The sequence below is a fragment of the Gossypium arboreum genome, chromosome 3, assembly GCF_025698485.1.
Source record: "Gossypium arboreum isolate Shixiya-1 chromosome 3, ASM2569848v2, whole genome shotgun sequence".
NCBI classification, from domain to species: domain Eukaryota; kingdom Viridiplantae; phylum Streptophyta; class Magnoliopsida; order Malvales; family Malvaceae; genus Gossypium; species Gossypium arboreum.
In genome coordinates this window covers 81,439,921-81,584,099 of record NC_069072.1, presented here as the reverse complement: position 1 = coordinate 81,584,099, position 144,179 = coordinate 81,439,921, and the positions used below count along the sequence as shown (strand labels likewise).

At 35.8% G+C, this 144,179-nt stretch overlaps 1 protein-coding gene, 1 long non-coding RNA gene, 1 other non-coding gene and 1 pseudogene across 3 annotated transcripts; 1 reads left to right on the top strand and 3 right to left on the bottom strand.

The window, feature by feature from the left end:
- Positions 1 to 3,052: 3,052 nt before the first annotated feature.
- On the bottom strand, positions 3,053 to 3,159 carry LOC128291355 (small nucleolar RNA R71). The gene has a single exon (XR_008281131.1). It is a non-coding gene; the product is annotated as a small nucleolar RNA R71 (small nucleolar RNA).
- Positions 3,160 to 25,243: 22,084 nt separating this feature from the next.
- Positions 25,244 to 33,517, bottom strand: LOC108477854 (serine carboxypeptidase 1-like). Its single transcript, XM_017780337.2, has 8 exons — positions 33,005 to 33,517; positions 27,072 to 27,179; positions 26,712 to 26,986; positions 26,360 to 26,641; positions 26,120 to 26,226; positions 25,895 to 25,978; positions 25,683 to 25,788; positions 25,244 to 25,605 (listed from the first exon to the last, which is right to left on the bottom strand). The coding sequence occupies exons 1-8, from the start codon at positions 33,378 to 33,380 to the stop codon at positions 25,453 to 25,455; spliced, it is 1,491 nt and encodes a 496-aa protein (XP_017635826.1). The 5' UTR covers positions 33,381 to 33,517; the 3' UTR covers positions 25,244 to 25,452.
- A 183-nt stretch (positions 33,518 to 33,700) lies between these two features.
- LOC108477853 (serine carboxypeptidase 1-like) lies at positions 33,701 to 107,456 on the bottom strand (annotated as a pseudogene).
- A 9,486-nt stretch (positions 107,457 to 116,942) lies between these two features.
- Positions 116,943 to 140,562, top strand: LOC108473254 (uncharacterized). Its single transcript, XR_001869705.2, has 3 exons — positions 116,943 to 117,263; positions 139,751 to 139,930; positions 140,027 to 140,562. It is a non-coding gene; the product is annotated as an uncharacterized LOC108473254 (long non-coding RNA).
- Positions 140,563 to 144,179: the final 3,617 nt, after the last annotated feature.

Genomic DNA, 144,179 nt, shown 5'->3' with positions numbered 1-144,179 from the left:
TGTAGCGGTTGGATGGGTGGGATCCGTGCATATTTGATTGCTTTACATTTGTTTTGAAATTGAATTGGGCTCAGGCCGAAAAAGACTTGCTATTGCGGGCTTTTCTATTTGTCGAGGGTTGTACACACCGAGTTTTCAAAAAATCACCCCCTCTTTTATTTTTCTCAGGTGATCCTCAGTAGGCGGTTCGACGGTTGGAGGGACTTCGAGGTGGCCAGCTGGCAAGATGACTTGGACTTATTCTCTTAAGCCTGTAATTTCTAGTATTTAAAGTTATTTCAGTCCAAAATGTAATAAGGCCTTTCCTCTGATTATTATTCAAATTAGGATTATATTTATTATTATTCTTTATATTTGCTAGAAGTAGAACATGGTTTTCTTAAAACCATAACTGTTTTTAAATACTACGTTTTCGCAACTCAATTTTTAAATGACAAGTTTTCATAGATCATCTGTTTTAAATAAATCTTCCACAAATGAAAATATATTTTACAAACTAATTATTATCATACAAGAAAGAAATAGGTTTTTTCTTAAAATACAACTCGCTTTGAAAGCAACAAATACAAGCTGGGATTTTGCTCAAGGTTTTATTTCAAAGAAGGGTTTTCAATGAAAACAAGGTTTTCGATAAAACACTTCAATGTGACACGCTGGATCTGGCCATAACATCCGGGTCGGGTTTGGGGTGTTACACTTCTTAGCCTCGAGTAATGCCAGGTCAGCACATTGCTAACTTTCCAAAGCTTCGGCTTCTCTTAACTTCAGTTCTTCTGTCAAAAGTTCTGCAAAGTGCTTTTCTATATCCTCATTTACCACTGGATCATGCTTTGCACAATCTGCAAAATATTCACATTCAACCTTCAAGGAACTAGCCATATCAAAACATAAATAAAACCCAAAATCACTAATATCACCCTGAAATGAAATCATTTGCTAGATGAAGGCTGTTAAACCGTAATTAATACATATTTTTATCCCATGCTTAGCACATTTTATGGAAAATTTTTCCTTAAATTTGGTGAATTCGATGCTCCTCATGCCTTAATTTCATTTTTTATACTTAGGTGAGCATAGGAGAGTGAAAGGAACGAGAAACGGGCCAAAAACGGAGAAAATGAGGCAACGTGCGAAATCAACACGGCCTGGACCTCCTCACACGGGCAGACCACACGGCCGTGTCAATTTGACAGAATCGAAGCACGACTCACACAGGTGGACCACACGCCCGTGCCTATTTAACAGGCTTGACCACGGCCTTAAGCAATCGCACACAGGCGTGTCACACGGGAGTGTTCCTGTCGAGCCCAAGCTTAGTCTAATTTGGAAAAGGCCAATTTTGAGGGTTCTTAAGCATTCTAAAGCCTATAAATACACCCTAGAGGAGGAGGAAAAGGGGGGACGCAGAGAGGGAAGCAGGAAACTACTCAAGGAAAGCCGATTGATCTATCTCAGAAGCCGGATTCATCATCAAGACTGAAGATCTCCCCTCAATTTTCCTTCAAGAGTTTTGGGTTTTTCTTTATGTTTTGTATTCATTGTTCTTCTGAGATGTTTACCTTTTTAGTTATGAACTAAAACCCCTAAATACCTAAGCGAAATGAAACCTAAGACAGATCTTGTTATTATTATCTAAATTGTATGATAAATATTTGACTTGTTCTTAATTATATGTTCTTAATTCTTGTTTTGATATTCCAGGATATTGATTCAAGTTAAGCTCTTATTCAGAGGAGGAATAGACCCTATCTAAGAGTACATTTGTCATAATTAAGTGGAGTTGGTTACGCGCCTAGAGATAGGGTGATAAGATTTTACTGGATTAGGGTGAAACCTAATAAGGGGATCCATAGATCAAGTTAATGCAACCCTAGGGAGTTAATTAGAAAGAGATTTCAATTATTCAACCTAGGGTTAGACGTTTTTAGTCTCGAGAGAGATAATAATATAACTTAGGGATTTCTACGGATCAAGTCAAATGAATAAATCGTCCGATTCAAACTCAAATAACAAGTGAAGTCTAGGTGGACTTTTCCTTAGGTATTGTCTCAATCAATTGAGTTTTCCAAAAGTAATTCCCCAATTCTATTTTCTATGAATTCTTAGTTTAGTTAATTAGTTAGTTAAAACAAACCTTATTATTCTTAGGCTAGATAATAAAAAGACAGTCATTACTAGTACTTTTAGTTCCTTTGGGTTCGACAATTCGATCTTGCTAAAGCTATACTACTGTTCGATAGGTACACTTGCCTTCATCGTGATAATAGTTAGTTTCAAGAACAATTTATTATAAATATTTAAAACCTGTCACGAATATCACGCATCAAGTTTTTGGTGCCATTGCTGGGGAATTAAGATATTAGGAACACTTGATTTTTATTATTTTAGCCATTTACTTTTACTTCAATTTAAATTTTATTCTAATTTTTATTACTAATTCTTCTTTTTTTTTCCTTTTTCTGGCAGGTTCTTATAGTTTATGACTAGAAGAAACTCGTCAGGACCATTACTTTTTGAAAGTGAGATCGATCGCACAGTTTGCAGAAACCAAAATGAAATAAGACGAAGCTTAAGATACACAGAGAACGAGCAAGGGGACGATATTCAAACCACAACTGAGGAGATGGCTAAAAACCAAGAAAATCTGCTACCTCCTGCAATTGTTGTTAATCAAAATCCTGCTCCGCGCACTATGTATGATTATGCTAAACCTAATTTAACAGGAACTAAGTCAAGTATAGTTAGACCTGCTATTGCTGCAAATAATTTTGAACTGAAATCTAACACAATTCAAATGATACAACAGTTTGTTCAGTTTGATGGTTTGCAGGACGAGGATCCCAATGCTCACTTGGCAAATTTCCTAGAATTTTGTGATACCTTTAAAATTAATGGCATTTCTGATGATGCCATTTGCCTTCGGTTGTTTCCCTTTTCGTTAAGGAATAAGGCTAAACAATGGCTGAACTCGTTACCACGAGGGTCAATCACTACTTGGGAACAAATGACTGAAAAGTTTTTATTAAAATATTTTCCACCGGCTCAAACAGCCAAATTACGTAATGATATCTCTTCTTTTGTGCAGATGGATTTAAAAACACTCTACGATGCATGGGAGAGATATAAGGACCTTTTGCGAAGATGCCCTCACCATGGGTTACCGCTTTGGCTACAGGTTCAAACGTTCCATAATGGCCTGAATCCTTCGACTCGGCAGATGATTAATGCAGCTGCTGGAGGAACTATCAATAATAAGACACCTGAGGCGGCTTACGAATTTATTGAGGAGATGTCACTGAATAACTATCAGTGGTAAGTTATAAGAACAAAGCCGACGAAAGCAGGTGTTTTCAACCTCGACACGGTTACTATGCTATCTAACCAAGTAGAACTCTTAAATAAAAAGATTGACAGTTTGTGTGGTTCTACTCAGGTACATCCAATGATGAGGTACGATTCGAATGGAGGAGGAACATACACAGAATATCAACCCTTCAACCCTGGCATCTAGGAGGAACAAGTCAAATATTTGGGTAACAATAACTCTAGATCCCAAAATAACCCATATAGCAATACTTACAATGCAGGTTGGAGGAACCACACAAATTTCTCATGGGGAGGCCAAGGAAATCAGAGACCACCTCTAGGCTACCAACAACCACTAACAGGAAAAGAAGTCAAACCTTGAAGAGATGCTCTCAAAATTTATATCGGTGTCAGAAACTCGTATTCAGAATACCAAGACAGCACTCAAGAATCAACAAGCATCGATCCAAGGGCTCGAAACTCAGATTGGACAGCTTGCCAATTTGATTTCTGAACGACCACAAGGTAGCTTGCCAAGTAACACAGAATCTAACCTAAAGGAGCAACTCAACGCGATTACTAGTCAAGATGAGGAAGGGTTAGTCATACCTGACCCAGAACCAAGGCAAGAAACTGAGATAAGCAAAGGTAAATGTGAGGTAGACCAAAATGAGCAGAAACTGGTAAGTATTGAATACAAACCTCGTGTGCCATACCCTAATGTGACAAGGAAAGACCGATCGGATGAACAATTTGGTAAATTCCTTAAACTCTTAAAAAAAATTACATATTAACTTACCGTTTATTGAAGCTCTATCGCAGATACCAAATGCAATTAAATTTTTAAAGGAGCTTTTAGAAAATAAGCGGAAGATGGACGAGGCTTCACATGTGAAGCTAAACGCAGTTTGCTCAGTTATTCTACAGAATAAACTACCTAACAAACTAAAAGATCCAGGGAGTTTTAGATTCCTTGCTTAATTGGTAGTTTAGATGTTAATAATGCATTAGCTGATTTAGGGGCTAGTATTAACGTGCCTTACAAAATTTTTAAACAACTAGGTCTTGGCAAACCCAAACAGACTAGGATGAGCATTCAATTAGTAGATAAAACTACAAGATTTCCTAGGGGTATTATTGAATATGTGCTAGTTAAAATCGATAAATTTATATTTCTCGTTGACTTCATTGTTCTAAACATAAAAGAGGATAGCAACACTCCTTTGATTTTAGGAAGGCCCATTTTAGCAACTGCTAGAATGATTATTGATGTTGGCACAGGTGAGCTCACACTTCGTGTGCGAGACGAAACAATCACCCTTCAAGCTCGCAATTCCGGAAACACATTGAAAATTGAAGGTGATTGTCTAAACCATTCTACTAAAACTGACAATACGGTGCAACCTACTTTACAGGAAATGAGTTTGCAGAAAGTACATGAGCCATTTTCTAGAAATAGTAGAGGACCTATTCATGAAGAACGAAGGCTACAAATCGAGGAGTTAGATGAATGGCGGACACATAAACGAGAACACAGGATAAACCAAGACTACGTCAGAACAAGCTCAATACCTTTCCAAATCAACTTAAGGTTGGAGATAAAGTTTTATTAGATGCAGATCCTCACATTGTTACTGCCAAACTGAATGAAGAAATTCCTTTTACGGTACTAAGCATTTTCTCATTCGGTACAGTCGAGGTAAGTCATCCCAAGTTCGGCACCTTTAAGGTAAACAATACCCGCCTAAAACATTATTTTGATGAGATTCATAGCAGGAATGAGGAGTATAAACTCCTCGAACCACCATAACCATTCAATAGAGAGGTAAGTTGATCTTAGACTATAAATAAGTGCTTCTCGAGAGGCAACTCGAGCACTAACTGTATTAACTTCTTTAAATTTTAGTGTTTAACACCTAACTTACTAACGAAGCTCTTGAATATAGGTTTACCATACAGACACAGCCAAGCACACGGGCGTGCTTAGGATCTTGTGGAAACAGGGCAAAGATTTCCCCAGTACGGGCTACAATTAATCACCATGGCCGTGCGACATGGCCATGGGCAAACCTGCCAAAACAGCACGAGCGTGCAACATGCCTGTGCCTTAAAACCGTGGCCGAACCTGTCAAATTAACACGGGCATGCGACACGCCCGTGCCAAGCAACTGTGGGTGAACTGCCAAAACAACACGGGCATGAACCTTCATACACGGGTGTGGGAGAAGCGAACAAAGACAGAAACGGTCGTGCAACACGGTCGTGTGCACCAACACGCCCAAGGTACACGGGCGTGGGGAAATTTTCAGACGCACCCAATTTTAAAATTCGCAAATCATACAGGCAAAAATTAGGGAACACGGGCGTGTCCCCTGGCCATGTGTCCCAAAATATATAAATACCCTTCACCATTTATCATCTTCTTCACCCAAAATCGCTAACCCTAGCTGCTGCAAGTCCACATGGCCTCCCTACCACGCCCGTGCGTCGCTTCCAACTCCATTTTCGACACCCATTTTCATCTTTTTAGTGTTTGTTTACTCTTTTCTCTTTTATTTTACTGATTTCTAATGCTATTTATCATAATAATCTGAACTTTTCATGTTATTTTCATCTTTCTATCACTCAAATTTCATATCTAGAGTAGTTATCATCTTTTTCATGTTGAAGTTCTTACTCATTGCATGATATATCTGCTCCATTTGACTAGTTTAAAGTGAATATTTATGGTTAGGATAATAGAAATACTCATACCTTTTGGGTTGACATTTTTCATCAATAAAATATGCTACATAGAATTATTTGCCATTTTTTATGAAACTTATACTATTATCATGCTAATGATACACCATAAAATTAATTGTTTTTTATTAAGTTTGCTAGTATTTGTGCCTGAGATTATTAGTTTTAATTTATGACCTTTTCCTTGTTGAATTTGTTTACATTTTACCTTAACCAATCATCAAAACAGAATAATGATTTTGCTTGTAGGTACACCATTTCAAGCTCACGTGGGAAGAGAACCGCTAGCCCTACTTCGAAAAAACGAAAAGGGGCATCATCTTTTTCAGGCCCCACTTCAGAAATCTGGCACCCCTTCCTCCAATTTTCACCAGGCAATTAGGAGGAATTGTTCCAGATCCTACGGCCTCGACCTTTAGGTGTGGGCCACTACATTGACTGGACCACGCTTGAACAAGTCTAATTGGCTGACGATGTACGAGCACTCCTGACAACCGATCCATGAGACCTCTTCTTTGTGATTATCGAACAGACGTACCTTGAGCTCACACTTGAACTTTTCTCGACATTCCATGTTCAAGACGTCATGACCAACTTCCATGTTCAAGCGGTTTAGTTCGCTATTTGAGCGTTCCCGAGTTCAGTATTGCTTTGGGTCTATATACAGAGTAGTTTAAGGATGAGAACGACCTCGACACTCTCCACCCCCACATCCACTACTCTCCCTCAAAGTGCTGGGACGCCTTGGTCCTCGATTTTTCCACCTACGATCCTAGTTGCTCCAAGGCATCGTCTCTCTCTCCATCCTTGAGGTACTTACACGCCATCTTGGCCCACACATTGACAGGCCGACAAGAGAGCACCGGCGTCCTCAACACTCACGATGCCTACTTTCTATGGAGCATGGCGAACGGGCACGTCTTCGACCTCACCTACTTTACTGCCCTCGCCATTCACCACCAGACGGAGCGAAATCGAAGGGGGTCATCTCCATTGGCCCTTACGTGACTTGAATAGCACGACACTTTGGGCTCCTCAACACAGCGGCCCAATCATCCTCCCTCACTCTCATTAGCCAGATGTCTCCACAAGGCATCTCGAGCATGTTACATATGAGGATGATCGAGAAGCGCCGAGAAACCCACACTCTTCAGTATCGCCTCGCCTAATCAGCTGAAAAGGGAGACCCCAAGGACATTACTGATGATGTCCCTCCACGTCATGAGGACCCACCATCTCAGCCACCACCTCCTTCTCGTCCAGTTCATGCGGCGGCTTCATACGCTGACATTTCTGAAGGCCTTACCCGATTCGAGCAACAGTGTCTTTAGTGCTTCGATAACATTGATGCTACTCTACAGCAGATTTGTTAGCACCTCCACATCTCATCGCCACCTCTACCTCGCTAACCATCTAGCGATGAAGATGTTTAAAAACTTTTATTTATTATTTTATGTTTTTACTTTTATTTTATTTTAAGACTACTTTTTATTTTTCTTTCACCTTATTTTTATTAGTACTTATAATTATTATTTTACAATTTTTAATTTCGGCTAATTCATATTGAGTACTTACTCTTCCTTATATATTTCTTAAAAGAGTTCCTGATTTTATCACAGTTATAAAGAGCTCCAAAGCTCACTATCATTTAGGAACTTGAAACTCCACTGGAAAAGGTTCTCCACGATTGCCATGTCCTGCTCGACCACGACCATAGCTACCACTAGATATAATATTCTTTTGGAGCAGGACTTATGAACTAATGAACCTCTACCACCGCCGGAGTATCCTCCTCCACCCTCACGCCGATTATTCTCCAAAACTCTAGTTCAAGGAAATCCATTCATCACTCAGGAAGTTTCACTTCTCTCACTATCTTATTTTTATATTCTTTTCTATATATCTATCTTTGTACATTGAGGGCAATATACATCTTAAGTGTGGGGGGGTATTCATTTTACTATCAGAAAAATCCCTGAATGATTGCCTTGTTCTCTTGAAAAACTCTCATATCATGTTTAGGATAAATTTTGATTGATTTATGAATTTTATTGATATATCTTGAATTAAAACATAGGCATTTTTGCATTGATTGTTTAAACTTTAATACATTAGGGAATCAAGAATGATAAGTTGATTTTTGAAGAATTAAAAACTTAGGTTGTTTCCCTAAGTTTAGGTATTATCTTGAGTTGGAATTCACAAGTTTAAACATAAAAAAACCATAATTTTTGTGAGATCTTGAGCCTTTAAAGCATCTATTATTTCTTTCATGCTCACTTACATTATGAGTGCATTAGTATTGAATTGTTATTCTAGAACTTGCTTGATTATGCATGTCAAGGCCACACCATTTGATTTGATATGTCGAAATGATAAAGGCACTTAAGTTTAACCCACTCACTCCATAAAAGCCTACCTTCACAATTAACCCTTAGTGAACCCCCTTAAGCCTAACAACTCATTCATTAATTTACCCTGAATATTAACCCATAACTCATTATTGTTGAAATCCCCTAAATTAATTTGATCCCTATTTTTGTCGAGATTTGAGTTGGAATAGTTGCTTAGCTATGTTTTATTCTATTTTGTAATTTGACTTGTTCTTAAAAAAAATACATGTATACATATTAGTAGTAGTGGTCTTCTGAGCTAAAGAAGTTAAATTCCATATTCTGCAATTGATGACTAGTCATTTTTCTAGTTAGACAATTTTTCAATTCAATCTCGATTCTAACCCTTTCTTTTAATTTTCTGACCACACCCTCTAATCAAAGCCACGTTACAACCCTCTAAAAACCTTTTGATTGATGTTTCATCTCAATTTATAGTGGTGGAGTTTTGTTTTTCATGCAAGTCTATGGTAATGACTCTTCATTATTAACTATTGAGTGCTTCCTTAAACACCTCGAGTGATTTAAGTGAATCTTTAGTGAGGATGTGAGACTCTGTGATATTTTGAATCAAAGGTAATTACTTAGATGAGGGGAGACATAGAGAGGGAAGTAGGGAACTGCTCAAGGAAAGCCAATTGATCCATCTCAGAAGTTGGATTCATCATCAAGACTGAAGATCTCCCCTCAATTTCCATTTAGGAGTTTTGTGTTTTCCTGTATGTTTTGTATTCATTATTCTTCTGAGATGTTTACCTTTTTAGTTATGAACTAAAACCCCTAAATACTTAAGGGGAATGAAACCTAAGACAGATCTTGTTATTATTATCTAAATTGTATGATGAATATTTAACTTGTTCTTAATTATGTGTTCTTAATTCTTGTTTTGATATTCCAGGATATTGATTCAAGTTAAGCTCTTATTCAGAGGAGGAATAGACCCTGTCTAAGAGTACATTTGTCGTAATTAAGCGGAGTTGGTTGCGCGCCTAGAGATAGGGTGACAAGATTTTGCCGGATTAGGGTGAAACCTAATAAGGGGATCCATAGATCGAGTTAATGCAACCCTAGGGAGTTAATTAGAAAGAAATTTCAATTATTCAACCTAGGTTAGACGTTGTTAGTCTCGAAAGAGATAATAATATAACTTAGGGATTTCTACGGATCAAGTCAAAAGAATAAATCATCCGATTCAGAGTCAAATAACAAGTGAAGTCTAGGTGGATTTTTCCTTAGGTATTGTCTCAATCAATCGAGTTTTCCAAGAGTAATTCCCCGATTCTATTTTCTGTGAATTCTTAGTTTAGTTAATTAGTTAGTTAAATCAAACCTCATTATTCTTCGGCTAGATAATAAAAAGACAGTCATTACTAGTACTTTTAGTTCCTTTGGGTTCGACAATCCGGTCTTGCTAAAGCTATACTACTGTTCGATAGGTACACTTGCCTTCATCGTGATAATAGTTAGTTTCAAGAACGATTTATTATAAATATTTAATACCTGTCACGAATATCATGCATCAAAGGTAGTGGTTTTTGTTAATGCAATACAGAGGGTTATTACATTTAATGTTACATTCACATCCAAATTACTCTCGGATAAAAAAATACCACAACATTAATTATCAAGCAATTCCAACCAAAGCAGTTCATCCTGCATACCAAATCCAGAGTTACTACTTTATCTTATGTAAGTGTTATTTCATAATATCAGTCATTTGAAATCAATCTTAAAAACATGGTTCTGTTATGCAATTGTTAGACAGCATCCTGGTAAAAAAAGAAAACATTGTTACATTAGCAATCAATCATTATTGAAGAGAAAACAAAAGTGAAAATCATGTGATTAAAGAGTATAACGGCACAAAAACAGAAGGATAAGAAAAACTATGGAATATATTTGTCTCATATAGCATCATATAAGGCATAACATCTGTTAAAATAAGGTTGACACCTAAATGAAAGCAATAGCAACAACAATGGTGAAAAACCCCAGCAGAGAGGGCTGTTGTCATGCTAAAATTAGAGGTGTTCTAAAAGGCATAGAAAAACAAATGTAAAATTTCTTTGTATTAAGTTACTTAGGCCCATATTCCAATAAATACATCCATCCATGACAAAGAAATAGGAAACTGACCTGTAAAGGAAGCATTGCTCAGTCCTGCATTAATTAAAGATAGAACCATAAAATTAGCTTAATTCTGCTAGGCAAAATTGCCAAAGATCAGATAACATTTCCAAATACCCGATTGCCATCTTTAATAAAAATGGAAACTTGGAACTTTGTAGGGCAAGTAGCATAGAGAATGCTAATACAAAGCAACAAACATAATAGAAAAAAAGGCTAACAACAGCTTGCCATGCATGTAAGCATTCATAAAACAAGTATAAGTTTCAACTTTCAATAATTAGCTGCATAACTACAAAGCAAAACCCCATAGCCAAGGATATGGTGTTCTATTAATTGACAACAGAAACAACATTAATAAAAATGCTAAGTGAAAATAGTATTCCTTTAGGGGAAAATTCGCATGAAGGATAAATGCTTCCTAGAATTAACAAAGGAGTAATGGGTTATCATAATATTGCAAGGCTCATCTATTGTAAATTAAAATTAGGCAGTAACTAACTGAAAATTTGATGAACAAAAAAAGAGGGGAAGTCATAGGATCGCCATTCTCCAAGTGTAAATAAATTAGGCAAAAAGCGCATAAAGCACTCATTTCAGATTATAGTTTACTACTACAACATGATTTTGAGGTTTGTGAAACTGATCAAATCCAATATTTATGAAACGGAAACAAGAAAAGAGGAGATGAGATCGACCCAGATCTGGGAATACCTTCAGGGATTGTAAGAAGAGGCTGAGAAGAGCAATCGCAAAAGCAATGTCGGTAAGTGTTGGAAGTGTGGCTGAAGGCTACTAATCCTTCCATGAAATGCCAATACAGAGGTGGACCCACTATGTAGCCGAATAAATAGATGCCCAATAGACACAACCCCACCTTCAACGCCGCCGTCTGGTTCACTGCCATCTCTTCTATCTTAGAGTCTAACTGGAAACCAAATCAAGACTGAAGTAATTTGATGCAATAGTTGGCAAAATGACAAATCCTAACGATGCATTTTGTTTTTATTCAACGATTCTTCGACAGACTAAAATTTGTGAGTGGGTTTGTCAATCTTTCATCGAAATGAGTGTGTGGGAGTGGAAATACGAATAGGAACGAAGTAGCAAACTGTTATGGCAACAACAACAATGCCAAGGAATAAAAAATCCACTGATTGCTAGTGCTAATTAATAAAAACAACAAAACAACTAAACGTTGCAAGACAATTAGTCAGGAAAAATAGGGCATGCTTTCAATACTTAAAGGCTAGCTCAAAATGTTCCTAATTGCCAAAAGGACCGCTAGAGCACTGAAATTTAGTAGGGACTTGAGATAGCTAGAGTTCCTTCGATAAGAGATTGGAGACGCTGCTGGAGAGTTTCTTTATTGAAAAGAGCAACGGATGGGTAAGACTGGGGGTGTTTTGAGGATACCAATTTTAGGGGGAAAAATTAGGGGTTTTAAAAGGGAAAAATTTGAGGATAAAGCCGTGCCTTTTTTTTTAAGTGAAATGATTTTTTGTGGCATTTTAGTCTGCTAAAAATTCTTTATTTTGTCTTCTAAAATTATTAGTTAAGTGATTTTATAAAAGCAGTTATTATTACTATTTTTTATAAATTGGTTTTATAAATAAAAAACCAAGTACTCGAAAAAAATATCGTATATTTTAATAAGAAAACAAATAATTAAATGGCTGTAATTAATTATTAAGTTAGAATTATCCAATGTAAGCAATCAATCTCTCACATATCAAACTTCTATTAAAGATTGAGACGTTAATCATGATTTTATATTATTCTTTTTCAATCTAATCTCCATTTCATTAGAGATATTTCTTCCTAACTAAAATATAACTATTTTGCTAGATGTTCGATGTGGAATGATTTTAGATTTTGTATTTCATTTTATTTGTTATAATTTGGTCCTATCCAAAATAGATATATAGTTACCTATCCATATCAATCATTACTTTTTTTATTTATCAATGTTTTTTTTAAATCTAATATTTAAATATATCAAATGGTTTAGATTAAATATTTTAAATACAAAAGTATTAATTGATTGTAAAAATTTCATCATTTAACAAATCTTAAGTAAACCTTAAATCCTAAACCATTTAATATATATAAAGTTTATCTATTATCTCTTAAATAATTTAAACTATAATCATTATTTTAATATATTAAAATTAAAATTATCTTTTTACAATTATATAAGAAATTATTTAATATATAAATTAAAAACACTAATTAATCTAAACCCTAAACCCCTAACCCCTATCCTTTAAACCTTAAACCACAAAACATAAACCTTTAACCCTTAACCCCTAAACCTTAAACCCTAACCCCCTAAACCTTAAACCCTAACACTTAACCTATAACCCATAAACCATAAACCATAATCCCTAAACCCATAATCCCTAAACCTTAAAATAGTAACTAAAGCTCACTAATGCCACTAAAGCTCAACATAAAATGACGAAGTTGTGCTTAATTTTTTTGCGGCGTTTTTCAAAAAGCGCCGCTAATGCCACTAAAGCTCAACATAAAGTGTGATTAATTTTTTGCGACGTTTTTCAAAAATCACTGCTAATGGTCGACCTATAGCGGCATTTTTCAAAAAACGCCGCTAATGCTCGATCTATAGCGGCGTTTTTCAAAAAGTGCCGCTAATGCCACTAAAGCTTAACATTGTGCTTAATTTTTTTGCGGCGATTTTTTAGAAAGCACCGCTAATGGTCAACCTATAGCGGCATTTTTCAAAAAGCACTGCTAATGCTCGATCTATAGTGGCGTTTTTCAAAAAGTACCGCTAATGCTCTATCTATAACGGCGTTTTTCAAAAAGCGCCGCTAATGTTCTATCTATAGCGGCGTTTTTCAAAAAGAGCCGCTAATTCTCGATTTATAGCGGCGTGTTTTATCCAAACGCAACTAAAAACCTATGTTGCTATAGTGGAAGACGCAACTTCTCTTGAAGTGATCACTGGTAAACTTTCCCTTTATGATACTAATGTTATTGCTTTGATAGACCCTAGCTCCACTCATTCGTATGTGTGTATAAAGTTGACATCTAGTATGAATATACCTGTTAAGTCTACAGAATTTGTAATTAAGGTGTCTAACCCGTTAGGAAAGCATGTGATAGTTGATAAAGTATGTAAGCAATGTCCTTTGATGATTAAAGATCATTGTTTTCTGGCCGACTTGATGTTGTTTCCGTTTGACGAATTTGATGTCATACTGGGTATGGATTGGTTGACACTACATTAGGCTATAGTGAACTGTAGACAAAAAGTTATGGAATTGAAATGTGAAAACGGTGAAATTTTTCGAGTTGAATCAGATGATGTAGATAAGTCGCCAATGATGATATCTCCGATGGTTGCTTAGAGATATATGAGAAAAGGGCATGAAGTTTATTTGGCATACATATTGAATACTAAGGAATCCAAATTGAAAATCGAATCAGTGCCGGTTGTGTGCGAGTATGCGGACATATTTCCAGAGGAATTGCCTGTTTACCTCCAGTTAGAGAAGTTGAATTTAGTATTGAGCTAATGCTAGGAACGGCACCCATCTCTATTGCCTCATATAGAATGGCCCCAACTGAACTGAAAGAATTGAAGTCACAGTTGCAAGAGCTGACCGACAAAGGTTTCGCGAGACCAAGCTTTTCGCCGTGGGGTGCTCCCGTACTATTCGTGAAAAAAAAGGATGGCTCTATGAGATTATGCATTAATTACTGGCAACTCAATGAGGTGACAATAAAAAATAAGTACCCTCTTCCAAGAATTAATGACTTGTTCGATCAACTTGAGGTCCGGATCCTACCAGTTATGAGTGAAAGAGTCTGTTGTGCCTAAGACTGCCTTTAGAACTAGGTATGGCCACTATGAGTTTCTTGTTATGCCATTTGGACTAACGAACGCTTCTGCCATGTTTATGGATTTAATGAACCAGATTTTTCAGCCATATTTAGATAAGTTTGTTGTGGTGTTTATCGATGATATTCTGATTTATTCTAGAGATGAGGCAAAGCATGCCGAGCATTTGAGAACTGTTTTGCAAACTCTGAGGGATAAACAACTATATGCCAAGTTTAGTAAAAGCGAGTTTTGGCTTCGAGAGGTTGGGTTTTTAGGCCACATTGTTTCAGGAGATGGTATACGAGTTGATCCCAGTAAGATTTCTACTATTGTCAAATGGAAGCCGCCGAGGAACGTAACCAAAGTTAGGAGGTTTTTGGGTTTAACAGGTTATTACAGATGGTTTGTGAAAGGATTTTCGATGATAGCCACCCCAATGACGAGGTTATTACAAAAGGATGTTAAGTTCGAATGGACAGAGAAGTGCCAACAGAGCTTTGAGAAACTGAAAGAATTGTTAACCGAAGCATCAGTGTTAGTACAACTGAAATCAGGGAAAGAATTTGTAACTTACAGTGATGTATCCTTGAATGGACTAGGTTGTGTCCTTATGCAAGAAGGTAATGTGGTAGCTTATGCTTCAAGGCAACTGAAGGCCCGTGAGAAGAACTATCCTACGCATGATTTAGAATTAGCCGCTATTGTATTTGTTTTGAAGATTTGGTGGCATTATCTATTCAAGGAGAAATGCCATGTCTATTCGGACCATAAAAGTCTTAAATATCTGATGACTCAAAAAGACTTGAACATGAGGCAACGAAGGTAGCTTGAATTGTTAAAGGATTATGAGCTTGTGATAGATTATCACCCCAGTAAGGCAAATGTGGTTACCGATGCTTTGAGCAGAAAGTCTTTATTTACTTTGAGAGCTATGAACACATGGCTAGCCCTATCTCATGATGGTGTTATTCTAGCAGAGTTAAAAGCTAGACCAAATTTTCTTCAACAGATTTGAGATGCTCAGGAAGCTGATAAAGAGTTACAAGCTAAGAAAGCTCAGTGTGAGTCGAGCAGTGAATCAAATTTCAAGAGAGATCCTGATGGTTATCTGAGATTCCGTGGAAGGATTTGTGTTCTGAAGAATGCTGTGTTGATTCGGGATATATCTGAATTTAAAGAAAATGTATTGGTGGAATGGTATGAAAAGAGATATATTCGAATTTGTGTCGAGATGCTTGATTTGCCAACAATTAAAGGGCGAACACCAGGTACCTTCAGGTTTACTTCAGCCTATCTTAGTTCCTGAATGGAAATAGGACAAAATTACTATGGACTTTGTGACAGGATTGCCGTTGACACCAAGAAAGAAAGATGCCGTATGGGTAGTGGTTGACAGATTGACTAAGTCAGCTCATTTTGTACCGGTATGCATTGATTATTCACTTGATAAGTTAGCTGAACTGTATATTTCTGAGATTGTGAGACTTCATGAAGTACCTTTATCGATTATCTCGGATAGGGAGCCAAGGTTCACTTCGCGGTCTTGGAAGAAGTTATAAGAAGCTTTGGGTACAAAGCTAAATTTTAGTACCTTTTTTCATCCACAGACTGATGGACAATCTGAGAGAGTAATTTAAACACTTGAAGATATGCTTAGATGTTGTGTTCTTGAATTTCAAGGTTGTTAGGAAAAGTACCTACCTTTGGTTGAATTTGCCTATAACAATAACTATCAGACGAGTTTGAATACGGCACCTTATGAAGCTTTGTATGGTCGTAAATTTTGTACACCGTTGTATTGGACTGAACTTAAGGAGAATAAGCTTCATGGGATAGATTTGATTAAGGAAACTGAGGAAAAAGTGAAAGTAATTCGTGATTGTTTAAAAGTAGTGTCGGATAGAGAAAAGTCGTATGTGGATTTGAAAAGAAAAGAAATTGAGTATCAAGTTAGTGACAAAGTATTCTTGAAAGTATCACCATGGAAGAATGTTTTGAGATTTGGTAGAATGTTTTGAGATTTGGTAGAAAAGGCAAGTTGAGTCCTCGTTTTATAAGACCGTATGAGATTACTGAAAGGATAGGGCCTGTTGCTTATCGATTGGTTTTGCCGGGTGAAATAGAAAAGATTCACGATGTTTTTTATGTGACTATGTTACTCCAGTATAGATCCGACCCTTCACATGTGATTGTACCAGCTGAAGTTGAAATCAGACCGGACATGACTTACGGTGAGGAACCTATTAAGATCTTGGATTGAAAAGTCAAACAATTGAGAAACAAAAGTGTTGCTCTTGTGAAAGTTTTGTGGCAAAGACATGGGATCGAAGAGGCTACATGGGAGCCTGAGAAGGCTGTGAGGAAACAATACCCAAACCTTTTTACAGGTAAGATTTTCGAAGACGAAAATCCCTAAAGAGGGGGAAAGTTGTACCATCCCGAATTAGGGCCTAATTGGAATAGTATTTTTAAAACCACAAATTTGAGATAGAAATAATCATTTTATGATTATTACGAGGTTTATGTCATGAATGCATGCTTGTGTGAAAGTTTCATGAAGAAATTCTATGCATAAAATGTCTAATTGCATTTTAGGGACCAAATTGAATAAAGCGTAAAACTTGCATTCTAGAAGTTTTAAGCATGAAATTGCATCAGATTATGAATTAGAAGGTCCTAATTAGAAATTTAACCAATTTCTAAAATTTTAGACAAAAATGGACATGCATAGAAAAAAATTGGAAAGAGAAACCCTAAGGACATTTTGGTCATTAGGTAATAAAAAGAATAAAAAGGAAAAATCAAACCAAAAATGTGTCCATATTCCTCATTGGCTGCTGAAAATGAAAAAACACCATATCTAGGGTTTTGTTCAACATTTCCAAGCTCAATAGTAAGTGTTTCCTAGCCCCATTTTTAATGTTCTTTGTATTTTTGAAGTCCCGGTAACATGATCTACCCATTTCTAGCTATATTTTAAGCTAGGGTTCATACATGAAAATTGACCCATGCATGAAATTCTTGTATTTTGATGATTTATGGGGGAATATGAATATTTGATGCAATGCGAACATCTTTTATTAGGTGATTTTTAGTGAAAACACCTAAACAAGGGACTTTTTTGTAAAAGTGTAAGAGTGAGAAGTAATAATGTGAAATAAAAGAAAATATGGGCTGATATGAGCATAGAAGAGGTTCGGCCAAGCCTGGGTCATCAAGAAAATGCAAGCATTTCATTTTACAAGCCTAAGGGCTAAATCGTAAATATGTGAAAGTTTAGGGGTCAAAATGTAAATTTTCAAAAATATGATTTATGGACCCATTTCAACAGTTTGAATAATAAATAAGTTAATTTTGACATTATAGATCAAGAAAAACGTGAATCGAGACTTGATCGAGGAAAGAATAAAGTATACGATGACTAGGCTCGATTACCACCATTTTGTACTGAGGTAAGTACATATGAAAATAATGTGGTATGGTAGTATGTTGTAAATGCTTTAATATAATGTGATAAATTATTTATTGTAATTATGAGTTATATGCTTATATTGTTATGAAAGCATGAATGTTATTATGGTCGTGATTTACGACGTTGAGAGCAAGTACGATGGAGATACTATATGCAAGTGAGGAAAAATTCCGTTTGAACCTTAGGATTGTTAGGATACAAGTGACATGTCACTAGGAACTAAGAAGTCTGAACTCGTTGAGTGGTCCGGGTTCGTGAGGTATGTAGCATCCGAGCTCATTGAGAGGTCCGAATTCATTATGGATGCAAGCATCTGGGCTCGTTGAAAGGTTCGAGTTCATGATGGATGTGATTCATGTAACATTCAAGCTCATTGAGAGGTCTGAGTTCATTATGTATATGTTACATGTTATGTGGTAGCTTCGGCTATGTTTGTATATGTGGCAGTTATGTGCAAGGTTTCCGTGTATCCCATAGTATTCTGAGTGTTCAACGGGTAATGTAACGATTGTAATGAAAGTCCCGAGGAGGGCATATGAAAGAGGTATGGTTATTGATACTCTACGATGAGTACAGGTACGTATGCTAAACCTATGAGTAATACTTTGATAAAGATTGATTTAAGAGGAGCAAGTACGTATATGCATACAATGAATAAGCAAAGAGGTTTGAATGAAGAATAATCTTTATGTATATGTTATCATGTTTTTGCATGTTAATTGTTCACCATTATTGCATATTATTTGTATGTGGACTTACTAAGCTCTAATGCTTACTTCCCTCTCTTTTCTATTCCTTGTAGTTCTGCCAAGCTAGCTCGGGGATCGAAAGCTGTCAGAATATTAAATCACACTATCAAAAGACTATTGGGTATAGTGAAATTATTATTTTGAGTATGGCATGTATAGGAACTTGGTCATTTTGTGATATGTGTCATGTTATTTGGCCAATTTGTGAAGGCCTATGATGATGATTCTTTTGTAATGGCCATATGATATGACTCATATTTGATCATTTTGGTTGTAATCTAATTACCCATGCATGCATGTATTAGTATCTTAATGGTAGGGTATGTTTTTGCTTGGTGAATGCATGATAATGATGTGGTATGATGTTGATTGATGAATATAAGGTAAAGTGTGAATTAAGTGCTAAAGGTTAAAAGATGACCTACTGACTTAAAATGATTATGTGCACAAATACACAATTTGAGGTTATGGTAACAAGTTTAATAATGCATGAAATGGGAAAGGAATGCCTCTAAATGGCGTAACAAATGAGGGTGCAATAAGATGACATTATGAAGATGTGAGAGTGCCTTGGTGTTTAATGTTCGAGTGTATAAATATGTCCTATTTCATGTTGTAAAGTGTGTTTGAATGTATGAGTGATTGATGGTGACCAATGGCTTGGAAAATAGCCTCTGAAAAGGTCTACACGGGTAGACACATGGGCATGTGTCCAGGCTGTGTGTGACACAAGGCTAGCCCTTTGGGCGTGTTGCTCAGCCATGTGTCTCCTGCACCTAAAATTTTTAAGTCAGTTTGCATGGTAGTAAACACACGGGTAGAGACACGGCTGTGTGTCTCAACCGTGTGAAGGACACAGCTAGTACACGGGCATGTGCCATGGCCGTGTACCCCTAAATAAATGATGACGTCATAAATAGAATGTCCAAGTTTTTAGACAGGGCGAGAAGACGGGCGTGTGCTCGGCCGTGTGAAAACCCCTGTAGGTTCGAAGGGAAACATAATTTTTAAAAATCCCATACGGGTAAGGGACACGGCCGTGTCCCAAAGCACACGGGCATGTGCATTGCCTCTACACGGGCGTGCGAGGCTCAAACCTAAAAATTTTCTTAGAGTTCTCTTAAGTTCTTGGATTAGTTCTGAATTGTTTTTATTGTATGTTTTGGACCTCGTAGGTCCATAATAAGGACAATATGATTTTGTTTGATTAGTTTTAACTTGGAATGAAATTTGATGACCCATGTGTTTTGAAAATGCCCTATCTGTGTACGGTAATGCCTCGTACCTCGTCCCGATCTTGGGTACGGGTAAGGGGTGTTACACCATTTTTGTCCATACAGGCAGAGACACGGGCGTGTGTCTCAGCCGTGTGTGACACACAGCCGTGTGGCCCCTGGTGATGAAATTGAATTGAAGTCAGTATGCTCCACACAGTCTCACACACGGACATGTGGCTGGCTGTGTGATACAAGTCAGTATACTCCCTAATTGGCACACGGCCTAGCACATGGGCGTGTGACTTAGCCATGTTGCATAAGTCAATATACCCTACAGTTTTGGTATAGCCTAGCACACGGCCTGGCACATGGGCGTGTGTGGCCACTTCGAAGGGCACACGGGCTAGACACACGGGCGTGTGGTTGGCCATGTAACCCAAGCCAGTATGTATGCCCTATTTCCACACGGCTTGAGACACAAGCGTGTTTGGAGCTATGTGAGGCACACGGGCGTGTGACCCCTGTATGGCTGAAATTTCATATGTTATCAGTTTAGTCCTGAACCAGTTTTGAAGCATGTTTATGGCCTCGTAGTCCCTTATAAGGGAGAATGTGATTGTGTTGAATGATTTATGAGAATGAATGCTTTATGTTTGATACATGTATGCTATATGTTGTAAATTTATTGGTAACACCTTGTAACCCTACTCCGCCGAAGGATACGGGTTAGGGGTGTTACATTTTTTTGGTATCAGAGCTACAGTTTAGTTGATTCTATGACTAACGTAGCGTATGCAAGTCTAGCTATACATGCCATATAATAAACTGAGATAATGTGATAACACATGACATTTTAAACTGTGTTTTCATATAGTAATGGATCCTAATCGAGCTATAGCTGATAAGGTTGAGAGTAATATGCCTGCTCCAGTGCAAGGGACAGGGCCATCTGATTCTAGACCCGTGACGTGTAGCCTTCTTCTAAATGATGAACGAATGGTTCACTCAATATATTCGAACAAACCTGGCTGCTCAACAACCTCTACCCCTCCTAATCCTCAACCCATACCCATAGCTCCTCTAGGAGTTGAGCTTTTAAGATTGAATAAACCTCCTGTTGACAAGATCCGTAAACACGGGGCTGAAGAGTTTAGAGATAATGTTGATGATGATCTTGAGAGAGCCGAGTTTTTCCTTAAAAATACGATCTGAGTGTTTGATGAACTTTTGTGCACGCCAGTTGAATGTTTAAAATGTGCCATTTTACTGTTGAGAGATACAACATATCAATGGTAGAATACCTTGGTGTCTGTAGTACCGAGAGAGCAAGTGTCTTGGGAATTCTTTTAGACGGAGTTCCGAAAGAAATATATAAGTCAGCGATTTCTTGATCAAAAGCATAAAGAGTTTCTAGAGTTGAAACACGGTCAAATGATAGTGACAGAGTATGAAAGAGAATTTGTACGGTTGAGCAAGTATGCTCGAGAATATGTTTCCACCAAAAAATTCATGTGGAAGCGATTTGTAGATGGGTTGAATAAAGACATTAAACTTCTCGTTGGAATTTTAGAATTGAAAGAATTTGTTGTTTTAGTAGACAGAACTTGTAAAGCCAAGGAACTTAGCAAAGAAAAGAGAAAGGCTGATTTAGAGGCAAGAGACTTAAGAAAAAGATCAATGAGTAAGCCGTATTAATCTTCATCAAAGATACCTAGAGATTATTTTAACCGACAGATCACTTCAACGAGATATTCCAATAGAGATTGCAGAAAGCAATATACCAACCCTAAAACTCAAGCTACATCGGAATCTAGTGTTGGCAATGTGAAAAATGTTAAACCCGAATGTCAACAATGTGGAAGAAAATATTTTGGAGATTGTTGGATGAAAAATAATAATATAGCTTGTTACAGTTGTGGCTCGCGAGACCATTTTATCAAAGATTGTCCCGAGCTAAATGAGAAAGATAAATCTCACCATGGAAGATCGAGCAATACGAAAAAGCGAAGGAGGCCGCGAAGAATTACGAGAAATGTATCCAATGGTGGAGCTATGATGAGAGATTCTACTATGATGTCTGAGGCACAAGCACCTGCCCAAGCTTATGTTATTCGTGCACGAGAGGAGGCATCATCTCCAGATGTTATCACCGGTACCTTCACTCTCTATAATACTAATGTGATTGCACTGATAGATCCAGGATCAACTTATTCTTATATATGTATGAATTTAGTATCTAGTAAGACTTTGCCTGTAAAGTCTACTGAATTTTTTATTAGAGTATCGAACCCTTTAGGCAAATGTGTTTTGGTTGACAAAGTCTGCTAGAACTATCCGTTAATGAATCGAGATTTCTATTTTCTGGCTAATTTGATTTTGTTGCCATTCGATTAATTTGATGTGATTTTAGGTATGGATTGGCTAACGATGCATGATGCTATAGTGAATTGTAAACGAAAGACAATTGAACTGAAATGTCAGAATAATGAGACTATTAGAATTGAATTTGATGATCTGAATAGTTTGCCAGTTATGATCTCATCTATGTTAGCTTAGAGATTTGTGAGAAAAGAGTGTGAAGCTTATCTTGCTTATGTACTTGATACGAAAGTGACAGAAACAAAGATTAAATTTGTACCAGTTGTGTGCGAGTATCCAGATGTATTTCTTAAAGAATTATTGGGTTTACCACCTATCAGAGTGGTTGAGTTTAGTATTGAATTAGTACCGGGAACAATGCCGATATCAATAGCTCTATACAGAATGGCTCTGACAAAGTTAAAAGAATTGAAAGCTCGGTTGCAAGAGTTGACAGATAGAGGTTTTGCTAGACCGAATTTCTCTCCCTGGGATGCACCGGTGTTATTTGTGAAAAAGAAAAATGGCAGAATGAGAATGTGTATAGGCTATCGACAGCTGAACAAAGTGACAATCAAGAATAAAAACCCTTTTCCATGAATAAATGATTTGTTTGATCAGTTAAAAGGGGCAATAGTGTTTTCAAAAATTGATTTGAGATCGGGTTATTACCAGTTTAGGGTTAAAGACTCAGATATGCCAAAGATAGCATTTAGAACAAGGTACGGACACTACGAATTTCTTGTTATGCCTTTCGGACTAACAAATGCACCTGTTGTTTTTATGGACTTGATGAACTGGATTTTCAGGTTGTATTTAGATCGATTCGTAGTTGTGTTTATTGATGATATTTTAATTTACTCTCGTGATGAATCTGAGCATGCTGAGCATTTGAGGTCGAGATTATGCTATTTTTTTTCTGTTAAAGATGATTTCCTTGTTACTAAGTTAACCAACAATGTTTGAACAATCTGGCCTAAAGGTCAAGATTTTAGAGCTTTTAAACTTGAACCAACCTATGCTGCTCTTGAGGAATTAACAATCAAAAGTTGGCTCCTCAACAATCAATAGTTGGTAGTTAATAAGCGAATGGTTACCTAATTGTACAAGGTAGTACCATTCATCTCCTTTGATCCTAATTAATTGATTTTTAAGGAAATGGTAAAGCACACAGAAACCAAAAACACTAGGCATGCATTGCCTTTTTCATTACTTATATTTTATATTATTTTAAAAAAAATCCAAACATAATGGAGAAGGGTGAGATCTACGAAGCTCAATTGAGAGAATTGAATTATTCTTATAAATGAAAAAAAAAAGCATGTTGTTGCTGAAACTGATTTGGATGCTCCAACTATGGATACTTATGAGGATGATGATATTAAATCAGTTGCTACCCTGGTTACAACTAGATCAACATTTGCTAGAGTATTGAATGTTGCATAGGCCAGACTTGTTGAACATTTGAAAGAGGAATAGACATATCTTGATAAGACTATTTAGTATCATGAGCTACAATTGAAACTTCTCCAACTTTAATGCCATTGCATTTTTTAGCAAAAAAAATGGAAAGGTGAGTTCTTGAATTAATAGGAGGAAAAGTTTATTTTGTTGTTGGTTTTTGTTAAAGTTTTTTTTTCTTCATATATGTTTATTTTCAATGATGATATTTTATGCTTGATACTATTATATTTAGGACATGTAAGTGGTGAATTATCCTTACCTTACTTTTGTTATGAGATTTTAATAACTATCCATTTTAATTGTTAATGTTATTGTTGTCTTGCCTAAATGGTTAATTATGTGGTTTTAAAATCATAGTTGATTGGATGGATTAGGATGAGTGTCAAAAGATATTGTTAGTGTCAATTTCAAGGACCAAACAACTTCAATTGCTACTTAGCGTACATCAGACAGGCCATTGTAACTTGTCATATTTTGTTGGCATCTTTTAACCAAAACCTAAGAAGCACAAACATGACGATTTTCTCCTCATAGTAGTGTCAAACAAGTATATGATATGAACACATTTGGATACGCACATATGGTTAGACTTAAAACTACCAAGTTGGTTCATATATATAAACATACTACACACTTGATATCTAAGTAAAGTGGGACTAAGCTTTCCATTTTCCTCAACATACTTCACAAGTGGCTTACTTTGAGCATCAATTTCTCATTCATCACTCAACCATTTTGAGCATATGATATACCATTGTAAAAGTCTCATGAGGTAGAATATAAAACCATAATTTTATGATTCAAATCTCCACCTTTACTAATCGAGAATATGCCTCAAAACTTTCAAAAAAATCTATTTTTTTTTCAACAAGACATATTTAAAAACTTTTAGAAGCATTGTACCAAAGACAAAACATGGAAAATCACAAATCAAGTAATTATATGTTGAAGACTTTCAATGTAAGTTGGTTACCTTATTGAAAAGATTTGTTTTCTTTAGAGGACTATAGTTAAAAAAATCTAGGCAATTTCATTCCATATTGAAGACTTGTTTGGAAACTACTTTTGAGGAGATATACATCCACATTGATTGTACTTTTGTTAGTCACTAAAGCTTTATTTATGTTTAGGCTGGTTATAGTTTATTATAAGTTGAAAAGAACACTTACTTTGTTCAAGTGAAGAACTTATTTAAGTGCATATTTGTTGTAAGTAAAATGCTTTTATTATTCAGTTTACAACTACATTTTCAAGGGGAAGTTTTAGTGGGAGAGAGATTTAGATTTTATATAAGAGTGACGTTACAGCTAGTTAAGTAAGTTGGACTTAAATCAAGTTTTGTACTTATTGATTCATAGTGAGTTACTACCTAAATAAGACCACATAAGGTAGGATGTTTCTAAACTAATTAACAAACTTTTGTATCTCTTTGTACTTTATAACTGTTAGTAAGTTCATCTGGATGCAATTGAAATTGACATATTTGATTCGATATTAATTGGGTTGAAAATGGACTGACTCTCATTGCACCAACTCTACGGTATTAATTTGACTCTTTGGCCTAATTTGTAAATGGATGATGCACTTAAATAGAAGCATAATAATACATTGTCAATACATTCCTTTCAGCTTGTAAAATAATTTTATCAGCAGAGAACTGGTCTAACTTCCCGTTGTATGAAAAGTTATATAGAGAAAGCATGTGAGGTCGGCAATAAATTTATGGAGTTTAAGTATAAGATGATTACTAGGAGGGGGTTCTCAATGGGGTTTGTTAAAAGGGAGAAACGTCGGAAGGCAGCTTCCCCTGAAGGAAAGATGTGATCATTGTAAGTGCTCGCTCCGGTTGGTAGCTTGGAAATGTGTGTCCTGCTCCCCGAACTGCGGTAAAAACCACTCCCTTGTAGCCAACGACATATCCTCCCACCTGCAACCATCGGTGTATTAAGTATGCATAAAAGTTACAGCTTGGGATTTATCAAATTGCAGGATTGACCATATTACCTCACTATTAGAGTACCAAGGTCGCCATGCTGTCTCTACTGGAAGTTCTAGGGTCTTGATGGCATACCTAGAGGATGTCACAGGAACTCGACCATTTGTATCACCACTAACAGCAGATTTTATTTTAATAAAAATAATCAGCATAACTCTTATATGTAAATTAATAGGATTGTTTATTGAGAAATCAAGTTAGCTAACTTTTTAATCTATACCTGTATATCCAGACCCTAATCTCTCTTGATAAGTTTCGTATTTCAGGAAGAACTGACATTGGACTGTCTATCCATCCAACGCTACTGAACATAGTACAGAAGCAGACTGGTAAGGAATTTTGGTTTCAATTCTTGGCAGATTGTAAAAAACCTTTCTTTCAATTTGGATGTATGTCTTGTTACTTCGTGAATGTCTTTAAAGCAAGAAATTGATGGCATGCCTACCTGCAACCTGACCATTTTGTAGCTTTGGCATGAAAGGCTGCTTGTACCTTGGCAAGATTTAGGTACGATTTGACGTGAAAGCCAGAGAAGGGATCAAAGTTCATGATCTAACAATTCAAGATATCATATAAATTCAAGTTTGAATCAATAGGAGAAGTGTGTTATAAGTTTTAATCGCTATTGTTTTAATCAGTAAAACAGTATGAAGCATGCATGACCATTTAAGAGTATGATACTTACATTACCATTTGAGCCAGGTTTTATTGCTGATAAATTGCATTGAGGGGCATAAATATCATATAAATCAATGAATCCCATCTCACTAAATCCCTGACTTAGATACTTTCCATATTGAATCGTATTGTCATCTCCATCTCCTTTCTTGCTAACTGAATCGTCACTAACAAAGTTGCAATACTTATTAATTCCTTCATTGGTTTCATCTGAGTTGAGAGCGCGTGTCCATAAATAATCGAACATACCCTTCATACAAATGGCATCATCTATCCAAGCATTTCCAATCTACAATATCCATAACAATTCTCAGCTTTAAACAGCCGTACTAGAATGGTGGATTCTGCAGTGAACTTACAGCGATTCCTTTGAGATTTATGACGGTTTGGTTGGTGTTCTTGTTTCTTGAGAGAATATAATAGGCAGGTTGAGGAACATAATGGCCAGCATAGCTCTCACCAGTTATAAAAAAATCCCGTCTTTTGTACTGTGGAAATCTTTCAAGCCAATTGATGAGAAAAACATACGAGTCCTTTGTTGTTCTCTTGTCACCTACTTTGGTGTAATCAGAGGAATCGTTTGAATAAGAAAAACCAACTCCTGCTGGTGATTCCAAAAAGATCACATTTGCAACTGCAAAATTTTCCTAGCATGTGTCAATTGAAAAATCAAGAGAACAAGTTATGGTGTTGTCAAACTAAAAAGAGACTTCATGTACCCTTGTTCCATGCATATTCATTTCTGTAAAGCGTTTTTCCATCATTGTTTACTCTGAAAGGTCCAAGTTCTAGGATGGCTCCATATCCTAAAGATGAACACCCTGGACCTGTACATCATAGTCAATCAATCCTTTTTCTGTTTTTCTCCCTTCATGTCTATATATTAGGTTATAGATAGATTCTTCCCTAAAGTTACAATTCAGTATCTAGTTGCCTGAGCTGATGAATAAAGTATACCCTATTCTGTTTTAATTTTTCCTTTACTGCTTGAACTGTTCTTGTTCAGTGATACAAACTAGGAAAAACAAGGGAAGGATAAATGACAAGTGTTTGTACAGGTTCAAAAAGAAGTCTATATCAAGTGGAAAGAAATATCCAAGCAAAGGCAGTCCATGCCATGAAATCCGCTCAATTAGTTTAATTAGTGGTGGGATCCCACTGAATTATGTCTTGATGATGTTGATATAGATGTTTTCATTAGAAAACAATATCAACAGAGGAATAGGAATTAGAATTCTACATTTATTTAATTTCTTTAGGAGTTTATTTTTTATCACAAACGTTAGTTTGGGAAGGGGGTTCAGTCAAAGACGAATCTGCCTTTGAGTAACCATAGGTCGAAGCAAGGATACTTTCTCGTCTAGACCTATGACTAAATCTTACGCCAAGGCGCATATCAACTTGGTATCGGAGTCAACTGTCATGGGTGACGAAAAAACTTTGACAGCCAAACTGAAGGCATTTATGGAACAAATGGCTACAAGGCAATAAGCATTAGAGGAGCAGATGGCGATTTTATCTCTTTCGGTCCAAAAGACAACGAAAGAGAATTTAGAAAAAAAATAATGAAGAACAAGGCAACAGTGGAGGCAAGAAAATAAATTCAGATTCACAACACGGTGGAGGCATGGTGCCAAGATACTCCAAGATGGAATTGCCCACTTATGATGGTGTTGGTGATCCTTTAGGATGGTTAAAAAGATGCAAAAAAATTTTTGGCAATCAGCGGACCAACGGAGAAGACAAAGTCGACTTAGCTTCATTCCATCTCTTAGGAGAAGCACAATTGTGGTTTGATCAAATCGAGGAAGAGGAGGCAAATCTGGATTGGGAGCGCTTTAGAGAGTGTTGTCATGTTAGGTTTGGGCCACCTATGAGTAATAACCCCTTGGGGGAACTTGCAAACTTGAGACAAACTGGGACGGTAGAAGAATATCAACGTCAATTTCAATCACTACTGGCTAGGACTACTGATCTTAAACCTCGACAACAAGTAAACCTTTTTACTACCGGATTAATAGAGGAACTTAGAATTGATATCGAGATGCAACAACCGGGAAACCTTGGAGTTGCAATGAATATGGCTCGAGCTTTGGAACGGAAACAAAAAGTCTCTTCCAAGATGTTATCTCAAACCAATCTAAACTGGTCAGCTTCCCAAAACACTGGCAGCAATTCCATTATTCCAACAACTAAGAGCTTTGCAAAGGGAGGAGGGCAAACAACGAAACCAATGGGGAATAACAGCAAAATAGGTTCTTCCGCACCATTTATCAAAAGATTGACACGAGCAGAGATGGTGGAGAGAAGGGCTAAGGGATTGTGTTATAATTGTGACGAGTCTTATTGTGTTATAATTGTGACGAGTCTTACTCCATGGGGCACAAATGTAAAAGGCTATTTTGGATAGAAGTACCAGATATTGAAGATGAGCAAGATGATGAGGTAGATGATTTTGAAATTTCCTTACGTGCCATTAGAGGAACTTGCAATTCATCTACTATGCAACTACCAGCAAAGGTGTCAGGAAAAACAGTGTTAGTTCTCGTTGATTCAGGCAGAACACATAACTTTCTACGTGAAGGTCTAGTGCCAAGATTGGGACTGAAAATACAAAAGAAAAGGGGGTTGCAAGTATGTGTGGCAAATGGAGAACGGGTTCCTAGCATTGGCATTTGTAAATCAGTACAGTTCGTCGTGGCCAATGACAACATTCAAGCTGATTTTTATACAATACCATTAGAAGGGTTTGATATGATTTTGGGGGTTAAATGGTTGTATACCCTTGGTCCAATTTTATGGGATTTCAGCTCCTTAATTATGCAATTTGCAGTAAACAAGAAGAAGATACTCTGGCAAGGGCAGCACCCAGAGGAAGTTCCATGACTCAGCTTGATACAGGGACAAGATTTAACTAATATAATATTAGATAAGCTACTGGTAGAATTTGTGCATTTATTCCAAGAATCGTCTGGGTTACCTCTTAACCGCAAATGTAACCATCGTATAACTCTCAAACCAGGAACGGGGCTAATTGTAGTCAGGCCTTATCGATATCCACATTTTCAAAAGGATGAGATTGAGAAGCAGTGTAACCAAATGTTATAACAAGGAATCATTCAACCAAGTAGATCATCATTTTTTTCTCCAGTACTATTAATAAAGAAGTATGACGGGTTATGGCGTTTTTGCATCGATTATCGAGAGCTTAATGCTTGCACTGTTAAAGACAAATATTCGATTCCTGTCGTGGATGAATTGTTGGACGAACTTCATGGGGCAAAATATTTTACAAAATTGGATTTACGATCGGGATATTTTCAAATTAGAATGGCAACTACTGATGTGGAAAAGACATTTTACGAACCTACCATGGACACTTTGAGTTTCTTGTCATGCCATTCGGCTTACCAATGCCCTTTCACATTTCAGAGTTTGATGAATGACATTTTTCGCCCTTACTTGCGTAAGTTTGTTTTAGTCTTCTTTGATGACATATTAATTTATAGCAAAACATGGACTGAACATATGCATCATGTAAGATTAGTTTTTGAACTCTTGCGGGATAATATGTTGTTCTTAAAGAAATCCAAGTGTTTCTTTGGAGAGTCTCAGGTAACCTACCTAGGTCATGTCATCCATGGTGAAGGGGTCGAGGTTGATCACACTAAAATTAAAGATGTCATCGATTGGCCAACTCCTAAAACTACCAAGGCTCTACGAGGCTTTCTTGGGTTGGCAGGATATTACAGAAAATTCATCAAGAATTATGGACAAGTGGCTGTACCCTTAACATCTCTTCTAATGAAAAATGCCTTCAACTGGACTAAGGAAGCTGATGTTGCTTTCACCCAATTAAAAACTTCTCTTTCAGCAGCCCCAGTTTTGCAATTACCCAACTTTGTGGAGGAATTTGTGGTTGAATGTGATGCTTCGGACAGCGGGTTTGGAGCTGTACTACAGCAAAAGGGACACCCTATTGCCTTTTTCAGTTGCAAGATTACAGATCGACACCTTAAGTTGGCTGCCTACGAACGTGAATTAATTGGTTTGGGAAAGGCAGTGACTCATTGACGACCCTATCTTTGGGGAAGGCATTTCCTCATCTGTACTGATCACTTCAGTCTTAAGTATTTGTTAGACCAACGACTTACAACATCCCCACAACAACATTGGATCAGCTAGCTAATGGGGTTTGATTTCTGAGTGGAATATAAAGCAGGGAAGTTGAACAGGGCTGCAGATGCTTTATCTAGAAAAGACAAAGACTTACCACACCTCATGACTGTTTCATTCCCTCAAGTTGAAATTCTTAAAGCCATCAGACGAGAAATAGAAGTTTCCCCAGAATTATCACAACTCCAGCAAAGAATTCTACAAGGAGAGTTGGGGCCCGATTGGGTTGCACAAGATGGGTTGATTTTCTTCAAAGGGAGGTTGTACCTTTTACCTACCTCACCAATTATTCCCACTCTTATCTCCTCTATACATGCTATGGCACATGAAGGGGAATTGAAAACATTGCATCGTCTTTGCCAAGATTTTTTTTGAAAAGGAATGAAGCTTGCAACCTCAGAATTTGTGCAACATTGTTTAGTATGCCAACGCCACAAATGGAAAAATTAACAGCCCGCAAGTTTACTTCAACCTCTTCCAATACCACAACATGTTTGGGCTGATATTTCTATGGATTTCGAGGAGGGTCTACCCAAAGTAAAAGGGAAATCGGTACTTATGGTGGTTGTGGACAGACTGTCGAAGTAGGCTCATTTTTTACCTTTGTCCCATCCATTTACTGCTATATCTGTTGCTACCGTCTTCTTTGCAGAGGTATTCCGACTTCATGGCTTGCCGGAATCCATAGTTTCAGACCGTGATAAAGTTTTCCTCAGCCTGTTTTGGAAGGAATTATTTCGTCAAAGTGGTTCTAAGCTCGCTTTTTCCTCAGCATACCATCCCCAATCGATGGTCGATTGCGAGGTAGTTAACCGAACAATAGAAATGTACCTACGATGCCTCTCTAGTGATCGTCCAGGACAGTGGGTCGATTGGGTTCCATGGGCTGAGTATTGCTACAACACCTCATATCACACTGCCCTAAAAGCCACTCCCTTCCAATTAGTATAGGTAGGAATCCACCTCAACTTCTCTCCTATTCAGCTGGTTCTACAAGGATTGAAGCTGTGGATAAGGCTCTACAAGATAGGGATGCACTTTTACACAATGTTTGGGATAGACTCTTGTAAGCTCAGCAACGAATGAAAGCCACTTATGATTTGGGGTACAGAGAGTTGAATTTTAAAGTCAGGGATTGGGTTTGGTTACGGCTTGAACAGTATCGACAATTGACGATAACTAAACAGAAGCATCACAAGTTATTGCCAAAATATTTTGGTCCTTTTAAAGTCTTGAACAAAATAGGATCAGTTGCCTATCAGCTTGAATTACCTACAGGCAGCAGAATACATGATGTATTTCATGTTTCTTTCCTCAAAGAATACAAGGGACCTCAACCAGATGCGGTAGGAGACTTGCCCTTAGTATATGATGGCAAGGCCTTGCCTACTCCACAAGCCATTATTAATACCAGGCTTAATCGGGGTCGGCGGGAACTATTAGTGCAATGGGTAGGATGTCCTCAAGAAGATGCCACTTGGGAACCAATTGATAATTTTTGAGCAGCTTATCCTGAATTTGAGCTTGAGGACAAGCTCAACTCCGAGAGGGGGAGTAATGATATAGATGTTTTCATTGGAAAACAATATCAACGGAGGAATAGGAATTAGAATTCTACATTTATTTAATTTCTTTAGGAGTTTATTTTTTATCACAAACGTTAGTTTGGGAAGGGGGTTCAGTCAAAGACGAATCTGTCTTTGAGTAACCATAGGTCAAACCAAGGATACTTTCTCGTCTAGACCTGTGACTAGATCTTATGCCAAGGCGCATATCAGATGTCTGGCTCATTAAGCTTCGGGACAAAGACTATATCACTAGTCAACTTTTCTTGTGGAAAAGTAATAGCTATTGTTTGAACATAAAAGAGTCCAATGGGATATTCTTAGTAAAGTGGGCCCCCTACCTGGCTGGACTCAGTCAACCAGCCTATCAGACAACTTGCTGGTCCTTTCAAGTTGGAAAACTGAAGATTCTAGGTCCCTTGTTTCTACCATGCGTGTGGACTATTGTAACATGCAGGACAGCGTGAATTTGAAGTGCTCTGGTTCGCAACAGCGAACTGGTCCTACACTAAGGTCTTTGTTTCTACGAAAAGCTGAAGAATGATATTGATTTCAGATGGAAAAACACTTTTCTAGTACTATTATTGTTTCAAAATGGATGATTTTTCTACAGAAATGATTAATCAAGGTTTGATCTATGGATAGGTTAAGCATGGGAGTTCTACATCGGTGTTGTACTGAAACTATCGTCAAGCTTCTTTACACAATCATATTTCCCAAAGGTTGAGTATGCAAATACTTCTCTTTTTTGCATATACTCAAGCTTATCATATGCAGATCGTGTGATGCAGTAAATGGCAGATGTTATTGCTATGGCATATTCAGTTTTGATTTAATATGACATTTTCTATACCCATGCAAATAAACTCCATAGCTATCTGTTAATTCAGAAGTATAGATAAATTTGGTACCTCCATTTAACCATAAAACGAGAGGCTTGTCGGAAGAATTTCGTGGTGACTCCATAAAATAATAGAACAATGCTCGATCAGCTATAGGGTCTACTGTTACATAGCCTACATATTGGTCAAAATCCACTCCTTCAGGTTGTCCCGGCAGTGCGTTGATCTTATCACTCTGCATTATCCCTTTCTGGGATCCTACATACACTGGAGAGTTGTGACTATCTTCTTGATCATTTAGTAGAGCCCATGATTCAGGGTGAGGAAATTTGCGAGATTCGATCAACCTGTTGAGATTGCCAATCTGGTTTCCCTTGCATGAAATGAGGAAAGTTGTAAAGTAGCAAGACAACACAAGCAGCAAGTATTTAATAGTAACTTTCATGGTGGCCTCTGGACTCAGAAGCTTATGCAAGCTTCTAATAGTATTAAGTATGTATGCAAGCCAATATTGATGCTAATTTATACTGGCACAGGATAATTTTCCATTTTGTAGCCAAGTCACAGCTTGATGCACTTGCTGACAAATCTACTGTGGCCTGGGACCAACTTGATATGTATTCCCATTGTTGTTTAGGAATGAAATTTAACCCACGTTGAAATTTGGTGAGTGTGGTTTTCAGCATTCAACCCTTTGTTACAAAGTTAACATTACATTTCTGGTTAATATGATATATCAATTAGCAAAATACATTTATCATTCTCTCAACGGTTGAACCCTCGTGCAGATGGCGGAAGCTTTCCGTTTAGGAAGAACGAGAAGAGCACCAGGGCCCAGGCTTGCTGGTAACTGGGAACAGAATGTCCAGCTCCTCTTACTGTTACAAATGTTAAGTTCTGATATCCAACAGCATACCCTCCAACCTTGACAAAAACCAGCTAGATGATTAGCTTGATCACCATTGATTCATTTTCTAATAGCAATAATTAGATTAGTGAAATTCAGTTCAAACTCTTACCTCCCCATGGATGTACCAAGTATACCAGGCAGTCTTAATGGGCATCCCCAGTTTGTTTATGGCATATTTGCTACATGATAGAGGCAGGGCACCATCTGTGTCACCACTGACATAATACCATTAAACTTGATTAGAAAGTTTTTAACTTTGATTCTTGTTTAATAAGCTATCAATGTTTTTCTCCAAGGTTATGAAATTGGACTTAGTCAAATGACTAACTTGTAGATCCAAACCCGAATTCCACTGTCCATTACTTCCTTAATGATTGGCAAAACTGTTAATGGTTTATCTTTCCAGTGTCGATTTACTTTTCCACTGTTCTCAGAAAATAATTACAAGGAACCGACGAGGATTAGCAAATCAACATAAAATGAAACAGGGTAACTATAAGATTGAGAGGGATGTTGGTCAGTGCCTGCAGGATTGCCATGGATAAGGAAGAGCAGAAACATTTGAATGAAGTGCTTGTGAACTTCTGGATTGTTCAAGTAGGAATGAATATAATTTTTCGAGCAGGAATGGAAAGCCGAAACCTATTTCTTAATTCTCAGCAAGCAGAAGTGGAAAAAAATACTAGGAACATTCTGTTCACCAACTTGGCACATAAGCTTGGCATATAAGGTAAGTGGAAGTTGAGGAGGAATCGCATAAGGGAGCATAGATGTCATAGGTATACATGTTACCAGCAGCATCATTTGCTTTATCCACAAATCCTAAGCAAACTTTGGATGATAAATTTAGAGTAGAATAATCGCAGTTCAATGCAAGTCCAGTGTATATGCCATCAGACGTAAGGGCATGCGTCCACTAGAAATCCACTGCTCCTCTCATAAATGTTTCAAAATCAATATAAGCATTACCTATCTAATACATCAATAACACCCCCCATTAACATTCATTTCATGACAGCATAAATATATAAAAACATTCTTACGGGAACTTACTGCAATTCCTTTTAGATTGATTATAGTTTGATTGGTGTGTTGATTATTTTGGAGGATAGTGTGAGCAAGCTGGGGTACATAATGGCCTACATAACTCTCTCCTGCCGGGAAAAATTCCCTGGTTTTGTATTCAGGAAATCTTTGGATCCAGTAAACAAGAAAGGTATAGGAATCTTGGGCAGTTCTTAAATCTCCACTTGACTTATAGTCTGAGGTTCTATTTGAGTAAGAGAATCCGACACCGGCAGGAGACTCTAAAAAGATGACGTTGGCATATTAACACACAAAATGTTAGTCAATGATTCATTTTCAAGGAAACCCCTGATAATTTGGCGGTTATGTAATCCAAGAACTCACCCTTTATTACATGCGTATTCATTTCGATGCAAGGTTTTACAATCTTTTTCTACTCTAAATGGGCAAAGTTCCATCAAGCTCCATTTCCAGTTGAAGAGCAACCAGGCCTTGCCCATCAAAACGCTATCATGCATGTATTATTGTTGATTATAGATTATTATAGCCAAAGGAAAGCCTGTTCTCATATAAAACTTATTTATATACCTACCATTTACCAACTTTTTTTTTCATTTTATAAAATGATTAATTTTAATTTTGATATTTCTAATATGCTTAAATATAATATTTTATTTTTATATTTAATTTCTAACATAAGTTAATGTTTATAGTTTTTTATAATTTTATTAATTAGTTCAAATAGTTAATATAATTAACTTTTTCAATTAAAATGTTAGGTGGTTATATTTAGTTTGAAAGCGAATTTTTAAATACATAAAGTAAAGAATAAATTCTTGAAAATAAAAGTTGAAGGACTAAATTCTAAACATATGATGTGTAAAGACTTAGAGTCATGGTTGTTTGAATCGGATCAGATTGACTAGTCGAATTGAGAACTGCCTTGAGTATCGGTCCGAAGAGAGGCATTAGACTAGTTGACCTGTGAACCAGTACAAACCGGTTGAATTTGGCCATAGAATTGATTGAATAGATTTTTTTATTTTTTTATTATTTTTATTTTTTATGTTTTTAATGATTCATTTAATCGATCCGTATGAACCTGTGGACTGACCAATTTGATTATCGGTCCAATTCTAAAAATTTTGCTTAGGGTATATTTAATCTTCAAATTTTTACTTTATAATTTGACACAAACAAATAATTAACCCAATCTATTGATTTACGTAATTAGAAGGGACCAATTAAATTTACAACGAAGCCTAAAAATCGATCACTAATCCAATTTGAGTAACTCTATAAGATAGACCTCAACAGAAAACTGAAGAGTAACGACAACAAGTGATTGAATTCAATAGTTTTTCATATAAAATTATTGACTCTAGAGGTATAGTAATATGGAGAAAACAAAATTGTTTCAAACATCGACATCCTACTAATTCATGTTATAAAAATGAAATCTGATAAAACCGATTAAATCATCAGTTTTTTTTAATATATTAAATCATTGGTTTTTAAATCAATTAGTTGAACCATAACTGAATTAAATAAATGCAGATAAACAATAATAGTAACCTATACAACTGTATATAAAAGGAACGCACTAAGGCCTTCTTTTTATGACAGCTGTCATTTTTCTTTTCTTTGACATGAAAAGATTATGGTAAAATTTCATCTGTAATCCCTTTTCTTTTTTAGATTATCTAAAATGATTAAATTTTAATTTTGATCTCTATATTTCACTCAAATTTAAAACTGAATCTCTATACTTTAATTTTGACATGATTTGACACCTCGATTCTTATAATATAATTAGATAATCTAAATATTTTATTCGATTAAAATGTGATGTGAATTTTAATGATTTTTAGTATCGTTAAAATTCTCTATTAAATTTAAGTCTATTACAATATTTTTTTTTATTATTATTACATAAATATCAAGTGAGTATCTTTTAACTTCAAAATGTCAAGCTAGCAAATTTAACAAAAAGAATTATAACAATGTTAATAAATTAATTTAAATTTTAAATTTAAAAACTAAAAAGACTAAATTAAATTTTACAATGCAAAAACTTTAAACATATTATAATCTTTAAATTTACTCTGTAAGTTAATTAGAAAATAAAACGTAAATCCTAGGTGATACCATACTAGTTGATTTTATAACAAAAAAAAAAAGCGAATTAGTCTAACCAAAAAAGCTAAGTTAAAAAATTGGATGGGTTGTACAATAAATGAAAAAAAAAAAAAGAAAAGCAAAACACATAAATGAAAACCCAGAGCATATGAAAAACTAGTGCAAATAGTTTTCTAATACGTTTTTACGGAAGACCTTCGTCTTTGCTAACTTTACCAAAATTTCATTGGTATCGTGTGAATATTTTTAATTTACACTTACACCACATTTAGTTCACTGAAATAAAATAGTATCGTAATGGAATAGAGTCATAATAGAAATATAATGAAATAGATCTATAATTAATAATTTAATTGTTTGGTTGAATGAAATGGAATAGAACTGAAATAGTATTCTTGTATTTGGTTAAATGGAATAGAGATTGTAATAACATATGAAGAAACCTAAAATGACCAAAGCATCCTTAACAAAAAATTTTAAGTAAATGATTATGTTATTGTTATTAAGTTTTAATTAGATTATTATTACATATAATTTAATAAAAATGAAAACAAATAATTTAATCATATTTTAATATAATTATTATTAAATATAATTTAATAATTATGTTTTTATTTTGTAAAAATAATTATATTTTACATCCAACAATTACATTACAAGCACAAATCACGGTCATCAATTTGTGTTATGCCACTCTATAAATACTGTGATGACACTCGAAAAATAACTAATAATTCATATTGGAGACTTCTTAATTGATCAAGTCATTAGGCATATGCTCGATTGAATGAGTGATTCGTATTTCCATTGTAATCGTGTCTATTATCTCCCCACTGTTGCTTTGTTGCGTAATCCATATTCACAATGATATAATTATTTAAACCGAAATTAGAGATGTCTTCTTTAAAGTCCTTCAAATTTGCTGACTTTGCCTTGAAAGAATAAAGATCAAGAAGGCTGGTACTAAAGGATGATTGATTTCCAAATGCACCACTATGTTTTGCTTGTTGTGTGTTTGATTGTAACAACAAAGGGTTGCCTAAGGAAACAGGTAGAGTATTACACGAGCTACCAACCGCCACTCTGGCATATTGGAAATTCGGATCATTAAGACGATTAAATGTTCCACAATCGTTGGCGGGCTTGTTCTGTGACGGTTGATATCTATCGATGTTGGGACCCCTTGAAACAAAGTTCCATTTTGATTTTAGTTTGCAAGTACCACATCTGGCTGGATCTTCCTAGAACCATTGATCGGATTGTTTGATGTTTGAGAATGTCCAGGTTGAATTACGCTACAAGAAATCCCATGTAGGCTTAAAGCAGTTAAGGAGTTCAGTCTCCTAAACATTCCACCTGGTTAATAAGATGGCAGAGAGGCACTTGAAATCCTTCCAAGTCCAGTCAATGTGCGAAAATATCCAAAGATGTCTAGTGGACCCATGCGCAAGTAACACGAATCTTTATTGCCTAATGCAACAACATTGTTGAGTCCTACGTAAAGCTTATATTTCTATAGGACAACATAAGATAGTAAGCTTAAATATTGCAATTCTCCCATGTGTATGGCCCAGCCTAACTCTTACAAAATCTTGAATTGAAGTTGCAATAACTTCATTAACAATGTGCTAATTCTAATAATGAGTAAAATGGTAACAAAACACTCTACTAAAACTAGCAGATCACTTATTACGTTTTCCTTTATGGGCCCTCAACATTCATAAGGTCAAGAACTTTATTCAGAGTAGCCTCTAAATCATTTAAATAAAGAGAAAATGAAAAGTTAAAACTAAAAATGAAGTTGGTATGTTGTGTCATTGTAAGAGACACTAATCTAAATAGCATAACTCACTATCAAGACCCATTTGGTTGTCAGTTGAAACAAACTTCCTATGCACCTCTACAAACCAAACAACTCAAGGCTTTTCCTAGATTGAGGGATCCTCATCTTCGTGTCTGTTATCTTGATTCAGTGCATTAATGTGATCTTTAAAGTCAAATTTGTTTTTCTTACAACGTGTTGCCATATGTTTTTTAGCTCCTCGATGCGAACTGGCTTCAATAAGTAGTCACAAGTGCCATGAGTAATCCCCTTCTTTACAAGCTTTGTATCACCATGAATTGACAACACTAGAATTTCATCAAGAATAAGAAAATATGGTAAATCATTCTCAAACACTTCTAATCTACTAATCAAATTTAGATCTAGAATAATTATGGGTTTATAAAACCATCAAACTTCACCTAAATTTTTTTTCATTCATTCCACAAACAATTCAAAAGATAAAAAAGGGGAAAGAGCAAAATCAAAATGGAATAATTTAGTGCCAAAAAATGGAAAAAGAAAAATAAAGGGTTAATACTTATTGATTACAGGTAGGCCTATTTCAAGCCCCACAAGTTCAAAAAGCTTAAAGGCATCCATGTTTGGCATGTTAACACTAGTAATAACCAAGTCATATATGTTCCTGTTTTCCCTAAAATTTTAAGGGCTGCATTTGCCTAATTGGTTGTGGAAACTGTAGAAAAAAGACATACATGATATGTTAAAAAGAAGCCCACTGTCTTAGCATTGTTACAAGTCAAACCTAGCATTCTACAATTACAAAGACCCTAATCTAAATGCTCACTTCAAAGCACAAGACATAGGTATTCCTGACAGAAGAATTTATTTAAAATTTTGAGAAAAATAAATAAAACTTTGAATGAAAGATTTTGAATTAAAGATTGAGAATAAATAGAACAGTAAACACATAACTTGTGAGTAGAATCTAAAAGTAAATTTCAACCTAAAACACCATTAATCTGTCTCCGTTACCGGATTAGGGTTATGAAGCATTACCATACAATCAAAAATGTTTAAACAACATAATATTCAATAATTTAAATATATCATAAACCATTCATTCACATTCATTTTGTCCCTAAATTGAGCCTTCGAGACCCTAGAAATAGCTTACAAGCAATTTGGGACTAATTTGAATCAATACAAAAAGTTTAGGAAAAAGTAGCAAAATTTGAAAATAAGGGTCACACGACCGTGTGACATGGCCCTAAGCCGTGTAGCTTTTGAAATAGGGATACATGGCCGTGTCACACGCCTGTGTGCCAGGCCGTGTAACTCTCTGAGTTACCCCACACGTCTGTGTAGTAGGCCGTGTGTTAGGCCATGTAACTCACTGACTTGAACCCTTAGAAATTTTCAAATGACACACGGTCGTGTCGCCAAGCCATATGCCTCATACAACTAAGTCACACGCCTATGTCCCAAGCCGTGTGAACCTAAAATTTACCTAAAATCAAACCACTGCATGCATAAACATTCAAACTAATTGTTTACACCTTCAGGGGATCAAAACACCATCTAAAGCATGCATAAACATACCATTTCAAGCATCCTATTTCACCTAACCAATATGCCATTCAAAGGCACCACAATTATACCAAAACATTACATACCAAAACTAGTCAATAATTCCCTATGTCAAGCATTATAACTTAGTTCAATTACCTACCAAAACATATCATAATTGACCATTTCATGACCATAAAATACCAATTCCAAACCATCATTTACATTCCAAAAGAGCCATATATACAAGTATTTAAGGATGTTCAAAATGACCTAACTTTAAAAAAGCACTAAAAGTTCATCAAGTTCAAACTTAAACTTCACAAGTATGATCATACCAATTCACCATTTTCACATTCACAAAACATCATAATACTAAAGACTTCTCCTATTACATGTCACTTTAGCCAACTTGAAACAAGTACAAAATGACTACCAATGTATAAATGATAGTGTCTGAGCTTCCAAGCGATCCAATTGATGCAACGATTCCAAGTGTTCTACAAAAATCAAATTAAATGAATAAGCACGAAGAAGCTTAGTAAGTTCGATAAATCAACTCATTTACTATAAAGTTCCAAGTTTCCAAGGGACATTAACATTTATTTCACCGACAATAAGTTTGAATAACACCGGCACCAAGTCTGCTAGGCACCAAGCCTGAGTAATAGTATAGTTCAACATTTACAAATCAACACATAATAGAATTTAAAGATTAATTCACTAAAAAGGAATTGAATTCAATCATACATAAACACAAAACGAACTTACTAGACTAATTTACAGTAATTGTAAAAGCATAGGGGCTAATCCAAAATCTTTTCTTTTCAATGATTGTCAACACATTCGTGATCTAAAATAATGGTTTCATTCAATTGAATACTTATAAACTTCAATTTAATCCAAAATTCACATTTATACAAAATTATGAAATTGGCCTTAACATTTAAATTTAGTCCTTAAGCTCATAGCTTGCATTTTAACCATTTTAACTAAAAATCTAACTAAGATACAAAGAACCTTGAAACAATCCATGATTACCAACATTTCACAACAAAACCATGGATTTACACTTTAAACAATTAAATCCCTATTTCTAAAATTCATCGAAAATCACTTAACAAAACATGCTTATCTTACAACAAAGATTAATAACCTACCAACTAACATCACCACACATTCAAGAACATCCATCGCAAGTCCTTCAACCTTTACCAATTTTGCAAATTAATTCCCGAGCTAGCTAGCTTAAGCTAAAACAGTTCAAAAACATAAAAATCACTAAAAACAGGACTTAGAAACACTAACATACAAGAAACAAGCTTGATCGAATCTTCAAAGCTCAAAAATGGCTATTTTTCTCTTCAAAAATCGGTGGGGAAAAAGACTAGAAAATATGAACCAATTTGTTTTATTTAGTTGATGCTTTAAATATTCAATTACCATTTTAACCTTTAAAAACTATAAAAATTTCATTTAAACCATGTCCATGACTATCCACTAACCCATTAAATGTTATATTTACCATTCAAGTCCATTACTTTTCTTTCCATAGCCATTTAGCCATTTTAACTAATAGAACTCAATTTTTATACCTTTTACGATTTAGTCCTTTTTACTTAATTAACTATGTAAACTTCAAAATTTCTTAACGAAATTTTAATACGGCCTTAATATAATCCTATAGATGCTAAATAAATAATAAAATAATAATTCACTAGTTAAAATTATGGTCTCGAAACCACTATTTCTGACACCACTAAAAACGGGCTATTACACAACCTTTGAGAAAAAAATAAAGAAAATTTTTCAAGACTATACATTATGCATATATCAATTCAAAGAACTAAAACGCAAGGTTGCCACCTTTTTCTTCCTACTTCTTCTTCTTTTCTCTGGGAACAAAGCTTCCATAATTTTTGGTGATACAATCTGACTTTGTCTTTGCATATTGTATCCACTGCACCAAATTAATGATATAGTGTAACACCCCTAACCCGTATCCGTCGCCGGAATAGGGTTACGAGATATTATCAATCAAAAACACAATTTCAAACGATCAAATACTCACACTTGTATTAACTTTTTTTTTAAAAAAAATAATTTCAATAGCCAATTTCATCATTAATACTACAGGGCTGAATATACTTTTAATTCAAACACTTAATACATGCAGATGTACAGATTTCATAACACCTTAGTCTTATACTGTAACCACCCACAATTGGATTATGCAAAATGTAATACTTATTATCATTTGATAAGAATAAAAGGAAACTCGACATCCATTTCATTTTAAGTTAAACACTAATTCATCACATAAAACACATATAATTATTATAATTTATTGTTGCACATGCCTTTACTCACCTAGTCATCCTTCTATGCATTTAGCCAAGACAAGTTCGTTCTTAACTATTACTCATTCACGTTTCAAATCAATTAACTTACAATTCTATATACTACAATTGTTTAACTGAATATACATATTATATAATAAAATATTCTAACATTTAACGTGCTACAGTTGATTATAACATACTATAACCACCTATGTTAACCATATTTACCGAATTACATAATAAAATAAATTAATGATTCCATATAACATACCTAACTTGTCACTATTGGGTCGAACATTAATTAGCTATTACAACCGAATTTAAACAGCTTAAACTCATCCAAAAAAAATAAACATGCATGCATAACTCAACTAGTTGACTGAAATTAATTATTTACTAAAGAAGATTATTTCTATAATTTTGAAACGTTTCCCACATATAGACATATACAGGACGTAAACATTTCATACTATGTATCAAATATATTAAGTCAATTCATCATATTCAATAAACATTTAAACAAGCAATTATTAAATTACAAATTGATTATAACTATCTCACATAATTTCGTTTTATAATCGAAGTTTCATATACATTATGGTAATAATCTTCAAACCAGCTTATAATACAAATTGCATTCACTAAGGTAAGGCATTATACGCAAATAGACATATAATCAAAACATACACCTTATATGTCATGTAATAACCTTACCAAAACAAACTCATATCATGTTCGAATTTAGCCAACAACCTGTTACGCCAAGTCATATATAACATATTATCCTAATACAACCACACCTTCACATATATTTTACTTTATGCTTACCATAGCCGAAAAACCTTATACTTATCCAAAATTATTTACCATTTCCAAAACCTAAAACACCTAGCATGAACATCATTCAGTCATAGCAACTAATTTCATAATCAAAATAAACACAAACCAAACTAAATATAACTGAATTCAAACATAAAAGATCAAAGCCATTTTCGCATGGCTCAATTTATACAAAACCAAAATCCAACATTTCAAAACACATTTCAGCCTATACATGCCATAATTCAAGTTTGACTTATAAAGGTACCAAAATAGCTAATAGTGTGTTGAGCTTTGCTGACGATCCCCGAGCTTGTAACTTGTTCCAAAATCTATAAAATAGGGTAAATAAGAACACACAGAGTAAGCTAACTTAGCTTAGTAAGTCATAAGAAAATAAACAACTCAATATCGTAATCGACTCATATTAACTAAACAAAATGCATTAACATTCCCATGCTTGGCCTCAAACTTACGAATTCTATAAATAATGCAGTTTTCATAGACTATTATCCACCTAAGTCAAATACACACATAATCATTTAACACATTATAAATCAACTTATAAACTAATTAGTCATAATAAACCATACATCCATTTACTCTTTTATGCAACTTAAGAATCATCAAATGACATCTCATGTATAATTAATACCTATGTGGCCGAATATACCAAATCATATATGCACATATTAGGTAACGTTTCAATGATACACAAATTATCCATTCACAAGCCGAATACACATACCAAATACATATGAATTCTTCATTTGCATTGTACATGATTTACAACAAATATCCATAGTACTTTCTTACCTTATCTCAAGTAGATGTCAAGTTAATTCATACCTGGCCATTTAGCTCGTATTACACATCAGTGCACAATTTACCTTTGCCCGATGAACCATTCAGAATTGGATAGGACACTCGGATAATCACATAAATCTACAATGCCAACGTCCCAGACGTGGTCTTACATGTAGCCACATATCGATGCCACTATCCGAAACAGGGTCTTACTCGTAAACGCACATATCGGAATCACAAATCGATGCCATGGTCTTACTCGCTCACATATATCAGAATCCTATATCATGACATATGTATCCTAGCTATTCCTAAGGTTCATACGGGGCTTTCGGACGTCCTAACTCGGTCGAAACCAATTCGGAAATGTGATAGCCAAGCTTAATCATATTCGGCCATAGCTTATACGTTCATACATTTCATAACTGCAAATAATATTTACATTTAACTACAATTTAACACATCTATTTGCTTATAAACTTACCTCGGACGTCGTAAAACGGGACAGGGCTGCTAATCGACAACTTTCATTTTTCCCCGGTCCAAATCCAATTTCTTTGGTTCTTAATCTAAACATATTTAAATTAAGCTCATTCAAACATATTTTCATTCAATTTAGTCCAAAAACACATAAATAGGTAAATTAACATTTTACCCCTGACATTTACAATTTTTACAATTTAGTCCCTATTGCACAAAACACAAAATACACAAAATTTCCAAATACCCATGTTTGGCCTAGTCTTACCCATTACCATACAGGTCCATATATTTCATTTATTTCATATTTTAGTCCCTTAAATTATTATTTTTTCAATTTATCCTAATTACTCAAAATCATCAAAAACTTCAATACAAAACATATTAATCTAAAACATATCTTTCATTTTTCATCATCAAACAACAAAAATCACAAGCTATCAACAATGGCATAACTCAAAATATTCATCAAAATCAAAAATTAAAGCATGGGTTTTGTAGTATTTGAAGCAACGATCTCAAAAACATAGAAATTATCAAAAACTTAGCTAGAACTTACCTTGAATCAAGCTTGAAAGTGCCGAACCCTAAGTTTCTTTTCTTTTTCTTTCTTGTTTTAGTTTCGGAAATGGCTTATAATATGAACACCTATTTTTAATTATCATATATTATATCATATATATTAACTTATCATTATTTTACCTTTTTAACCTTAGTTTAAAACTTTATATTATCACATTTTAATGTCCTTAGCCGTCCACTACACTTAATATTGGGATTATTGCAAATTTAAGGCTTCCATTTAAAATAATTAAATAACGAAATTTTCACAGACATAAATTCACACAAAATAAAGACAGAAAATAATTTTGAAATATTTTTCTGACTCAGATTCATGGTCCCGAAACCACCATTCCTATTAGGGTTTAAATCGGGCTGTTACAACTTTCCCCTCTTAAGGATTTTTGTCCCCGAAAATCTTACAGGTGAATAGGTTCAGATAGCATTCTCTCATTGCATCCTTTGGTTCCCACGTTGCTTCCTCAACACCCTGTTTATGCACAATACTTTAACTAACGAAATCTTCTTATTTCGTAACTCTTTAATCTCGTGAGCCAAGATACGAATCAGTTCTTCCTCGTACGTCATATCGGGTTTAATCTCAATCTCAGATGGACTAATCACATACGAAGGGTCAGATCGATATTTACGAAGCATCGAAACATGGAATACATTGTGGATCTTTTCTAACTTAGGTAGCAACGATAATCTATAAGCAACTGGCCCGATACGCTCTATTACCTCATATGGCCCAATAAACCTCGGACTCAATTTGCCTTTGCGACAAATCTGAGTAGTTTCTTCCACAGTGAGACTTTCAAGAAAACTTTATCTTCGATTTAAAACTCTATATTCTTGCGTTTCAAGTCCGCATAAAGATTTCTGGCGATCTGATGCTGCTTTCAGACTTTCACGGATTACTTTCACTTTCTGTTCAGTTTCTCTGACTAAGTCGACCCCGTGTATCTTAATCTCACTGAGCTCAGTCCAATACAATGGTGTACGACATTTACAACCATACAAAGCCTCATAAGATTCCATTTTGATACTCGATTGAAAGCTATTATTATACACAAATTCAATCAGAGGTAGGTATCATTCCCACGTACCTTCAAACTCGAGAATGCAACATCTCAACATATCCTCAAGTATCTGAATGATTCGCTCAGACTGGCAATTGTTTGCGAATGGAACGCAATACTAAAATGTAATTTTGAACCTAGTACATCTTGCAGTTTCTTCTGAAACCGCGATGTAAATCTCGGATCTCTATTTGAAACAATAGATATAGACACACCATGTAATCTCACAATATGAGAAATATACAATTCAACCAGCTTATCAAGTGAGTAGTCTGTACGTATCAGAAAAAAATGAGCCGATTTAGTCAATCTATCAACAACAACCCAGATTGCATCTTTCTTGCTCGGTGTCAATGATAAACCAGATACAAAATCAATCGTGACTCTATCCCACTTCCACTCAGGTATCATAATAGGTTGAAGTAATCCTGAAGGCACCTAATGTTAAACTTTTACTTGTTGATAGACTAAACATCTTGCAACAAAGTCAGAAATGTCTCGTTTCATACCATGCCACCAGTAAAGCTATTTTAGATCATTATACATTTTTGTACTTCCTAGATGAACAGATAACCGACTGCTATGAGCTTCATTCAAAATCATCTAAATCAACTCTAAATTCCTTGGAACATATATTCGGTCTCTAAATCTCAAACAATCATTTGCATCAACTCTGAATTTTGAATTTGCATCCGTCTCACACTGAGCTCGTTTTGCAATCAACTTATTATCAACCTTCTGGGCATCACAAATTTGTTGAATAAATAACGGTCTTGCTTTCATTTCAACTACTATCGAACCATCATCAGACATAGCCATATGCACATTCATTGCACGCAAAACAAACTGTGATTTCGGCTTAAAGTATCAGTAACAACATTAGCCTTTCTCGAGTGATAGTCAATCACAAGCTCGTAGTCTTTTAGCAATTCCAACCATCGACGTTGTCTCAAATTTAGATCTTTCTGAGTCATCAAGTATTTTAGGCTTTTATGATCAGAATAAACATGACATTTTTCACTGAACAGATAGTGACGCCAAATTTTTAATACAAACACAATGGCTGCCAATTCTAGGTCGTGTGTCAGATAGTTCTTTTCATATGGCTTCAACTGTCTCGAGGCATAAGCTATAACTTTGCCTTCCTGCATTAAAACACAACCCAAACTATTTAAAGATGCATCACTATAGATAACAAATTCTTTACTCGATTCTGGTTGAACTAGCACTAGAGCTTCGGTCAAAAGAGCTTTTAACTGATTAAAACTTTTCTGGCACTTTTCTGACCACTCGAACTTAACATCTTTCTGCAATAACCTTGTCATCGGAGCTGCAATCATTGAAAAACCTTTCACGAACCGTCTATAATAACCAGCAAGTCCTACAAAACTTCAGACTTCAAAAACATTCTTCGGAGGTTTCCAATAAAGTACAGCTGAAATTTTGCTCGGATCAACTGGAATGCCCGATGCTGATACCACATGACCCAGAAAACTGACTTTACTTAACTAGAACTCACATTTACTGAATTTCGCATAGAACTGCTTATCTCACAAAGTCTGTAACACAAGTCTTAAATGTTCAGCATGTTCAGCTTCATCAAAGAGTAGATCAAAATGTCATCTATAAACACAACCACAAACCGGTCCAGATACGGTCTAAAGATCTGATTCATCAAATCCATGAAAACAGCAGGTGCATTAGTGAGTCCAAATGGCATAACCAAAAACTCATAGTGTCTGCACCTCGTTCTGAAAGCAGTCTTTGGCACATCTGAATCTTTAACTCGCAACTGATAGTAGCCTAATCTCAAATCTATCTTCGAAAATACTGTTGCCCCCTTTAGTTGGTCAAACAAATCGTCAATCTGTGGCAACGGATACTTATTCTTTATAGTCACCTTATTAAGCTATCTATAATCGATGCACATTCTCATAGTTCCATCTTTCTTTTTCACAAACAACATAGGTGCACCCCACGGAGAAAAAGTCGGTCACGCAAAACCTCTATCTCTCAATTCTTGCAACTGAGCTTTCAATTCTTTTAATTCTGTAGGTGTCATTCTGTTTGGAGCTATGGATATCGGAGTTGTCCCTGGAATTAACATAATACCAAACTCTACCTCTCGAATAGGTGGCAAACCCTATAATTCTTCAGGAAACACATCCGGATACTCACACACAATAGGTACTTATTCAATGTTTCTTTCAGCCACTTTACTGTCAAGCACGTAGGCAAAATAAGCTTCACACGCTTTACTCACATATTTTTGAGCTAGCATCGAAGAAATTACTGCTGGTAAACCATACAAATCACTAGATTTAATCCGAATAACCTTATCATTCTGACTCCGAAGATCAATGGTCTTTCTCTTGCAGTTTACAACAGCATCATGTAAAGTTAGCCAATCCATACCCAGAATTATGTCGAACTAATCAAATGGAAGTAACATCAAATCAGCTGGAAAGCACAGATCTTGAACCATCAAGGGACAATTCTTACACACTTTGTCAACCATAACACACCGGCCCAAGGGGTTTGACACTATAATCACAAACTCAATAGAAACAACAAGTAGATTCTTGTTGAATACTAATGTCTCACACACATATGAATTAGTAGAACCAGGATCAATCAATGCAATTATATCAGTATCATAAAGAGTGAATGTACCAGTAATAACATATAGGGATGAAGCCTCCTCTCGCGCGCAAATAGCATAGGCTCTAGCAGGTGCACGAGCCTCAGATCTAACTGTTGTATCTTTATTTCCTCTCTGACTGCCGCGCAAATTACTCGCATTTCTCAGTGGTCTACCCCGAGTCGCAGTATTACCCGATCTAATGTTCTGCACTGGATTTTCTTCAGCTAACCCTGGTCAATCTCGAATATAATGATCTGTCAATCCACATTTAAAATAGGCCCGATCATGTAATCTGCAACTGCCGGGATGTTGTTTACCACAGCGTTTACACTCGGGCTGATTTGATCTGACATTACCCACACTAGCTACGGAGGTAGCTCTCGAACTCACCAGTGGTCTATTCTGGTCTCGTCAAGAATAACTTGACGTGGCTTTTGAACGACTAAAATCATCTCAGAATTTCTTTGGTGCTGACTGGACTGACCTGCTGAATGATCTCTTACGCGAGTCTCTAGCTTCAAAATCAGCTTTCATTTTCTCTTTCCCGAGTTCTTCAGCTTTGCAGGCTCGCTCAACAAGTACTACGAACTCTTTTATCTCAAGTATGCCAACTAACAATTTAATGTCTTCATTCAGCCTATCTTCGAATCTTTTACGCATTATGGCTTAGGTGGAAACACACTCTTGGGCATACCGATTGAGTCTCACAAATTTCCATTCATACTCTATCATGATCATCCAACCCTATTTCAGCTCCAAAAATTCTTTTCGTTTCTAATCAATAAATCTCTGGCTGATATACTTCTTACGAAAATTTGCCTGAAAGAATTTCAGGTCACCCGCTCTCTCGGAACCACTGATACTAGGGTATTCCACCAGTGATATGTTGTGTCTCAAAGCAAAGATATAGCACACTTCAAACACTCATCTGGGGTACAAGGCAGCTCATCAAACACACAGATAATATTATCAAGCCAAAACTCAGCCCGCTCAGCATCATCATCATCAGTAGCTTTAAACTCTTCAGCCCCATATTTTCTGATTTTATCAATAGGTGGCTTATACAATCTTAACGGATCACTTACTTGAGGTACAACAGGCATCGAAGATGGATTAGTCTGGGATGGAGGTTGTTGTGCGGCCGGGTTAGTTCGGATATACTGAGTAAACCAGTCATTCATCATTTGGTAAAAGGTTTGTCTACCCTCACCTTCTTGGTTACTCGAAATTGGTCGAGAATCTACCAGCGTTGTCCCTTGCGCAGGAGCAGGCACTACACTCTCGACATCATCAGCTACAGCTCTGTCGGGAACCATTTACTATATGAAAACACATTTTTAAATGTCAAAAGTCATCACACTATCGCAGCATATAATAAGGCATGTATAGCTAGACTCGCACATGCTATGTTAGTCCTAGAACCGACTTAAACATAGCTCTGATACCAATAAAATGTAACACCCCTAACCCGTATCCGTCGCCAAATTAGGGTTACTAGATATTATCAATCAAAAACACAATTTCAAACGATTAAATACTCACACTTGTATTAACTTTTTTTAAAAAAATAATTTCAATAGCCAATTTCATTACTAATACTACAGGGCTGACTATACTTTTAATTCAAACACATAATACATGCAGATGTATAGATTTCATAACACCCTAGTCTTATACTGAAACCACACACAATTGGATTACGCAAAATGTAATACTTATTATCATTTGATAAGAATCAAAGGAAATTTGGCATCCATTTCATTTTAAGTTAAACACTTATTCATCACATAAAACACATATAATTATTATAATTTATTGTTGCACATGCCTTTACTCACCGAATCATCCTTTTATGCATTTAGCCAAGACAAGTTCGTTCTTAACTATTACTTATTCACGTTTCAAATCAAATAACTTACAATTCTATATACTACCATTGTTTAATTCAATATACATATTATATAATAAAATATTCTAACATTTAACATGCTACAGTTGATTATAACATACTATAACCACCTATGTTAACAATATTTACGAATTACATAATAAAATAAATTAAGGATTCCATATAACATACCCAACTTGTCACTATTGGATCAAACATTAATTAGCTATTACAACCGAATTTAAACAGCTTAAACTCATCCAAAAAAAAAAAACATGCATGCATAACTCAACTAGTTGACCGAAATTAATTATTTACTAAAGAAGATTATTTCTATAATTTGAAACATTTCCCACATATAAATATATACAGGACGTAAACATTTCATACTATGTATCAAATATAATAAGTCAATTCATCATATTTAATAAACATTTAAACAAGCAATTATCAAATTACAAATCGATTATAACTATCTCACATAATTTCGTTTTATAACCGAAGTTTCATATACATTATGGTAATAATCTTCAAACCAACTTATAATACAAATTGTATTCACTAGGGTAAGGCATTATACGCAAATAGACATATAATCAAAACATACACCTTATATGTCATGTAATAACCTTACCAAAACAAACTCATATCATGTTCGAATTTAGCCAACAACCTGTTACGCCAAGTCATATATAACATATTATCCTAATACAACCACACCTTCACATATATTTTACTTCATGCTTACCATAGCCGAATAACCTTATACTTACCCAAAATTATTTACCATTTCCAAAACCTAAAACACCTACCATGAACATCATTAAGTCATAGCAACTAATTTCATAATCAAAATAAACACAAACCAAACTAAATATAACTGAATTCAAACATAAAAGATCAAAACCATTTTCGCATGGCTCAATTTATACAAAACCAAAATCCAACATTTCAAAACACATTTCAGCCTATACATGCCATAATTCAAGTTTGACTTCTAAAGGTACCAAAATAGCTGCTAGTGTGTTGAGCTTTGCTGATGATCCCTGAGCTTGTAACTTGTTCCAAAATCTATAAAACAGGGCAAATAAGAACACACAGAGTAAGCTAACTTAGCTTAGTAAGTCATAAGAAAATAAACAACTCAATATTGTAATCGACTCATATTAACTAAACAAAATGCATTAACATTCCCATGCTTTACCTTAAACTTACGAATTCTATAAATAATGCATTTTTCATAGACTATTATCCACCTAAGTCAAATACACACATGATCATTTAACACATTATAAATCAACTTTTAAACTAATTAGTCATAATAAACCATACATCCATTTACTCTTTTATGCAACTTAAGAATCATCAAATGACATCTCATGTATAATTAATACCTATGTGGCCGAATATACCAAATCATATATGCACATATTAGGTAACATTTCAATGATACACAAATTATTCATTCACAAGCCGAATACACATATCAGATACATATGAATTCTTCATTTGCATTGTACATGATTTACAACAAATATCTATAGTACTTTCTTACCTTATCTCAAGTAGATATCAAGTTAATTCATACCTGGCCATTTAGCTCATATTACACATCCGTGCACAATTTACCTTTGCCTGATGAACCATTAGAAATTGGATAGGACACTCGGATAATCACATAAATCGTACAATGCCAACGTCCCAGACGTGGTCTTACATGTAGCCACATATCGATGCCACTGTCCCAAACAGGGTCTTACTCGTAAACACACATATCGGAATCACAAATCGATGTCATAGTCTTACTCGCTCACATATATCAGAATCCTATGTCATCACATATGTATCCTAGCTATTCCTAAGGTTCATACAGGGCTTTCCGACGTCGTAACTCGGTCGAAACCAATTCGGAAATGTTATAGCCAAGCTTAATCATATTCGGCTATAGCTTATATGTTCATACATTTCATAACTAAAAATAATATTTACATTTAACTACAATTTAACACGTCTATTTGTTTACAGACTTACCCCGGGCGTCGTAAAATGGGACAGGGCTGCTAATCGACAACTTTTATTTTTCCCCGGTCCAAATCTGATTTCTTTGGTTCTTGATATAAACATATTCAAATTAAGATCATACAAACATATTTTCATTCAATTTAGTCCAAAAACACATAAATAGGCAAATTACCATTTTACCTCTAACATTTACGATTTTACAATTTAGTCCCTATTGTACAAAACAAAAAATTCACAAAATTTCCAAATACCCATGTTTGGCCGAATCTTATCCATTACCATACAAGTCCATATATTTCATTTCTTTCACAGTTTAGTCCCTCAAATTATTATTTTTGCAATTTTGTCCTAATTACTCAAAATCATCAAAAACTCCAATACAAAACATGTTAATCTAAAACATATCTTTTATTTTTCATCTTCAAACAACAAAAATACAAGCTATCAACAATGGCTTAACTCAAAATATTCATCAAAGTCAAAAATTAAAGCATGGGTTTAGTAGTATTCGAAGCAACGATCTCAAAAACATAGAAATTATAAAAAAAACCGAGCCAGAACTTACCCTGAATCAAGCTTGAAAGTGTCAAACCCTAAGTTTCTTTACTTTTTCTTTCTTGTTTTAGTTTCGACAATGGCTTATAATATGAACACCTATTTTTAATTATCATATATTTTATCATATATATTAACTTATCATTATTTTACCTTTTTAACCATAGTTTAAAACTTTATATTATCACATTTTAATGTCCTTAGCCGTCCACTACACTTAATATTGGGCTTATTACAACTTTAAGGCTTCCATTTAAAAAGCCAAGTGCAATCTAGCCTTTTTTAGAAATAACCACTGAATTTTCATTTTACACGATTAAGTCCTTTTATTAAATCGGCCACCTAATCGACAAAATTAAATCACAAAATTTTCACAAACATAAAGCCACACAAAACAAACATAGAAAATAATTTTGAAATATTTTTATGACTCGGATTCATGGTCCCAAAACCACCTAGGGTCTAAATCGGGCTGTTACATATAGTCAATCAAACCTAAGAATCATTACAATTAAAACTGTATATAAATTAAGCCCGAAAAAAGAAATTAATTGCAATCAAAAGTGATGCCCAGAATAAAGCAAGTTTGGTTCAAGCAGCCACTTGCTGTAACACCCCGAACCCGAGACCATCGCCGGTGTCGGACACGAGGGGTTAGCAAGCCAAGTTCACTTGTTTTGCCCATCCATTGGACATTTCCAGTCAGGCTGGAAAAACTGCGTCACTGTCGCCTTAAAAATTATATCTCGAGTGTCAAAACTCGGAAACTGGTTTCGTAAATTTTCCCTGAATTTAGACTCATATATCCATCCATGGATTTATTTCTAGAATTTTTGGTCGGGCCAATTGGTACATTTTATTAGTTAAAGTCACCCATGTTACAGGGATCGACTGCTCTGACCTTCGCGCGGTATAACTTGAATATCTCTCTGTACAGGGATTTAATGCTGGTGCCGTTTGTTTCTAATGAAACTAGACTCAAAATGGAATCTGTACATATAAGGTATGTCTCCTAATTATTTCTGGATAATTTATAGTAAATTTTTAAAGTTGCAACAGGGAACCCAGAAACCGTTCTGGCCCTGTCTCACAATAGCTTTAATATCTCTTAACATGTAACTCCTATGACCATTTCGTTTCTTCCATATGAAAATAGACTCATCAATGTTCATTTACATAGCTGATTCACTATTTAATACCATTCCTACAAATTTTGGTGATTTTTCACATTCACGTTACTGCAGCTGGCAGCATCTGTTTTTAAGGTAGGTCTTACCTATTTTGTAGTCTCCATGAACCAACTAGTCTTGCCTTACATAGGTCCACATATGATCATTTTAACCATGCCAATGGCTGATCATGTGACCAACATTCCCATTTCCAATTCATAGTCACATCATGACACCATATATATATATACAAACCGCAAATAGTTTAAGTTGATACTTCACTATTACGAGCCATTTTCGCATGGCCGTACACATATACATCATAACATATTTAAACCAACAAGGGTAGTCCTATACATGCCATTTCAAGTTCAACCAAGAATTTATACCAAAATGGGGGCTTGATAGTGTGGATGACTTCGACTTCAACGATCCCGAATCCGATTGCTATCGGCGAAATCTAGAAAGCGAGAGCCAAAGCAATGGAGTAAGCATTTTTATGCTTAGTAAGTCTCAAGGAATATAATCAACTCTAATTACAGCAATACATTCACATAGTTAAATGCATCATTTCATTAATGCACATTCACATAATCATACTTACTTCACCATCCCATGTAACACCCCAAACCCGAGACCATCGCCGGTGTCGGACCCGAGGGTTAACAAACCAAGTTCACATGTTTTTGCCCACCAATTTGACATTTCCAGTCAGGCTGGAAAACTGCGTCACTGTCGCCTTAAAATCATATCTCGAGTTTCAAAACTCGGAAACTGGTTTCGTAAATTTTCCTGAATTTAGACTCATATATACATCCATGGATTTATTTCTAGGATTTTTGGTCGGGCCAATTGGTACAGTTTATTAGTTAAAGTTACCCAAGTTACAGGGATCGACTGCTCTGACCTTCGCGCGGTATAACTTGAATATCTCTCTGCACAGGGCTTTAATGCTGGTGTCGTTTGTTTCTAATGAAACTAGACTCAAAATGGAATCTGTACATATAAGGTATATCTCCTAATTCTTTTGGATAATTTATGGTGAATTTTAAAGTTGCGACAGGGAACCCAGAAACCATTCTGGCCCTGTCTCACAATAGCTTTAATATCTCTTAACCTGTAACTCCTATGACCGTTTCGTTTCTTCCATATGAAAATAGACTCATCAAGGTTCATTTACATAGCTTATTCACTATTTGATTCCATTCCTATGAATTATGGTGATTTTTCACATTCACGCCACTGCAGCTGGCAGCATCTGTTTTAAGGTAGGACTTACCTATTTGGTAGTCTCCATGATTCAACTAATCTTGCCATACATAGGTTCATATATGATCATTTTAACCATGCCAATGGCTGATCATATGACCAACATTCCCATTTCCAAACCATAGCCACATCATGACCCCAAATATATATACATACAACCCACAATAAGTCTAAGTTCATGCTCCCCTTTCGAGCCATTTTAGCATGGCCATACAAACTTACATTACAACGTATTTAACAAACAAGAGGTAGTCCTATACATGCCATCTCAAGTTCAACCAAAATTTATACCAAAATGGAGGCTTGATAGTGTGGATGACTTGACTTCAACGATCCCAAATCCGATTGCCTCGGCGAAATCTAGAAAACTAAGAGCCAAAGCAACGGGTAAGCATTTTTATGCTTAGTAAGTCTCAAGGAATATAATGAACTATAATTTACAGCAATACATTCACATAGCCAAATGCATCATTTCATTAATACACATTCTTACTTCATACTTCATCATTGTATAAGTTCGCAAAGCATCAATCAATTCAATAACTGAAATTCATTAGTCGATTGAGCGAATGTTGCTCAAACACGTCGACTTTCCAATGCACATATAACGTACCTTATCCTTTGGGCTGTCCGAGTGTACTAATTAAATTCATTTCAGCAACCAACACTCACCTCCAGCCCAAGATTCTTCGAATATAACCGGATATAATCACGTGCACAAATGCCTTGGTCTTAGCCGGATAGAATAACTCATACGAATGCCTTCGGCCTTAGCCCGGATATAACCACTAGCACAATTGCCTTGGTCTTAACCGGATATAATTTCAGCATAATTGTCTTCGGCTTAGCCGGATATCATTCAATTTCTCATGCACACATACATCAATAATCATTGGACATACATATTTCATTTTTAGTTACTAAGGCTCAAACACAATTAATATCATTAGCATATTCGCCCGGGACTTAGCCCGGGTGGAATTCAAATACTCATACACACATAATCAATAATCATACACATCCATATTTCATCTCACATAATTCAAGTAAGGTCACTTCTTGAGGACTTACCTCGGATGTTGTCGAACGGCTTTTTCGGCTATTCGATCACCTTTTCCTTCCCCTTGTCCAATTGTGGCCCTCTTAGCTCTTGAGCTTAATTCAAACAAATTCAATTTATTAAAACCTCATTGTGCTTGCTTATGGCGAATATGACAAGGATTTTAAATGGTCATATGGCCACTCTTTAGCTTGAATACACAATGGTCATGCACATTTTATACTACATCAAGCAATTCAATACAATTTATTTGAGCATCAAGGAAATGCTAAGGCCTTCAATAGGCTACCCAAGGCGAATATTCATGTACATGTTGAGGTCAATTTTGCACTTAATACCTCACAAAACAGCATGCAATCTACTAATTTATGCTTTGCACATTGTGGCCCAAAACTTATAATATAGCATCAAGCACTTATATGTGTGCTAGGCAATTGTGCTTGCAATTTCACAAGCATTCTTCCACATTTTCTTCTTTAAATCAATATATTCATCACTTAGTTCATAACCAAACATAATGTGCAATCATATATATGCATATATGAGCATGGCGAATTTTCAAGGTGTCCATAGCCATCCAAAACACAAACTTTTAACTAACATGCAAGAAGCATGAATCATGCTCAAGAATGCATCATGGCCAAGTATGACAATCATGCTCCTTTTCAACTTTAATCATGATAAAACAAAGAGAAAACTCAAAATCTTACTCATGAGTAGAAAATCCATCATTGCATGCATCATCATCAAGCTTCACACTTAGCATGCAATGGCTTTATCACTATAACAACTTTGGCCAAATACCATTTCCATGGCATACCAAAGATTTGAGCCATGGCTAACATGCACATCAAGTTAGCAACCAAAACATGCATGAAACTCCCAACACAACCTCATACATACCTTAATCTTGATGCAAACTTAGCCAAATCTCCTTCTAGATCTCTTCCAAACCAAGCATGAAGCAAAATCCTCCTTCTTCCTTAGTTTTGGCTCAAAGAAAGGATGAACAAAATTTTTTCTTTCCTTCTCTACAACTCACGGCAATGGGGTATGCCACTCTCTCACACACATTTTTTTTTCATTCTTTTCTTACCCATGCTTATTTGTTTACTATTTCTCCCTAATGCCCAACAAAACATGTTTCATGACATGTTTGACCCATATTCTTTGTCATGGCGGCCATTACTTGTAGAAAGGGGAATTTGACATGCAAGTCCATTATTTTGCATGCATGCTTTAATTAGTCATCACCTATTTTCCTATCGTACTTTCAAAGTTCACTACTAAGTCCTTTCTTATAATTTAGCACCTAATTAATAAAAATCGAGACACGAAATATTTACGCATACCAATTCCACATACAATAAGTACGGAATATAACACTTAATTATTCTTGTGACTCGGTTTCGTGGTCCCGAAACCACTCTCCGACTAGGGTCACATTCGGGGTGTCACATCCCAACTCTTATGTTCATACACAAATAACGGCTTCATTAAGGCCGATAACTCGTTCCATCATTGGAGCGGATATTCACACGCTCTTACTCCTAGCGCGCAAAGCACACACCGCACTTACCTTGTCATTGGGAAATTTCACAAGTGCATTAGCTGAAATTTTCCAGCAAGCTTATAATTTTCAAATCACATACCTTTGAGTTTAACCGGATGTCGCTACTCGATCAATCGCCTTGGGACATAGCCGGTTATGGTAACCCGCACAAAGGCCTCACGGGACTTAACCCGGATATCACGATTTGCACAAATGCCTTGGTCTTAGCCGGATAGAATGACTTCGCACGAATGCCTTGGTCTTAGCCGGATGTAGCCACTAGCACAATTGCCTTGGTCTTAACCGGTTATAATTTCCAGCATAATTGTCTTGGGGCTTAGCCGGATATCAATCAATTTCTCATGCACACATACATCAATAATCATTGGACATACATATTTATTTTCGTTACTAAGGCTCAAACACAATTATAATCACTAACATAATCACCTTCGGGACTTAGCCGGGTATCATTCGAATACTCATACACACATAAATCAATAATCAATACATCCATATTTCATTCCACATAATTCAAGTAAGGTCACTTCTTGAGGACTTACCTCGGATGTTGTCGAACGGCTTTTACGGCTATTCGATTACTTTTTCCTTCCCCTTGTCCAATTGTGGCCCTCTTAGCTCTTGAGCTAATTCAAACAAATTCAATTTATCAAAACCTCATTGTGCTAGCTTATGGCCGAATATGACAAGGAATTTAAATGGTCATATGGCCACCCTTTAGCTTGAATACACAATGGTCATGCACATTTTATACTACATCAAGCAATTCAATACAATTTATTCGAGCATCAAGGAAAAGCTAAGGCCTTCAATAGGCTACCCAAGGCCGAATATACTTGTCCATGTTGAGGCCAATTATGCACTTAATACCACACAAAACAGCATGCATTTTACTAGTTAATGCTTTGCATATTGTAGCTCAAAACTTACAATATAGCATCAAGCACTCATATGTGTGCTAGGAAGAATGTGCTTACAATTTCACAATTATTCTTCAACATCTTCTTCTTTAAACAAACTTATTCATCACTTCCTTCATAACCAAAACATCATGTGCAAACATATATATACATATATGAGCATGGCGAATTTCAAGGTGTCCATAGCCATCCAAAACACAAATTTTAACTAACATGCAAGAAGCATGAACCATGCTCATGAATGCATCATGGCGAATATGACAATCATGCTCCTTTTCAACTTCAATCATGATAAAACAAAAGAAAGCTCAAAAACTTACTCAAGAGTAGACAATCCATCATTGCATGCATCATCATCAAGCTTCACACTTAGCATGCAATGGCTTTATCACCATAACAACTTTGGCCAAATACCATTTCCATGGATTAACAAAGATTTGAGCCATGGCTAACATGCACATCAAGTTAGCAACCAAAACATGCATGAAACTCCTAACACAACCTCATACATACCTTAATATTGATGCAAACTTAGCCAAATCTCCTTCTAGATCTCTTCCAAACCAAGCATGAAGCAAAATCCTCCTTCTTCCTTAGTTTTGGCTCAAAGAAAGGATGAACAAAATTTTTTCTTTCCTTCTCTACAACTCACGGCAATGGGGGATTACCACACTCACACACATTTTTTTTTTCATTTTTTATCACCCATACACCTTTGTTTATTATTTCACCCTAATGCACCAACAAAACATGTTTCATGACATGTTTAGCCCATCCTCCTTGTCATGGCCGCCACCACCTATAAAGGGGAATTTGACATGCAAGTCCATTATTTTGCATGCATGCTTTAATTAGTCATCACACATTTCCTATCATACTTTCAAAGTTCATTACTAAGTCCTTTCTTGTGGAATTCACCCTTATAACACTAAATCAATCATCATAAAATGTCATACATGAGCACACATATTATAGGCATCAAAATAAATTTTAATTATTTTTATGCCTCATTTTGTGGTCCCGAGACCACCTTCCGACTAGGGTCAATTTTGGGTGTCACAACTCTCCCCACTTAAGAAATTTTCATCCCCGAAAATCTTACGGTAAATAGGTTTGGATATCGCTCTTTCATAGAGTTCTCGGTCTCCCAAGTAGCTTCTTCTATCCCGTGCTTAAGCCATAACACTTTTACTAGCGGAACCCGCTTGTTTCACAACTCTTTCACTTCTCGTGATAGGATACGAATCGGTTCTTCCTCATAACTCATATTAGCTTGAATTTCAATTTCGATGGACTAATCACGTGCGATGGATCGGATCTATAGCGTCGAAGCATCGAAGCGTGAAAGACATCGTGAACCTTTTCGAGTTCGGGGCAAAATCAAACGATATGCCTTTGGATCGACTCGCTTCGGATATCTCATATGGCCCAACGAACCTCGGGCTCAACTTGCCCTTACGGTAGAATCGAGTATCTTTTCCAAGGCGATACCTTGAGAAACACTTTATCACCCACGATACTCGATATCCTTACGCTTCAGTCCGCGCACGACTTCGACGATCGGAGGCTATCTTGAGACTTTCACGGATTACTTTCACTTTCATTCAGCATCCCTAATCAAATCCACCCGAAAATCTTGCTTTCACCGAGCTCGGTCCAAAACAATGGTGTACGGCATTTACGACCGTACAAGGCCTCGTAGGGTGCCATCTTAATACTTGATTGAAATCTGTTGTTGTAAGCGAATTCAATCAACGGCAAATACCGTTCCCATGAACCACTAAACTCGAGGACGCAACATCTTAACATATCCTCAAGTATCTGAATTATCGCTCGGATTGACCATCGGTTTGGGGGTGAAAGGCGGTCTTTGAAATGCAACTTGGTACCCAAAGCTTCTTGCAACTTTTTCCAAAATCGCAAGGTAAATCTTGGATCTCTATCCCACACGATGGAAATAGGCACCCGTGTAATCTCACAATCGAGAAACGTACAATTCAGCTAATTTGTCCATTGAAAAATCATGACGTATGGGGACAAAGTGGGCCGACTTAGTCAATCGATCTACCACGACCCAAACCGCATCCTTCTTACTTGCGACAATGGCGGTCCGGATACAAAGTCCATTGTGACTCGATCCCATTTCCACTCGGGTATCGTGATTGGTGAAGTAATCTGAAGGCACTGATGTTCCGCTTTCACTTGTTGACATATTAAACATCTTGAAACAAAGTCGGAGATGTCTCGCTTCATACCATGCCACCAAAACCGACGTTTCAAATCATTGTACATCTTCGTACTCCGGGTAGATTGCCATTCGGCTACAATGGGCTTCATTCGAATTATCGAAATGAGTTCAATTCTTTGGAACACACAGACGACTTTTGAACCTCAAACAATCGTCATCATCGATTTGAAACTCGAATCCTTGTTCGAACACACTCGGCCGTTTTGCGTACCAACTCGTCGTCGACTTTACGAGCTTCTCGAATTTGATGTATCAATAGTGGTTTGGCTTTCAATTCAGCTACTAACACACTATCGGATCAAACAGACAAGTGCACGTTCATTGCTCGTAAAGCGAATAATGATTTACGACTCAAGGCATCCGCAACCACATTCGCCTTTCCTGGGTGATAGTCAATGACCAGCTCGTAATCCTTTAACAGCTCGAGCCAACGTCTTTGTCGCAGATTTAAGTCTCTTTGGATCATCAAATATTTGAGACTTTTGTGATCCGAGTATACATGGCACCTTTCACCAAATAAGTAATGTCGCCAAATCTTTAAGGCAAATACGATGGCGGCCAATTCGAGATCATGAGTCGGATAATTTTTCTCATGTGGCTTTAATTGCCTCGACGCATAGGCCACAACTCGACCTTCTTGCATTAATCATAACCTAACCCAAGTAGAGAGGCGTCGCTATAGATGACAAACTCTTTGCGGACTCGGGTTGCACTAGAATTGGGGCTTCATCAAATAAGTTTTCGTTGATCGAAACTTTTTGGCATTTCTCCGTCCATTCGAACTTAACATCCTTTTGGAGTAACCGTCATCGGCGTGGCTATCGTTGAGAAGCCTTTACAAATCGTCGGTAATAATAAGCAAGCCCCAAAAAGCTCGAACCTCGTAATATTTCTGAGGCTTCCAATTAAGTATGGCTGAAATTTTATTCGGTCGATTCGAATACCCGTCGAGATACCACATGACCCAAGAAGCTAACCTCTCTTAACCGAACTCACACTTGTTGAACTTAGCATATAATTGCTTATCCCGTAAAATTTGCAAGACTAACCGCGGTGTTCAGCATGTTTGGTCTCATTTCTTGAATAGACCAAGATGTCATCAATGAACACGACTACTGAATCGATCCAAATATGGTCTAAAGATCCGATTCATTAAATCCATAAATACCGTAGGGCATTAGTGAGCCCAAACGGCATCACTAGGAACTCATAGTGACCATATCTCGTTCTGAAGGCAGTCTTGGGTACGTCCGAATCTCGGATTCGCAATTGACAATAGCCCGATCTCAAATCTATTTTCGAGAACACTGAGGCTCCCTTTAGTTGATCGAACAAGTCATCGATACGTGGCAACGGATATTTGTTCTTTATTGTCGCTTTATTAAGCTGACGATAATCGATGCACAGCCGCATGGTTCCATCCTTCTTTTTCACAAACAACACTAGCGCACCCCAAGGCGAAAAACTCGGGCGAGCAAAACCTCTATCCACCAATTCTTGCAACTGAGCTTCCAACTCCTTTAATTCGTTGGTGCCATACGATACGGAGCTATCGAAATTAGAGTGGTACCGGTACCAATTCGATGCCAAATTCTATTTCCGAATGTGGTAAACCCGCAATTCTTGAGGAAAACATCCGGGTATTCACAAACCACGCACAGATTCGGGTTTCTTTTTCGATTCCTTGTCATCGAGCACGACGCAAGGTACGCCGCACTCTTTTCTTACATATTTTCGGGCCAACATTGCGATATTACGGTGGCAACCCTTTAAGTCCGTAGACTTAACCCGAATTATCTCGTTATTCGCGCACCTCAAATCGATAGTCTTGCTTTTGCAATTTACGACCGCATCGTGCATGGTCAACCCATCCAAACCAAGAATAACGTCGAATTCATCGAGCGGCAAAAGCATCAAGTCCGCCGGAAACAAGAACCTCGGAACACTAGGGGACTTTTCTTGCACACTTTGTTGACAAGCACGTAATGACCCAAGGGTTTGACACCGAATTACAAACTCGATGAGACTTAATAGGCAAAGTCTTCTTTGGATGCTAAGGTTTCACATATATAAGATTGAGTAGAACCGGGGTCAATCAAAGCAATCACATTAGTATTGAAAAGAGTGAAAGCACCGTAATGACATCCGAGAGGCGGCATCCTCGGCGTGCGGCGTATGGCATAAGTCCTCGCAGAGCACGAGCCTCGAGATCGATGGTAGCATCTCTAGATCCTCTCGACCGCCAATCGACATTGCCCATATTTCTAGGTGGCCTACCTCGGCGATGGTAGCACCGAGTTTCCACTCGACTCACATTCATTCAAGCATCCTCGGGCAATCCTTCCTAAAGTGGTCGGCCGATCCACACTTATAGCAGAGCGATCACGAAACCAACAGCTCCCCGAATGCCATTTGCCGCAATGTTGACACTCCGCCCTCTCTCGGCGATCATTTCCACCACTGGCGATCGAAGTGACTCATGTGGTCACAGGGGGTCGATCGCATCCTCGTCTAGAAAAGCCCAAAGCGCCTCTAGACCGGTTCACATCATCTCGAAATCTCTTCGGTGCCTGTTGAAGAGACTTTCCCGAGGACCTCTTTCAGAATTCTCCAGTTCCCACATCAGCTTTTTGTTTCTCCTTTCTAAGCTCTTCGACTTTACAAGCTCGCTCAACAAGTACTACGATCTCGTATTTCGAGAATGCCAACGAACATCCTTATATCATCATTCAGCCCATCCTCGAGCGTTTACACATAATAGCCCGGACGAAATGCATTCTCGCGTGTCGGCTAAGCCTCACAAATTTTCGTTCATAGTCGGTAACCGACATAGAACCTTGCTTAAGATCAAGAAATTCCCTTCGCTTTTGGTCGATGAATCTCGATCGATATACTTTTTTTTTTGAACTTGGTTTGAAAGAATTCCCAAGTCACTTGCTCTCTAGGTACCACGAAGTCGAGTACTCCACCAATAGTAGGTGGAATCACGTAGCAAGGAGATGGTACACTTTAAGCACTCATCGGTGTACAAGATAGCTCATCGAGCACCGGATAGTGTTGTCCAACCAAAATTCAGCTCGTTTGGCATCATCATCATCCGTAGCTTTAAATTCAGTGGCCCCATGTTTTGAATCCTATCGATTGGGGCTTACTTGACCTTATTTGGTCGATTCTCGGAGGTATTGTAGGTCTTGGGGTTGCATTTGTCGGGAATGGAGGTTGTGGGACAGCCGTGTTAGTTCGAATGTATTGATTAAACCATTCGTTCATCACACTATAAAAGGCTTGCCTAGCCTCATCATTCGGATTGTTGGCCATAGGTTGAGAGTCCGCCATGCTGTCCCTTGTCGGGAGCAGCGCCACACTCTCCACATCATCAGCTATTGCTCGGTTGGGATCGGGATCCATTGCTATAAACAAACTCAAAGTCAAATTGTCGAAATTACCACACTATCGATTCATCATTTAATGGCATGTATAGCTAGACCCCAAACACCTCACGGTAGTCCTAGAATCGACTAAACCGTGGCTCGATACCAATAAAATTGTAACACCCGAACCCGAGACCATCGCCGTGTCGGACACGAGGGTTAGCAAGCCAAGTTCACTTGTTTTGCCCATCCATTGGACATTTCGGTCAGGCTGGAAAAACTGCGTCACTGTCGTCTTAAAATCATATCTCGAGTTTCAAAACTCAGAAACTGGTTTCGTAAATTTTACCTGAATTTAGACTCATATATCCATCCATGGATTTATTTCTAGAATTTTTGGTCGGGCCAATTGGTACATTTTATTAGTTAAAGTCACCCATGTTACAGGGATCGACTGCTCTGACCTTCGCGCGGTATAACTTGAATATCTCTCTGTACAGGGATTTAATGCTGGTGCCGTTTGTTTCTAATGAAACTAGACTCAAAATGGAATCTGTACATATAAGGTATGTCTCCTAATTATTTCTGGATAATTTATAGTAAATTTTTAAAGTTGCGACAGGGAACCCAGAAACCGTTCTGGCCCTGTCTCACAATAGCTTTAATATCTCTTAACATGTAACTCCTATGACCATTTCGTTTCTTCCATATGAAAATAGACTCATCAATGTTCATTTACATAGCTGATTCACTATTTAATACCATTCCTACAAATTTTGGTGATTTTTCACATTCACGTTACTGCAGCTGGCAGCATCTGTTTTAAGGTAGGTCTTACCTATTTTGTAGTCTCCATGAACCAACTAGTCTTGCCTTACATAGGTCCACATATGATCATTTTAACCATGCCAATGGCTGATCATGTGACCAACATTCCCATTTCCAGTTCATAGTCACATCATGACACCATATATATATATACAAACCGCAAATAGTTTAAGTTGATACTTCACTATTACGAGCCATTTTCGCATGGCCGTACACATATACATCATAACATATTTAAACCAACAAGGGTAGTCCTATACATGCCATTTCAAGTTCAACCAAGAATTTATACCAAAATGGGGGCTTGATAGTGTGGATGACTTCGACTTCAACGATCCCGAATCCGATTGCTATCGGCGAAATCTAGAAAAGCGAGAGCCAAAGCAATGAGTAAGCATTTTATGCTTAGTAAGTCTCAAGGAATATAATCAACTCTAATTACAGCAATACATTCACATAGTTAAATGCATCATTTCATTAATGCACATTCACATAATCATACTTACTTCACCATCCCAACTCTTATGTTCATACACAAATAACGGCTTCATTAAGGCCGATAACTCGTTCCATCATAGGAGCGGATATTCACACGCTCTTACTCCTAGCGCAGCAAAGCACACACCGCACTTACCTTGTCATTGGGAAATTTCACAAGTGCATTAGCTGAAATTTTCCAGCAAGCTTATAATTTTCAAATCACATACCTTCGAGTTTAACCGGATGTCGCTACTCGATCAATCGCCTTGGGACATAGCCGGTTATGGTAACCCGCACAAAGGCCTCACGGGACTTAACCCGGATATCACGATTTGCACAAATGCCTTGGTCTTAGCCCGGATAGAATGACTTCATACGAATGCCTTGGTCTTAGCCGGATGTAGCCACTAGCACAATTGCCTTGGTCTTAACCCGGTTATAATTTCCAGCATAATTGTCTTCGGGGCTTAGCCCGGATATCAATCAATTTCTCATGCACACATACATCAATAATCATTGGACATACATATTTATTTTCGTTACTAAGGCTCAAACACAATTATAATCACTAACATAATCACCTTCGGGACTTAGCCGGGTATCATTCGAATACTCATACACACATAAATCAATAATCAATACATCCATATTTCATTCCACATAATTCAAGTAAGGTCACTTCTTGAGGACTTACCTCGGATGTTGTCGAACGGCTTTTACGGCTATTCGATTACTTTTTCCTTCCCCTTGTCCAATTGTGGCCCTCTTAGCTCTTGAGCTAATTCAAACAAATTCAATTTATCAAAACCTCATTGTGCTAGCTTATGGCGAATATGACAAGGAATTTAAATGGTCATATGGCCACCCTTTAGCCTGAATACACAATGGTCATGCACATTTTATACTACATCAAGCAATTCAATACAATTTATTCGAGCATCAAGGAAAAGCTAAGGCCTTCAATAGGCTACCCAAGGCCGAATATACTTGTCCATGTTGAGGCCAATTATGCACTTAATACCACACAAAAACAGCATGCATTTTACTAGTTAATGCTTTGCATATTGTAGCTCAAAACTTACAATATAGCATCAAGCACTCATATGTGTGCTAGGTAGAATGTGCTTACAATTTCACAATTATTCTTCAACATCTTCTTCTTTAAACAAACTTATTCATCACTTCCTTCATAACCAAAACATCATGTGCAAACATATATATACATATATGAGCATGGCCGAATTTCAAGGTGTCCATAGCCATCCAAAACACAAATTTTAACTAACATGCAAGAAGCATGAACCATGCTCATGAATGCATCATGGCGAATATGACAATCATGCTCCTTTTCAACTTCAATCATGATAAAACAAAAGAAAGCTCAAAACTTACTCAAGAGTAGACAATCCATCATTGCATGCATCATCATCAAGCTTCACACTTAGCATGCAATGGCTTTATCACCATAACAACTTTGGCCAAATACCATTTCCATGGATTAACAAAGATTTGAGCCATGGCTAACATGCACATCAAGTTAGCAACCAAAACATGCATGAAACTCCTAACACAACCTCATACATACCTTAATCTTGATGCAAACTTAGCCAAATCTCCTTCTAGATCTCTTCCAAACCAAGCATGAAGCAAAAATCCTCCTTCTTCCTTAGTTTTGGCTCAAAGAAAGGATGAACAAAATTTTTTCTTTCCTTCTCTACAACTCACGGCAATGGGGGATTACCACACTCACACACATTTTTTTTTCATTTTTTATCACCCATACACCTTTGTTTATTATTTCACCCTAATGCACCAACAAAACATGTTTCATGACATGTTTAGCCCATCCTCCTTGTCATGGCCGGCCACCACCTATAAAAGGGGAATTTGACATGCAAGTCCATTATTTTGCATGCATGCTTTAATTAGTCATCACACATTTCCTATCATACTTTCAAAGTTCATTACTAAGTCCTTTCTTGTGGAATTCACCCTTATAACACTAAATCAATCATCATAAAATGTCATACATGAGCACACACATATTATAGGCATCAAAATAAATTTTTAATTATTTTTATGCCTCGGTTTTGTGGTCCCGAGACCACCTTCCGACTAGGGTCAATTTTGGGCTGTCACACTTGCAGAATAAAGCAAGTTTGGTTTAAGCTGCAAATGGTGTTATTAATGAGTAGCAAAAGTCTTCCGTGGTTGCAGAAGAAACAATAGCCCTAATTTATATTGAAAAAAATAAAATGGCTCCTAAAATTTCAATAAAATGGGTTCTCGGTGAATAATTGAATAACTCCAACAACATTAGTATAAAACATATTTCAATCAGTAGGTATACAGAAACAGTGGAATCATAAAACAAATGCAACACAAACATCATTAAAAATCAAAATTAAACTTCAAATACTAAATCCATACTATGACTAAAAACTATACCCAATATAGAACAAATAAGCAAATTAAACTTACAATTCTAACAATATTGAGTGCCTTTTGTCCAGAACCAGCTGAATCTCTTTTCTTCCACAAATAATGCTCGTTCTTTCCAGCCTTCTTCACTAGTTTCCTACACACTAAAAAATTTAGTAATTTTGGACTTCTAATTCAATATTTTGATAAATTGAATTCAATCTTAGACCCACTTCTCAACAACTCTAGAAATGCTCAGTGATTATTCATCCAGCTTTTGTGGACATTTAACATAGGAGTTCTCCAAATTGAAAACCTATGACCTAATGAAAAAGCTCTTCATTTTGAACCTAGAAAAAAAATTCAACCTTTTTCAATTACAAATATTCAGTAAAATAAGATGGAAACCTGGAAAAGGAAAATGAAACTTGAAAGTTTCAATTTATCAACCTTATTTTTGGACCATGTAGATAATGGATAATGTAACAGTCTGATTTAGACCCTAGTCAGAATAGTGGTTTCAAGACCACGTAACCGATTCTGAAATATATTTTAATATTATTTTCTGTCTGTGATATGTGAATTTATATCTACGAAGTTTCTATGATTTAATTTGTCTGTTTCTGTGATTAATTTGCAAAAAAGGACCTAATAGCATAAAGTTTAAAAGCTGTGTGCTAAATGTTAAAAGTACTAATTTGATTTGGCTTATTTAAATGAGGGTCATTGCATGTCAAATTTACCATTTATGTTAATGGTGGACAATTATGGACATGTTAGGTAAATTTTAATGATTTATAACTAAAGGATATTATGGTCATTAGCATATTAAACATATGTTAAATAAAATATAACATAAAATAATGGCCATTTTATCATTCTCATGGCCGAATGAAACAAGGAAAAGAGCTAAAATGGGGTTTTAATATTCAGAATTTGTAATCCTTGATTAAGATATGTACTTTGGTCCGTTTTTGATAATTTCTACATTTCTGTGATCGTTGCTTCGTGTTATTCAAAACCCATGTCTGAATTTCTGTTTCTGTTGAAGATTATGAAATGTGCCATTGATGATTATATGAGCTTTGTAATGTTTTTATATGGATTATGAAAGATATAGGTGAGATTATCATGCTTTGTTCTTGAATTTTTGATGGAATAGAGCTATTTGGGCTAATTTATGAAAATAAAGTTTTGAAGGACTAAGTTGTGAATTAAATATGTTATTTGGGCTTGTATGGAAGCTATGTATATTCGGCCAAGCTATAGTCTTGGTGAATTTTGCATATTTGTGATTTTGTGAAAAATAGACTAAATTGTCAAGGGTGAAAATGTAAGGGCTAAAATGCAAAGTGCCCTACATATGTGTTCATGGATTATTTTGCATGAAATGAATGATTGAATGGTTGAATTTTAATTGTATTAGATCAAGAACAAAGAAAATTGGGCTTAAATCGAGGGAAGTCCAAAATAGTTGAATAGTCGACTCGTTTCCATCTAAAATTCGTACGAGGTAAGTCAAATTACAATTACATGTTAAATTGACTAAATTCTGCGCATACAAAATGTAATTTGTATTGGACGGCCTTGAGAGCCTGATGAATAAATTTCAAGTAAACTCCAATAATAAGCTAGTATCTGAAAAGCTCTGTACGTTTCAAAAGGAATGTTGACATCGATATGAGATATCGTGTAAGACCGTGTCTGGGACACAGGCCTCGATTTGAGATTTACGTGTAAGACCATTTCTGGGACATTGGCATCATATCTGATTTCATGTAAGACCCTGTCTGGGGCAGAGGCATCGATATTGAATTACATGTAAGACCACGTCTAGGACGTCGGCATTGTGCCTGTTTATGAGTATCTGTATCGTTTCTGAACCGTCTGATGATAGCGTATAACATATGGGAATGAATATATGAAATGTATAATCTATACAGGTATGGTTGTATCGTACTAAATTTCTGAATATGAAAAACTCTGTTTCTATGAAATAATGAATTTTAGTATGTATGAAATCATGGAAATGAGACATGACATGTATACAAGCAAATGAGCATAGTTAGGCTCATAAACTATTCTGTGAAATGGCTATGAATTCTTGCTGTTGATTTGTACTTTATATGCTTTAATAGTTAAACCAATTGTATTTGGCTTACTAAGCTCTTTGTAGCTTACTCTGTGTGATTTCTGTCTGTTTTACAGTTATCGTAGCTACTGAAGGCTCGGGAATAGTCGAGGATTGTCACCACACTATCGAACTCATTTTGGTACTTTTGAAAGTTTAAATATTTTTAAGTATGGCATGTATAGGCTAGAACGTCTATGTATTTAAGCTTTTATATGTATATATGTTATGCCATGAGAGTTGGCTAGCAAATGGTATGTTTGTGCTTAGTTTTGGTAAATGGTTATATGGCCTTATATATGGTGATCATTTTGAAATATGGCAAGTTGAGGAAATGGAAAGTTTAAGCATGAGTTAGAAGGTGCCATAAGTGAGCAATGAAATAAACATTTTGGCATGTTGTTGTAATAAGATTTTTAATGGGTTTTGGTATGAATTTGAATAGGTTATTGAATGATGATGACTTAGTTATAATGAAGCATGTTTTGAGCATGGTTTTGGCTGAATATTTTGGTATAAATGTTGTTTAATATTGCTTATAGGATTGAACCAAAAAGGGGTGGCAAGTTGGCTTAAACTAAGCCTGCATTGTGCCACACGATCAGGGAGCACAGGCGTGCCTTATGGCTGTGGGCTTAAGTCAGTAGCTAGCTAAGTATCACACGGCCATGGCACATGTCCGTGTCTATTGGTCATGTGTAAAATTCAGTATATATACTCTATTTTGGCACGACTAGATCATATGGGCATGTCTGGTGCCCGTGTAAGGCACACGGCCTGGTCACACGGGCGTGTGACCTCAACTGAATTGAAAAATTTTTATAAATTCTGAAAATTCTGAATGTGTTCGGTTTAATCCCAACCTTTTCTAAAAGTATGTCTTAGGTCTTGGAGACCTCCATCAGGGATAAATTGTTGATTTGATTAAGCATTAATATTATGTGATATCTGTGATTTTGTATTGATCTGTAATGTTCTGTCTATCTGGTAATGCCCCTTACCTATTTCGGCGACGGTTATGAGATAGGGGTGTTACAGATAACTCATTGAATGAATACAATATAAGCCATTGATTTACTTTTTTGTTCAAGAGAAATAAAAAAAAAACTTACCATCAAAACAAGAAGGGCCTTGGTGAGCACCAGTGATTCCAATGATGGGTTGGAATCGCTTAGGAGTGGTAAACAAAGTGTAAGTCTTTGGCCTTCAATTTGATTTGCTTCCTTTTAGATTGAGCGTGATATTGTTAATGGCCAAAGAAAAAAAAGTGAAATTGTTAAGAAATTTCAATCTAATGGTGTTTTTGGAGGGGAAAAGAAGTGTCATTCGATGGAGAGGTTGGAATAGCCAATTCGGCACCTTCTCTTCTGAATGGCTATCCAACGATTTATGAAATGAAGCTATAATGGCCATTCGACATTTTAAGCTTTCGAATGAACCAAACCTCTACTTTATTTTAGAATCTGGAACCGTCCCTAATGGCTTTGCCATTACATTGAACCAAACGAAGCGTAAGAGTGTTATACTTTTTTTCCAATATTAATCTCATTATAAGTTTTTATCATATTTGCATAGTCCTTCCCCAACCTTTAAATAAGAGGATAATGTGCTTCAGTGTATTTGAATCCATATCCTTTTGCACCGGTAATAATGTCGATGCTAATCGAGTCAAGACTCAATAAGTGAGTGTTATACTTAAGACTCAATGAGCGAGTGTTATACTTAAATTAATGATACATGCACAGATAGGGGGAAATTTATTAAATCCCATTCATCGAAGTTGCCAATTTTCAAGTTTAGGAAATCAATAGACTTGCGACGTGTTTTTGGATGGGATCTAGGAATTTCTAAGTTGATATGTCTACATGTCGTTTGAAGATCTATCTCTTAGCTTTGAAACACACTTTGAATCACTCAATTCCAAGTTCGAGAGCTCAATTTATGACCGTTTTGAAGACTACGCAAGCAAAATTTTTAGATGGGATTATGATGAAAATTACGAGTTTCAGACTTTTAATTCAAGTTTAAATCATATTGGGTTTGGGTTTAATTTTTATTATATATGAGTCCAATATTGTATTTATCAGCTCTTATTGTAACACCCTTAACTTGTATCCGTCAGAGGAACAGCTTTACGGAGCATTATAGGACAAATAGAATAGTAAACCATTCAAATAATACATTAATATAAATAGAATCAAATTTCATTCAAATACATTCATAATGTCCCTTAATCGTGCCCATAAGGCCCTAAAAATACTATAGAGACAATCCGAGACTAAATCGGAAACATTTGGAAATTTTAGGAAAAAGTTAAAAATCTTAGACTGCAAGGGTCACACGGCTCTGCAACTCACATAGCTGAGACCCACGTCCGTGTCTCAGGCCGTTTGGATATTCGAAATAAGGACACACGACCGTGTCCCAGCCCGTGTTCATGCCTGTGTTGTAACATCCCGGTTTAGACCCTAATCGAAACAGTGGTTTTGGGATGACAAATCTGAGTTTGAAAAATATTTTTAATATTATTTTCTATGCTTATAATATGTGAATTGATATCTGTGAAAGTTTCGTGTGAAAATTTGATCGTTTGTGTGCGTAATTTAGAAAAAGGACCTAATCGCGTAAAATGTAAAAGTGGCTAGCTATTTTTTAAAAGTACTTAAGTGCTATATCTTATTAAAGGAGAGGTCCTTATGATGTTATTAGACCATAACTAAGGTTAATGGACATTGTAGACACTCAAATTTGCCCGGGCCCAGAAATAAGTCCAAAAACAAAAATATAATAAACCCAAAAAAAAAAAACAAAGTCCAAGTTCAATCCAGAATTACAAATATAATTTGGCCCGACCGGAATGGCCCATTACTTGAAAAGATTTAAGGTCCATCTACAAGTTTGACTCATATAGAAATATAATCTTCAATGATATACAATCTTAGATAAGATATGCAATCTTAGATATGATACAATCTTAGATATGATTGCAATCTTAGATATGATATGCAATCTTAGATATGATATACAATCTTAGAAGATATGATTTTGTAATCTTAGAGATTTAATTTGTAGATACCTTTTAATCTTAACCGTTGATGTAATTGATCTGTACCATTGGATTTGGGGAGCAATAAGAATTCTTAAGAGCATTCACTCAAATTTCTCTCCCTCTTGCGTTCTTATTTTCTACGGTTTGTTCTTATTTATTCTTTGTTCATCTTCGTTTTCAACCTTTTTTTATTTTGATTTAATCCCTATTTCCTTGATTTTTAATTCTCTTTTATATTTTATTTAATAATTTTAGTATTATATCAAACTTTTTTTATTAAATTCTATATTATTCATTGTTTTAAAAAATATATTTCATTTAATTGAAAAGTTTTTCTTAAATAAGGCAATGTTTGGTGTTTAGAAATTAGGAAATAGTGCCCTAACATGTTTGGGTTGCGATTTTCCGTTTGACTAAATAACCAAATATCCTTTTAATAAATTTTCAAAATCATGAGATAATTTTAGTTATGAGGATTTAAAACATCGTGTCCTAACATGCTGGATGTAATGTTTGTATACTTTCGAAACAAAGGAATCTCAAGTTTCAACTTTAAATTGTTCAAGTTTTAAAATCTTTTCAAATTTTCGACATTAGGACAATAAATAATCAATTCGGTACCAATTTTGGGCGTTACGAGGGTGCTAATCCTTCCTTGTGCTTAACTGACTCTCGAACCTATTTTCTTGAATTTCGTAGACCAAAATGTTTTATAAAGGTGATCCAATCACACCTAAAAAGGTCGGTGGTGACTCCCATTTTCATTTTTCAAAAAGTCAAACCCCGTTTTTCAAACCCCTTTAAAAAAAAAGGTTTCGACAGCTTGGCGACTCCACTGGGGACCTATAAGAGAGTCAACCCAAAAATTGATTATTTTCTGTCTTAATGTTAGAAATTTGGAAAATTTTTAAAATATGTCATTTTTACATGTGTTAGTTGCATATGTTTGTTATTGTTTATGCAAACATTACATTTGCATGACCGTTGTGGTCACACCTTTAAATGGGAGTGAGAAGCTATGCTTTCGTGAGGTTTTCACCTCCGCATGGGCTAGTGGATTACTTCCAGGATACATCCGTACCTATGTCTTCGTGAGATTTTCATCTCCGCATGGCCATAGGGAAATGTGTCCCCCTGAACCAAACTTGGTTCATATGAGCCTATAATTGGTGAGGATCGAGGAATCTGCTAGTTCAGGTACCCTTACTTTAGAACCGAACTACATATAGTGAACTTTAAGTGCTTGCCCCAGGTAGTATGATGATGACCTTTAGTGCCTACCTTTATAAGTTCTTATTTATTATATATTATTTTTATATATGTGACACTAACTTGTTTTTCTTATTTTGCTATCATTGCATGTCATTTATCATTAAAAGGTGTCGATTCAAGGTTTGATTTCTGAGTTAGAAAGTTTTGTAATGGGGAACGAATATCTTAATGAAGTGGAGGACAACTCTTTCGTTTATGCTTGGTCAGAGAAAACCCAGATAGAAAAAGGAAATAGTGTCATCGAAGGATACACATTAGAATTATAGGACTACACACTCATTAGTGTGATGCAAAATAACCTCCAAGAGTTAAAGGAAATATGGGATTAATGGAGTAACGAAGCCAAGCACTTGTTCTACAACAGTTATGGGGAATTGCAGTATTTGCTTGACATGAAGATAGATGAACAATTCAAGGTGAGCTTGGGGAGTACTGATGGACACTTCTACCATTACAGATGAAGATAGTCACCTCGTGGATGGTAAGGGTTCAAGACCTACAAAATTGAATTGGATGGAAAGAATTTTGCTTATGATGGTAGAAAGGCTCACTTTCTATAGGACCGCTACCAAACAACAAGCTGGAATTTACTGTGGTACTTTAGGATGTTGTACTTATCAAAAATAATGGAAATGTAAGCCCTAATGGCCGGGACAACCCAAATGAGCATGAAAGAAAGAGATTAAAGAAGATCGTATCGTTTAAAGACCTTTAAAGTGGAGATTAGCTATGCTGCAAAGATACCCATGCAAGCAATTCGAAATGTTCTGTGGAGGCAGAAATTTAAAGACTCTCAAGAAGCACTGAGGATGTTTGATATCATTTTAAGGCAGTATGCTACGAAGCTAGAATGCCTACTTGTTCGCCAATCTTTCTTTCAAGGTAATCAGAGCAACTTCACAGACATTGGAGAAGGTGTCTTTGGCTGTAAAGCTTACTTCATAGGTGAAGCCGTAATTCAAATTCAAGAGATAGCTAATCATTTATAGATACTGGTAGAATGGGCAAGCACGTTGAGCAGCAATATGAGCTACAGTCAGATCGTGGTCGAAAGTTAGCTTTGTTATTAGATAGGGTTAAGACTCTAGGCCTACGGGCGAAAGCATATTTGTAATACGTTTTATGAAAAGATTTTTGTTCCTTAAATAACGTTTTCTAAAATGAAACTGAATCAGAATCGATATCCTTTTGCATTCATGCATTTGCATCGAATAGCATCTCATCGCATCATTTGCATTCAAAATTATAAAAAGACTCTAATTAGTTAAAGTTATCAAAAAGAGAAAGAAAAAGAGAGAGAGAGAAGACGGTCACGGCTGAATGAAAAAGAAGTTGAATAGGAATTAACGACGTTCCCTTACATATCCCCGGCTTTTGTGTCAAGAGGGATAGCTTACCTGGAAAATGGGGTGTTTGGAAATGAAAATCATCAATAAGGAAGGGACTGAACAAAGAAACCTTGAGGGCATTCGCCCTTACGAACCGGGAAGTTCTTTAAACAATTGGACTGCAAAAGAACTTCCTGTAATCTTTAGGAATTTTACGGAGTAATATTCAGAACACTCTTATTGCTCTAAAGCCTAGGAGTAATGAGATTTCTTTTGAGAAGTGGGCTCATGCTTAGACATTTTTATTTTCAATAAAACATACTTTTATTATTTATCCGAGTAAATACTCTTTCATTCTGATTCTTTTGACCTTTGGCATTCTTTATAAATTTTCATTTCATGTAAATAGTCATTCTTGAATTCATTTATTCCTTGTATATTCTTTTATGTGCCTATCATAGATCCATAGATATCAATGACACGGGCAACGATACTACAGATTCAGAGTTCCTTTTGAATGCGATATGTGTTTAGAGGAATCTCAATACTTTGAAGGTGACAGAAATTGTGACTTGTTTCTGAATTTGTTGAATTTGGTTTATACCCCATGAAGTGTTGGTAGGAAATATAGCCTTAGAGGAAGGAAAGATTGCGAAATTGGAATAAGCTGAAGAGACAAGACAAGACCTTGTTGAGACTATTATGGGAATTCAAAAATGTGGTCCAAAAACGCATGCAGGAGGATTTGCAATTGCAAGAATAAACATGAGGTTTTGGGGCACTGTTGGTCCACCATGAAAAGGGATCGCATCAGTTGTACAATGAATGCCAAATTTAAGGGAGTCAAGACTTATGGGGCATGTATGTTATGGGCCGAGCTCGTCAAAAGTTTCAAGTCGACAATGACTCATCTTTGTGGACGTCAACTACTCTATTAAGAGGGGAGATAGCTTCATATGCCAATATTACAAAGTCAAAAGTCATCCATTTCAAAAAAAAAAAAGAAAAGAAAAAAGATTATATATAACTGCACAATGCCAAAAGTTTGCAGTCTTTTCAAAGATAATGCACCATACCACAGAACAACAAAGGTTGCCAAAAGAAAAGAAAAAGAAGAAAAAACAAATTACAGAAGATGACTGAGACTGATAAAAATTGGCATAAGAAACTACCGCCTACTCTCTATGCTTACGCTGGGGCAATCAACTTCAATTCCAGTTGTTTCAAAGGTTCCAACCATCATCCTTGGAATGGGTGCATTGTTTGGCTTTTCTGAGTAGTCTGATGTACCGTCAATAGCTGCGATGGTTAGCTCCAGGCGGTGGCCATTGATTTCCAGCTATGGGGCATCAGGCCGTACGCAGTCTCTGAAGCTTAAAATGATAGATTCTTTCTTCAAAACCAGTTTCAAACAAAGTGGATGACGGTATCATGAAGGAAGCTCTCTTAGACTTCTATACAAGTTCAGGGAAGAGGAAACCTGATCAAATCATTATTTTCAGGGATGGGGTTAGCGAGTCTTAATTTAATCAAGTTTTGATTAAGTTGTTGAGCCTTGCAAGTTCCTTGACAAGAAGTGGAACCCTAAAGATTGTGGTTATTGTTGTACGAAAAACCATCATACCAAGTTTCTTTTCAGCAGGGATCTCCTGAGAATGTGCTACATGGTACTCTCATTGACAACAAAGTATGTCATCCAAAGAACAATGATTTTTACCTTGGTACCCATGCTGGAATGATTGGAATCATGAGGCAGACCCACTATCATGTTCTCTTAGACCAGGCTGGGTTTTTGGCTGATGATCTACAAGAGTTTGTTCATTCTCTATCCTATATGTATCAAAGGAGCACCACAACCATATTTGTTGTGGCTCCTATTTGCTACACTCATTTGGCAGCTTCACAGTTGGGAGCAATTTATGAAGATTAGGGATACTTCAGAAACATCATCGAGTCATGGTGGGATGTATGCTCCGGGAGTAATCTCTGTACCTCAGCTTTCCAAGTTGAAGGATAAAGTCAGCAACTTCATTCTTGTCTGATGAGAATCATTGAACCATCTTTTTGTAGGGTTTGACACACAACAACTAGGATCGCTACTAGGGCAATCCTTTTCTCATGGGTTTATGAATCAAGATTTTTCCTCCAAGATTTGATGGAGTCAAGAATTGAATACCTCTAGTAAACTTAACTTGAAAGTATTCATCCTAAGCAAATGTACCAAGAATGGATGACACAGACTTATGACAAAGAAGGTTCGTCCAAAGGAATTTCATAAAGGAAACCTTGTGCTGAAAGAGATCCTTCCCATGCAAAAGGATGCCGAATTAGGAAGAGTCATATGTTGCGAAGAGGGCTTTCTCTAGAGGTGCACTGATTTTGACAAGAAATGGATAGGAAGAATTTATCTGATCCAGTGAATTCGGACTCGGTCAATGAGTACTTTGTCTAAAGGAGAAGGGAAGCCAAGGTGAAAACCCGCAAAAGGCACTTTGGGACTTCTATTTCAAAAAAAAGGGAAAAAAAAAGAAAAAGAAAAAAAGAAAAAATAGAGAGGCCAAGGTGAAAACCCGCAAAGGGCGCCTTGTGACCAAAGGGGTTTTGAGTTGAAAACCCGAAAGGGCAGCTCAAATTTTGAAGAGCACACGGTAATCTTGCTATATCTAATTCAACAAAGAGTGAAGCGCATTGCATATCGAGGCATCAACAAAGTAATTTGGATCTTTTAAACACATGTTGAATTCAAGAAAGTCTTCATGGAGCTGGCATATAAACGCTCAAGTGGCGATATCTAAGGCATCTAACTTTTGTCCTGTTTGCTATCTTTAGATTCTTTTTCTTCTCAAAGATAGGCTTTCAGATTAATTTCCTTTGTATTTTTGACAAATTTATTCAAATCTAATTATTCTCAAGATTAAATTCATCTTCCAATATTCTTAAATTATGTTGCATTAAAATAATGATAGATGAACTAAATAGTTTTCACAAATGAAGTTTTGCTCATTACTCTGGAAATTTCTAGATAATACAATAAACTAAAACAGAACAATTGTTCGAAGAATTCACGTAAGTGAGGTTTGAAAGAACTCGAGGAAATTCTTTCTTTAGTCCAAAATGATGATTGGACAAATCAAACGATTCGATCCTAAGAGAGGATCATCTTACAAATATCTTTGATGGGTCATAGCATTTGAAGAATGGTACAAACCCATAGGCTGAGTAAAGAATGATATTTCGAGAGAAATAAGGATGAGCTTAGATGAAAGAATGAGTAGTGACGTCTGAATAGGGGTCATATTCATAAACATTTTGCATTATAACAGGTTTAATTAGGAGTATTTGACCCATTTTAATCATAAGCATCCTAATCAATAGGTATGAATTCATACATATTATACAGGTTGTGTCCTTCAAGGGAAAATGAAGATTGGTGCGCCTTAACCCCCTAAGCAGTAGGGTAATTAGTTAAAGCATAGCAGATCTGACCTTTAAGTATTTACACTGAAGCAGATCCAAGATGATTTGGCGTCTCTGTATTGTCAGGGAGCAGATCGAAGATGACAGATTTGGCATCTCTGTATTGGCAGAGAGCAGATCGAAGATAACAGATTTGACATCTCTGTATTGGCAGGGAGCAGATCGAAGACATAACTGATTTGGCTTTCACGTGTTTACATTGAAGCAAATCCAAGATGATTTGGCGTCTCTGTATTGTTAGAGAGTAGGTCGAAGATAGCAGATTTGGCATCTCTGTATTAGCAAAGAGCAGATCGAAGATAACAGATTTGGCATCTCTGTATTGGCAGAGAGCAGATCGAAGATAGCAGATTTGGCGTCTCTGTATTGGCAAGGAGTAGATCGAGGACATAGCTGATTTGGCTTTCACGTGTTTACGTTGAAGCAAATTAAGATGATTTGGCGTCTCTGTATTGGCAGGGAGCAGATCGAAGACATAGCTGATTTGGCTTTCACTTGTTTACGTTGAAGCAAATCTAAGATGATTTAGCGTCTCTGTATTGGCAGAGAGCAGATCGAGGACATAGCTGATTTGGTTTTCACGTGTTTACATTGAAGCAAATCTAAGATGATTTGGCGTCTCTGTATTGGTAGGGAGCAGATCGAAGACATAGCTGATTTGGCTTTCACGTGTTTACGTTGAAGCAAATCTAAGATGATTTGGCATCTCTGTATTAGACGGGGAGCAGATCGAAGACATAGCAGATCTAACCTTCATGTGTTTACATCGAAGCAGATCCAAGATGACAGATTTGGCATCTCTATATTAGACCGAGAGCAAATCAGAGATAACAGATTTGGCATCTCTGTATTAGACGGGGAGCAGATTGAAGAAGCAGATTTGGCGTCTCTATATTAGACGAGGAGCATATCGAAGATAACAGATTTGGCGTCTCTGTATTAGACGGGGAGCAGATCAAAGATAGCAGATATCGCCTTCCTGAGTTGCAGTGAAGTAGGTTGAAGCCGTCAAAAGGCCATTTAAAGAAGATCAAAGATCAAGAACTCAAGACTCAGCGAGCCCGGGCGAAGTTGGTCCTTTTATAGTCTTTACTCTATTCCTGTTACACAACAATGAACAAAGAGGGGCAGTTGTAAACACTCAAATTTGCCTGGGCCCAGAAATAAGTCCAAAAACAAAAATATAATAAAAAAAAAAACAAAGTCCAAGTTCAGTCCAGAATTACAAATATAATTTGGCCCAATCGGAATGGCCCATTACTTGAAAAGATTTAAGGTCCATCTACAAGTTTGACTCATATGGAAATATAATCTTCAATGATATACAATCTTAGATATGATATGCAATCTTAGATATGATACAATCTTAGATATGATTGCAATCTTAAATATGATATGCAATCTTAAATATGATATAATCTTAGATATGATATGCAATCTTAGAAGATATGATTTTGTAATCTTAGAGATTTAATTTGTAGATACCTTTTAATCTTAATCGTTGATGTAATTGATCTGTACCGTTGGATTTGGGGAGGCTCAACTATAAATAGAGGCCTCTCCCCTCATTGTAAAACAACTTGACTTCACTTGAGTTTTGGGAAGCAATAAGAATTCTTAAAAGCATTCACTCAAATTTCTCTCCCTCTTGCGTTCTTATTTTCTACGATTTGTTCTTATTTATTCTTTGATCATCTTCGTTTTCAACCTTTTTTTATTTTGATTTAATCCCTATTTCCTTGATTTTTAATTCTCTTTTATATTTTATTTAATAATTTTAGTATTATATCAAACTTTTTTTTATTCAATTCTATATTATTCATTGTTTTAAAAAAATATATTTCATTTAATTGAAAAAGTTTTTTCTTAAATAAGGCAATGTTTGGTGTTTAGAAATTCGGTAAATAGTGCCCTAACATGCTGGGTTGCAATTTTTCGTTTGACTAAATAACCAAATATCCTTTTAATAAATTTTCAAAATCATGAGATAATTTTAGTTATGAGGATTTAAAACATCGTGTCCTAACATGCTGGATGTAATGTTTGTATACTTTCAGAACAAAGGAATCTCAAGTTTCAACTTTAAATTGTTCAAGTTTTAAAATCTTTTCAAATTTTCGACATTAGGACAGTAAATAATCAATTCGATACCAATTTTGGGCGTTACGAGGGTGCTAATCCTTCCTTGTGCGTAACCGACTCCCGAACCTATTTTCTTGAATTTCGTAGACCAAAATGTTTTATAAAGGTGATCCAATCACACTTAAAAAGGTTGGTGGAGACTCCCATTTTCATTTTTCAAAAAGTCGAACCCTGTTTTTCAAACCCCTTTAAAAAAATGGTTTCGACAAACATTAATAACCATTCATTAAGTGTTTTTAAATGGTTATAAATAAGGTTAATATGGCAATTAGCATATTATGTTAATATAATTAAAACAAAACATTAAATTGGCCAATATGTTCATCATTTAGCCAAAATTGAAAAAAGAAAAATCGGTTTCCAAGCCTTCAAACATTCGGCACTTATTTTGGCGAATTAGGTATGTGTTTTTGATCCGTTTTTTGGTCATTTCTACGTTTTGTGATCGTTACTTTGTGTTTTATCAAGCCCATGCCTCAATTTCTGAATTTGATTATGATTTTAAGATGTGTAATTGTTGATAATGTGAGTTTTATGAAGTTTGATGATAGAAAATGAAAGATATGTGTTAGATTACTATGCTTTGTGTTGGGATTTTTTGATGAACTCGAGTATTTTGGACAAAATTGTGAAAATGAGAAATTGAGGGGTTAAAATGTGAACTAAATGAAATATGTGGGCTTATATGAACTAAAGGAAAATTTGTCTAGGCATGTGTGAAAGGAAATTATACATATTTGGTAATTTTATGAAATAGGGACTAAAATGTTAAAATATGAAAATATGAGGGATAATTTGTAAAATGCTTTAAATATGTGCTTATGGATTGATTTTAATAAATGTGAGATTGAATAAGTCAAATTTAAATCTGTGTAGATCAAGAACCAAAGAAAACAGAATTAGATCAAGGAAAGTCGAAAGTTGTTGAATAGTCCTTCATTTTCGTTCATTTCCATACAAGGCAAGTCTATATACAAATAAATGTGTTTGAATTGATTTATTCATGTTTATATGATATTGAATTGTGATGAATGGTTTTAGAAGTTGAATATGTGAAATTGATAAAGTTTCGATAATGTAACGAAGTCCGAAAGGCCCGTACGAACCATAAGAATAGTTAGGATACATATGTCATGACATAGGATTTTCGAAATGTGATTTCGTGTAAGACCACGTTTGGGACATTGGCATCGATTTGAGATTTACGTGTAAGACCATGTCTGGGACATCAGCATCGTATTTGATTTCGTGTAAGACCCTGTCTGGGACAGTGGCATTGATATTTGATTACATGTAAGATCACGTCTGGGACATTGGCATTGTACGAGCTTTCCGCGTATCCTTTTTAATTTCGTATAGTTCAACGGGTATTCTGGGAAATACATGATTGGACGAATGAATAACCAATTCAGGTATGTAGAGATGTGTTCAACATTTCTTAATGAGAAGTAAGTATATGTGCAAGAGATGATACGTGATATAAGTATGAGAAATTATGCTATATGTGCAATGAATTGGAAATATGTGAGATGTATATGAACTATGTGTTTTGTGATAGTATTTGGTTATGGAGTATATGTATTTTATGATGCTTATATGCTTAAAATGATAAGTTTATTTGTATATGGCTTACTAAGCTTTTGAAAGCTTACTCTGTGTGTGTTTGCATTGTGTTTTAGATATCGAAGCTACTAGTGTGACAGCCCAAAATTGACCCTAGTCGGAATGTGGTTTCGGGACCACAAAACCGAAGCATAAAAATAATTAAAAATTTATTTTGATACCTATAATATGTGTGTGCTCATGTATGACATTTTATGATGATTGATTTAGTGTTATAAAGGTGAATTTCACTAGAAAGGACTTGTGTGAGAAAACTTAGAAATGAGATAGGCAAATGTTGAAGTGGCCTATTGATGCACACTAGGAAAATGTTGTCCTTGCATGTCCAATTCCCCAAATTTGACTATAATGGCCGGCCAAGGTGGGCATGATGGGCAAGGGAAAACATGTTTCCAACATGTTTGGCTAGTGAGTCATGTAGGAAGTATTATAATAAAAATAAGCATAAAAATGAAAAAAAAGAGAAAGATGAGCTTGGATGCCCCCTTGCCGTGAGTTGAGAAAGAAGGAAGAAAAATTTTTTTGTTGTGTTCATCCATTTTCACTTCTTGGCCGAAAATACTAAGGAAAAAGGGGGAGGACTTTTGCTTCATGCTTGGGTTGGAAGAGATCTAGAAGGAGATTTGGCTAAGTTTGCATCAAGATTAAGGTATGTATGAGGTTGTGTTAGGAGTTTCATGCATGTTTTGGTTGCTAACTTGATGTGCATGTTAGCCATGGCTCAAATCTTTGTTATGCCATGGAAATGGTATTTGGCCAAAGTTGTTATGGTGATAAAGCCATTGCATGCTAAGTGTAAAGCTTGATGATGATGCATGCAATGATGGATTGTCTACTCTTGAGTAAGATTTTGAGTTTTCTTTTTGTTTAATCATGATTGAAGTTGAAAAGGAGCATGATTGTCATATTCGGCCATAAGCTAGCACAATGAGGTTTTAATAGATTGAATTTGTTTGAATTAGCTCAAGAGCTAAGAGGGCCACAATTGGACAAGGGGAAGGAAAAAGTGATCGAATAGCCGTAAAAGCCGTTCGACAACATCCGAGGTAAGTCCTCAAGAAGTGACCTTACTTGAATTATGTGGAATGAAATATGGATGTATTGATTATTGATTTATGTGTGTATGAGTATTCGAATAATGCCCGGGCTAAGTCCCGAAGGCGATTATGCTAGTGATTATAATTGTATTTGAGCCTTAGTAACGAAAATGAAATATGTATGTCCAATGATTATTGATGTATGTGTGCATGAGAAATTGAATGATATTCGGCTAAGCCTCAAGACAATTATGTTGAAATTATATCCGGTTAAGACCAAGGCAATTGTGCTAGCGGCTATATCCGGCTAAGACCAAGGCATTCGTATGAAGTCATTCTATCCGGGCTAAGACCAAGGCATTTGTGCACATGCTTATATCCGGTTATATTCAAGAATCTTGGGCTGGAGGTGAGTGTTGGTTGCTGTAATAAATTCAATTAGTACACTCGAGAAGCCCAAAGAATAAAATGCGTTTATATGTGCATTGAAAGTCGACATGTTTGAGCAACATTCGCTCAATCGACTAATGAATTTCAGTTATTGAATTGATTGATACTTTGTGAAAGTATATAATGATGAAGTGTGAAGTAAGAATGTGTATTAATGAAATGACGCATTTGGCTATGTGAATGTATTGCTGTAATTAGAGTTGATTATATTCCTTGAGACTTACTAAGCATAAAAATGCTTACCCGTTACTTTGGCTCTTTGTTTTATAGATTTCGCTCGATAGCAATCGGATTCGGGATCAATAAAGTCAAGTCATCCACACTATCAACGTCTCTATTTTGGTATAAATTTTGGTTGAACTTTGAAATGGCATGTATAGGACTACCCTTGTTGGTTAAATATGTTGTGATGTATTTGTGTACGGCCATACGAAAATGGCTCGTAAAAGTGAAGTATCGACTTAGACTATTTGCGGTTTGTATATGTATATATTTGGTGTCATGATGTGACCATGGATTGAAATGGGAATGTTGGTCACATGATCAGCCATTGGCATGGTTAAAATGATCATATATGAACCTATGTATGGCAAGACTAGTTGGTTCATGGAGACTACCAAATAGGTAAGACCTACCTTAAAAACAGATGCTGCCAGCTGCAGTGACGTGAATGTGAAAAATCACCAAAATTTGTAGGAATGGTATTAAATAGTGAATAAGCTATTTAAATGAACCTTGATGAGTCTATTTTCATATGGAAGAAACGAAATGGTCATAGGAGTTACATGTTAAGAGATATTAAAACTATTGTGAGACAGGGCCAGAACGGTTTCTGGGTCCCCTGTCGCAACTTTAAAAATTTGCTATAAATTATCCAGAGAGAATTAGGAGTCATGCCTTATATGTACAGATTCCATTTTGAGTCTAGTTTCATTAAAAACAAACGGCACCAGTATTAAAGTTCTGTACAGTGAGATATTCAAGTTGTAACGCACGAAGGTCAGAGCAGTCGATCCCTGTAACATGGGTGACTTTAACTAATAAAATGTACCAATTGGCCCAACCAAAAATTCTAGAAATAAATCCACGGATGGATACATGAGTCTAAATTCAGGGAAAATTTACGAAACCAGTTTCCGAGTTTTGAAACTCGAGATATGATTTTTAAGGCGACGGTGACGCAGTTTTCCAGCCTGACTGGAAATGTCAAATTGGTGGGCAAAACAAGTGAACTTGGTTTGTTAACCCCTCGTGTCCGACACCGGCGATGGTCTCGGGTTCGGGGTGTTACAATTTTATTGGTATCAGAGCCACGGTTTAGTCGATTCTAGGACTACCGTGATGTGTTTGGGGTCTAGCTATACATGCCATTAAATGATGAATCGATAGTGTGGTGATTTCGACAATTTGACTTTGTGTTTGTTTATAGCAATGGATCCCGATCCCAACCGAAGCGATAGCTGATGATGTGGAGAGTGTGGCGCTGCTCCGCGCAAGGGACAGCGCCATGGACTCTCAACCTATGGCCAACAATCCGAATGATGAGGCTAGGCAAGCCTTTTATAGTGTGATGAACGAATGGTTTAATCAATACATTCGAACTAACACTACTGTTCCACAACCTCCATTCCCGACAAATGCAACCCCGCACCTACAATACCTCCGGTGATCGACCAAATAAGGTCAAGTAAGCCCCAGATCAACAGGATTCGAAAACATGGGGCCACTGAATTTAAGGCTACGGATGATGATGATGCCGAGCGAGCTGAATTTTGGTTGGATAACACTATCCGGGTGCTCGATGAGCTATCCTGTACACCCGATGAGTGCTTAAAGTGTACCATCTCCTTGCTACGTGAGTCCACCTACTATTGGTGGAGTACTCTGACTTCTGTGGTACCTAGAGAGCAAGTGACTTGGGAATTCTTTCAAACCGAGTTCCGAAAAAAGTATATCAGTCAGAGATTCATCGACCAAAAGCGAAGGGAATTCCTTGACCTTAAGCAAGGTTCTATGTCAGTTACCGACTACGAACGAAATTTGTGAGGCTTAGTCGGTAGGCGCGAGAATGCATTTCGTCCGAAGCCATTATGTGTAAACGCTTCGAGGATGGGCTGAATGATGATATAAGGATGTTCGTTGGCATTCTCGAGATACGAGAGTTCGTAGTACTTGTTGAGCGAGCTTGTAAAGCCGAAGAGCTTAGAAAGGAGAAACAAAAAGCTGATGTGGGAACTGGAGAATTCCGAAAGAGGTCCTCGGGAAAGTCTCTTCAACAAGCATCGAAGAGATTTCGAGATGATGCGAGCTGGTCTAGAGGCGTTTCGGGCTTTTCTAGACGAGGACGCGATCGACCCCCTGTGACCACACGAGTCACTTCGATCGCCAGTGGTGGAAATGATCGCCGAGAGAGGCGAGTGTCCACATTGTGGCAAATGGCATTCGGGAGCTGTTGGTTTCGTGATCGCTCTGCTATAAGTGTGGGTCGGCCGGCCACTTTATGAAGGATTGCCCGAGGATGCATGAGCAGAATGTAAGTCGAGTGGAAACCGGGTGCTACCATCGCCGAGGTAGGCCACCTAGAAATATGGGCAATGTCGGTGGCGGTCGAGAGGATCTAGAGATGCTACCATCGATCCGAGGCTCGTGCTCTCGCAAGGACTTATGCCATACGCGCGTGAGGATGCTCGCCTCTCCAGATGTCATTACGGTACTTTCACTCTTTTCAATACAAATGTGATTGCTTTGATTGACCCCGGTTCTACTCATTCATATATATGTGAAACCTTAGCATCCAAAGAAGACTCGCCTATTGAGTCTCTCGAGTTTGTAATTCGGTGTCAAACCCTTGGGTCATTACGTGCTTGTCAACAAAGTGTGCAAGAAAAGTCCCCTAGTGTTCCAAGGTTCTTGTTTTCCGGCGGACTTGATGCTTTTGCCGCTCGATGAGTTCGACGTTATTCTTGGTTTGGATTGGTTGACCATGCACGATGCGGTTGTAAATTGCAAGAGCAAGACTATCGATTTGAGGTGCGCGAATAATGAAATAATTCGGGTTGAGTCTACGGACTTAAAGGGGTTGCCGTGATAATATCGCGATGGTGGCCCGAAATATGTAAGAAAAGGGTGCGGCGTACCTTGCGACGTGCTTTCGATGACAAGGAATCGAAAAGAAACCCGAATCTGTGCCGTGGTTTGTGAATACCGGATGTTTTCCAGAAGAATTGCGGGTTTACCACTGTTCGGAAATAGAATTTGGCATCGAATTGGTACTGGTACCACTCCAATTCGATAGCTCCGTATCGTATGGCACCAACGAATTAAAGGAGTTGAAAGCTCGGTTGCAAGAATTGGTGGATAGAGGTTTTGCTCGCCCGAGTTTTTCGCCTTGGGTGCGCCGGTGTTGTTCGTGAAGAAGAAGGATGGAACCATGCGGCTGTGCATCGACTATCGTCAGCTTAATAAAGCGACGATAAAGAACAAATATCCGTTGCCACGTATTGATGACTTGTTTGATCAACTGAAGGGAGCCTCGGTGTTCTCGAAAATAGATTTGAGATCGGGCTATTATCAATTGCGAATCCGAGATTCGGACGTACCCAAGACTGCCTTCAGAACGAGATATGGTCACTATGAGTTCCTAATGATGCCGTTTGGGCTCACTAATGCCCCTGCGGTATTTATGGATTTAATGAATCGGATCTTCAGACCATATTTGGATCGATTCGTAGTCGTGTTCATTGATGACATCTTGGTCTATTCAAGAAATGAGACCGAACATCTTTGAACACTGCGGTTAGTCTTTGCAAATCTTACGGATAAGCAATTATATGCTAAGTTCACAAGTGTGAGTTCGGTTAAGAGAGGTTAGCTTCTTGGGTCATGTGGTATCTGTGATCGGGTATTCGAGTCGACCGAATAAAATTTCAGCCATACTTAATTGGAAGCCTCAGAAATATTCTCGAGGTTCGGAGCTTTTTGGGGCTTGCTTAGGTTATTACCGACGATTTGTAAAGGCTTCTCAACGATAGCCACGCCGATGACGGTTACTTCCAAAAGGATGTTAAGTTCGAATGGATGAGAAATGCCAAAAAGTTTCGATCAATCGAAAACTTATTTGATGAAGCCCCAATTTTAGTGCAACCCGAATCGGCAAAGAGTTTGTCATCTATAGTGACGCCTCCTCCTTGGGTTAGGTTGCGTATTGATGCAAGAAGGTCGAGTTGTGGCCTATGCATCGAGGCAATTAAAGCCACACAAGAAAAATTATCGACCCATGATCTCGAATTGGCGCCATTGTGTTCGCCTTAAAGATATGGCGACATTACTTATTTGGTGAAAGGTGCCATGTGTACTCGGATCACAAAAGTCTCAAATATTTGATGACCCAAAGAGACTTAAATCTGCGACAAAGACGTTGGCTCGAGTCATTAAAGGATTATGAGTGATCATTGACTATCACCGGAAAGGCGAATGTGGTTGCGGATGCCTTGAGTCGTAAATTATTATTCGCTTACGAGCGATGAACGTGCACTTGTCATTTGATCCGATAGTGTATTAGTAGCTGAATTGAAAGCCAAACCACCGTTGATACATCAAATTCGAGAAGCTCGGAAAGTCGACGACGAGTTGGTCGCAAAAGCGGCCGAGTGTGTGCCGAACAAGGACTCGGAATTTCAAATCGATGATGATGATTGTTTGAGGTTCAAAAGTCGTCTGTGTGTTCCAAAGAATTCGGAACTCATTTCGATAATTCTGAATGAAGCCCATTGTAGCCGAATGGTAATCCACCCGGGGAGTACGAAGATGTACAATGATTTGAAACGTCGGTTTTGGTGGCATGGTATGAAGCGAGACATCTCCGACTTTGTTTCGAGATGTTTAATATGTCAACAAGTGAAAGTGGAACATCAGGTGCCTTCAGGATTACTTCAGCCAATCACGATACCCGAGTGGAAATGGGATCGAGTCACAATGGACTTTGTATCCGGACTGCCATTGTCAGCAAGTAAGAAGGATGCGGTTTGGGTCGTGGTAGATCGATTGACTAAGTCAGCCCACTTTGTCCCCGTACGTACGGATTTTTCAATGGACAAATTAGCCGAATTGTACATTTCTCAGATTGTGAAATTACACGGGGTGCCTATTTCCATCGTGTCGGATAGAGATCCGAGATTTACCTCGCGATTTTGGAAAAAGTTGCAAGAAGCTTTGGGTACCAACTTGCATTTCAAAGACCGCCTTTCACCCCCAAACCGATGGTCAATCCGGCGGATAATTCAGATACTTGAGGATATGTTAAGATGTTGCGTCCTCGAGTTTAGTGGTTCATGGGAATGGTATTTGCCGTTGATTGAATTCGCACAACAACGACTTTCAATCAAGTATTAAGATGGCACCCTATGAGGCTTTGTACGGTCGTAAATGCCGTACACCATTGTTTTGGACTGAGCTTGGTGAAAGCAAGATTTTCGGGGTGGATTTGATTAGGGATGCTGAACAGAAAGTGAAAGTAATCCGTGAAAGTCGAAGATAGCCTCCGATCGCCGAAGTCGACGCGGATCTGAAGCGTAAGGATATCGAGTATCGTGGGTGATAAAGTGTTTCTCAAGGTATCGCCTTGGAAAAAGATACTCGATTCGTACCGTAAGGGCAAGTGAGCCCGAGGTTCATTGGGCCATATGAGATATCCGAGCGAGTCGGTCCAGTGGCATATCGTTTGATTTTGCCCCCTGAACTCAAAAAGGTTCACGATGTCTTTCATGTTTCGATGCTTCGACGCTATAAATCCGATCCATCGCACGTGATTAGTCCATCAGAAATTGAAATTCAAGCTAATATGAGTTATGAGGAAGAACCGATTCGTATCCTATCACGAGAAGTGAAAGAGCTGCGAAACAAGCGGGTTCCGCTAGTGAAAGTGTTATGGCTCAAGCACAGGATAGAAGAAGCTACTTGGGAGACCGAGAACTCTATGAAAGAGCGATATCCAAACCTATTTACCGGTAAGATTTTCGGGGACGAAAATTTCTTAAGTGGGGGAGAGTTGTGACAGCCCAAAATTGACCCTAGTCGGAATGTGATTTCGGGACCACAAAACCAAGCATAAAAATAATTAAAATTTATTTTGATACCTATAATATGTGTGTGCTCATGTATGACATTTTATGATGATTGATTTAGTGTTATAAAGGTGAATTTCACTAGAAAGGACTTGTGTGAGAAAACTTAGAAATGAGATAGGCAAATGTTGAAGTGGCCTATTGATGCACACTAGGAAAATGTTGTCCTTGCATGTCAAATTCCCCAAATTTGACTATAATGGCCGCCAAGGTGGGCATGATGGGCAAGGAAAACATGTTTCCAACATGTTTGGCTAGTGAGTCATGTAGGAAGTATTATAATAAAAATAAGCATAAAAAATGAAAAAAGAGAAAGATGAGCTTGGATGCCCCTTGCCGTGAGTTGAGAAAGAAGGAAGAAAAAATTTTGTTGTGTTCATCCATTTTCACTTCTTGGCCGAAAATACTAAGGAAAAGGGGAGGACTTTTGCTTCATGCTTGGGTTGGAAGAGATCTAGAAGGAGATTTGGCTAAGTTTGCATCAAGATTAAGGTATGTATGAGGTTGTGTTAGGAGTTTCATGCATGTTTTGGTTGCTAACTTGATGTGCATGTTAGCCATGGCTCAAATCTTTGTTATGCCACGGAAATGGTATTTGGCCAAAGTTGTTATGGTGATAAAGCCATTGCATGCTAAGTGTAAAGCTTGATGATGATGCATGCAATGATGGATTGTCTACTCTTGAGTAAGATTTTGAGTTTTCTTTTTGTTTAATCATGATTGAAGTTGAAAAGGAGCATGATTGTCATATTCAGCCATAAGCTAGCACAATGAGGTTTTAATAGATTGAATTTGTTTGAATTAGCTCAAGAGCTAAGAGGGCCACAATTGGACAAGGGGAAGGAAAAAGTGATCGAATAGCCGTAAAAGCCGTTCGACAACATCCGAGGTAAGTCCTCAAGAAGTGACCTTACTTGAATTATGTGGAATGAAATATGGATGTATTGATTATTGATTTATGTGTGTATGAGTATTGAATAATGCCCGGGCTAAGTCCCAAGGCGATTATGCTAGTGATTATAATTGTGTTTGAGCCTTAGTAACGAAAATGAAATATGTATGTCCAATGACTATTGATGTATGTGTGCATGAGAAATTGAATGATATCCGGCTAAGCCCCAAGACAATTATGTTGAAATTATATCCGGTTAAGACCAAGGCAATTGTGCTAGCGGCTATATCCGGGCTAAGACCAAGGCATTCGTGCGAGTCATTCTATCTGGCTAAGACCGAAGGCATTTGTGCACATGCTTATATCCGGTTATATTCAAGAATCTTGGGCTGGAGGTGAGTGTTGGTTGCTGTAATAAATTCAATTAGTACACTCGAGAAGCCCAAAGAATAAGGTACGTTTATATGTGCATTGGAAAGTCGACATGTTTGAGCAACATTCGCTCAATCGACTAATAAATTTCAGTTATTGAATTGATTGATACTTTGTGAAAGTATATAATGATGAAGTGTGAAGTAAGAATGTGTATTAATGAAATGATGCATTTGGCTATGTGAATGTATTGCTGTAATTAGAGTTGATTATATTCCTTGAGACTTACTAAGCATAAAATGCTTACCCTTACTTTGGCTCTCTGTTTTATAGATTTATTTCGATAGCAATCGGATTCGGGATCAATAAAGTCAAGTCATCCACACTATCAACGTCTCTATTTTGGTATAAATTTTGGTTGAACTTTGAAATGGCATGTATAGGACTACCCTTGTTGGTTAAATATGTTGTGATGTATTTGTGTACGGCCATGCGAAAATGGCTCGTAAAAGTGAAGTATCGACTTAGACTATTTGCGGTTTGTATATGTATATATTTGGTGTCATGATGTGACCATGGATTGAAATGGGAATGTTGGTCACATGATCAGCCATTGGCATGGTTAAAATGATCATATATGAACCTATGTATGGCAAGACTAGTTGGTTCATGGAGACTACCAAATAGGTAAGACCTACCTTAAAAACAGATGCTGCCAGCTGCAGTGATGTGAATGTGAAAAATCACCAAAATTTGTAGGAATGGTATTAAATAGTGAATAAGCTATGTAAATGAACCTTGATGAGTCTATTTTCATATGGAAGAAACGAAATGGTCATAAGAGTTACATGTTAAGAGATATTAAAACTATTGTGAGACAGGGCCAGAACGGTTTCTGGGTCCCCTGTCGCAACTTTAAAAATTTTCTATAAATTATCCAGAAAGAATTAGGAGTCATGCCTTATATGTACAGATTCCATTTTGAGTCTAGTTTCATTAGAAATAAACGGCACCAGTATTAAAGTTCTGTACAGTGAGATATTCAAGTTGTAACGCGCGAAAGTCAGAGCAGTTGATCCCTGTAACATGGGTGACTTTAACTAATAAACTGTACCAATTGGCCCAACCAAAAATTCTAGAAATAAATCCATGGATGGATACATGAGTCTAAATTCAGGGAAAATTTACGAAACCAGTTTCCGAGTTTTGAAACTCGAGATATGATTTTTAAGGCGACGGTGACGCAGTTTTCCAGCCTGACTGGAAATGTCAAATTGGTGGGCAAAACAAGTGAACTTGGTTTGTTAACCCCTCGTGTCCGACACCGGCGATGGTCTCGGGTTCGGGGTGTTACAACTAGAGGCTCAGGGATCGTCAAGGATCATCACCACACTATCGAACTCTACTTTGGTACTTTTGAAAGTGTAAATATTTAAGTATGGCATGTATAGTCTAGTTAAGTTGAGATATGTTTTTAAGTTATGAATATTTAGCATGTGATAAGGCTTGGTTTTGGTTGTGTTTATGAATGAATTTTGAGTATAAACTATGTGATGCAATATTTCCAATATGATGTGTTCATGGGTGGCCAAAAAGAATTGGTCAATTTGGTAAGATTTTGATATGTGCTTATTTGAGGAATTGGTAAGATTATGGCATGAGATTGAATGAAGTAAATTGAGGTTATGAAACATATGTTTTTGTATGACTTTGGCTTATGATTTGGCATGATTTGATATGGATTATAAGCATGAATTAGGTTGATAATAATATGACATGAATGATGTATGTTTTAGGAAGGAAAATGGTTGAAATTGTGGTGCAATTGATGCTTGTACGGAGGACCCAAAATGGGTGGCATATTGGTTTTATAAATGGCCTATTTTTACCCACACGGGTAGGGACACGGGCGTGTGTCTCTGCCGTGTTGCTCAAGGGTCATTTCAAAATGAGCCTGGGTAGACTACACAGTCGCACACATGGGCGTGTGCCAAGCTATGTGGTTTAGTCAGTTTCGAGCACGGGCTAGACACACGGGCGTATGATTGGCCATGTAACCCAAGTCAGTAGTCTCCCTAATTTTTACACGGCTTGGCATACAGGTGTGTCTTGTGGCCGTGTAGACAAGTTAGTATGTATGCTCTATTTCGCCACGGCCTAGACAAACAGGCGTGTCTAATTTCGTGTAAGGCACACGGCCTGTTCACACTGGAGTGTGACCTTTGTAACTTAGAAAACTTGTTAAATTTCAAAAAAAATTGTATGTATTCGATTTACTCTCGACCTCTTTCTAATGCATGTTTAAGGTCTTGTTGACCTAAGAAAGGGACCTTATGTTAATATTTGACTTTGATATGATAATGTATGATTTTTAATTGTGAAATGATTGTGAAATATTTCAAAATGTCTGGTAAGGCCTCTTAACCCTAGTTCGGAGACAGATACGGGTTAGGGGTGTTACATTTGGTTGGTATCAGATCTACGGTTTTGTTGATTTTAGGACCAACGTAGCATATTTGAGTCTAGCTATACATGCCATAATTGTAAACTGTGATAGCGTGATGATTCCTGATAATTAAAATGTGTTTTTATATGGTAAATGGATCCCGAACAAGCCATAGATGACAATGTTGATAGTAATGCGCCTACTCCTGCTCAAGGGGCAGCACCATCTGATTCTAGACCTGCTACTAGTAGCCACGAGGGAGAGGCTGAGCAAGCCTTTTACCAAATAATGAATGATTGGTTCACTCAGTATATGAGAACTAATCTGACTGTTCCACAACCTTCACCCCCTCCAAATCCTTCACAAGTTCCTGTCACACCACATGCTAATTCGATTCAATTGAATAACCCACCTGTTGATAACATTAGAAAATATGGAGCTGAAGAGTTCCGTGCTACTACTAATGATGATGCTGAGAGAGCGAAATTCTGGCTAGAGAATACGATACGATTGTTCGATGAATTGTCATGTACTCTTGATGAATGTCTTAAATGTTCCGTTTCACTTTTGAGAGATACAGCGTATCACTGGTGGAAGATGTTAATATCAGTGGTTCCGAGAGAACGAGTCACCTGAGATTTCTGTCAAGCTGAATTCTAAAAGAAATACATCAGTTAGAGATTCATCGATCATAAACGCAAAGAGTTTCTTAAGCTAAAATAAAGCCATATGTCTGTTACAGAATACAAACAAGAATTTGTGAGATTGATCCAGTATGCACGAGAATGTGTCTCGACCAAAGAAATAATGTGTAAAAGGTTTGAAGACGGCTTAAATGAAGACATTCGTTTGTTAGTCGGAATTCTAGAGATAAAAGAGTTTGTTGAGCTTGTTGAAAGACCATGTAAAGCTGAAAAACTCAAGAAAGAGAAAAGAAAAGCTAACTCAGAAGCTAGAGAGGTGCGAAAAAGATCATCGAGCAAGTCATTTCATTCAGCATCAAAGAAGTTCTAAGATGATTTTAGTCGTTCAAAGGCTAATGTGGGACATTCAAGTAGAGACCGTACTAGATCACATTTGAGTTTCAGAGCTCCAACTACTTCTATTGCAAATGTTGGAAATGTCCGATCTGATCGACCCGAATGTAGACATTATGCTAAAAGACATTCGAGAAATTGTATATTGAATGATCGAGCTTGCTTTAGATGTGGATTCTTAGATCACTTTATCCATGAATGTCCTGAGTCTGTACAGCAAGAGATTGTGCAAAATCTGAGGCCGAGTGGCAATACTACTCGAGATAGACCGCCCAGAAATACGGGTAATTTGAGTGGCAACCAAAGGGGAACTAAAGATACAACTGTTAGATTCGAGGCTCGCGCACCTGCCAGAGCCTATGCTATTCGTGCATGCGAGGAAGCTTCGTCTCCAGATGTTATTATTGGTACTTTCACTCTTTATAATACTTCTGTGATTGCATTAATAGATCCAAGATCAACATATTCTTATATATGCATGAACTTAGTGAGCAGTAAGACTTTTCCTGTAGAGTCTACTGAATTTGTAATTAGAGCATCGAACCCCTTAGGCCGGTGTGTGTTTGGTTGACAAAGTGTGTAAGAATTGTCCGTTGATGATTCGAAATTCATGTTTTCTGACTGATTTGATGTTATTACCATTCGACGAATTTGATATAATTTTGAGTATGGATTGGTTAACTTTGCATAATGCTATTGTAAACAACAAACGGAAGACTTTTGATTTACGATGTCAGAATGATGAGATTATTCGAATTGAATCTAATGATCTGAATGGTTTACCGGAAGTAATTTCTTTGATGTTCGCTCAGAAATATGTGAGAAAGGGTTGTGAAACTTACTTTTCTTATGTGATTGATTCCAAAGTGACAAAAGAAAATTGAATGAGTACCTGTTGTCTGTGAATTCCCAGATGTGTTTTCTGAAGAACTTCCGGGATTACCTTCGATTAGAGAAGTTGAGTTTGGCATAGAATTAGTACCAGGAACTACTCCGATTTCAATAGCTCTATATAGAATGGTTTCGACCGAGTTAAAAGAATTAAAGTCTGAGTTGCAAGAGTTAACTGATAGAGGATTCGCAAGACTGAGCTTTTGTCCTTGGGGTGCTTCTGTTCTGCTTGTGAAAAAGAAAGACGGAACGATGAGAATGTGTATTGATTATCGTTAATAGAACAAAGTGACCGTTAAAAATAAATATCCTCTACCCAGAATTGACGATTTGTTTGATCAGTTGAAAGGAGATACTATGTTTTCAAAGATAGATCTGAGATCGGGATACTATCAGTTGAGAGTAAAAGATTCAGACATTCTGAAAACTACTTTCCGAACGAGGTACGAACACTATGAGTTTTTAGTTATGCCTTTCGGATTAACGAATGCACCTACTATTTTTATCGATTTGATTAACAGAATTTTCAGACCGTATTTAGATCGATTTGTTGTCGTATTCATTGATGACATTCTGATTTATTCACGTGATGAAACCGAACATGTTGAGCATTTGAGAATAGTTTTACAGACTTTGCATAATAAGCAGTTATTTTCGAAGTCCAGTAAATGTGAATTCTGGTTACGCGAAGTTGGTTTTCTAGGACATATTGTGTCAGCATCAAGTATCCAAGTTGATCCGAATAGATTTCAACTATTTTGGATTGGAGGCCTCTGAGAAATGTTTCTGAAGTCTGCAAATTTTTAGGACTTGCCGATTATTATAGACGATTTGCTTTTCTATGATTACAACTTCATTGACAAAATTGCTTCAGAAAGATGTTAAGTTTGAGTGGTCAGATAAATGTTAGAAAAGTTTCGATCATTTGAAAGCCTTATTGAGTAAAGCTTCAGTATTGGTACAACCAAAATCCGATAAACAATTTGTCATTTACAGTGATGCTTCGATGAATGGTTTAGGTTGTGTTCTGATGCAAGAAAGCAAAGATATAGCCTATGCTTCGAGACAATTAAAGCCACATGAAAAGAATTATCCGACGTACGACCTTGAATTAACCGCAATTGTGTTTTCTTTGAAAATTTGGCGTCACTATCTATTCGGTGAGAAATGTCATGTTTATTTTGATCATAAAAGTTTGAAATATCTGATGAGTCAGAAAGATCTAAAACTGCGACAGAGAAGATGGCTAGAACTGCTAAAAGGTTATGAGCTTGTTATCGATTATCATCCGGGAAAATTAAATGTTGTTGCTGATACTTTGAGTTGGAAATCATTATTTGCATTGCGTGCGATGAATACTCATTTAGTTCTGTCTGATGATGGTTCGATTTTAGCTGAATTGAAAGCGAGACCGTTGTTTTTACAACAGATTATTGATGCTCAAAAAGTTGATAATGAAATAATAGCAAAACAAGCTCAATGTGATTTAGATTCTGATGCTGATTCTGAATATCGAATTGATAATGACGATTGTTTGAAATTCTGAGGTTGGATTTGTGTTCCGAGAAATTTAAAGTTGATTTAGATGATTTTGAACGAAGCTCACAACAGTCATTTATCTATACATCCGGGCAGTACGAAAATGTATAATGATCTGAAACATCATTACTGGTGGTCTGGAATGAAAAGATATATCTCTGACTTTATTTCACAATGTTTGATCTGTCAGCAAGTTAAAACTGAACATCAAGTACCATCTAGCTTGTTACAACCGATTATGATTCCAAAGTGGAAATGGGATAGAATAACGATGGATTTGTTTCAGGTTTGCCCCTATCTTTGAAAAAGAAATATGTGATTTGGGTTATGGTTGACAGATTGACGAAATTAGCTCATTTTATTCCGGTACGATCTGATTACTCACTAGATAAATTAGCTGAGTTATACATTTTCGATATTGTGAGATTGCACGGGGTGCCTTTGTTTATTTTGTCAGATAGAGATATGAGATTCACTTCGTGGTTTTGGAATAAATTACAAGAGACTTTGGGTACAAAATTACACTTCAGTACTGCTTTTCACCCGCAGACGAATGGTCAATCCGAGCAAATTATTCAGATTCTCGAGGATATGTTGAGATGTTGCATTCTTGAGTTTGATGGTACTTGGGAACAGTATTTTTCATTGATTGAATTTACTTATAATAATAGTTTTCAATCGAGCATTAAAATGGCACCGTACGAAGCCTTATATGGTAGAAAATATCGTACACCATTGTATTGGTTAGATCTTAGTGAAAATAAGATATACAGGATCGACTTGATTAAAAAGACTGAACAAAAAGTAAAAAAAATCCGAGAAAGTCCGAAAGTAGCTTCTGATCGTCAGAAATCAAATGTAGATTTGAAACGAAAAGAAATTGAATTTAAGATCGGCGACAAAGTGTTTCTAAAAGTATCTCCGTGTAAGAAAACACTCCGATTCAACAAAATAGGAAAATTGAGTCTGAGGTTCATTGGACCGTTTGAGATTATTGAGCGGATCGGACCAGTTGCATAAAGATTTCTATTGCCACCTGAGCTAGAAAATATCAACAATGTATTTCATGTATCGATGCTTTGACGATAAAGATCTAATCCTTCACATGCAATTACTCCATCCGAAATAGAAATTCAGTCCGATATGACATATGAAGAAGAACCGATCTGTATCTTAGCTCACGAGATTAAAGAATTGAGAAATAAGAAAATTTCGTTAGTAAAAGTAATGTGGAATTGGCACGATGTTGAAGAAGCTACATGAGAGCCCGAAGATGTTATGAGACGGCAATATCTTACACTATTCAATGGTAAGATTTTCGAGGATGAAAATCCCTAAGGGCGGAGAGTTGTAACATCTCGGTTTAGACCCTAGTTGGAATACTAGTTTTGGGACCACAAATTTGAGTTAGAAAAATATTTTTAATATTATTTTATATGCTTATAATATGTGAATTGATATCTGTAAAACTTTCGTGTGAAATTTTGTTCGTTTGTGTGCTTAATTTAGAAAAAGGACCTCACCGCATAAAATGTAAAAGTGGCTAGCTATTTGTTGAAAGTACTTAAGTGCTATGTCTTGTTAAAGGAGACGTCCTGATGATGTTATTAGACCATAACTAAGGTTAATGGACATTAATGACCATCCATTAAATGTTTTAAATGGTTATAAATAAGGTTAATATGGTAATTAGCATATTATGTTAATATAATTAAAACAAAACATTAAATGGGCCAATATGTTCATCATTTAGCCAAAATTGAAGAAAGAAAAATAGGGTTCCAAGCCTTCAAACATTCGGCACTTATTTTGGCTAATTAGGTATATGTTTTTTTATCCATTTTTGATAATTTCTACATTTTTGTGATCGTTACTTTGTGTTTTATCAAGCCCATGCCTCAATTTTTGAATTTGATTATGATTTTAAGATGTCCCACTGTTGATAAAGTGAGTTTTATGAAGTTTGATGATAGAAAATGAAAGATATGTGTTAGATTACTATGTTTAGTTTTGGGATTTTTGATGAATTTGAGAATTTTGGACTAAATTTTGAAAATGTGAAATTGAGGGGTTAAAATGTGAAATAAATGAAATAATTGGGCTTATATGAACGAAAGGAGAATTCGGCTAGGCATGTGTGAAATGAAATTATGCATATTAGGTGATGTTATGAAATAGGGACTAAAATGTTAAAATGTGAAAATGTGATGGCTAATTTATAAAATGCCCTAAATATGTGCTTATGGATTGATTTGAATAAATATGAGATTGAATAAGTCAAATTTGACTGTGTTTAGATCAAGATCCAAAGAAAACGAAATTAGATCGAGGACAGTCGAAAGTCGTTGAATAGTCCTTCATTTCCGTACGAGTGAAGTCTATATACAAATAAATGTGTTTGAATTGATTTATTAATGTTTATATGATATTGAATTGTGATGAATGGTTATAGAAGTTGAATATGTGAAATTGAGAAAGTTTTGATAACATAACGAAGTCCGAAAGCCTCTTACGAACCATAGGAATATTTAGGATACATATGTCATGACATAAGATTTTCGATAAGTGATTTCGTGTAAGACTACATCTGGGACGTTGGCATCGATTTTAGATTTATGTGTAAGACCATGTTTGGGACATCGGCATCGTATTTGATTTCGAGTAAGACCCTATCTGGGACAGTGGCATCGATATCTGATTACATGTAAGACCACGTCTAGGACGTTGGCATTATACGAGCTTTCCGCGTATCCTATTTAATTCTGTACAGTTCAACAGGCATTCTGGGAAATACATGATTGCATGAATGAATAACCGATTCAGGTATGTAGAGATGTGTTCAACATTTCTTAATGAGAAGTAAGTATATGTGCAAGAGATGATATGTGATATAAGTATGAGAAATTATGCTATATGTGCAATGAATTGGAAATATGTGAGATGTATATGAACTATGTGTTTTGTGATAGTATTTGGTTATGGAGTATATGTATTTTATGATGCTTACATGCTTAAAATGATAAGTTGATTTGTATATGGCTTACTAAGCTTTTGAAAGCTTACTCTATGTGTGTTTGCATTGTGTTTTAGATATCGAAGGTACTAAAGGCTCGGGGATCGTCAAGGATCATCACCACACTATCGAACTCTACTTTGGTACCTTTTGAAAGTGTAAATATTTAAGTATGGCATGTATAGTCTAGTTAAGTTGAGATATGTTTTTAAGTTATGAATATTTAGCCATGTAATAAGGCTTGGTTTTGGTTGTGTTTATGAATGAATTTTGAGTATAAACTATGTGATGCAATATTTCCAATATGATGTGTTCATGGGTGGCCAAAAAGAATTGGTCAATTTGGTAAGATTTTGGTATGTGCTTATTTGAGGAATTGGTAAGATTATGGCATGAGATTGAATGAAGTAAATTGAGGTTATGAAACATATGTTTTGGTATGACTTTGGCTTATGATTTGGCATGATTTGATATGGATTATAAGCTTGAATTAGGTTGATAATAATATGACATGAATGATGTATGTTTTAGGAAGGAAATTGGTTGAAATTATGGTGCAATTGATGCTTGTAGGGAGGACCCAAAATGGGTGGCATATTGGCCTTATAAATGGTCTATTTTTGCCCACACGGGTAGGGACACAGGCGTGTGTCTCTGCCGTGTTGCTTGAAGGCCATTTTGAAATGAGCCTGGGTAGACCACATGGTCGTACACACGTGCGTGTGCCAAGCCGTGTGGCTAAGTCAGTTTCGAGCACAGGCTAGACACACGGGCGTGTGACTGGCTGTGTAACCCAAGTCAGTAGTCTCCCTAATTTTCACATAGCCTAGCACACAGGCGTGTATTGTGGCCATGTGGACAAGTTATATTTTGCCACGGCCTAGACACACGGGCACACGGCCTGTTCACACAGGCATGTGACCTTTGTAACTTAGAAAAATTGTTAAATTTCAGAAAAAAATTTGTATGTATTCGATTTAGTCTCGACCTTTTTCTAATGCATGTTTAAGGTTTTGTTGACCTAAGAAAGGGACCTTATGTTGATATTTGACTTTGATATGATAATGTATGATTTTTAATTGTGAAATGATTACGAAATATTATGATATGTCCGGTAATGCCTCTTAACCCTAGTCTGACTATGGATACAGGTTAAGGGTGTTACATGTGTAACTCACTGACTTGGGTCACATGGCCAAGCCACACGCCTGTGTGCCAGGCCGTGTACCCCTTAAAATGACCTCATGCGCCCGTGTACCAGGCTGTGTGTTAGGTCGTGTAACTGTCTGAATTGAATGCTTTGAACCTACAAGGGACACACAGTCATGTTGCTTGGTTGTGTGTGACCATGTGTCACACACGGCTGAAACACACGCCCATGTCTCGGGCCATGTAACCTTAAAATGAATCTTAAAACACAAGTTTACCATTTCAAGTTTGCTTGTACCTTAAAAAACTCAAATACCAACCAAAATACTAATTTAAAATGACATTAATCGAGCCAAAAACACATCAAACCAACTAATAAGTGCCTAACCAATGTACCTTCATTGGTACCACAATTATATACAATTTAATGTCCAAACATATCATCAATTCAACCTATCAATTCAATCAAGCTATTGTCTATCAATACCATCTCAAACATACCATATCTTACTACATAATAACCCATTCATCACGTACTCTTTTAACTATTCCAACAAATATCATTTAGCCTTGCTAACACATATTAATAAAGCACCAAAAGTACCAAAAAGGAGATCAACCAAAACAATTTATACAACTAAGTTAATAATTAACTATTTACATATCCAAAACATTAGTAACATCATTCAAATGTACTACATGCCATATAATTTGAAATAAACGTTCCAAAAACTACCAAATTTAGCTGGATAATGTGACTTGATACCGATCCAATCATCCAACCTTCTGAGTATCTACAAGAACAAAGTTTAACATGAATAAGCTCAATAAAGCTTAGTAAGTTCGACATATTAGGATGATAAATCTTACCGAAGTAAATACAACAAATCAAACATTAACAGTTCAACCACGAAAGTTCCCTGCCATCCACAATCTCATCCGATGAATCACTATCAATTCAATTCTCAATTGTATAGTAAACCCATTAAAATCATTACACAAATTACCTTACCGAGATTTTCAACTCAAAGAACGGCTTACGAATATAAGTACATCGTCATCCACACAAAACACACCAGAAACTCACACGAGCCAATCCCTCCAGCACACCAATGCTCAGAAGAACTAATCCAACCATCACACCAGTGATCTTAAGAGTTAATCCAACCATAACACCAGTGCTTATAAGAGCTAGTCCAACCAACACACCAAACAAAGAGTATAACACAAGAGTTCACAACAAATACTGAACCTCAGGTTACTCGGGAAACATGAATGTATGCCACTCCATAACCATCTATACTCCAATCCCCCTTAACGCACCAAATCTTGACCGTACTCTATCCCGCGTTCAAGCCGAATCGAACATCAATTTCAATTACACTACTCAAATAATCATTGAATTTCAACAAATACATTTACATATTATGTCATGATATATATAATTTAACAATTCATATAGATATTAAATTTTTGAACCGTACGAACTTACCTAGATTGAATTGTAGTCGTTGTAGAAGTTTAGGGACTATTCTGCTATTTTTCCTTTTCCACGAGTATCTACGGGATTTTGATCTAAAATGTAAAATTCTTCATTTATTAGTATATATTTCATTTCCAAACCATTTTACAATTAATACCCTTTTATTTTTTCAAAAGTACATAATTACCCTGAACTTTTACTATTTTTGCAATTTAGTCTCTAACTCGAAATTCATCAAATTTACTAATTTTCTCAAGTCAATATTTTATCCAAATATAATAGGCCCTTAAATAGTCCATCTAAATTCACTATTAAACCCTAAAATTTTGACATTTTCGCAATTTAATCTTGAAATCAAAATCTAACAAAAATCACTTTACAAATTCATCAAATAGCATAATCAAAGCTCCAAATACATGGTATTCATCAAGAACATTCAATATTCATCAATGGAAACTTCCAAATTTTTTAACAAAATAAAAAACGATGGTACAGGCTAGTTGGACCTAGATGCAACGATCTCAAAAACATAAAAATTACAAGAAACGGGATTAAAACGTACTCACATGCAAACTTCCTATGCTAGCCGAAACTTCTCCTCACCCTAATTATGGATTTCAACCATTGAAGAAGAAAATGAATAGGAAAACTTTAAATTTTCAATTTATTTTGTTTTAATATCAACTAATTTACAAGTTTCCTATTATAATTTCATTATTTTGTCATTTTCCATCAATTTGTTTCCCACTATATTATTTAGGGCTTAATTATCACTTAAGTCCTTCCTCAACTATTAATTAAACATTTCATCACCTAATTGCTTTAATTAGCAAGTTTTGCACCTTTTACAATTTAGTCCTTTTTCTTTAATTAACTAACTAAACATTAATATTTCTTAATCAAATCTTAATATGACTTTAATGACTCTATAAATATTCTAAAAATAATATTTATGAGTTGATATGATGAAAATTTGTGGCCCGAAACCACTGTTCCATCACCACTGAAAATCGAGCTGTTACACTTATTATATTATTATTTTATTATTCCAAACTTTTAGTAATTATTAAGTAGTTTAAGTTATTTAGGAGTCTTATGTTAATAAGAAAGTTTAGTTTAAAACTACTTATTTAGATTAATTTATATTTAAGAGTTTTATTTAGATTTATTTAGCTAGCCTTGCATTGTACACAAATCAGACTATTGATTATTATTCAACTTCTCTTTTGAGTTAATAAATTCTTTTTGAGTTTTTCTTTCAAGGGTTTCTCTTGAGTTTTCTTTTAGAAGAGTTTTAATAATCTTTTCAAATTGTGGGGATTATTTTCAAACTTCTTCTTACCAAGTTGTCTTTATTGGAGGGAAAATTAGAGCTGCTTGAAGGGAGTTGTGGATTTTTTTGTGTTTCCAAGGCTTCTTAGGACTTCTAGACACTACATTCTATCTTTTTTATCTACCTTCTTTATTGTCCAATCTTTAATTTTATTATTTTATTTTATTTATCTTAGTTATTTATTTTAATTATTTTATCTAACTTGGATTCGATCGTGTTTCAGATGGTGTCAAAATTCAAGTTTCTTTCTAAACATCTAGAGCCCTAAGTCAAATTCGTGACTTGAACAAACTTTACGATCTACTTCCGCATTCATCCACACTCATTTTTATTATTTGGAATTAGAGCAGATACCAAATTAGATAAACACATGATCTGCTTTGATACCAAATGATACGGATAAGAGTGGATGAATGTGGAAGCAAATCGTAAAGTTTGCCAAAGTCACGAATTTGACTTAAGGTTCTAGATGTTCAAAAAGAAACTTGGATTCTACCACAACCTGAAATGCAAACGAAATCCAAGTCAGATAAAAATAAAGAAAAAAAAGTAAAAATAAATAACTAAGATGAATAAAATAGTATAATGAAATCTAATATTAGAATTAATAAAGAAGAAAAATAAAGAAGATAGATGGAAAGATAGAATGTGGTATGTAGAAGTCCTAAGAAGCCTTGAAAACACGAAGCATCCACAAATCCCTTCAAGCGACTCTAATTTCCCCTCCAAGAAAGAAAATTTAGTAAGAAAAGTTTGAAGATGATCCCTACAATCTGAAAAGATTGTTAAAACTCTTCTAAAAGAAAACTCGAGAGAAATTCTTGAAAGAAAAACTTAAAGAGAATTTATTAACTCAAAAAAGAAGTTAAATAATAATCAATTGTCTTATTTATGTACAATACAAAGGCCTATATTTAGGCTAGGTAAATAAATCTAAATAAAACTCTTATACTAAAACTCTAATTAATCTAAATAAGAAGTAGTTTTAAACTAAACTTTCTTATTGGCATAAAACTCTTAAATAACTTAAACTACTTAATAATTATTAAAAGTTCAGAATAATAAAATAATAAGAGATGATAAATACAATATTGGGCTCATATATAATAAAAATTAAACCCAAAGCTCGAACCCAATATTATTCAAACTCAAATTAAAAGCCCAAAACTCGTAATTTCTATCATAATCTCATCCAGAAATTCTGCTCACATAATCTTCAGTAAAATAGTCATAACTTGATCTTCCAAACTAGAAATCAAGTGATTCAAAGTGCGTTTCGAAGCTAAGAGATAGATATTCAAACACCATGCATACATCTCAACCTAGAAATGTCTAGATCCTATCCAAAAAGACGTCGCAAGTCTATTGATTTCCTAAACTTGAAAACTGGTAGCTTCGGCTAATGGAATTTAATAAATTTCACCCCATTCGTGCATGTATCAATTAAGATTAATTATGAGTTTGGTGTTGATTATGACTAATGGTATCAAATCCGACAATCTAGTTTACTACCTAGCAACCAAGCTTTGTAATTGTCAGTGTTGATGAAACATAGTGAAATTCATTATTGAAGAGAAAAAAAAAATAAAATGGAATATAAGCATTCAATATACCTCAATTAAGCCATACTGTGGGTTAGTTGAAGAATTGTGAGATGACTCCATAAAATAATAAAACAAAGCTCAGCCAGCCTCTGGATCAACAATCACATAACCTGAATACTTATCAAAATCCACCCATTCTTGCCAAACTTCCAACATTATCAACATCTTTCAGGCCTTGTTGAGAGCCTATATAAATAGGCAATTCCCCTGCCATGTTGATGCCTCAGATAATTCTTGCCTTAAGATTCAAAAGGATTCAAGTCTCTACCTTGGTAACCCTAAGTGAGTCCCACCAGACACTAGAGACACCCAAAATGATTCCCATAGTTTTTCCTATTGTTAGCTCACTTGACTCACTTTGAATAATCGGGGCCCCGATAATCGTGTTTAATTTCAAGGTGATGGGAAATTTGTTCAATCATAATTGACTTTAAATTCTAAACTCTGCTAGAAGATTACTTTATTATGAGATTATATATTGTTTTGTCTTTGACTTTTAATCATATTAAAGTGTTGTTTAATGGAATTTTGGCATCATTGTACTCTACAGGGTGATGTGCATCACTCAGATTCAAGCTGAGTCCAACTGTGGAACACTTTAATTAAAGGCAGAAGGTAGTTTATAAATATAGAGCTTTCAAACTAGCATCATCCTAAAATTTTAATAAATTATAAAAAAGATTTACTTTCTTGATTATGTACGTAAATGACTTGAAATGAATAGTAAAAGTTGGTGGAGCCAAAAAGATTGGCGCCACTAACATGCCACATTAGTAATTTTGATTAAAAACTTATTTTTTTTGTGAAACCATAGAGAATGGTGTCACCTATATAAATAACAAGGAAATACTAGTATTTCTCAATAATTGAGGGGCCAAAAAATAAATAATGGTGAATGGAGCCACCACTTTATGTCATGTTATTATTTTTTTAGTTTTTTTAATTTCTTTTAGTTTTTTTTAAATTTAAAAAATATTATTTTATTTGGTGGAGTCATTTTAAATGGCACCACCAGTGTAATCTATCATTGTTTTTCTTTTTCTTTTTAATTTTTTAAATTTAAAATTAAAAGTGATATTTTATTTGGTGTAATTTATCACCTTTTCACTTGGATTCCTTTTCCACTTTCGTTTTTCTTTCTCATTTTTCACAAACTTTATTTTTGGTCCTATATTTCTTAATTTCTATTAAAATGCCCTTATCAAATGATTAATTCACATTACATAAATGATTTACATGAAAATTATTTTACATTGGTAACATTTCAAATAATTATCAATTTACATAAATAAAAATTTATTTTACAAAATATAATTTTACATTTACAACATTCCAAAATAATTTCACTTAACTTATGATATGTAATTTTACAACACGAGCAACTTTCTCAATATTAAAAAAAAATTAAACGATTTTGTTCAAGACCAACAACATTGTGTCTTACAAATTGAAAAATACAATGTTTAATTGCAACACGAGTAAGTTTCTTGCTGTTATTATCTTGTAGCTTGCATGTTGTTGATATTGATGATCTCACCTGTGTGGTTCGATTTGGGATTCCATAAAACCTTCAAATATTTCGTTGACCTAAAGAATCTCAGATAATCCACCTGTTGGCTGCATAATCAATTTGAACTTGTTATCGTCCTACCTCAACCAACGAAATGACTTGCATAACCAATTTGAACTTGTTACTGAATATATAACTGACAATCAAAAATAACCATTAAACATAAAAGCATAAAAAAACACTCTTCATCTCTCTCCCGTTCATCCTTTAATATGATATAACTAAAAAAACTCTTCAACTAAGATTTTTCTGCCATTGGGCTTATATATAGCTATTTGATCACACCAAAGAAAATGGCTCCACCAAATAAAATATTATTTTTTATTTTTAAAAAAATATATTAAAAAATAAAAGAAAAATAGTGATAGATTACACTAGTGGCGCCATTTAGAATGGTTCCACCAAATAAAATAATATTTTTTTAATTTAAAAAAAACCTAAAAAAACTGACATAAAGTGGTGGCGTCATTTAGAATGACTCCACCAAATAGAATAACATTTTTTAAAATTAAAAAAAAAACCTAACATAAAGTGGTGGGGCCATTTGGAATGGCTCCACCGCCATTAATTATTTTTTGGACCCCCAATTATTGTGAAATGCCAATATTTCCTTGGAATTTATATAGTGGCGTCATTCACTATGGCTCCACCAAAAAATTAATTTTTTAATCCCATAACTAATGTGGCATGTTGGTGGCACCAATCTCTTTGGCTCCACCAGCTTTTACTATTCATTTTAGGTTATTTACGTACATAATCAAGAAAGTGAGTCATTTTCATAATTTATTAAAAATTTAGGGTCATTTTAATTTAAAAAAAAAACCCTAGCATCCTCTCCTGCACTAATTGTGATAGATAGGCTTTCATAATTTTTTTATTTTTTATTTAGTTTAACCAATAAATTAGTACTTAAATTATACTATTTTTCCCATTTTGATATCTTTTTTTTTCTTTTGTCAAAAGTGGCTTCTAAACTACCACAATTCTGATATGAGAGGTTATTTTTTATCATTTACTTAATATTTATGGAGTTATATTAGAGTCATATTAAATTTTGGTGTAATGCCCTGAATAATTTATTTCTGTTTCTGTAAATCTTAACATAAATGTGTATCTGTTTCAATGGTTAAGTGTTATGGGTATGTGTGTGAGGTCTTGGGTTCAAGTCCCACTTTTGGCAAATTCTGTTATTTTTTTTATCCTAGCCTTATCCCTGTTGGGTAGGCTTATGTTATATTGTTTGTAAACTTATATTAGAATGAGCCTGTTGGTTTAAGTGGTAAGGAGTTACCTTGCTGAAAGTCTTGTGTTTGAATCCTCACATAAGTGTGGGTGTTAGTTTTTTGGCATCAACTATTGATAGTAGTTTGGTGGCAGTGGAATTCTGAGTTGGTTGAGTTGTTAGTGGATGTAATGAGATTTTGCTTAAATCCTATTTTATTTTATTTTTTTCTCTCTTCCTAAAAGTCTGACGTTAGTTTTCTCTTTTCTCTGCCACATTCTTCTTCCTCTTTGTTTTCCTGCAATTTTGTCTATAGTTTGTTGTCGTATCATTATATTTCAAAATTTCAATGTTCATCGTGCGATTCTAGTAAGTGGAGTTTCGTTTGACTGTAGGTTTCGGTTTCTGTAAACTAATTGAGATTATGTTTTATGTTGGAATTTCAATAATGGGGTAAAGTAGGAGGAAAGTAATTCTTTGAGAAAGTTTGGCATAGGAATAGACGGGGAACTTGTGGTTAGCACTCCAACGGCCTAAATCGTGAGAGTAGTGGTTTTTATCGGCGGTAAGTTCGTTTGTGCGATTCAATTTTTCGTTGTGGATTTCACAAATGGTCTATTAATCAGTCATTGGAATGTTTTTTTTAGGTTCTAGTGGTCTTGGGAGTGATTTCGCATCAAAATCGAACTAGCTGTGTACTTAAAACACGAGAAAATAAGGTTCGACGAAAGTAAAAAATTGGGACTATCGATGTCACATGGGCATGTGGCTGGTCGTGTGTCTGACACACGGCCGTATGATTGTCAAGGGTGTGGTCATGTGTGAGACACTACAATGTGCTGTTGAATGAGGGTGTGGCCCAAAATTCTAAAATTTTCCCTAGGGTCGCATGAGTCATTCCGATCGACTGTGGGCCTACCGTAGGATCTGTAAGGGCTAATCAAACCTTTTTTCATGTGACCTGATATTCTAATAGTCTAATCTGAGTAGGCTAATCAAACCCTTTTTCATGTGATCTGATATTCTGATAATCTGATCTGAGTAGGAAACTGATATGTATAACTGACTGTACTATGTAAATATGTATGTTATCTGTATATGAGCATGTAAAGTATGTTAAATCTTTATTTCTATATATGTATTATGTATCTGTGTTTGGGGTGGGATTTGTATATGCAAAGAAAGTGATCTGACATTTTGCCTATATTCTGGTAGCTTGACTGTATATTATCTGTTATGTGTCGCTTCGATACTATATGGTGTGTAGGGATGGGTGGGTGTTTTTAACCCCACATGGAATGATGGAATGGACGGAGATGGTGTGTAGAGGATGGGGGTAGGATTTTGTATATCTGTCTGCATTATCTAATTCTAAAATCTATATCTGCTAAGGACTTAGGTTTGTATTTGTATCTGTTCTACAATAGGAATACTGTGTGCATTAGCATGTCTATCTCTATTGGGTTGCACACTGAGTTTATGAAAACACACATCTGTTTGTCTATTCTGTACAGGTAACCCTTGAACATAGGCGGGTCGGTGCAACGGAGGCTTAGTGGTGACCACTAGTTAAAATTGCCTTTGAGTTTCTGTATTTTTAAGACTTTGGAGTTATATGAGAGTTTGTAATTTTTTGGACTCTCTAGACTATATGGTTTTAACTGTTGGTTTTGGTTTTGATTGTTTTTTATCATTCGTTGTTTGTTGAAACGATTTACGAAAATGACGGTTTTACACAAACATAGGTTTTTCTGGAAACAAGAACTGGGTTTCTGAAATATAATAACTTTTAAGATTTTCGCTACAAATTATGTTTTGGCGAATGAATAAACTCACGACAGTTTCGGTAATAAACAAGTAAATGAATATGTTTTCTAAAATATGGACACTTTATAACATGTAACTTTTTAAGGTTTTTGTCGAAATAAAAGCAGTTTCAAACCCATTCTTCGCAACACTCTCGGATTCGGCCATAATGTCTAGGTTGGGTTTAGGGTGTTATATTTGGTGAAGAAATTTTAATATTTAGTTAGTTAATTTAATAAAAGGATTAAATTGTGAAGGACACAAAATTTAATAATTATTGAATTGTATTGACTTGATAGCTTAATTAACAAAAGAAAGATGGTTTAGGAAGTAATTAGTCCAAAGGGTATCTAGATGGATAGTTAACGACCTTATAAATGTTAAATTATAAGTTTATAATAAGGCTAAAGTTGTAATTTAATAAAGATAAACTAAAGGATAATAAAAAAATAAAACATATCATCATCATCTCAATAGGATACCATCAAAAATTAAAAGAAAATTTCACCATTGAAGAAGTTTGTAGGGTTCAGTCAAATATTCCTTGCATGTAAGTCCATTTTGAGCTTATTTCTTGTAACTTTTGTGTTTTTGAGATCGTTGCAACTAGGTCCAGCTAACCCGTAGCTTTGTTTTTGAAACTGTTAAGAATTTTGGATTTCATCGTTAATGAATTATTGTTGTTCATGATGTTAAATGATGGATTTGAAGTATTGGTTGTTGACTATAATTAATTTGTAAAATAATTTTGTTAGTTTTTGGTTAAAGGACTAAATTGGTTGGATTTTAAAATTGATAGGGAATTTTTAAGTATTTAGAATAATTGTAGGTTGTAAGTGGATGGGTGAAAATTAAGATAGTATGAGAAGTTGTAAAATTTTATTAAATTTGGAATTTCGAGTTTAGGGACTAAATTGTGAAAGATGTAAAAGTTTAAGGAAAATGTGTATATAATGAAAACTTGAGGGTCTCATGCATTGAGTTGAGTTTGAAATGTATGCGAATTTAACAAATTGAATTTAATTATTATATAGATCAAGAATCTAGTCAAAAAGACAATAACCGAGGAAAGGGGAAAATTACAGAATAGACCCTGTGTTTTAACCAGAAGTGGATTGTAGGTAAGTTCATAGTGTTTTGTTATGTAAATGTAAATTTCTTGTGATTATGTCATTGTTTTCTAGTTAGTTGTATATATGTATGTGAAATTTCATTAACTACCTATATAATATTGAATATTACAAATAAGTACATATGAAAATGAATAATTGATGGTAGCAATTCTTATGATTGCACATTATTGACATGAATATATTGGTTTATAATATGTGTACGGAAATGATGAAGTGCCTCTGAATAATGAATATGTATAAAAATAACGAATTTATGTATAATGCCCGATTGAACATAATAAATGCTTAGGATACAATTGGCATGCCAATAGGGTCAGTAAGTACGCTTGTACGGGATTGCACTTCGATGCCTCTGTATACACTTTGGTGTCTCTGTTTGCACTACGATGCCTCTGATTGCACATTTGTGCCTCTGTCTACACTTTGGTGCCTCTGTTATGCAACTATGATGCCTCTGGTGTGGTGTAGTTACCTGAGTATCCGAGTCAAGTTACTTAGCTTATCGGGCTATGTATTCATTGAATTACAACTTATTTATGTGCTTAAATGATATTGCATATTCTTGGTGGTAGTAAGTGAAAAAAGTTTCAATGATTTTCATGTTTACATGCATACATAGCTAAATTAAGGAAATGTGGTTTATGATAATGGTAAGTCTTTTAAGAAGGGGTTGTTATAATATATTTAGATATGTGAATAAATGTTAATGTCGTGTATGAATTTGTATTTTGTTATCAAGAATTATAAGTTATTTACTTGCATATCTACTTTGTTTAAGGTAAGTTAATTAGTGTTTAAACTATGAACTTACTAAACTTTTTTACCTTACTTGTTTGTTTGTGGTTCTTTTGTAGTTACCAATTTGTGAACTGATCGGACAGATCGATTTAGAGCTCACACTATTCAGCCATCTTGGTAGTTTTCATTTTGGGATGTGGCATTTATATTGGTGTTTTGTTGTAAATATGTAAATTGCTAAGTTATTTTGGTACACCTAGTATTATGTTTGGTTTTAGAGTGTACTAGTGTTGGCTATAATTAAGTTGATCCTATGTTATGTAAATATTTGATGGTGATGTTTTGAAATGGTTACTTGTTGAGTATGTCATGCCTTGTTCATATAGATTGGTGATTTTAGACATGAATGGTTAGTTAATGATCAGGTTTATTCATGGTTTTCAACCTTGTAATTGAGTTGAATTGGTGTGTGATTTGTTGTGCCTTTGAATGGCTTATTGGTTAGGTCTTATAGGTTATTTGAAATGGTACATTTTAAGTATATTGTTATGTGGTTTGGTCATGTTAAGGCTTGTGGAAATTGGGTGTTTTGATGTGTAAAAATTAGGCTTGTTTTAGGGGTGACATATGTTGCACAGAGCCTGGGACAAAGGTTGTCACACGGCCGTGTGTCATTTTAAAGTTAGGTGTGGGATCCACATGACCTGGCGCACGGCCTATGACATGGCCATGTGGCCCAAGTCAGTGTCTAACACGGTTTGAGACATGACCGTATGTCTCAAAATAGTTTGTAACATGGTCTGGCACACAACCTGCGACACAACCGTGTAACCCAACTTTGAATACATAGACGGTTTGGCACACGGCCTATGACACAGCAGTGTGGCCCTATTTCAAATATTCACATGGGTAGACACATGGGCTGGGACACATTCATGTCTCCTAACTTCAAATGTTCACACGGTCTGGGCTATGTCACACGACCATGTGACTCTTGCTTTCCAAATTTTCAAGTTTTTCTGAAATTTTCTAATTTGTTTCAATTTGATCCCAGATTATTCTCAAACTATTTTAAGGGTCCCGTAAGTTCGATTTAAGACCCATTGGTGTATTTTTGACATGATTAATTTAATTTTTATATGTTAGCATTTTATTTGTTAAATTGTTTCTATTATGAATTAAATGTTCTGTTTTGCTCGGTAACACTCAATAACCTTAATTCAACAATGGAAGCAGAATACGTATGTTACATAAACTCCTTTTTTTCTCAAGTTGGTACCTCCATTAGTAAAACTGCTAGTCAAGCCATTAAGTTCATGAGTCAATCTATTCAACCCCTATCTTCAGACAAATACTCTACTGATTCAATTGATATGTATGCTGACATTTTTTACTTGGACCTTCACAATTGTTCAACCCTATCTCTTGATAACCCCTCAAAAGCACCCCTTAACTTAACATAAGCATGAGTATGTGAGAGCCCACTTATTAATCATCACTCTTGGTCTCAACTACTACGTCCTATTTAAAGTGATTGAGAACACATTTCATCGCCACCCTACATAGACTTATGGTCAAACCACTTACCCTTAACTCACGTATGAGGGCATGACACGTGGTGTCTTGGAATTGTAGCCTTGACAAAAAATGGGACTTCAACTCTCTCTCCTCTACTCTTTCTCTTCCACCATCTTCTTCATCATCTAAAACCCGATATAAGTACCGTCTTTTTCCAGACACCCATTACAGTAACTCTCGTCTTTACCCCATGCGAAGTAAACTACCTAACAATATTGCCATCTCCGTCTTGTCTAAACGCAATATATAATATTTTCTTATATTCATAGCTATCTAAAATTTTAAAATATATAATTAATCTATTTTGTATCATTTACTATTTTTATTCATAAATTATTAAATGTGGGCTTATTGCAAAATTAAAACACAAACAAAATCTAAAATTTATTACTTAATGATTTAATTGTGACATACTTATTTTAATTAAAGTAATGCACTTTATTTTAAACATTTTGTTCATTTAAAATTCGATTAAATTAAAAATTACATATTTAAATAGAGAAAGTATATTATTTTTATTTAAATAATTCAATAAAAATTATAAATCTAAAGCTTTATTAATTTTAACACAAATCAATGCAATGTAAAATCTATTTTAAACATTTATTACTTTATTCTTAAATAAAATATTAAATATTATATAATAGTTGAGTACGAGGAGGACTCTTGATGATATTAAGTACTCTAATAATTATATTTTTTTAATGAACCAATAATTATAATTTTAATATAATATTTTTATTAATTAGTCTGTAAAGGTATTTTTTGATATAATATTACGGTAACGAATAGAGTAATCTGATTTAAATTGTGCCAAACAAGTATATGACGGTATTTTGAAAAAGTATATATAAATAAATAAATTAGAAAAATTATTTGATACATCGAGCTTTTAGACTTTACAAGCGAGTTAAGAGTTTGACAAATGTATTATAGGGTGTAGTAAAAATATAAAAAATAATTTCATAAATAAATGTGATATTTGTTATACCCTCATCTCGATTGAAGTGTATAAAATATTTCACTTTGGTGATGTATCAAATAATTACTCAAAAATTAAATATTTTAAAAGTTATTTTAGACTATCTGTTTTACTATGGAGTTCAAAAGATTATATAAATAATAGGGTCAGTCTACTATTTTCCCCCAAAATTCCACCAAATTATTATTTTGGTACTTAAATTTTTTTTCATCATTTTGTACTTAAATTTTTCAATATGTTATTAATTTGCCCGATTGTTAATGGAATTTAAAAAAGGGTGACATGACTTGCTGAGAGCACATTATCTAAATTTTATTTTTCAATAACAATTTTAAAAAAGAAAAAATTCAGAAAAATAACAAAAATAAGAAAAATTTTCAATGTTTTTAAAATAAAAAAATATATAAAAAATTCAAGATTTAAAAAATATTTTTTTTGAATTAATCAACTGGATTATAAGCGCAAACATAAAAACAAATGGAAGTCTTGCTGTTGAGTTAGGTTTTAGTCCAACATCACAGGCCTAAAGAACAATTAAAAGAAACAGGCCTACATCAGAAATGGCCCGAGAATTGAAATGAAAAATAATAAAACAAAACAGGAAAGGAAACCTAATATATTTAAAAGCTCCAGTCGACAGTAACAGCTGGCCTCCATAATTTCTAGCGCTTCACATCACCGCCACAGCTGTTTCATTATAGCAGATCTTATGAAATCTTTTACTTTCATCTACATTTTCAAAAAAGAGACGTTTCATATCTTTTATTATAATAGTCTTAAGCATTTTTTCTCCATGTCTTTCAGTTTGAAAACTAAGACGTTTCTTCTCCTTTTTTTCATGCTGAGAAACTAAGACGCTTCTTCTTCTTTTCTTTTATGCTAAAAATCGAAGGCGCTTCTTCTTCATTTCACGCCGAACGAAAATTGGGATGCCTCCTTCCAGGTGATTGCCTTCACCCTGTTTTAATGCTTCTTTTGCAACAAAATGGGCGCATATGTTTTCTAACTTTGGGATATAATGAAATTTAAGTTGTTGAAAATGATTATTTATGCTTTGAATATATCAGGTGATTGCTCTGATAATCGATCTGTCGCATTCTGTGTTTTGGCAGTTTGTTGTTACCATTCTTGAGTCACCCAATATATCAAGAACATTAAAACCCATAGAAATCTTGTAACACCCCATACCCGAGTCATTATCGGAATCGCATAAGGTGCATGTGACTTAACTATTTTCACGATTCATTTAGAAATTTTCGACTATTTCATCATCTGCGTCACCTGTCGCCTTAAAAATCATATCTTGAGTTTCAAATTCGAAAATTTGTTTCGTAATTTTTTCCGAGACTAGACTCATATGTCCATTTACTGATTTTTTTAGAATTTTTGTCAAGCCAATTAATACAGTTTATTAGTTAAAGTCTCCCTATCCAGGGTTCGACTACACCGATCTTCGTGCGTTCTGAATTGAATATCTCCTTGTATGGGCTTTAATACTAATGCCGTTTGTTTCTATAGAAACTAGACTCAGAGAGGAATCTATACATATATGGCATGACTCCTAATTATTTCGGTTAATTTACAATGAATTTTCAAAGTTGGAGCAGGGATCCAGAAACCGTTACGGCCTTGTTTCACGAGAACTTTAATATCTCTTAACATATAACTCATATGACCGTTTCGTTTCTTCCACATGAAAGTAGATTCATCAAAGTTCATTTACATAATTTATTCGCTATTTAATACCATTCCTACTATTTTTAGTGATTTTTCACATCCACATCATTCTTCTTTGTCAAGATCGCTTTTAAGGTAGGCTTTACCTATTTCATGATTTCCATGATTCAATTGGCCCTTTTGCATACATAGCACAAAGTGTGATCATGATTAACCATCCCAATGGCTAATCGTTTCAAAACAATTCCATACCTCATAATGATCAACAAACAAACGATTATGGTACTAGGCTAAAAATGTATATAAGTCATTTTCGCATGGCCATCCAAGTTTACACAAAACCGAAAGGTACATGACCTTCAACAAAAGGGTAGTCCTATACATGCCATTTCAAAGTTCAACCAAAATTGTACCAAAATGGGGGCTTTGATAGTGTGGATGACTTCGACTTCGATGATCCCGAATCCGATAGTTAACGAGCAAAATGTATAAAACAGAGAAAGAGAATACGGAGTAAGCAATTTGTGCTTAGTAAGTTTGAGCAAGAGATTCCAGCACAACAAAAGCATAACATTCATAAAGCTAACGGATAATTTCATATGCACAAATTCTCAATATCATACTCATTTCACATTCCAACCCCTATGTTCATACATAAGGGATCATCTTAGTCAAATACCGGAAACCCATTACTTGACTGAGCGAATATTATTCGAAGGGAATCAACTAATTCAAGCGCATACGAACATACCTAATTGCTGGAATTTTTCAAGCGTATTAACTGAAATTTTATAGCAAAATCGCTCATTCTCGAATCACGTACCTTGTAATTTAACCGGATATAACGACTCGCTCAAATGCCTTTGGACGAAGCTTAGGTTATAGTGACTTCGCACGAATGCCTTCTGGACTTAACCCGGGTTTAGTAACTTGCACAAATGCCTTCTGCTTAGCCCGAATTTATTAACTCGCACGAATGCCTTGGGTCCTACTTGGATATAGTCACTTAGCACAAAGCCTTCGGGACTTAGCAGGACATCATTCGAATAACCGAGCACAATTATCAATAAATTATGACACATTCGTATTTCATTTTCATTAGCAAAACTCAAACACAAGGCACTATTCACACTTGAAATTTGGCTCAATAGCCACACACAAAGAGCATGATTTTAATTTGCTTTAAACATGATCTAATCAATTCGAATTTAAGCTCTATTACTCAAGTACTTACCTTGGATGTTGTCGAGCGATTTAAATGACTACTCGACTATTTTTCCTTCCTTTATCGGATTTAGCTCCCTTTGCTCTTGAGCTTAATTTGACAAATAAATTGATTTAAACATTTAAGCATCGAAGAGGAATTCAAGGTACTTAGCCAATATATATACTCATTAGGCATCAAAGTCGCATATGTACGAATCATGAATCGAACTCGTTAATATTCCTCTTAGCGAATTTTCTAAGCCAAGAATAGGCATCAATATGCTTGCCTCTAAGCGAATACATGCACACCAATTTCCCTTATGTGGTAGAATATGCATGTCCATGTTGAGGCCAATTATACACTTATTACCACACAAAAAAAGCATACATTTTACTAACTAATGCATTCCATATTGTAACTCAATACACATCTATCATTTCCTTCATAACCAAACATCATCATAAGTAAGTATATACCTTGAGATAGTATATATATGTCATACCAATACATCATGCTCAAACATATATACATATATATATGCTAGAGCCGAATCTCAAGTTGATTGTAACTAAACATGAACATGATTTCGAAACACAAATCTTACTTTCCATGCAATGAGCATAAATCACACTTATGGATGTACCATGGCGAATACATCACGACACCATAATTTTGGTCATGATTACACAGAGAACTTAGTATCTCATTCAAAAATGCTTAAAGAAAATCTAAGAGTCCTCAATCCACCATCACATGTATCATCATCAAGCTTCATATTTAACATGCAATGGCATTAACTCAAAATCCACCTTGGCCAAATACCATCCCCATGATATAACAAAGATTTGAACCATGGGCTAATAAGAACATCAAGTTAGCAACCAAAAACATGCATGAATCTCATGGCACAACATCAAACATACATTAATCTTGATGCAAGTATAGCCAAACCCCTTCCTAATCCTCTTCCAAACCAAGCATGAAGCAAAACTCCTTCCTTATCCTTAGTATTTTCGGCCAAAAAGAGAGTGAAATGGATGAACAAAATTTTTTTTATTTTCTTTCCTACCTTTACGGCAATGGGGAGGGAGAGAAGCCTTCAAACACACATTTTTTTTTATTCCATACTCCTTATTTTATTCATTCCAACATAACCCACTTACCAAACATGTTTCATGACATGATTTTACCCATAATTCCTTGTCATGGCCGGCCACTAGCTATTGGGGGGGGAGAAATTTGACATGCAAGTCCATTGTTTTGCATGCATGCTTTAATTAGTCATCACACATTTTCCCATCATACTTTCAAAGTTTACTACTAGGTCCTTTCTAGTGAAATTCACATTTATAGCTCTAAATCAAAACATCAAAATGTCACACATGAGTTAACACACATTATAGGAAATAAAATAAATATTAAATTATTTTTATGCCTCGGTTTTGTGGTCCCGAAACCACATTCCGACTAGGGTCGTTTAAGGTCGTCACAACTCTCCCCACTTAAGAAATTTTCGTCCCGAAAATCTTACCAGTAAATAGATTTGGGTATCGCTCTTTCATAGAGTTCTCGGGTTCTCAAGTAGCTTCTTCTATTCCGTGTTTGAGCCATAACACTTTCACTAGCGGAACCCTTTTGTTTCGCAACTCTTTTACTTCACGAGCTAGGATACGAATCGGTTTTTCTTCATATCTCATATCGGCTTGAATTTCAACTTCTGACGGACTAATTACGTGCGACGGATTAGATCTATAGCGTCGAAGCATTGAAACGTGGAAGACGTTGTGAATCTTTTCGAGTTCGGGGCAAAATTAAACGATCGCGAATCGGGCCAACTCGTTCGAGAGATTTCGACGGCCCAATGAATCTCGGGCTCAACTTGCCCTTACGGTCGAATCTGAGTATCTTTTTCCAAGGCGAAACTTTAAGAAACACTTTATCTCCCACGATACTCAATGTCCTTTCGTTTCAAATCCGCGTCACGATTTACGACGATCGTGGCGCCTTCGGACTTTCACGGATTACCTTTACCTTACATTCAAACATCTTTAATCAAATTCACTCTGAAAATTTTGTTTTCACCGAGCTCGGTCCAAAATAATGGTGTACGACATTTACGCCCGTACAAAGCCTCGTAAGGCGCCATCTTAATACTTGATTGAAAACTATTGTTGTAAGCGAATTCAATCAAAGGTAAATACCGTTCCCATGAACCACCGAACTCGAGAATGCAACATTTCAACATATCCTCAAGTATCTGAATTATCCGTTCGGATTGACCATTGGTTTGAGGGTGAAAGGCGGTGCTGAAATGCAACTTGGTACCCAAAGCTTCTTGCAATTTCTTCCAAAATCGCGAGGTGAACCTCGGATCTCTATCAACACAATGTAAATCGGTACCGTGTAATCTCACTGTGAGAAACGTACAATTCAGCTAGTTTATCCAATGAAAAATCCAGACGCGACAGGATAAAGTGAGCCGACTTAGTCGGTCTATCAACAACAACCCAAATCGCATCCTTCTTACTTGTCGACAATGGCGGTCCGGACACAAAGTCCATTGTGACTCGATCCCATTTCCATTCGTATCGTGATCGGTGAAGTAATCTGAAGGCACTTGATGTTCCGCTTTCACTTGTTGACATATTAAACATCTCAAACAAAGTCGGAGATGTCTCGTTTCATACCATGCCACCAAAATCGACGTTTCAAATCGTTGTACATCTTCGTACTCCGGGTGAATTGCCATTCGGCTACAATGGGCTTCGTTCGAATTATCGAAATGAGTTCAATTCTTTGGAACACACAGACGACTTCGAACCTCAAACAATCGTCATCATCAATTTGAAACTCCGATTCCTTGTTCTGAATACACTCAGCCCGTTTTGCAAGCAACTCATCGTCAACTTTTTGAGTCTCAAGAATTTGATGAGTTAACAATGGTTTGGCCTTTAATTCGGCTACTAACACATTGTCGGGTAGAATAGGCAGGTGTACATTCATTGCTCGTAAAGCAAACAATGATTTCCGGCTTAAGGCGCAGCAACCACATTAGCCTTTCCGGGTGATAATCAATGACGAGCTCATAATCTTTTAACAACTCGAGCCAACGTCTTTGTCGCAGATTTAAGTTTCTTTGAGTCATCAAATATTTGAGACTTTGTGATCCGAGTACACATGGCACTTCTCACCAAATAAGTAATGTCGTCATATCTTTAAAGGCGAATACGATAGCGACCCGATTCGAGATCATGGGTCGGATAATTTTTCTCATGTGGCTTTAATTGTCTCGACGTGAGGCCACAACTCGACCTTCTTGCATCAATACACAACCTAACCCAAGTAGGGAGGCGTCACTATAGATGACAAACTCTTTGCCGATTCGGGTTGCACTAAAGCTGGAGCTTAGTCAAATGAGTTTTCAATTGATCGAAACTTTTCGACACTTTTCCGTCCATTCAAACTTGACATCTTTACAAGCGGTTTCGTCATGGGCGTGGCTATCATTGAGAATCCTTTTACAAACCTGTCAAGAGTAACCTAAGCAAGCCCCAAAAGCTCGAACCTCGATAATATTCCTGAGGCTTCCAGTTAAGTATGGCTGAAATTTTATTGGTCGACTCGAATACCGTCACGAGATACCACATGACCCAAGAAGCTAACCTCTCTTAACGAACTCGCACTTCTTGAACTTAGCGTATAACCGCTTGTCCCGTAAAACTTGCAACACTACTCTCAAGTGCTCGCATGTTTGGTCTCATCTCTTGAATAGACCAAGATGTCGTCAATGAACACAACTACGAACCGATCCAAATACGGTCCGAAGATCCGATTCATCAAATCCATAAATACCGTAGGGCATTAGTGAGCCCAAGCGGCATCACTAAGAACTCGTAGTGACCATATCTCGCTCAAGGCAATTTTGGGTATCTCGAATCTCGGATTCATGGAATCGATAATAGCCCGATCTCAAATCTATTTTTGAGAACACTGAGGCTCCCTTCAGTTGATCGAACAAATCATCGATACGCGATAACGGATATTTGTTCTTTATTGTCATTTTATTAAGCTAGCGATAGTCGATGCACAACCTCATAGTTCCGTCCTTCTTTTTCACAAACAACACTGGTGCACCCCAAGGTGAAAAACTCGGGCAAGCAAAACCTCTATCCACCAACTCTTGCAACTGATCTTTCAACTCCTTTAATTCCGTTGGTGCCATACGATACGGAGCTATCGAAATCGGTGTGGTCCCAAGTACAAGCTCAATACCAAACTCTATCTCCCGAACAGGTGGCAAACCCGGTAATTCTTCGGGAAAAATATCCGGGTAATCACAAACCACTGGCACAGATTCGGGTTTTACTTCTAACTCCTTATCATTAAGTACATACGCAAGGTATGCTTCGCATCCCTTTCTTACATATTTCTGGGCCAACATTGATGATATTACAGCTGGCAATCCCTTTAAGTCCATAGATTCAACTCGGATCATCTCGTTATTTGCGCACCTCAAATCAATAGTCTTGCTTTTGCAATTCACAACCGCATCATGTACGGTCAACCAATCCAACCCAAGAATAACATCAAATTCATCGAGCGGCAAAAGCATCAAGTCCGCGGAAAGCAGAATCTCGAATTACTAGGGACATTTCTTACACACTTTGTCGACCAAAGACGTAACGACCCAAGGATTTGACACCGAATTACGAACTCGATGAGACTCAATAGGTAAAGTCTTCTTGGATGCTAAGGTTTCGTATATATAAGAGTGAGTAGAACCAGGGTCAATTAAAGCAATCACATTAGTATCAAAGAGAGTGAAAGTCTGGGTAATAACATCCGGCGAGGAAGCATTCTCACGTGCGCGTATGGCATAAGTCCTAGCAGAGCGCGAGCCTCGGATCGGTCGTAGCATCTCTAGATCCTCTCGACCACCACTAGCATTGCCGTATTTCCGGATGGTCTACCTCGGCGGTGGTAGCACCGGTTTCCCACTCGATTTGTATTTTGTTCAGCAACCTCGGGCAATCTTTAATAAAGTGGTCGACCGATCCGCACTTGTAACAGAGCGGTCACGGAACCTCTGACTTCGAATGCCATTTGCCACAATGTCGACACTCGATTCGTCTCGGCGTTCATTCCCAACACGGCGGCGTAATCAAGTGCCTCGTATACCCATTGTGGGTCGATCACGATCTCGTCTAAAAGGCCGGAGTGCCTCTAGACCGCCCACATCATCTCTAAATTTCTTGATGCATGTTGAAGAGACTTTCTCGAGGATCTTTTACGAAACTCTCTAATTCCCACATCAACTTTTTGTTTTTCTTTTCTAAGCTCTTGACTTTACAAGCTCGCTCGACAAGTACTACGAACTCTCATATTTCAAGAATGCCAACGAACATTTTATGTCTTCATTCAGCCCATCCTCGAAGCGTTTACATAGCGGTCTCGGACGAAACACATTCCCGGCGTATCTACTAAGTCTAACAAATTTTCGCTCGAATCGAATCGACATAGAACCTTGCTTAAGCTCAAGAAATTCCTTCCGTTTTGATCAACAAATCTCGATCGATATACTTTTTCCAAACTCGGTTTGGAAAAATTCCCAGTTACTTGCCCTCGGGGCTGAAGTCGAGTGTTCCACCAATAGTAGGCGTAATCACGTAGCAAGGAGATAGCACACTTTAGGCATTCATCGGTGTACAAGATAGCTCATCGAGTGCGGATAGTGTTGTCCAACCAAAATTCACTTGCTCTCGGCATCGTCGTTATCCGTAACTTTGAATTGAGAGTACCGTGTTTTGGATTCATCAGCTGGGGCTTATTCGACCTTATTTGGTCGATTACGGAGGCATTGTAGGTGCGAAGTTTGTGTTTGTTGGGAATGGAGGTTGTGGAACAGTAGTATTAGTTCGAATGTATTGGTTGAACCAATCATTCATCACGCTATAAAAGGCTTGCCTAGCCTCATCATTCGGATTACTAGCAACAGTTGAGAGTCCGCATTTGTCCCTTGTCGGGAGCAGCACCACACTCTCCACATCATCGCCTATCGCTTTCGGTTGGGATCGGGATCCATTACTATAAATAAACACATATTCAAACGTCAGAAATCACCAAACTATCAAATAATCACATAAAATGTCATGTATAACTAGACCCAAACGCATTACGGTAGTCCTAGAATCGACTAAACCGAAGCTCTGATACCAATAAAATTGTAACACCCCATACCCGAGTCCGTTACCGGAATCGGACACAAGGTGCACACAGACTTAACTATTTTCACAGTCCATTTAGAAATTTCTAGACTAGCTGGTCACTGCGTCACTGTCGCCTTAAAAATCATATCTTGAGTTTCAAAGCTCGAAAATTTGTTTCGTAATTTTTCCCTGAGACTAGACTCATATGTCCATCTACAAATTTTTTTCTAGAATTTTTGGTCGAGCCAATTAGTACAGTTTATTAGTTAAAGTCTCCCCTATCCCAGGGTTCGACTACACTGAGCTTCGTGCGTTACGAATTGAATATCTCCTTGTACAGGGCTTTAATACTGATGCCGTTTGTTTCTATAGAAACTAGACTCAGAGAGGAATCTATACATATATGGCATGACTCCTAATTATCTCTGGTTAATTTACAATGAATTTCCAAAGTCGGAACAGGGATCCGAAACCGTTCTGGCCCTGTTTCACGAGAACTTTAATATCTCTTAACATATAACTCATATGACCGTTTCGTTTCTTCCACATGAAAGTAGATTCATCAAAGTTCATTTACATAATTTATTCGCTATTTAATACCATTTCTACTATTTTAGTGATTTTTCACATCCGCATCACTGCTCTTTGTCAGCATCGCCTTTAAGGTAGGCTTTACCTATTTCATGATTTCCATGATTCAATTGGCTCCTTTTGCATACATAGCACAAAGTGTGATCATGATTAACCATCCCAATGGCTAATCGTTTCAAAACAATTCCATACCTCATAATGATCAACAAACAAACGATTATGGTACTAGGCTAAAATTATATAAGCCATTTTCGCATGGCCATCCAAGTTTACACAAACCGAAAGGTACATGACCTTCAACAAAAGGGTAGTCCTATACATGCCATTTCAAAGTTCAACCAAAATTGTACCAAAATGGGGCTTTGATAGTGTGGATGACTTCGACTTCGATGATCCCGAATCCGATAGCTAACGAGCAAAATGTATAAAACAGAGAAACAGAGAAGACGGAGTAAGCAATTTATGCTTAGTAAGTTTGAGCAAGGATTCTGCACAACAAAAGCATAGCATTCATAAAGCTAACGGATAATTTCATATGCACAAATTCTCAATATCATACTCATTTCACATTCCAACCCTATGTTCATACATAAGGGATCATCTTAGCCAAATACTAGGAAACCCATTACTCGATCGGCGAATATTATTGAAGGAATCAACTAATTCAAGCGCATACGAACATACCTCATTCTGGAATTTTTCAAGCGTATTAATCGAAATTTTATAGCAAGATCGCTCATTCTCGAATCACGTACCTTGAATTTAACCGGATATAAGACTCGCTCAAATGCCTTGGGATGAAGCCCTTAGGTTATAGTGACTTCGCATACGAATGCCTTCGGGACTTAACACGGTTTAGTAACTTGCACAAATGCCTTGAGCTTAACCCGGATTTATTAACTCGCACGAATGCCTTGGATCCTAGTCCGGATATAGTCACTTAGCACAAAGCCTTGGGACTTAGCCCGGACATCATTGAATAACCGAGCACAATTATCAATAAATTATGACACATTCAGTATTTCATTTTCATTAGCAAAACTCAAACACAAGGCACTATTCACACTTGAAATTTCGGCTCAATAGCCACACACAAAGAGCATGATTTTAATTTGCTTTAAACATGATCTAATCAATTTAATTTAAGCTCTATTACTCAAGTACTTACCTTGGATGTTGTCGGCGATTTCGACTGACTACTCGACTACTTTTTCCTTCCCTTTATCGGATTTAGCTCCCTTTGCTCTTGAGCTTAATTTGACAAATAAATTGATTTAATCATTTGAGTATCGAAGAGGAATTCAAGGTACTTAGCCAATATATATACTCATTAGGCATCAAAGTCGCCTATGTACGAATCATGAATCGAACTCAACACATTAGTTAATATTCCTCTTAGCGAATTTTCTAAGCCAAGAATAGGCATCAATATGCTTGCCTCTAACCGAATACATGCACACCAATTTCCCTCATGTGGTCGAATATGCATGTCCACGTTGAGGCCAATTATACACTTATTACCACACAAAACAACATACATTTTACTAACTAATGCATTCCATATTGTAACTCAATACACATCTATCATTTCCTTCATAACCGAAACATCATCATAAGTAAGTATATACCTTGAGATAGTATATATATGTCATACCAATACATCATGCTCAAACATATATACATATATATATGCTAGAGCCGAATCTCAAGTTGATTGTAACTAAACATGAACATGATTTCGAAACACAAATCTTACTTTCCATGCAATGAGCATAAATCACACTTATGGATGTACCATGGCGAATACATCACGACACCATAATTTTGGTCATGATTACACAAAGAACTTAGTATCTCATTCAAAAATGCTTAAAGAAAATCTAAGAGTCCTCAATCCACCATCACATGTATCATCATCAAGCTTCATATTTAACATGCAATGGCATTAACTCAAAATCTACCTTGGCCAAATACCATCCCCATGATATAACAAAGATTTGAACCATGGGCTAATAAGAACATCAAGTTAGCAACCAAAAACATGCATGAATCTCATGGCACAACATCAAACATACATTAATCTTGATGCAAGTATAGCCAAACCCCTTCCTAATCCTCTTCCAAACCAAGCATGAAGCAAAACTCCTTCTTTATCCTTAGTATTTTCGGCCAAAAAGAGAGTGAAATGGATGAACAAAATTTTTTTTTGTTTTCTTTCCTACCTACACGGCAATGGGGAGGGAGAGAAGCCTTCAAACACACATTTTTTTTTATTCCATACTCCTTATTTTATTCATTCCAACATAACCCACTTACCAAACATGTTTCATGACATGATTTTACCCATAATTCCTTGTCATGGCCGGCCACTAGCTATCGGGGGGGAGAAATTTGACATGCAAGTCCATTGTTTTGCATGCATGCTTTAATTAGTCATCACACATTTTTCCATCATACTTTCAAAGTTTACTACTAGGTCCTTTCTAGTGAAATTCACATTTATAGCTCTAAATCAAAACATCAAAAATGTCACACATGAGTTAACACACATTATAAGAAATAAAATAAATATTAAATTATTTTTATGCCTCGGTTTTGTGGTCCCGAAACCACATTTCGACTAGGGTTGTTTTAAGGCTGTCACAAATCTCTAATCTTGTGGCTTGATATCCTGCATGTGCCTCCGCCGTAAACGGAAAGGGGACATCGGAGTGAAGAATTGAGTTGGATGCCAAGACTTTTCCCCCCATATCTCTTACTATCAACCTCGACGTAGATCTAGAAGACTGTTGGTCAAACGCCGCATCAAAATAGATAGCCACAGTTGCTCTCTGGTCATCTTGTTTAGGTCCCTTGTCTGCTTCCAAGGTTAGAATTTTATCCTCTATTCCTTTTAACTCAGAGATATAACTGAGAATTTGATTATAGATATCCCAGCTTGTTGTGTTTTTTCTTTCGTAGATTAACTTGTTTCTGCTTGTCCAGATTATCCAAAGTCTGCAACAAAAGAGACAACACTGTTTGACGGTCCCTTGACTAAACACCCAATTAAGCCATTCCCTTATATTTTGAGCATTACTGTTGAGTATCCATGAAAAATTTAAAAACCTCCATATATTTGTAACACCCCTTACCCGTGTTCGACGCTGGAATAGGGTACGAGGCATTACCGGACTTAATCATACACAAACATGCAAAAATCGGGCTATAAAATTTCTTTTAGATCAAAACTTTAAATACATAACGTCTCATATACGGGCCTACGAAGCCTTAAACATGCATTGAAAGTAGTTAAGGACTAAACCGAGAATCTTAGAAAATTTTGGGAAAGCTTAGAAAAATTTTCCATAACACAAAGTCACATGCCCGTGTGGACACAGGGACACGCCCGTGTGCCCAGGACATGCCCGTATCCTTAGGTCGTGTAACTCTCTAACAATGACATCAGCGAATAATCTGAACTACACGGCTAAGCCACACGCCCGTCTGTTAAGGTCGTGTTCCCCCACACGGTTAAGACACACGGTCGTGTCTCAGCCTGTGTGGCCAACACTTAGGCTGTTTTCCAAGCCGCCTGTGTGGCCAACACTTAGGCTATTTTCCAAGCCTTTATGTTACTCTTAATCCTTCACATCTTTATACCCACCAAGGACACATGTCATGAAATCATTTTAATGATTTAGCATCCATATTAAGACACATTCATGACATTAACAAGTTACCATTCATACATTTCACATACTCATATAATATCAAGTCGAGACACAACAATACCTATTCATTAGCCTTGTCATTTAATGACCACTTTTACCAAATTTTCATAATCGCCATCTTATTTCCATATCACAAATTTAATTCATGGCCATGACCATTTCAATTGGTCATAGAGCATTCATCATGCACTTAATTCACAACACCAACCATATATGGCCAACAAGCATAATCACATCATCACATCACAAGCATTAGAACATAACATAGATAGATAAGTTCACAAACCACAATCAATATGAGCCACACATCATGGCCATATATAAGTAACTCAATGTAAGCCAATACCTTTGGCTAATCATAATAATAGCTAACATAAAAACTAAGTCCCTATACATACCACTCACACGAAAATGCTAAACAAATATGGGTCAATACTTCGAAGGCAATGGCTTGATAGTGTGATGCTGCTTCTGACGATCTCCAACCCCAAGCTAACCTGTCACCACTAAATAAAAGGAAAGGAAGGGAGTAAGCTTTATAGATTTGTAAGACCGTATGAAAAAAATAAGCAATTTATCAACTTGCTTCTCAAGGTAATACAATCATATTTGCACTTTTATTTATGTTGAGGTCAAACTATTTTCTCGAGTCACAGTTGTTAAATTATTTATATCTAGAGCTACGAAACTTCAAATTAAGTTTCGCCAATTTTTACTTGAAACTAGACTCATTTATATTCTTACGATAAAATTTTCAAAATTTTTGGTCTAGCCAATTAGTACAGTTTATTCCTTTAATTTACCCTTTTTTCGCTGTCTGACAGTTTTGACCCCTCTTCACTAAAAATTTATTATCTCATGATACAGGACTCGGATGACATTCTTGTCTATTTCTCTTGAAAATAGACTCATTAAAAATTCGAAGAATATAAATTATAACCCATAACTATTTTTTGTAAAATTTTCAATGATTTTCTCAAATCAGAACAGGGGATTTTGAAATCATTTTAACTGTCTCACAACAACTTAAATATTTAATAGTATGAAACTCCTTTGCTTACACCATTTCTTCTATGTGAAACTAGACTCATTAAGCTTTAATTTTATATTTTATTCAGTGTCTAAATCAATTTTCACAATTTTTGGTGGATTTTCAAATTCGAACTACTGCTTCTGTCCAAAGCTGTTTTAGTGTAAATTAATGATACTAAGTTTATCACACCTTATTAATTCATTTTCCCTACATTGGTAAACATACATGTTTATACATCATAAGTATAGACCTATAATCATAAGGTCATCACAAAATCATTCTCATAAGCATGACTTACCTATTTACATCCTCACCAAATATGCACCATAAACTGAAATCATTTCTCATGAGCTTGGCATACATACCTGTGTTACTCAACATGCTCATATTCATTCCTCACTAATGATACAACATGAATTGAGTTCACATATCATCAAGATCATGTAAGTACCTGTACCACTCACAACATAGCCATTATCTCTATCATTGCGACGTAAACCATAAATTTCTTGTTGAACCATTTAGAACACTACAAGATATTCACTAAGCCTCAAACATAGGGTAAGATGTCGACGCCATGTCCCAGACATGGTCTTACACTGGCTAGCACATCAAAGTCGATGCCATGTCCCAAACAGGTCTTACACTGACTTTCATATATCGAGGCCGATGCCGTGTCCCAGACAGGTCTTACACTGGCTCTCATCTATCGGTGTCGATGACATGTGCCAGATAGGTCTTACACTAACACACAAAAAACTAACGCCATGTCCCAGACAGGTCTTACACTAGCTTGTATATATCAAGGCCGATGCATGTCCCAGACATGTCTTACATTGGCTCTCATAATGTGGCCGATGCATGTCCCAGACATGGCTTACACTAGCACACATATCACGCAATGTCATGGCATGAATAACCAAATCTATTCTTAGTGTTCAACCGGGAGTCTTTATTACATAAATCTCTCAACGTGCATCCTCATATTCACCATCAAAGCAATTTATGCAACATCAATTCAATCACATATCATAACAATGTAGTTGCATTATTAACATACAACTTACTTGTTTCAATGGAATGTCATATTCCATCAACATATAATTAAATACAATAATAACGAAATAGATTTCAAGTAAATTAACAATAGCATGGATAACATGTTTATTTAGTCACACAAACTTACCTCAAATGCAATTTCGGCTAATTATTCTCTTTTATCCTTCACCACGTACTTTCTCGATTTAAGCCTGAATCTCGATTTTTCTTGATCTAACATGATGAAATTCACTCATTTAATCACTAAATAAATTTGGGCAATCAAAATTCACATTTTTGGAAAAATAACCATTTTTCCCCTAGACTTTCACAAAATGACCATTTTACCCATAGGCCCAAAAGTTGATTTTTATCGAATTTCCTTATTAGCCAAGCCTAACCGACCATTTATTACTCTTATGACAACCCCAAATTTCCACTATTTCACACAATTACAACGTATTTTATAACTTTTACAAAATGGCCCTTTTAGGTGTTTTCCATGAAAATCACTTTACAAAAGTTGTTTATTTCACAACCATAACTCATATTCTTTCATAAAATTTCAGTTAAAAACACATATGCTTTCATGGAAAAACCCTAGACTCTCAACCATTTTGCAAAATAGTCCTTTCAATAGCTAGATTAAGCTTTAGGGGTCCCAAAAATGTGAAAATCATCAAGAAAGACCATCAAAATCACTTACTTGAATGAGTGAAGAGTGGCTGCAAATTTCAAGCTTTCAAAACCCTTATTTTTCTAGTATTTTCGGTGGAGAGAATGAAGGTGAAAAGATGATATCACTTTCTCTTTTTTTTTTTTTATTTCTAGTCAAAATAAAATCACCAACTTTACCAACTTTTGACTTTTCGTACTCATCTTTGTCTCTATGGCCGGCCTAGCATTTCTTAAGGGTCCATTTGCTCTTTAAATACCCCAAATTTGGGTTCTCTAGCTATTTAACATATTTATCTAGCAAAACAAAACTTTTGCCCTTTATGCGATTTAGTCATTTTTCTCAATTAAGCTAGCAATCGCTAAAATTATTTCACCAAAATTTTCATGCACTCATATAATCATACTATAACACATAAAATAACATTAAAAATAATTTCTCTGGCCCTGGAATAGTGGTTCCGAAACCACTGTTCTGACTAGGCCCAAAATCGAGCTGTTACAATTTCTATCGTTGTAGGGCACTACAGAAGAACATGATTGTTGTCTTCTTTATTCTTGTGACACCTAGGACACTTATCTTCAACAGCCACTCTTTTCAGCTTGAGATTTGAAAAATTAGGAATATAGTTATTTTCCATACTATAATTTTCACTTTCGAAGGAATGTTTAGATTCCACAGCTTTTTGTAAAAAGCTTTAGTATCGACCTGTATAAAATTACTAGGATTTAGAGTAGTTTCTTGTAATAGCTTATAGGCGCTCCTCACAGAAAAATTCCCAGATGGTTCTCCTCTCCAAACTTGGAAATCATCGTGGACTGACCTCGCCAAAGGGATCTGCATAATCTTTTTAACAATATCTAGCTAGAAGGTATTGACAATTAATTCAGTCTTCCACTCTCTATTTTCTTCATCAATTAAGTCCGACACTAACTCTATGTTTTCATTGCTGCTTTGATTCTGAATCTTATCTTCTTCATTACTCGACACCCAAAGGTCTGTCCAAACTGAGATGCGATCCACCTTACTAACCCTCCAACATAAACCTTTCTCCAGAATTCTTTTGGCTGACCAGACACTCTTCCAAATAAGTAAGGGTAAGTTTCCTAAAGAAGCATTTAAAAAATTCGAATTCTGATAATACTTAGCTTTCAAAACTCGGGCTAACGAAGAATTGGGATAATTAATAAAATGTCAACCCTGTTTAGTTAATAGTGCGATATTAAATATATCAATTTTTCGAAAACCAAGGCCTCTAACTTCTTTTAACGAACAAATATCATTATGCACACCAATGTATACCCATTTTTCCTCTATGTTTTTGCCACCAAAATCTCTCAATTATACCCTCCAAATTGGCACATAAAGACTTAGGAAGTAAAAATCAAGCCATTGAATCAGTTGGAATAGATTGAAGAACAGCTTTAATAAAACCCTCCTTACCCCCTTGAGAAAAGTACTTGATACTCTAATTATCAATTCTTTGCTGTAGTCTATCCTTCAAGTTCTGAAAAGCTATTTTATTTTTTTTACCCACCAAATTAGGTAAACCTTGATACTGTTCCAGATCATTTGTGCTATGTATTCCGAGCACTTTAATTGTTATTCTTTTAACCTCCTTCTGCGTATTAGTGCTGAAAAAAAAGTAGACATTGAATAGTTAATACTTTGACCAGAACAGATTTCATATTCATGTAGAATCTGCTTTAATGAACTTGCACCTCTTTCAGTAGCTTCCCCAAGCAAAATGCAGTCATCTGCAAAAAAGTAGATGTGAAATATGTGGACCACTTCTGCTTGCTTTGACTCCTCTAATTGTTTTTTCTTGAATTTCTAGCCTCATAAGACTAGATAGACCTTCTCCACAAAATAAAAATAAAAACGGGCTCAAAGGATCACCCTGTCTTAATCCTTTAAAAGGAAAGAAAGTTTCTCCAATATAACCATTCAAGATCACCGAATACGATACTGTTTTAATGCATTTCATTAGTGAAGCAACATTCCAAGTCAAATCCCAATTTCTTCATTATTTCTTCTACGAAATTCCACTCAACTCTGTCGTACACTTTGCCCATATCCAATTTCACCGCCATAAATCCTTTTTTCCCTGACCTCTTTTGTTTTAAAGTATGTAGGAGTTCATAGGCTAGCAAAACATTATCAGAAATCAGTCTTCTGGGTGCAAAAGCACTTTTTGTTAAATTAATGCACTTATCTATTACAATTCGGAGACGATTAGCAATAACTTTAGCCATCAATTTATAAAGCACATTGCACAAGCTGATCGGCCTAAATTGAGTTATATTCGAAGGATTTGAAATTTTCAAACTTAACACAATATTAGTTTTGTTGATTGAGCTAATATCCATACCTCCATTTAGTCGATGAAGACAAAATTATGTAACATCTTCCCATATAATTGGCCAACACTTCTGGTAGAATAACGTTGGTAAACCATCCTCTCCTGGTGCTTCTGTAGGGCCTAATTCTGCTAATGCCTTCTAGATCTCTTCCTTCATGTACCTCCCATTAAGTTTTGAATTATCCTCATAAATATACAATGATTAATTCCTAATAAAATGTGATCATAATTTCCCTTTCTTCCAGCGGAGAACAAGTGTTGGAAGTACGATCTGGCTATTTCTCCCATTTTTTCGATTTCATTCATTTCCCTCCCATCATCAAATTGCATTTTACGAATAAAATCCCTCTGTCGTTTCTATGTTGCTTGCGAATTTCAGCCAATTAACTTGTGCCCATTGTTCCCAGTAACGCTCATCCTTTTCAATCTCAAAATTGAGTTGAATTTTTGTATCAATGAGATCTGCCAAAGTTTCATCATTTCTCTCAACTTTCAGCAATTTAACCAGTTTTAAAGTTAACTCCTCTTTCTTCTCTTTTATGCTATATCGAAACTGATTAGCCCATCTCTTCAAACCTCTCTTAAAAATTTCTAACTTATTCAATAAATCTCCTTCAGAATTTTCTCAGATGTTTCTAACCTCCATAATAAACAACTCTTCTAGAACTCACTATGCTTCAAATTTGAAACTTCTATGAATTCGCTTCTGAACATCCTTTTTTTTTAATAATGAATAATGGACAATGATCTGAAAACGAATGAGGAAGATGCTGTAGTTGAAACTCAGGAAATAGAAAGAACCAACCAACAGTTGCGACTCCTCTATGTAAGCGCCCTTGAATATTTGTTTCTGGCAAATTCCCCCTTTCCCAAGTAAACCAATTTCCAGTAAATCCCATATCCATCAGATTGCATTCCTCCAACACCTTACAAAAAAGCTTCCATTCGCCTCTCCTCTCGTAGTAAAGCTCCCTTTTTTTTGAAGCCATACAAGATTTTATTAAAGTCTCCATAAACCATCCATGGAAGCTCCCTAACATTCCCTAATTGTCTTAAAAGATTCCATGCTTCATCTCTCTCTTGGGAATAAGGAGACCCATAAAAACCAGTAAACCTCCATTTGTTTCTTTCATCCACATCTTCTATTATCACATCAATATGTCATTTCGAAAAACTTTGAAGCATTACATTATTATCACCACGCCAAGCCAAACATAATCCACCTCTAGATCCATTTGAATCAACATCGATGCCATTGAAAAAACCATAACTTCTTCGAACACGTTCCATCTGACTCCTACTAATTTTTGTCTCTATAAAAAAGGCCATTTGGGGATTATATGACTTCAACAAGTGCCGAAGTCTACGAACTGACCGTGGACTCCCTAAACCACGGACATTCCAATTTAAGATTTTCATTACACCCGGCCGGCTTACCTCTTGGCAGCCGCCGATGATAAATGATTAATTTCCCCTATTCTCCTATTCCTTACCGCCAAAGTATTAATCTCTTCATTGGCTAGTAAATCTTCAATCTCCCCCCGCTTCTCTTTTTACCCCCCTCTCCAATTAACACATCATCTTCTAGATCATGTTCTATTGAGGCATGAAATGACCCACATATGAATTTCTACCCTTTCTAAGTTAATCCCCGATATTGGATCTATATTATTCCTGTTCCCCATAATTTTTCCTAAACCCCTCAAGCTATTTCCTAATATTTGACTTCCCTCCCAATTACCACCCTATTCTCCCTCTCCTTCTTCCTGGAGCCAAACACTATTCATTGCTAAAGCCTTACGAAATTGTGCTCTTAATGATAAATCCTATCCCATTTCAACAACTTCCACTCCTAAAGCATTTTCGCTTCACAAAAGGAGTCATTATGGCCCAAACGACCACAATAAAAACAGAATAGTGATAATCGTCCATATTTAAATCTGACATGAACACTTCCCAAAAAACATAATATGTTTCTTCCTCTTCAAGGGACGCCGTATATCAATTTGGGCTCTTATTCTCATAAAATTTATATTTTCTTTTCCCAAATTTGAGCCATCATACTCCATGAAAGTACCTATAAAATTACTTAGTTGCATCGCCAAATTTTCAGAGAAAAAATGAACTGGGATGTCATGAATCTGTACTAAAAAAGGTGTATAAATTAATGGGATTTTTTATGGATCCTCCCCCTATTGTAACTTATGTAGCACCAATAAATGATTATTAAAAGTCCATGGTGAACCCTTTAAGACCCTCTCCATATCCCTAACATGAGAAAAATTGAAACAAATACCTTTTCTTCCTCAGATCTCAAATTTGAAGCCCCCGAACAAGATGCCATAGATTTGCCATGGTACTTTTCATTGCTGGAAAATGAATGATACTAGCTGTTAGGAAACAACCTACTAGTCGAAAAGCCCCCACCTCTCTTTCCGAATTTAGGTCGCTTTGTACTTGTAGAACTACATCTTCCTCCTCGTTAATCGTAAGTCCAGCAAATTCCGCTTCCATAACAATGTTTAGAACTCAATCGTATGATTCAACTGATCAAAAGAGTGAAAGAAATTTTAAAGATCTTTCCGCCTTCGACCAAACAAAAGACTAAAAAACAAAAAACCTAAAACTATTAGAGAAAGCAGACAGAGACGTGCTAGGGTAGCAGACTATATTTATTTTATTTTTAAAATAAATAAAACACACACAAAAAAGATAAAATATAAAAATTGTCAAACAAATTCAAAAAAATCTCAAAAATTAAAAATATAAAAAACATGGTAAGTTGCATAAAATTTCTAGAAATTAAAAATATATATGTTTACAAAACTAAAGTTAAAAAGTCCATAAAAAGTGTCAAAAAATAGAAAAAATTTAAAAATCAGAAAGAAAATATGTAAACTTTAAAACATTGAAAACAATTTTTTTTCACTTTGTCCAATAGTATACCTGTTCATGGACTGAACCAGGCCGGGTCTTGTCAAAATTTTAGGCCCGAATCAGGCCTGAAAAATGGATTTAAAATTTTGTCCAAGCCTGCTTCGACTAAATTAAATTTTTTATTAAAAAATTAAAAATATAATACATTAAAAATACTAAAAACACTAAAATAAATGTTTCCCAATAAATTGAAAATAAATTTTAAAAATATTTATACTTAAATAACACTAAGATATGTGTAACTTAACAAGAAAATGTCCCTAAAATAGTAACAAAATTAAAAATAAAACAAGAGTTATACAATATTCAAATAATAACAACAAAATAATAGTAATATAATAATGAAATTGCAGTAAAACAACAAGAAAATAGTAAAAAAACAATAAGAAAACATTAGTTCCTTTTTCTTTTTTGTAAATTCGGGTTGGATCAAGCCTAGGACAAAAAAATTTACCCAAGGCTCAACCCGTTTTCTAAACGGGCCTCTTTTTTTTTTGTCCAAACCCATTTTTCAGTCCTATATTTTTTTCTAAACCCTCTCACTTTTTAGACAGAGAGACTTGGCCCATGGATAAGTCTAGCCCATAGTATAATATATTTTTAAATATTTTGAATCCAATAATCGAATTTAAAATTATCAATATAAGACAAAACAAAACAACCAATATCACACTTTTTAAAATTTTATATTTTCATTCCATATTTTAAAGCTTTTCATATTTTTCTGATTTAAAAAAAAAGAGTTTTATGAATTCTTTTGATAATTTTTGTAATTTGGCTCTTTTTATCTTTATGTATTTTTTAAACGGAATTTTTTAAATTTCTGGAAATTTTATATAACTTTAATTTTATTTTCTGATTTGTTAATATTTTTGAGATTTTTCTAAATTTGTTAGAAAATTTTGTATTCATCTCTTTTTTGTGTTTTATGTATTTTTAAAAATAAAATAAATATTTTTAAATATTGGGATTTTTATATAATTAAATATATACCTTTTGTTTTTAAAAAACTTTTGAGAATTTTTTGATTTTTTGCTTTTACTTTTTAAATTTATTTCTAAAAATAAAGTATAGGTGACTTAGTGCGCTCTCAACGTGTCACGTCACTAGGGCAAAGCAAAAAAATTTTTAGAGAGGGCTAAAGTTAAATTGTAATTTTAGAATAGTAAAATGTAATTTCACCATTTGAATAGCCTGTATTTTTATAATTTTAGAAGATTAAATCAAATTTGTATTATTTTTAGGGTGTCAAACCGTAATTTTACCTTTATTAGTTTAAAATTTTAAAAATTTTAAAGGGCTTAAATATAAAATTTTTCATTTTAGAGGAGCCGGGCCCTGCAGCCCCAGATACACCCCCTACAAGTCACTTTTTTTTTTAACACCATTAACGGCCAGGGAAAACTGATAATGGATTGGAATAGATAAAAAAAATTATTTAGGTACCAAAGTGATAAATGGGTTCAAATTTGGGGCAAATGGTATATTAACCCTAGATGATATATATATAAAAGAAGAAGCACGTTGATTCATGATGACACAGAGAAGAGTGCTATTCATAATGGAGTTTGTGTGCAGTTCTATCTGTACCTTGCATCTAAGATGTCCACGTTTGCATTATGCAAACATCCGTTTTGCTCCTCCTCTTTCACTTCACCTTTCATTTTCTTTCTATTGTTTTAAATAAAAATGATCTTCCAAAGAAGACACTGCTGCAAACCTAGGAACCTTATTCCTTGTTCATGTTATAATTGGTATTGGTATGTTGATTCCTTCTTCCTATTGTAAAATTTTTATCATTTAGTCTCTACTTGATCGGGAGGGAGCATTGAAGTATGTCGGTTTTCTAATGGAAAGTTCTAACTTTTTCTTTTTGTTAAAAGGTCTGAATGACTCAATCTGTCACCCTCTGCTCTTTTGGACTTCTTTGTTTTGCATTCAACTTATTACTGTTGTTGTTTTCTGATATTTGTTGAAGTTTTTGAATTAGGGTTTTGCAGAATTGGTAGTGGGGGTATTAAAAAGATAAATACCAGAGCCAGAAGGAAAAGTCCCATTGAAGCAAGAAGAAGTAAATTACTAATCACAGTTAACATGCAAGAACATTGACAGGGAATTTTGCAGACCTCTGGGAGCTTTACCTCGTCTACCACCGTATCTTCCTGCTCCTGTTAGTAGTTTACCATGCCATTGGCTCCGTCTTATCGAATAGCTCTTTTTGACACGTTTCAAACTGGAATTCTAATATTGGTTTCTGGTTTTGTAGACGTTGAAGCTTTTAGCTGAAGTTGCAGTACTCAAAGAGGAGGTCGTTCGGCTCGAAGAGCAGGTCATACACTTTAGGCAGGACTTGTATCGAGAAGTTGTCTGTAAATCATTGTTGAAATGGAAAATGGAGAATTCAGCTGATTGAGAGAGCCTTGTCTGGATAATAGTACTAAATCTCAGCTATCTACAACGTCAACTCGAAATACATGAATGGCAAGGCATTCGAGATCGTTTTCGGGTAAGCCCTTTTGTGGTTTTTAATTCCTCATCTTATGGCATTATCATTTGATGCATATTGGTATCGAAGTAGGCCGTCTTTCAAGGAAAGCTAGTAGTACCTACTGCAGGCTAATATACCAAAGGCTATCTCATGTGGCCCATAGGAGGCCTTAGTTTTCTGAATCAATTTTGTCATTTAATCAATGAGCGGCATGTTAAGGAGCCGTTGCGTAGGCTAGCTCCTGCTCTATCATCTGGTTATGACCTGTTTGGACGCCATTGAATAGCAAATACTAATTGAAGTTTTGAATTAAATTCGAGCAGTCCAATATCAGTCCTTCACATTTATCCACCACGGCTTGGTAATACATCAGCATTTAGTGATAAAACATTCAAACCCAACTATTCTTATTCTTCTCTGCCCAAAAGAAGTATATATATACTATAGGTTGAAATACACCATAAGTCCTATGCTCTTAATAAATTTAGAATTTAGTTTTTATTTTATTTCTAGGATTTTAGTCTCTCTACTTTTCAGATTTCAAAATGCAAAGCCAATTATTAATGTCGTAACCATTTTTTGAAAAACGGGAATCGATTTGGATTTTGAAAATGAACACAAAAGACGGGAGTCGCCACCGATCCTTTTTGACTAGGTGTGATCGGGTCACCTCGTTAAAGTGGTTGTTTTTAATAAATAACTTGATTTATTTAAACAACAATTTTGGTCTCATAAATCAAGAAAATAGGTTCGAGAGTCGGTTCGCATACGAGGAAGGATTAGCACCCTCGTCGCCCCAAATTGGTACCTAGTTGATTAATTAGTGTCTTAGTGTCGAAGATTGAAAACTTGGAAGACTTTTGAAATACGATCCCTCTTTATAAAGAAAATGCTTAAATATTAAAGATCTTCTCATCTCAAATATGAAATGTCATATCCAGTGAGTTAGGACACAAACATCTAGAATTTTCGAGAGCGAGCTTGCCTTTTGTAAAATCTGTGTATTTTAAAGGGTATTCGATTATTTAGAGTGAATGAGAGAAATTGAAACCCAATAAGTTGGGGCACGTTTTCTCGAATTTTCAAACACCGAATATTGCCTTTATTCCAAAACAAATTCTTATTTCGAGATGACAAAATGTCATACCCAGTAAGTTAGGGCACAACACTTTGCATCTTCGAGAATAAGCATTTTCAAAACTCGTATAATGATTTAAAAAGAATATATTCCGTTATTTAGGTTAAATGAGAAAAGTCGAAACCCAGTAAGTTAGGGCATGATTATCTCGAATTACCTAATACAGGATATTGCTTTTATGAAAGAATTGTTTGAATATATTAAGTGACAAAATATAACGTGATTTATAAAAGTAAATTTTGGTATTAATAATAATGTATAATAATGAGCGTGACGATATCAAAATAATAATGTGAGCAATTACATAAAAATGAAATAATAGCAAGCCTAGTAATGTGTAAATATAGACAAACGCATGAGGAAAATAAAACCATTGAATAAAAATGCATATAACATGACAAAAGAAAATGGCAATGATGACGAAAACAATAATAATAGCAATAGTATAAAACGATAATAATACATATGGTATTGAAATATATAATAATGGAAACAAAACAAACAAAACAAACAAAAAATATATGATATATTAAAAATATAATGGATATATATATATGAAATGAGTACATAATAGTCATAAAATATACATAATAGAATGTACTAGAGTGATCATGAAATTGGGCTGACTACCAAGGCCCGCCTCAAAAATGGGAGAGTTTGGGTAAAATATAGGCCGAAAAATGGGCTTGGGCAAAAAACGAGGTCTGTTTAAAAACGGGCAGACCTCAGTAAGAGTTTTTGGTTCTGGGCAGCCCTACCTACCAATTATATATTAATATATTTTTGTTTTTATTTTTAATTATTTTAAATTTTAATATAACTATTTTTATTATATTGTTAATTTGTGTATTGTTTTAAGAATTGTTTTAGTATTATTTTTATTTGTTTTAATATTTATTTTATGTTTTAAATATATTTGATTTATTATATTTTTAAATTTTTTATTTAATAAAATAAGAAAAAAAATTAATATGGGTTGGGGTTAAAAGGCTGGGCTCGAGCTTAGTAATTTTATTTCGAGTAGGGCTTGGGTAAAATTTTAGGCCCATATTTGGCGGCAGGCCGAGCCTAGTAGACAGACCTAAAATTTTACTTGGGCCCTACCGAACCCGACCCAGCCCGCCCATGATCACCTCTAGAATGTACAAACAATATGATATTTACAATGTATATGTACATAATATATATGATATGTATAATATTAATATACATGTGCATAATATGGAGTATTATATATATATATATATATATTAGAAGGATGTATGTATGATATACAAATGCATTAACAAAACAATAATACCAAAAATTAATAATAATATATAAATGTAGACGTATATGTGTATGTTAAAGATATATACACATATAATAATACATACACTAACATTATTATTAAATATAATGGGGTAAAATAGATATAACATATCTGCGTATAGTATGGTATTTAAATGCGTATACATGAAATATATATTGGGAATAATAATAATATATAAACATATAAAATATATATATAAGTGTTAAATGGAAAATAAAAGATTACTAAATAATAGTATAAACATGCTAATAATAACAATGAGAATAATAAATAAAATGATAAATAATATTTAGAAAATAAAAAGGGCAAAATAATATAAAAAACGATTAAATATGAAAAAGGACTGAATTCGAAACAAAATGAAGTTTCGGGGTCGATTAAAAAATAATAAATGAGAAATGGACTAATTTGAAAAGCAGCATCATGCGGAGGGCCAAAAGGGAAATTTTCCCGAGCCCTTAAAACGCATCACTGAAGGGAGGGCCAAATCGCAATACGCAACAAACTTCTGGGTTAATTTAAAATAAATAAGAACTTGATTGCAAAATGTACAAAAAGCGGAAGGACTGCGCAAGCAATTAGACCATGCTTGCAAAACACGCAGATCCTTGAGGCGGGGCAGGTCGGGTCGTGGATCGAATTAAGCTAAACGACGTCGTTTTGGGTCTTGAATGCACGCCCAAAACGACGTCGCATCGGGCCTTTAAAAGTCAAGTTTTTTTTGAAACTTCATTTTTCATTCCTTCCAGCAAAAAAATGGCTGAAAACCTCTCTCCCTCTCTCCTTTCTCTGCAGCGAGCCCAAAAATCGGCGAGGAGCCAAATCCGTCGTCGTTCGGCTTGCCACCGCAGTACACGGTGGCGAAAATCCTCCGGTATGATTTTTTTATATTTTTTTGCTGTATTTTAGTGCTTATGAATATGTATGTATATATTATTTTTAGTGTAAATCAAACGAAAAAAATACTTAGAAAATAGATCCGAAAGAGAATAGTTAAACCTTGCCTTGCGCTTCTTTGAACTCCCTTCAATTTTTCGTTGCGACTTTATGCTTATGTTTTCGATCTGTTTTTGTTTTTTGGTCTAATTTTGCTTATTATTTTTACTGAAAAATGCCCGAGTGACTACATGGTTTTTGGATTTGGCTTTTAAATAGCCATTATATTTCTTTGTTTTGCTTTATGTCACTTCCCGTTTAATGCTTGCAGGAGCGCAACTTGGACGACGGTGGGGCGGTGCTGCAGGCGTCGGTGGATGGGACAGGGGTCAGAGGCTGAACGGCTAGGGTTTTAGATATTCTTTCATTTTTCTTTTTCTATTTTGTGTTTGGGCTATGTGGGTTTAGTAGGTTTTGGGTAGGTTATTTGTGTTGGGTTTGGGATTCTGTTAGGTTTAGTGGGTTGTTTAGTGGGTATTTAGGGGTTAGTGGGTTTTATTTGGGCCCCAAAATTGGGCTGTACAGCTGCCCCTCTTTGCTTGTTG

Coding starts and splice junctions, on each gene's coding strand:
- LOC108477854 (XM_017780337.2), bottom strand. CDS start 33,380: ATGAAAGTTACTATTAAATACTTGCTGCTTGTGTTGTCTTGCTACTTT. Junction 27,180..33,004: donor CGTTTTATGGTTAAATGGAG/GTACCAAATTTA, acceptor TATGATGTACAG/GTCCAGGGTGTTCATCTTTA. Junction 26,987..27,071: donor TGAATATGCATGGAACAAGG/GTACATGAAGTC, acceptor AAAATTTTGCAG/TTGCAAATGTGATCTTTTTG.